Source organism: Notolepis coatsorum (assembly GCF_963971535.1).
Source record: "Notolepis coatsorum genome assembly, chromosome: 11".
Lineage (NCBI taxonomy): Eukaryota > Metazoa > Chordata > Actinopteri > Aulopiformes > Paralepididae > Notolepis > Notolepis coatsorum.
This window is the reverse complement of record NC_140175.1, coordinates 31,967,680-32,072,033: the sequence shown is the minus strand read 5'-3', so window position 1 is coordinate 32,072,033 and position 104,354 is coordinate 31,967,680. Positions and strand designations below refer to the sequence as shown.

At 43.4% G+C, this 104,354-nt stretch overlaps 2 protein-coding genes across 2 annotated transcripts; both read left to right on the top strand.

The window, feature by feature from the left end:
- The first annotated feature begins 35,098 nt into the window (after positions 1-35,098).
- On the top strand, positions 35,099-73,487 carry pstpip2 (proline-serine-threonine phosphatase interacting protein 2). Its single transcript, XM_084324503.1, has 14 exons — positions 35,099-35,239; positions 36,005-36,105; positions 48,300-48,374; positions 52,934-52,968; positions 53,097-53,203; positions 53,320-53,382; positions 64,329-64,427; positions 64,591-64,636; positions 65,573-65,652; positions 67,805-67,903; positions 68,062-68,158; positions 71,803-71,887; positions 71,996-72,033; positions 73,028-73,487. Exons 1-14 carry the CDS (start codon positions 35,207-35,209, stop codon positions 73,081-73,083), a joined length of 1,014 nt encoding a protein of 337 aa, XP_084180629.1. The 5' UTR covers positions 35,099-35,206; the 3' UTR covers positions 73,084-73,487.
- Positions 73,488-75,921: 2,434 nt separating this feature from the next.
- Positions 75,922-104,064, top strand: wdr91 (WD repeat domain 91). Its single transcript, XM_084325259.1, has 18 exons — positions 75,922-75,972; positions 77,820-77,956; positions 78,368-78,547; positions 81,594-81,801; positions 82,447-82,529; positions 83,050-83,159; positions 91,737-91,908; positions 92,885-93,091; positions 93,826-94,010; positions 94,765-94,819; positions 95,169-95,264; positions 95,795-95,889; positions 96,572-96,737; positions 97,137-97,245; positions 98,510-98,622; positions 99,019-99,126; positions 99,795-99,884; positions 100,566-104,064. The coding sequence occupies exons 2-18, from the start codon at positions 77,834-77,836 to the stop codon at positions 100,734-100,736; spliced, it is 2,271 nt and encodes a 756-aa protein (XP_084181385.1). The 5' UTR covers positions 75,922-75,972; positions 77,820-77,833; the 3' UTR covers positions 100,737-104,064.
- Positions 104,065-104,354: the final 290 nt, after the last annotated feature.

Genomic DNA, 104,354 nt, shown 5'->3' with positions numbered 1-104,354 from the left:
AAATGGACTGCATTTATGTAACGCTTTTATCCAAAGCGCTTTACAGTTTGTTATGTTTCCTGGTATGTCAGCCTTTCCAACCACACGTCTCCTTACACCTTTTCCACGCTTGGCTCTTGCTGTGCCTTTAAGGGAGTCCTCCTTGTAAGTATCCCAAATGAGATCCACACGTGACACACTGCACAGCTGAGAAGAACATATATACGGGATGAATATCTGCTGGGCCTGTTCATCAAATGCCTTCATCATCTGAATGATGGCAGCTCCATCAAGAACTACAGACGTAGCATCTGTGACTTTAGTCCGAGCTGGAGACAGATCGTCCAGGCATGTCAGAAGGTCACTCTTGGTCCTGAGTCGTAATCTTCCTCCATTGGAGAGCGCTGGTGGCCATGCTTGATTCTCATGCTGAAAGAAGTCTTCCATCTCTTGTTTGATGTGATTTCATGTTCTATGCCTTACCTTGACCTTGTCTATTTTGCTGCTATATATTTTATGCTTATTTTATGTTTATTTTTTATTTTTTTTGCTGCTGTGAAGCTATTTGAGCTGCAATTCTTGTATGAAAGGTGCTATACAAATAAAGTGTATTATTATTATTATTAATGTTCTGTACCTTTTTAACAGTCTCCACTGCAGATGGATCTGCAATCTCTTAATTTTTTTCAAGGACAAGCAGGTCTTTGAATGGGTTGTCCAGTTCTTCCATTACGAGTGAGCAGACATCTTTCTGCACACTTGCTGTCTGGTCATGGTGGAGGATCTCATATTGGCTTCCCATGCAGCACATCTTCAAAGTCCTCAATCAGCGCTGCAACCTCAGGGCCAGCTACCATCCACTGCCGGAGACCACTAGCGTTGTCCGTAAGACCTACCGCCCCTCCATCACTCCTGACGCAAGCATTATTCTGCTCATGATTGATGGGGATTGCCGAGAAGACCCGGTTGGTCTTCCAAATGTTAAATTCTCTGGCAACAACGTCTTGTTATAGTAGTTCAGTCATGTCACAGAGATCAACTGGGTATCCACCGGGCATGGTTGGTATAGTCCAGAGCAAAGAACTAGGGCACAAGTTCTGTCAGGTGAGTGAACCAGGGGGGCAGCGCAATCTCCTAATAAAACAAGTCATTAGAATAATAGAAGCCTACTGTTTCTGAAACGATTAGTTACGCACATATACAGTACACTGTGTGTGTGTGCGTGCTGTGCACAGGTAGCCAGGAGCATGCAGCTCCATATTTATCCTCACCAAGCCACCTGCATCAGGCTTATTAACATCGTAATGTTAATTAGCTATAGCTAATAAGCTATAGATATATATGGAATTCGTTAAACTTATCCTTTGTGTCTGTTGTCATTTGTGTGGGTTCAACTCGTGCACAGTGGAATGTTTACAAGACTGTATATGGAATATTAATATAGTTAATTCCACTTGGGTTTAGTTCTTATTTATTCACTGTAATTTGCAGTGTGTGTGTGTGTGTAGTGTAATGCTCACGATGCCTCGTTGACTCATGACTATAAATGTAAAATGTATTATTGATGATACAAATTCTGTCATATTTAGTGTAGTGACCCTGGTTGGGACCAACTGTTAATTTTGTGGGAATGTGGTACTGAGTGGGGGTGTTTAACTGTCAATCACTCATGGCCCACTAAGCTGGTCTGCTGTGGTCAAGTTGCCCTGGGGTTGGTGGGTCCATGGGTGAGGGGTGGGGCGGGGCTAAGGGTATAAGAGAGTGGTACACCTGAGTGCACGGTCTCTTGGTGGGAATGGCGTCTCTTGGTGTTGGACTGTGAACGGAGCAACACATCTCTTGGTGTCTGGCAGAGAACGGAGCAACATGTGTCTTAACGTAACTCATGGGTAGCTTAGCATACCTAACTCTTATTGTGTGACTGTATGGCGTGGGCTATGGCCAAACAATAGCCTGTGAAATAAAGTGACTGTTTCCCGTGGAATACCGTGTGGACAATCAACTCCCTGCTAGCGAGGTCGCAACATTTTTATTATAATTATTTAATTCTGACGATGTCTGTATAATTGAAGTGAACGCAACCACCAATGATTTCTCCCAAATTAAGCTGTTAAGAACAGGCAGGGCACATACCAAAAAATCCTACAGGAATAAGATGAGATATTCCTTTATTGATCCCCTTGGGGAAATTTGGCCACCATAACAGCATGGGGAGGGGAGGTACAGGTATGGGCAGGGTAATAGTAGAAAGATTAAAATATAGGCAATCAAATTTGATCTGAATATAAAAATCTGAGAAAAATAAACAGTGAGATATACAGACAATATATGTGTGTGTTTTTCTATTTGATTGTGTTTGATGTTTGTGTACATTATTAAATCAGCTACTGTCTTGATGTGGGATAGTTTGACTACTCTAGTATAGTGTTGTAGTAGATAGTGTTGTTTACTCTAGTGTCTTCATGGACCTCCTCTGAACCTAATCATCCCAGCTGCTTGTAACTCTCGTTAGCTAACAATCCAGTACAGGGTGTCTGTATGCTGCTCTTCATTGAGCCCTGACAAAACAATGTAGCCTCTTGACTCACATTAATATACATACAAATAAATAGAAAATGCCTGTCAATGATGTAAATGGACTGAGTTAAAAAACAATTGATATCAATCCAACACCAGAGTCAATTACCACGACATCCACCTGTTTCCAATCAACTAATTAGAAAAGGAGAAAGATGATTGGCTGTCAAACATGCAGAGCACCTGAACGTAAGAGGCCTGTGAGATAAGACAGCTCAGTGTGGGTTTGCTGAAAGTGGACAAAGGGGCCAGGATCTCTGTAGCTTTTGGAATAGAGCCAAACTATGGCTAAAGTTGTAGGACTTGTTCTAAGGTAAAGTTTTGATCCATTGTGTTGGAATGTTGTGATTCTGTAATGTTTAATCTAAATGAACTTGTTTTTGTTTAGAGTGGTGCTGTTGTCTTCGCTGACTGGAAGACATCATGCAAGCGGTGAGTTTACATTTACATTTTGTCATTTAGCTGACTCTTTTATCCAAAGCGACTTACAAGTTTTGTACAAGCCAGCAGGAAGGGTACAACTCTTCAGCTGAGTAACAATGTTCATCCTTTCAAGAACAACCTGATTGTCAGGCTTGTGAATTAACTTTATGTGATATTCAACAGCTTACCGGTCTGTGACCAAGGCTAAAAGTCTTGGAGATGCTACAGGGCCAGAATTGAGCTACCAGCCTTCCTACAGTGACCCTAATGTTCATGATGAATCACTTGTTGGTAGTTATAGTACAAGCTCGAGTTCCCTCAACAGTTATGGTCCCAGTAAATTGCTTGGTAGTTCTGGTCGTGGCTCACAAGACCACACTGACACACTAACGAGCACTGGATGGGGTTCATTTGGTTCATTTGCTAGTCAAGAAAGTAGCAACAGTTACCAGTTGCCTCGACATAGATACCAGCAGCAGCCTAGCTACAACAAGCGGCCTAGCTCCCAACAGCAGCTACCTTCACAGCCTGGCTACAACAAGCAGCCTAGCTCCCAACAGCAGCAACCTGCACAGCCTAGCTACAACAGGCAGCCTAGTTCCCAACAGCAGCAACCTGCACAGCCTAGTTCCCAACAGCAGCAACCTGCACAGCCTAGCTACAACAAGCAGCCTAGCTCCCAACAGCAGCAACCTAGCTCTCAACAGCAGCAACCTGCACAGCCTAGTTCCCAACAGCAGCAACCTGCACAGCCTAGCTACAACAAGCGGCTTAGCTCCCACAAGCAGTCTAGCTATGACACACAACCTAGCTACCAACAGCAGCAACCTGCACAGCAGCCTAGCTACCAACAGCAGCCTAGCTACCAATGGCAGCAACCTGCTCAGCCTAGCTCCCAACAGCAGCTACCTTCACAGCCTAGCTACAACAAGCAGCCTAGCTCTCAACAGCAGCAACCTGCACAGCAGCCTAGCTACAACAAGCAGCCTAGCTACCAACAGCAGAAACCTGCGCAGCCTAGTGACCAACAGCAGCTACCTGCACAGCCTAGCTACAACAGACAGCCTAGTTCCCAACAGCAGCAACCTGCACAGCCTAGTTCCCAACAGCAGCAACCTGCACAGCCTAGCTACAACAAGCAGCCTAGCTCCCAACAGCAGCAACCTAGCTCCCAACAGCAGCAACCTGCACAGCCTAGTTCCCAACAGCAGCAACCTGCACAGCCTAGCTACAACAAGCAGCCTAGCTCTCAACAGCAGCAACCTGCACAGCAGCCTAGCTACAACAAGCAGCCTAGCTACCAACAGCAGAAACCTGCGCAGCCTAGTGACCAACAGCAGCTACCTGCACAGCCTAGCTACAACAGACAGCCTAGTTCCCAACAGCAGCAACCTGCACAGCCTAGTTCCCAACAGCAGCAACCTGCACAGCCTAGTTCCCAACAGCAGCAACCTGCACAGCCTAGCTACAACAAGCAGCCTAGCTCCCAACAGCAGCAACCTAGCTCTCAACAGCAGCAACCTGCACAGCCTAGTTCCCAACAGCAGCAACCTGCACAGCCTAGCTACAACAAGCGGCTTAGCTCCCACAAGCAGTCTAGCTATGACACACAACCTAGCTACCAACAGCAGCAACCTGCACAGCAGCCTAGCTACCAACAGCAGCCTAGCTACCAATGGCAGCAACCTGCACAGCAGCCTAGCTACAACAAGCAGCCTAGCTCCCAACAGCAGCAACCTGCTCAGCCTAGCTCCCAACAGCAGCTACCTTCACAGCCTAGCTACAACAAGCAGCCTAGCTCTCAACAGCAGCAACCTGCACAGCAGCCTAGCTACAACAAGCAGCCTAGCTACCAACAGCAGAAACCTGCGCAGCCTAGTGACCAACAGCAGCTACCTGCACAGCCTAGCTACAACAGACAGCCTAGTTCCCAACAGCAGCAACCTGCACAGCCTAGTTCCCAACAGCAGCAACCTGCACAGCCTAGCTACAACAAGCAGCCTAGCTCCCAACAGCAGCAACCTAGCTCCCAACAGCAGCAACCTGCACAGCCTAGTTCCCAACAGCAGCAACCTGCACAGCCTAGCTACAACAAGCAGCCTAGCTCCCAACAGCAGCAACCTGCACAGCAGCTTAGCTCCCACAAGCAGCCTAGCGACCAATGGCAACAACCTGCACAGCAGCCTAGCTCCCAACAGCAGCAACCTGCACAGCCTAGCTCTCAACCGCAGCAACCTGCACAGCAGCTTAGCTCCCACAAGCAGCCTAGCTACCAACACCAGCAACCTGTACAGCCTAGCTACAACAAGCAGCCTAGCTCCCAACAGCAGCAACCTGCACAGCCTAGCTACAACAAGCAGCCTATATCCCAACAACAGAAACCTGCACAGCAGCTAAGCTACCAACTGCAGTCTAGCTCCCAACAGCAGCAACCTGCACAGCAGCCTAGCTACAACAAGCAGCCTAGTTATGTCAAGCAGCCTAGCTACCAACAGCAGAAACCTGCGCAGCCTAGTTCCCAACGGCAGCAACCTGCACAGCCTAGTTCCCAACAGCAGCAACCTGCACAGCCTAGCTACAACAAGCGGCTTAGCTCCCACAAGCAGCCTAGCAATGACACACAACCTAGCTACCAACAGCAGCAACCTGCACAGCAGCCTAGCAACCAACAGCAGCCTAGCTACCAATGGCAGCAACCTGCACAGCAGCCTAGCTACAACAAGCAGCCTAGCTCTCAACAGCAGCTACCTTCACAGCCTAGCTACAACAAGCAGCCTAGCTCCCAACAGCAGCAACCTGCACAGCAGCCTAGTTACGTAAAGCAGCCTAGCTACCAACAGCAGAAACCTGCGCAGCCTAGTTCCCAACAGCAGCAACCTGCACAGCCTAGTTCCCAACAGCAGCAACCTGCACAGCCTAGCTACAACAGGCAGCCTAGCTCTCAACAGCAGCAACCTGCACAGCCTAGTTCCCAACAGCAGCAACCTGCACAGCCTAGCTCCCAACAGCAGCAACCTAGCTCCCAACAGCAGCAACCTGCACAGCCTAGTTCCCAACAGCAGCAACCTGCACAGCCTAGTTCCCAACAGCAGCAACCTGCACAGCCTAGCTACAACAAGCAGCCTAGCTCCCAACAGCAGCAACCTGCACAGCAGCTTAGCTCCCACAAGCAGCCTAGCTACCAATGGCAACAACCTGCACAGCAGCCTAGCTACAACAAGCAGCCTAGCTACCAACAGCAGCAACCTGCACAGCCTAGCAACCAACAGCAGCTACCTGTACAACAGCTAAGCTACCAACTGCAACCTAGCTCTCAACCGCAGCAACCTGCACAGCAGCTTAGCCCCCACAAGCAGCCTAGCTACCAATGGCAACAACCTGCACAGCCTAGCTACAACGAGCAGCCTAGCTCTCAACAGCAGCAACCTGCACAGCCTAGCTACAACAAGCAGCCTAGCTCCCAACAGCAGCAACCTGCACAGCCTAGCTACAACAAGCAGCCTATATCCCAACAACAGCAACCTGCACAGCAGCTAAGCTACCAACTGCAGTCTAGCTCCCAACAGAAGCAACCTGGACAGCAGCCTAGCTACAACAAGCAGCCTAGTTACGTCAAGCAGCCTAGCTACCAACAGCAGAAACCTGCGCAGCCTAGTGACCAACAGCAGCTACCTGCACAGCCTAGCTACAACAGACAGCCTAGTTCCCAACAGCAGCAACCTGCACAGCCTAGTTCCCAACAGCAGCAACCTGCACAGCCTAGCTACAACAAGCAGCCTAGCTCCCAACAGCAGCAACCTGCACAGCCTAGCTACAACAAGCAGCCTAGCTCCCAACAGCAGCAACCTAGCTCCCAACAGCAGCAACCTGCACAGCCTAGTTCCCAACAGCAGCAACCTGCACAGCCTAGTTCCCAACAGCAGCAACCTGCACAGCCTAGTTCCCAACAGCAGCAACCTGCACAGCCTAGTTCCCAACAGCAGCAACCTGCACAGCCTAGTTCCCAACAGCAGCAACCTGCACAGCCTAGTTCCCAACAGCAGCAACCTGCACAGCCACAGCAGCTAAGCTACCAACAGCAGCAACCTGCACAGCAGCTAAGCTACCAACAGCAGCAACCTGCACAGCAGCCTAGCTACAACAAGCAGCCTAGCTACGTCAAGCAGCCTAGCTACGTCAAGCAGCCTAGCTACCAACAGCAGCTAAGCTACCAACGGCAGCCTAGCTCTCAACAGCAGCAACCTGCACAGCCTAGCTACAACAAACAGCCTAGCTCTCAACAGCAGCAACCTGCACAGCTGCCTAGCTACCAACGGCAGCCTAGCGACCAACGGCAACAACCTGCACAGCAGCCTAGCTACAACAAGCAGCCTAGCTCCCAACACCAGCAACCTGCTCAGCCTAGCTCTCAACAGCAGCTACCTTCACAGCCTAGCTACAACAAGCAGCCTAGCTTCCAACAGCAGCAACCTGCACAGCAGCCTAGCTACGTCAAGCAGCCTAGCTACGTCAAGCAGCCTAGATACCAACAGCAGCTAAGCTACGAACGGCAGCCTAGCTCTCAACAGCAGCAACCTGCTCAGCCTAGCTCTCAACAGCAGCAACCTGCACAGCTGCCTAGCTACAACAAGCAGACTAGCTCTCAACAGCAGCAACCTGCTCAGCCTAGCTCTCAACAGCAGCTACCTTCACAGCTTAGCTACAACAAGCAGCCTAGTTCCCAACAGCAGCAACCTGCACAGCCTAGTTCCCAACAGCAGCAACCTGCACAGCCTAGTTCCCAACAGCAGCAACCTGCACAGCCTAGTTCCCAACAGCAGCAACCTGCACAGCCTAGTTCCCAACAGCAGCAACCTGCACAGCCTAGTTCCCAACAGCAGCAACCTGCACAGCCTAGTTCCCAACAGCAGCAACCTGCACAGCCTAGTTCCCAACAGCAGCAACCTGCACAGCCTAGTTCCCAACAGCAGCAACCTGCACAGCCTAGTTCCCAACAGCAGCAACCTGCACAGCCTAGTTCCCAACAGCAGCAACCTGCACAGCCTAGTTCCCAACAGCAGCTACCTGCACAACAGCTAAGCTACCAACTGCAACCTAGCTCTCAACCGCAGCAACCTGCACAGCAGCTTAGCTCCCACAAGCAGCCTAGCTACAACGAGCAGCCTAGTTCCCAACAGCAGCAACCTGCACAGCCTAGCTACAACAAGCAGCCTAGTTCCCAACAGCAGCAACCTGCACAGCCTAGCTACAACAAGCAGCCTAGCTCCCAACAGCAGCAACCTGCACAGCCTAGCTACAACAAGCAGCCTATATCCCAACAGCAGCAACCTGCACAGCAGCTAAGCTACCAACTGCAGTCTAGCTCCCAACAGCAGCAACCTGCACAGCAGCCTAGCTACGTCAAGCAGCCTAGCTACCAACAGCAGAAAGACCAACGGCAGCTACCTGCACAACAGCTAAGCTACCAACTGCAACCTAGCTCCCAACAGCAGCAACCTGCACAGCAGCCTAGCTACGTCAAGCAGCCTAGCTACGTGAAGCAGCCTAGCTCTCAACAGCAGCAACCTGCTCAGCCTAGCTCTCAACAGCAGCAACCTGCACAGCTGCCTAGCTACAACAAACAGCCTAGCTCCCAACACCAGCAACCTTCACAGCCTAGCTACAACAAGCAGCCTAGCTCCCAACAGCAGCAAACTGCACAGCAGCCTAGCTACAACAAGCAGCCTAGCTCTCAACAGAAGCAACCTGCACAGCCTAGTTCCCAACAGCAGCAACCTGCACAGCCTAGTTCCCAACAGCAGCAACCTGCACAGCCTAGTTTCCAACAGCAGCAACCTAGCTCCCAACAGCAGCAACCTGCACAGCCTAGTTCTTTACAGCAGCAACCTGCACAGCCTAGTTCCCAACAGCAGCAACCTGCACAGCCTAGCTACAACAAGCAGCCTAGCTCCCTACAGCAGCAACCTGCACAGCAGCTTAGCTCTCACAAGCTGCCTAGCGACCAATGGCAACAACCTGCACAGCAGCCTAGCTACAACAAGCAGCCTAGCTCCCAACAGCAGCAACCTGCACAGCCTAGCTACAAACAGCAGCTACCTGCACAACAGCTAAGCTACCAACTGCAACCTAGCTCTCAACCGCAGCAACCTGCACAGCAGCTTAGCTCCCACAAGCAGCCTAGCTACCAACAGCAGCAACCTGCACAGCCTAGCTCTCAACAGCAGCAACCTGCACAGCCTAGCTACAACAAGCAGCCTAGTTCCCAACGGCAGCAACCTGCACAGCCTAGCTACAACAAGCAGCCTAGCTCCCAACAGCAGCAACCTGCACAGCCTAGCTACAACAAGGAGCCTATATCCCAACAGCAGCAACCTGCACAGCAGCTAAGCTACCAACTGCAACCTAGCTCCCAACAGCAGCAACCTGCACAGCAGCCTAGCTACGTCAAGCAGCCTAGCTACAACAAGCAGCCTAGCTACCAACAGCAGAAAGACCAACGGCAGCTACCTGCACAACAGCTAAGCTACCAACTGCAACCTAGCTCCCAACAGCAGCAACCTGCACAGCAGCCTAGCTACGTCAAGCAGCCTAGCTACCAACAGCAGAAAGACCAACGGCAGCTACCTGCACAACAGCTAAGCTACCAACTGCAACCTAGCTCTCAACCGCAGCAACCTGCACAGCAGCCTAGCTACCAACAGCAGCTTAGCTCCTACAAGCAGCCTAGCTACCACCAACAGCAGCTACCTGCACAACAGCTAAGCTACCAACGGCAGCCTAGCTCTCAACAGCAGCAACCTGAACAGCCTAGCCCCCAACAGCAGCAACCTGCACAGCCTAGCCCCCAACAGCAGCAACCTGCACAGCTGCCTAGCTACCAACGGCAGCCTAGCGACCAACGGCAACAACCTGCACAGCAGCCTAGCTCCCAACGGCAGCCTAGCGACCAACGGCAACAACCTGCACAGCAGCCTAGCTCCCAACAGCAGCAACCTGCACAGCAGCCTAGCTACAACAGGCAGCCTAGCTCTCAACAGAAGCAACCTGCACAGCCTAGTTCCCAACAGCAGCAACCCGCACAGCCTAGCTACAACAAGCAGCCTAGCTCTCAACCGCAGCAACCTGCACAGCAGCTTAGCTCCCACAAGCAGCCTAGTTCCCACCAGCAGCAACCTGCACAGCCTAGCTCCCAACAGCCGCAACCTGCACAGCCTAGCTACAACAAGCAGCCTAGCTCCCAACAGCAGCAACCTGCACAGCCTAGCTACAACAAGCAGCCTAGCTCCCAACAGCAGCAACCTGCACAGCCTAGCTACAACAAGCAGCCTATATCCCAACAGCAGCAACCTGCACAGCAGCTAAGCTACCAACTGCAGTCTAGCTCCCAACAGCAGCAACCTGCACAGCCCAGCGACCAACAGCAGCTACCTGCACAACAGCTAAGCTACCAACTGCAACCTAGCTCCCAACAGCAGCAACCTGCACAGCAGCCTAGCTATGTCAAGCAGCCTAGCTACAACAAGCAGCCTAGCTACCAACAGCAGAAAGACCAACGGCAGCTACCTGCACAACATCTAAGCTACCAACTGCAACCTAGCTCTCAACCGCAGCAACCTGCACAGCAGCCTAGCTACCAACAGCAGCTTAGCTCCTACAAGCAGCCTAGCTACCAACAGCAGCTACCTGCACAACAGCTAAGCTACCAACGGCAGCCTAGCTCTCAACAGCAGCAACCTGCACAGCCTAGTTTCCAACAGCAGCAACCTGCACAGCCTAGCTACAACAAGCAGCCTAGCTCCCAACAGCAGCATAGTGACCAACAGCAGCTACCTGCACAACAGTTAAGCTACCAACTGCAGCCTAGCTCTCAACAGCAGCAACCTGCACAGCCTAGCTACAACAAGCAGCCTAGCTACCAACAGCAGAAACCTGCGCAGCCTAGCTACCAACAGCAGCAACCTGCACAGCCTAGCTACAACAAGCAGCCTAGCTCCCAACAGCAGCAACCTGCACAGCCTAGCTACAACAAGCAGCCTAGCTCCCAACAGCAGAAACCTGCGCAGCCTAGCTCCCAACAGCAGCAACCTGCACAGCCTAGCTACAACAAGCAGCATAGCTCCCAACAGCAGCAACCTGCACAGCAGCCTACCTACGTCAAGCAGCCTAGCTACCAACAGCAGCCTAGCTACAACAAGCAGCCTAGCGACCAACAGCAGCTACCTGCACAACAGCTAAGCTACCAACTGCAACCTAGCTCTCAACCGCAGCAACCTGCACAGCAGCCTAGCTCCCAAAAGCAGCCTAGCTACCAACAGCAGCTTAGCTCCTACAAGCAGCCTAGCTACCAACAGCAGCAACCTGCACAGCCTAGCTACAACAAGCAGCCTATATCCCAACAGCAGCAACCTGCACAGCAGCTTAGCTCTCACAAGCAGCCTAGCGACCAATGGCAACAACCTGCACAGCAGCCTAGCTACATCAAGCAGCCTAGCTTCCAACAGCAGCAACCTGCACAGCCTAGCTTCCAACAGCAGCAACCTGCACAGCCTAGCTCCCAACAGCATCAGCCTAGATCCCACAAGCGGCCTAGCTCCCAACAGCAGCCTAGATCCCACAAGCAGCCTAGCTACAACAAGCAGCCTACTGACCAACAGAAGCTACCTGCACAGCAACCTCGCTACAACAAGAAACCTAGCTACAACAAGCAGCCTAGCTATCAACAGCAACAACCTGCACAGCAGCCTAGCTACCAACGGCAGCAACCTGCACAGCAGCTTAGCTACAACAAGCAGCCTAGCTATGTCAAGCAGCCTAGCTACCAACATCAGAAACCTGCGCAGCCTAGCGACCACCAACAGCAGCTACCTGCACAACAGCTAAGCTCCCAACTGCAACCTAGCTCACAACTGCAGCAACCTGCACAGCAGCCTAGCTCCCACAAGCAGCCTAGCTACAGAAACTACCAACTGCAACAACCTCCACATCCTAGCTACAACAAGCAGCCTAGCTCCCAACAGCAACAACCTGCACAGCCTAGCTACAATAGGCAGCCTAGCTCTCAACAGCAGCAACCTGCACAGCAGCTTGGCTCCTACAAGCAGCAATCTAGCTCCCACAAGCAGCCTAGCTACCAACGGCAACAACCTGCACAGCAGCTTAGCTACCAACAGCAGCCAAGCTACAAGCAGCCTAGTTACAAACGGCGGCAACCTGCACAACGGCTAAGCTACCAGAAGCGGCCTAGTTACCAGAAGCAGCCAAGCTACAAGCGGCCTTCAGCACTGCTACCAGACCAACCGGCAGCTCCAGGTGACTAGTTACAGCAGCAACCCTATGAAACATAGTTGTCTGATCCTGTAATGTTTGACTATTGGCTCTAATGTGTAGTTTTGTCAAATGTTGGGCAGACGGGATTACTGTCGGAACACTGAATCTAATCTTTACTGCTTTTATAAAAGAAACTGGGTCTGACTATTCCTTCTGACTCCACAGGTCTGAATGAGGAGCATTGGAACCCGGCTGGCTATTAATCCACGAGGGAGGAAAGACTAGAAATGTACATTTCTGTTTTCCCTTAAACATCACTTCTAATCTGTAGTTTTACCTGCATCACTTCTAATCAGTCTGGCTCTAAAATAGTATTTTAAAACCCAGTTTTACTCTTTTTCAGAAACTTTGAAGACGTCTCCACTCTTCAATCTTGTGTATATGGACTGTATTTTTAAATAAAATATTTGTGTAATGTTACTAGTCATTGGTGTTACCTCATTTATGTATCTGGATAATTTTGTAATTATGCTTGTTCCTGGGCTCTGGTGCATCAAAGGCAGGACACATAAAGCGGGACTAGACCAGTGGGGTCCTTGACGGGGAGTTCCTGATGTGTCCAACAACATACCGTTTCTTTTAATCAATTCACTAGAACTTTGCACAATGAGTCATTGGTGCAACATCCAGTGTTCTTCACCATTACAGCAGATGCTCTTTTGGATAAGTCCTTCTGTGGCAAAACTTATTTAGTCTTCTGAAAGTGCCCTGTGTAAAGAATAACTCATGACAGTCGGTTCCTTTTGTTGGCGTTGGTGTTTTTCAGTTTTGGTGCTAAATTAATATTCTCTTCAAGCCCCACACTTTGGGAACCACTCTAGGGTATAGATTATGTACATTTTGTGGGTACAATGGGATAGGAAGTTTAAGACTTAAGCCCTGGTGGCTTTTTGGAAAAATACCTGCCACGGCCACTAGGCAGTGTCTTTGTGATCGCCCAATATCCAGGGTCGTTTCCAATATCTGCCAAATTTGGTGCTTTTATCAGAAAATGATTGCACTTATATGGCGAGTACTCAACCTCTAACTATGAATGAATATTACAATCTTATAATAATGATAATAAGACAATAAATATAATTACAAACTTAAAACTTTGAGTACTAAGAACCAAATACAAAAAGAGTAAAAAAAACGCTAACCAACACTAAGGACATTAGACATTTCACACTTCCTCCCGCAAGTAAAGTCTGCCAAAATAATTATTTTCTGTTGTATGGGTGTTGGTAGTGAAGATGTAATGTTGCTGTGAGTGGAATCGATATGTTACAGATGCCAGAGTCTAGCTGCTATAGATTTCCAGAAATGGGCCACTGCTGTCTTTAAAGGGGACATACATTGCTATTCATTGCACTATTTGGGCAACTTTACACAATTCCTGTCTATTGAAGACATCTATAGTTTTTTTTCAAAAAAGTGCATTGTTTTCTAATCAAGTACTCAAAACATCATTTTTCAGCCTCAGGATTTCAGGCTGTTATGGCCTGGCTCTGCCCATAAGCACTTTGAGAGGACAGTCAGCCCACAGTCTGCGACTGGTAGACAGAGAGAGAGAGAGAGGATTCACTTCCTTGTGTGCGTCCAGCAGACATGGGGCTGTTGCAGTGGAAAAAGACAGGCCGTTATTGATAAGGCCCCCCCCCTACCCTCTCTCCCTCCCCCTCTCTTCCTTTCTTCTTTTTTTTTTTCTTTCACTCTCTCCCTCTATCATTCTGCTCTGTGTGTGGGGGACCTGCGCGTGGAGTGTTTGCACAGTGGTCTCTCTGTCTCTCCCTCTCTTTCTGTCTCTCCCTCTCTCTCTCTCTCTCTCTCTCAGAGTGCATGCAGAGGTGTCTGGTTTCACTCTGCCTCCCAGTATTAGGAAGTGGTTTCCACTCGCTGTTTAGTCTCGGTAGATTGTGGGCGGGCATTAGCTCCAACCACAGAGCCAATCGCATCACTGTCCGCTACCCAGCGCCCGGGGTCAATTGAGAGATAAAACAAACGGCATATAAAAGGAGTATGTCTATTGCCTCATATCGGAACCAAGGTTAAGAATGAAGTAGCCTGAGGAGAAAAGGATTTAGCAAATATAAAATTATAAGCTTGTGTAATTGAGTAACTTGAGTGAAGATTTACTACTTGAAAATGTGAAAGAGCAAGGCGTGAAGGGTTGTGTCTGGGCGCGGGCTCACAGAACCACACCAGGGTGTTGCAGGACAAATGGAAAAAAGAGAGAAATGTAATATTGGTGCACATCAATGCACATTATTGAGAGGTTTGTTGTACTGCATTTATGTAACGCTTTTATCCAAAGCGCTTTACAGTTTGTTATGTTTCCTGGTATGTCAGCCTTTCCAACCACACGTCTCCTTACACCTTTTCCACGCTTGGCTCTTGCTGTGCCTTTAAGGGAGTCCTCCTTGTAAGTATCCCAAATGAGGTCCACACGTGACACACTGCACAGCTGAGAAGAACATATATACGGGATGAATATCTGCTGGGCCTGTTCATCAAATGCCTTCATCATCTGAATGATGGCAGCTCCATCAAGAACTACAGACGTAGCATCTGTGACTTTAGTCCGAGCTGGAGACAGATCGTCCAGGCATGTCAGAAGGTCACTCTTGGTCCTGAGTCGTAATCTTCCTCCATTGGAGAGCGCTGGTGGCCATGCTTGATTCTCATGCTGAAAGAAGTCTTCCATCTCTTGTTTGATGTGATTTCATGTTCTATGCCTTACCTTGACCTTGTCTATTTTGCTGCTATCTATTTTATGCTTATTTTATGTTTTTTTTTTTTTTTTTTTTTACTGCTGTGAAGCTATTTGAGCTGCAATTCTTGTATGAAAGGTGCTATACAAATAAAGTGTATTATTATTATTAATGTTCTGTACCTTTTTAACAGTCTCCACTGCAGATGGTTCTGCAATCTCTTAATTTTTTTCAAAGACAAGCAGGTCTTTGAATGGGTTGTCCAGTTCTTCCATTACGAGTGAGCAGACATCTTTCTGCACACTTGCTGTCTGGTCATGGTGGAGGATCTCATATTGGCTTCCCATGCAGCACATCTTCAAAGTCCTCAATCAGCGCTGCAACCTCAGGGCCAGCTACCATCCACTGCCGGAGACCACTAGGGTTGTCCGTAAGACCTACCGCCCCTCCATCACTCCTGACGCAAGCATTATTCTGCTCATGATTGATGGGGATTGCCGAGAAGACCCGGTTGGTCTTCCAAATGTTAAATTCTCTGGCAACAACGTCTTGTTATAGTAGTTCAGTCATGTCACAGAGATCAACTGGGTATCCACCGGGCATGGTTGGTATAGTCCAGAGCAAAGAACTAGGGCACAAGTTCTGTCAGGTGAGTGAACCAGGGGGGCAGCGCAATCTCCTAATAAAACAAGTCATTAGAATAATAGAAGCCTACTGTTTCTGAAACGATTAGTTACGCACATATACAGTACAGTGTGTGTGCGCGCTGTGCACAGGTAGCCAGGAGCACGCAGCTCTGTATTTATCCTCACCAAGCCACCTGCATCAGGCTTATTAACATCGTATTGTTAATTAGCTATAGCTAATAAGCTATAGATATATATGGAATTTTCGTTAAACTTATCCTTTGTGTCTGTTGTCATTTGTGTGGGTTCAACTCGTGCACAGTGGAATGTTTACAAGACTGTATATGGAATATTAATATAGTTAATTCCACTTGGGTTTAGTTCTTATTTATTCACTGTAATTTGCAGTGTGTGTGTGTGTGTAGTGTAATGCTCACGATGCCTCGTTGACTAATGACTATAAATGTAAAATGTAATTATTAGCGCTGTCAGTTTATCGCGTTAATTAGATTAATTAATTACACAGCAAATTATCGTGTTATGAAAATTAACTCAAAATTAATTACATTTTTTTTTTTTTTATATAATTTTTTTTTGTATCTCATTCATTCCATGATAATGTAGAATACACATTTACAGACTTTTTTTTTAATATGGTCCATTTGCATGTTCTTGGTATCTGATTCTAGGGACATCTATGAATCTCAGGGAATGTATTCCCAGTGTCAGAAATGAATGAATGAAATGAATGAATGAATGAATGAATGAAAACTTTATTTAACAGATTGCAGAATGGGTACAATACAGTACGGCTCAATACATACAATTGTTAAGGGGATGCAGACCTGAGAAAGACGTTTGTCTTGTTTCCATCAGGGTCCCCCATTTTCAATTCATATAGACATATATGACATACATGACATACAGATAGTCAGTACAGATAGATAGTCAGTACTGCTACATCTATACATTTATGACATACCAGATTTGCAAATACAGTACTGTTTGTGATACAGAAGGAGTCAAGAAAAGGGAGTATATACATTTGACGTAGAAACTGTACATTGGAGGTTGGGTGGGGGGGGTTGGGTACATTGGGATATTGACAACCATACTGGGTAATTTACATTGGAGGTGGTTGGGGGGGGGGGGGGGGGCGGGGGGCACACTGTATAAACAAGTAACACTGTACATTGAGGGGGGGGGGGAGGAGACACTGTACAAACAAACACAATTGTACATTGAACTATTGACAAAACCATACTAGGTAAATGACTGTACATTGGAGGGGGTTGGAATGATTGGGTTAGGATATTTACAGGGGCCAGTGTTGAATTGCAGTCTCCCGTAGGTGTCCCTTGAGAGAGGTTTTGAAAGTGGGTAGTGATCCACATTCCTTTACAGCTTTGGGTAGGGCGTTCCACATTGATGTGGCATAATTGCGAAACGTGTTTAGTCCCTTATTTGAGCCGAATCTGGGTTTGACATGATTTGTGGAGCTCCCTCTGGTGTTGTGATCGTGGTATTCACTGACCTTTGGGAAGTATTTTGACATGTACATGGGTACCTTGGTCGTGTAGTGTATCTTGTAGACCAGGCCCATTGCAAGTTGTTGTACTCTGTCGTCTACTCTAAGCCATCCTAGGTTGTCGAAGTGGGCAGGGGTGAGGTGGGTTCTAGGAGTAAGGTCAAGCAGTAGTCTGACCAGTTTGTTTTGAGATGTTTGTAATTTTGTTTTTAGCGCCTTTGAGGTGCTTTGGTACCATGAGGTGCAAGCATAGTCGTAGTACCCCTGAATGAGTGCTCCTGCCAGAGTCTTCAGGGTGTTCTTGTTTACCAGAGAGGAGATCCGGTACAAGAATCGAGTTCGTTGGTTGACTTTTTTTATTACATTGGATGCCATTTTGTCACAGGAGAGATTAGCCTCTAGGATGGACCCCAGGTAGGTAATTTCATCTTTCCTTGTGACAATATTGTCACCCACTGTAACTGAGAAGCCGTCGGTCTTGCTGAGTTTGTTATTTGAACCGAAGAGAATGGACTCTGTTTTGCCCATGTGTAATGATAGTTTGTTATCAGCGAGCCATATGCAGATTCTGCCTAGTTCCGAGCTGAGGGTTTTTTCAACCTGTAACTTGTTCTTGTCAGAGACCAGCAGGGCTGAGTCGTCCGCAAACAGGAACAAGTTGCAGTCACAAGCTGACGACATGTCATTTGCATAAATTAGGAACAGTAGCGGTCCTAGTATGCTTCCTTGTGGAACACCACAGCTCACTGTGAGGGGGGGGGATAGGGTACCGTTTACCTCCACCATCTGTTCCCTCCCCTCAAGGTAGGATTGCATCCAGCTCACTGATAGACTATCAAAACCAATTGCTTTTAGCTTGTCAATCAGAATGGAGTGATTGACCGTGTCAAAGGCCTTTTGTAGGTCCAGCATGACCATGCCGCAGTATTTGCCTGCGTCCACCTCTTGTTTGATGTGGTCATTCAAATAGAGAAGGCATGTGTCAGTGGAGTGGGATGTTCTGAAGCCAGATTGGAATTCGTAGATTAGATTTTTTTCCGCTAGGTACTTTTCGACCTGTTCGTAGACTATTTTTTCCATACTGTGGGCTAGATCCACAAAGAATGGATTGCACGGTGCAAGTTGCACCCTTACTTACAATTCATTATGAATTGAAAATGAGGGACCCTGATGTAAACAAGACGAAAGTCTTTCTCTGGTCTGCATGCCCTTAACAATTGTGTGTATTGAGCCGTACTGTATTGTACCCATTCTGCAATCTGTTAATAACATTTTCATTCAATCAATCAATCTGCGCGGTGATTGATTGAATGAAAATCTTATTTTGAGTCAATTGTAATGAACCAAATGAGAATATCAATACATTTTTTTTTTATCTTTGACTGTGAATAACACCATGCTCAAATTGACCAGACCTGAAAAATCTAAGCAAATTAATAGATGGAAGATGATTAAACAGAAGGTTTTGTAGATACAGTACTGAATTCTGCCATCTGGACACATGCAATTTGAAATATGATTATAGAATATAGAATATCAGGCATAAAATGGTTATGCGATTAAAATGCGATTAATTAGATTGATTAATTAATTACAAATCCTGTAATTAATTAGATAAAAAAAATTTATCGCCTGACAGCACTACTAAAAAGGTGTCCCGCCCCTCTTTCTCTCCTTCTCCCTCCTTTTTTCATAACCCTCCCTCTTTCTCTCTCTGTGGCGACAATAGTGATCAGGTATCCTCAGCGCTTCGTCCCTGACTCAGCATTTCACTATCTCAGTCTGTCAGAGCCCATTCTGAAACCAGAGGCATGAAAAGCCCAGAGAAGCAGCATAGAAAAACAGCATTCCTGTCAGTGAGGAAGTGCGCCAGTCATGTTTTCACACCAGCCTCCGAAGAACATAGACTTCTTTTCCTTCACTAAATTAAATTATTACTCACAGAGAATATTTGAATTCAGGAAGTATACTAGGTATATCAGAGGGAATTCCAAATTCCATTCGGATTTCGAATTCAGCCTACCGGTATTCATAATTGTATTCTTGGGGACTTATGACAGCCCTCGTACTACGTAGACACTGCTTCAATACTCCTTGAGTACTTGAAGAAACCCAAAACTGTAATGGAGGAACTGAGGCAAGAATAGCAACAACCAACATCCTGCTCTGTGCCTAAGAGCCAGTCTGTCTTGTCACCTTTTAGAAAACAGTGACAGTATTGCCACAGGCACGTTGATGGTGCAGGGGCCTGTCACCCAGTTAAAGGGGAATGCCACCCATTTTAAGAATTCACATAATTGATTGATTGATTGAAAACTTTATTAACAGATTGCAGAATGGGTACAATATAGTACGGCTCAATACACACAATTGTTAAGGGGATGCAGACCAGAGAAAGACTTTCGTCTTGTTTACATCAGGGTCCCCCATTTTCAATTAATCGTAACATACACGACATACAGCTAAACAGTACTGTTACATCCAGACATTTATGACATACAAGATATACAAATATACAGTACTGTTTAAGAGACAGAGTTTCTAAAAGAGAGTATATACATTTGAGGGGGAAGAAACTGTACATTGGAGGGGGTTGGGATGTTTACAGGGGCCAGTTTCGAATTGCAGCCTCCCGTAGGTGCTCTTTGAGAACGGTTTTGAAGGTGGGTTAGGGATTAAATTTTTTTTACAGCTTTCGGTAGGGTGTTCCACATTGATGTGGCATAATTGCTAAATGTGTTTAGTCCCTTGTTTGAGCCGAATCTGGGTTGAACATGATTTGTGGAGCTCCCTCTGGTGTTGTGGTCGTGGTATTCACTGACCTTTGGGAAGTACCTCGACATGTACATGGGTACCTGTGTGGTGTAGTGTATCTTGTAGACCAGGCCCATTGCAAGTTGCTGTACTCTGTCGTCTACTCTAAGCCATCCTAGGTTGTCATAATGTTCATCCTGTGCCCTGGGACAGTTCCGTCAGTATTTGTGAACCGGCACCACTCTCTCCTGAAGCTCTTGAGCTCTTACACACAAACTAGGTTTTAATCCTGGTTCAAATCGTCTAGAGAGGTTCTAGAATGTCTAGCTTTAGGAGCGAGTGATGCATGTTCTCAATCACTGACTGAACTGTCCTGGGGCACAGGAAGAACATATGTGAAATGGGTGGCGCTCCCCTTTGTGCAGAGGGAAAAAAAGATAAAAACATTGATAGGTTATTTGCCCATTTAAAAAGTAGGCTACCAAAGCAACAGGAAACGATTCATTGTTTGCCATTAATAATATAAAGTGTGTGTGTGTGTGTGTGTGTGTGTGTGTGTGTGTGTGTGTGTGTGTGTGTGTGTGTGTGTGTGTGTGTGTGTGTGTGTGTGTGTGTGTGTGTGTGTGTGTGTGTGTGTGTGTGTGTGTGTGTGTGTGTGTGTGTGCGTGTGCGTGTGTCATTTGGCTTTTGGTAGAGTAAGTCTGTAAATTCTACGAGGCTCTTTGGCAGACAGCCACCATGTGTTCAATCAGTCTTTCCTGTTAAAAAAAAGAAAAGAAAACTGTTTCTGACGGTTATGAAACTGGCCAGTGAACTTGTGAAACCAACCTACTGAGGCTGGTTGATGAAAGAGCTACTTCCACGTTGTGTGCATCAAAAACCTAACACGACACAACCTGGCTCGGAATATAAACTTAAGAAGGAGGAGGGCGTTAGATATCTAAGGCTGGGAAAGGTAGGCCTACTCCTTGGCATATTTAGAGATCCTTATTATGTATTCACCTCAAGGATGGAAATACAGACATATACTCAGTTTTGAGTACAAAAGATAAGTCTGTCCTACAATAGAGCATGTAGCGCCAGCTATGGGAACCTGCAAAAAAGAATTAGAGACTGCAATTCGAAACTAGCCCCTGTAAATGTCCTAACGCAACCCCCTCCAATGTACAATAAATGTCCTATTAAACCCAAAAATACACAAGACCCTCTTCTTGGGACCAAGTAAGGTTTCGTCGATAATCCAATGTACAGTTATCCCCCACCCCCCCCCACCCGCCTACCTAACCCCCCCTTCCCCACCCCACCACCTCCAATGTACAGTTTCCCCCCCACCCCACCTACCCAACCCCCCCCCCCCCCTCCACCCCACCTACCAACCTCCTATCAACCTCCTCCAATGTACAGTTTATTCGTCAAATGTATATACTCTCTTTTTTAGACTCTTCTTATATAAAAAACAGTACTGTATTTGTAAATCTGGTATGTCATAAATGTATAGATGTAGCAGTACTGTCTATCTGTATGTCATGTATGTCATATGTTATGATGAATTGAAAATGGGGGACCCTGATGTAAACAAGACGAAAGTCTTTCTCTGATCTGCATCCCCTTAACAATTGTGTGTATTGAGCTGTACTGTATTGTACCCATTCTGCAATCTGTTAATTACATTTTCAATCAATCAATCAATCAATTAATCAATCAATCAATCAATCAATCAATCAATCAATCAATCAATCAATCAATCAACCACCTGTGTGACAATTGCACCCTCTAGAGGATCTATTAAGGCACTGCAGTATTGCCACAATAGACTGACACAATCCTTCTCCTCAAAGACTCAGACACATGAGGTCACTTAGATCCATGCATTTGTACATTTAGATTAATGGAATGTATCAATAATGAATGACTTACAGTAAAATGTCTGAAATACTTCTATACTAGTATGCCTGTATTCATTCATGTGTTGCTCCAATCCATGAAATATGGATACCATCTGTTAACCCTTTCACTGCCGCACAACCAAACGGTTAAACCTTTCACTGTGACAATACAGAAGGTTAACCCTTTCACTGCCACACGACAGCAGGTTAACCCTTACCGTCTGTAGTGTGATAGTAAAGGCTTAACCTTCTGCAGTGTGGTAGTGAAAGGGTTAATAATGCATCACTGTGCATCAGTTATGCAACAAACAGTTGTTCAGTTAGTGAAAATGCACTCTTCATTGAAAGGGAATGGTTGGGATTCTACATTTTACACTTGCACACACACACACACACACGCACGCACGAACGCACGCACACACGCACGCACGCACGCACGCACGCACGCACACACACACACACACACACACACACAGAGTACATACCATACCTGTACTGGTAAGTTATACAGTAGACAGTTTTATCTTCTAAATGGACCCAAGTTCACTTCGTGTGGCAGTGTTTGCTAATATCAATAACTGATGGGACATAAACATGGCTCCAAGCTGTTCCTTAGCAACACACGTCCAGTGAAACCATCTATAGGAGAGCATGCGTTGGTAAGACCGCAACACAGGTGACTGTAGTAAGAGGGAAACACTTGATGTAATTCAGTTCAGTTCAAATTTCAAAAGCAATCAAATAAAATATAGTTTTCACGTTGCTGCACGCGCATGAAGAGCGGTTTAGACAAGGGATCCTAAAACTCCAGCCTGAGACGCACATTGAGTAATTTAGTCTTACCCTGAGAGCCAGACCTATGGAAACCTAGTCTTACCCTGAGAGCCAGACCTATGGAAACCTAGTCTTACCCTGAGAGCCAGACCTATGAAAACCTAGTCTTACCCTGAGAGCCAGACCTGTTGAAACCTAGTCTTACCCTGAGAGCCAGACCTATGGAAACCTAGTCTTACCCTGAGAGCCAGACCTATGAAAACCTAGTCTTACCCTGAGAGCCAGACCTGTTGAAACCTAGTCTTACCCTGAGAGCCAGACCTATGGAAACCTAGTCTTACCCTGAGAGCCAGACCTATGGAAACCTAGTCTTACCATGAGAGCCAGACCTATGAAAACCTAGTCTTACCCTGAGAGCCAGACCTATGGAAACCTAGTCTTACCCTGAGAGCCAGACCTATGGAAACCTAGTCTTACCCTGAGAGCCAGACCTATGAAAATCTAGTCTTACCCTGAGAGCCAGATCTATGAAAACCTAGTCTTACCATGAGAGCCAGACCTATGGAAACCTAGTCTTACCCTGAGAGCCAGACCTGTTGAAACCTAGTCTTACCCTGAGAGCCAGACCTATGGAAACCTAGTCTTACCCTGAGAGCCAGACCTATGGAAACCTAGTCTTACCCTGAGAGCCAGACCTATAAAAACCTAGTCTTACCCTGAGAGCCAGACCTATGAAAATCTAGTCTTACCAGATGAGAGCCAGTACAGGCTACTAGAGTAGGTTAGATGTACAGGCTACTAGAGTAGGTTAGACGTACATGCTACTAGAGTAGGTTAGACGTACATGCTACTGGAGTAGGTTAGATGTACAGTACAGGCTACTAGAGTAGGTTAGATGTACAGGCTACTAGAGTAGGTTAGATGTACAGTACAGGCTACTAGAGTAGGTTAGATGTACAGTACAGGCTACTAGAGTAGGTTAGATGTACAGGCTACTAGAGTAGGTTAGATGTACAGGCTAGTAGGCTACTAGAGTAGGTTAGATGTACAGGCTACTAGAGTAGGTTAGATGTACAGGCTACTAGAGTAGGTTAGATGTACAGGCTACTAGAGTAGGTTAGATGTACAGGCTACTAGAGTAGGTTAGATGTACAGGCTACTAGAGTAGGTTAGATGTACAGGCTACTAGAGTAGGTTAGATGTACAGGCTACTAGAGTAGGTTAGATGTACAGGCTACTAGAGTAGGTTAGATGTACAGGCTACTAGAGTAGGTTAGATGTACAGGCTACTGGAGTAGGTTAAATGTACAGGCTACTAGAGTAGGTTAGATGTACAGGCTACTAGAGTAGGTTAGATGTACAGGCTACTAGAGTAGGTTAGATGTACAGGCTACTGGAGTAGGTTAAATGTACAGGCTACTGGAACTGAAATAGGCTGGATGCTCACCAGCATGATAACAAAATCAGATAAATTACACTGACCTGAGAGAAAGAGAAGCAAAGTACCAGTGATACTCATTCCGTAACTATTATTGGTAGCATGATTCTAACCAATGCTAGGGGACATACAGTAAACTCTTTTTAAAATATGTATTTCACCATAGCCATAAAATATACTTTTTAGGCTGTGGGTAGAGCTGTTGTATAGCTACTGTGGCATCTGTTCAACTTAGCTGAAAATCGGTCTGAATGGAAGGGCTAAGTGGCCTCCATGTTGATGGCAAACACGTGTAACATTCTACCAGGTATAAATGAGTTTGATCAAACATCAATTCATGTATTTAACTGCAATTTGTGTATTCCTTTAGACAGCGGGATAGCGATCGGTTCTGGGCCAGAGATGGCAGATGTGGTTGATGGAACCACACCCCCTACAACACATTTTTATTTGTTTGTTGTGTACTTTTAATTTGCTTCTTGTGTAGTTTTTATTTGCTTCTTGTGTACTTTTTATTTGCTTCTTGTGTACTTTTTATTTGCTTCTTGCGTACTTATTGTTTGCTTATTGTAACTGAGGGGTACAATTCCCTGACTGTATTGATAAGTATGGTATCATTAAACCACTACCGCTTTATGTACTTTAACTACTGGCCATACAGTACACAATATATGAATATGATGAACACTTCCCACAATGAAATCGGTTCCAGTCAAAGGTATTAATCAAGTATTTAATGGAGCAAAAGGTACATATGATACTTATATTACATTTGATTGCACTTGTAAGGCAAATGAGTATTCGTAGGCAAATCAACACTGAATGTCCATTCTCTGGTTACGCAGGAGGCAAGTATACAACCTGGCTCTTAGGGAATTATATCTATGGTACACTTAATGATATAGCGGGATATACTGGAAGGGGTCCTCCCGGTTGTAAGCCGGCAGGGGGGGTAGGAGAGCTGTCGGTAGTAGAACGTCTGGTCAACGATATCTAGGGAGACTTCGAGTACAGAAGACAGTGCGATAGACTCTTGATCCGCAGACGAATACAGCTTGGTTCTCTTGTAGGCTGTAGCTCCACAGTGAAGAAAGCTAGGCGGCCTCAGGCTCTCTGAGCGCCGACTCGACCTTGACTCCTCTCGGGGGTAAATCCAACACTCACAGGCGTCGGCGATTATCCGCTCCACAAATCACAGTACCAAAGCAAATATATATTCCAGCCGCAAAGGGCTAAGCAGTCGTCGGGTAGGTAATCCAGTGTACATGTCCATTCGGTCCTCGCCTAGATCTCCTCGGATGAAAGCGCCATGTGGTCGGCCCAGCCTGGATAAGAATCTAGCTAACACGAGGAAGCGTTGGAGATGCTGGTCACTTTAGAACTCTAACCGCACGATGCACCATACACAATAGACTATTATTAACTTAATAGAAATACGTCGCACTCGACGGTACAGTGCCAAACTCTGACAATTCAGTTATTAATTCGCACGCGGTCTATTCTGGGGCCAAACAGGCCATACTTCACCGCACGTCGTATCGTGGGTGAGGCTTCACTTAGTGGGTAACAAACTAGTTTAACTAACTTCTGTATCCACCTGCGCTATATTTATATGCACGGTGAACAAATAGTGCCACTCTCATTTCTGTCGCCGTATCCCTGCGCAGGGCCGGGGCTAGTACAGACATGTCTTGTCGGTAACTTTGAACTTGACTCCGGGGGCTGGTCCCCTGGCGCCTGGTCCTTTGTCCAATAGGAGAATGAACTATTATGGGCTATAGTAGGCTAAAGGGATATTCCGTGTATATGTACAAGGAATATACAAGGGATATCAAACGATATACAAATACTATTCAATATATATCAATAAATAAATATATATATTCGGTTTAATCTGATCCTTCGTAACACTTATTGTATACTTTTTATTTGCTTCTCGTGTACTTTTTATTTGTGTCTTGTGAACTGTTTCGAACTGTTTTGACAAACCAATATGATTTAGAAATGTGTTGATTTCCTTGAGCTATTCTAAGACTTTTGTTCCAGCAGTGGGCAGATTCTGACTTTTAGATGTGGTAAAATAAATCTTCTTGTTATTTTAGAGAAATGACAGAGTGCATAGAACACAATGTAACACATTATACATGGAGGTGAAATAGTGAACTGCTTCCTCTAACAATACAGCAATAAATCAAAACCAAGATAAATTGTTCGACATATAAACTTAAAAAAATATTTTAAATATAAACTTTTAAATATTGCTGTGATACCCTTATCTGAGATGGGGAACGACGGGTAAGTGTTGATTTCAGAAGGAAGGAGGAGGTCTTCCCAGTGATAATTAAGGGTCAGCGGATAGAAGGTGTCCAGTCTTACAAATGTTATGTACAGTATTATTCTATACAGTGATACAAGTATGAATACACTATGGTAGTAAAACATACTAGCCGGTGGTATAGCTACTAAGACTATAGGTATGGAACATATAGTGGACAGTATGGCTATATATACAGATATATTATATTATAAGACAGTTGCAGGGGAGGGGTGGGGGCCGGGGGTCTTGGGATGTCTATCCCCGGTTGTGTATTTTTTGGAGGTGGGTTTCCCTAGTGGAAGAAGTTGTACAACAGACGCGTAAGAGGCCTGTCTGTTGTATAACAATGATGTTGTTGTTGTCATTGTTGTTATTATTTATTATTGTTTATTTAAAAATACGTATGAGAAAAAATGAACAGTGTAAACAATATCATTAACTCTGAATATAAAAATATGAGAAAAGCAAACAAGACGCGGTCTCGGACTGGTGGGGGCCTCTGATTCGAGGTCTTGGTGAGTCGGAGTGTTAAAGAGGCATGATGCTCTGGCTCGCTGGGGCGCCGGATTTGGGGTCCTCACGGGGTAGGGACCTTGGTTGTCGATACTGGAGATGACTGGTGCTCAAGTAATCTCGCCTTATGGTACATACATGTGGGTATATGCATGTATATATGTATATATATGTATGTGTGTATGTATATGTATATATATATATATTCTTATTAATTTATATATTTAATTTATACATGACTATTTTATTTTTCATTATTCTGATTTAACTGATGGTCTTGTCATTGTCGTTATTATTATTATTATTATTATTATTATTATTATTATTATTATTATTATTATTATTATTATTATTATTATTATTATTATTATTATTATTATTATTATTATTATTATTATTATTATTATTATTATTATTATTATTACTGTTATTGTCCTGTGATGTCTTGTTTATTAGTATTGTTATTGTATTGTCTTGTTTCATGTTGAAAAGGGAAAATAAAGAAACTGTGAAAAAAAAAAAAAAAAAAGACAGTTGCAGGCAGTCCTCATGGCAGAAAACCTTTTCTTCAAGGTCATTTTCAATTGAGAGAGAACATGAAGAGAAACCACACAGAGCACCAAGAGAAATGGTTTAGAAGGCTGCTGTTAGAAGGCTGTTTAGAAGCCCTCCCCTCCCTGTGCTGTATCAATGTCCTCACAGAAACCATATGGCCCTCCCCCATGTTGTGGGAAATATCATAGTTCTCGCGAAGTGGGTTATAATTTATGCACACGCCACCCTCCCCATTTCACAGGAAATATCTGAGTTGTCGTGCGTAGTCTCTCCTCCCCCATGTGAACTATGAGTGGTTCTCACACTGCACACTCACACTGCAGTACTGTTAGATAGGGCCCTAAAGCAGATGGATGTTTTTTTTTGCATGTAATAGTCACCTCAATATCATCCTAAACAACCAAAACAGTCAAATTTACCCCAAGCAACACCGATGTCTACAAAGTGTGTACAGGACATTGAAAACATATCATCATGTTCATTTTATTTTATGTTCATTTTATGTTCATTTTATGTTTACCCATTTTTGTCCTCATTAAATTAGGAAAAGTCATGAAATAATAAGCAAGAAAAAATACGTCAACCATTTATTTATTTTTAGATACATTAAACATTGAACGTAAAAAAAAGGACAAGGGTCATCAGGGTGAGAAAGCAAGGCACTTTGTCAGTAATCATATAACTAAGGTTATGAAATAACTACCATTATATTTCATACTGGCTGTGTGTCTTGCTTCGCCTATTGCACTAATCGGTTGAGTAAGCGCATTGCCCACCCCCTGATGTCCCTCACTCATAACACCAGAGAGGAGAAGCCTGAAACACAGTGAAATACTTGTAAAAGCCACAGTATAACACCAAACACACCCAGCCCAGTCACAACTAACAGTGGGAAGGAGGAGCTCCAGAGCTGAGGACCGCATGAGAGGCAGAGCTGTCGGGTGGATCTGAAGTCGTTTCAAATCAATAGCAAGCGCAGGGATAGGACACAGCAGGTAAAGGCTCCGCTCCACCTCATTAGAACAAGGGGAGGATGGAAAGCCCTGACCACAATATCCCTAGAGCGATAAGAGCTCCAGACATTCGTAGGTACAAAGGCATGGTTAGGCCTCAGAGTAGCACTGCCATTATTGCCATGAATAGATGGGGGCACTCTCTGAGCTCACTTACACGCTTAGCTGAAGTGATAGCCAAGAGAAAGGCAGTCTTGAAAGACAGCTGATACAAAGACGCTTGCTCAAGTGGTTCAAAAGGGGCAGCCAGTAGTCCAGAGGGAGGCTAGGGTCCCATGGAACACAGGCTTAAGGCGCAAAAAGCCTTTCACCAGTGGACGGCTATAAAGAGGCTTGCCCTCAAACCCTCTATGACAGGAAGAAATAGCTGAAGCATAAACCTTCACTGTAGAGAGTCTATCCAGGATAGACTGAAAGAAGGATAGGACCGATTCCAGAGGACAGGAAAGCGGGTCCAGATTTCTGGCCTCAAACAGTAGCTGTGTCTCACAGCGGTGTCAATACCTATCCTCTCAAGATGTTGCCTCTCAGCACCCAGGCCATCAGACGCTGCCCTAGGACAGTGGGATGGAACACTGTGCCGTGCGCTTGAGACAGGGCTCTTGGTGACCATGGAGTGACCCATGGTCGAGCCACGAAGAGCTGCATCAGAATGGGAAACGAGCAAGCTGACCGTCCATCTGGAGCTATCATGATCATGATGACAGATCTGTGTTCCTAACATACCCTCTGAACAATCTGACTGATAAAGAAAACCCATGGATCGAATTGCCACTCAAGATCTGGAACAAAATATTAAAGATGAGAGACATGAGGGAGGCAGGGTTGAGAGATAGAAGTAGAAAGGTCTCACATTCCATTATATAGGCTGTATACCAAGGGGGTAATAGAGTGCTTTCAGGAGCTGGAATTGAGACATAGATAGGAAAATCATGATTTCTATAGATATCTGCAAGTGCGTCATTATTTAAATCTAACCATTACAAAAGAACATATAAGAATCATAGAAGAAGGCATATTGATGGTATTCATAGTAGCATACAATTCAGAACTGTGTAGAAGGATTATAGCAAAGGTATATAATGGTTTACAGAACTTGAAATTGATACAGTACATACAGCATAATGTCAAAGAGAAGTGGGAACGGGAAGCAAACTGTACTATAGACAGATGGGGAAGAACATGTAGACACAACAATGGAAAATGACCAGCTCCCAGACATGGAGGGAACTTGAGTGGAAGAACAGATTCTTCATCACACCTTCACAGAAAAAATATACAGTAGATATACAGGAAGCAGACTGTTGGAGGCAATTCGGGAATAAAAATGCCAACCACTATCATCTGTTACATGTTACATTAACACACCCTTCCTGGACAATATATTTATATATACACTCAAAACTGTTCATACTTGTTCATACTTCACTGTTCATACTTTTTGCACAATATACTGCTCAATTGCACAGCCCTGTTAAATATTATATCCCACTGTATATTTTATTTGTATTCTAAGTAGTGTATATACTTGACTACAATGTGCACACTTGTAGTTGTATGTTTATTATTATATTATATTGTACTTTTATTTTAATTTAGCTTATATATTCCATTTTATTTTATTTTACCTTTTATTTTATTCTACCTTACTTGTCTATCTGTTACTGTTGCACCAAACAACCAAAACAAATCCCTTGTATGTGCAATAAAGACCTTTCTGATTCTGATCTGTTCTGGGATTGTCCATCGATTCTCCCTCTATAGACACAAGTGCACAAGTGCCCCCTCCCATCAACTATTTTCTTTTCACATGTGATGTTTTGGTTTGTATGTTTATGTGCAAAAATAGATATATAAAGAAAAAAAATTAAATGCACATTAATGAATTGGAAGGATTCGTCTCTGTATCCTCAGGTTAACACTTTCCACCCCTACTCTAGATGCTGACTCCAGTGCAGAATATAAAATGCAGAAGTAACATGTGGTTAACACCGCTGGAACTGCTATAACGTAGCTAACACTAGTGTTAATGACAGTTTCCATTTGGTCTGGAATTTATTGTCTCTGTGACAGCAAACCATGTTGCGCAAGCGATCATAAACTCCTGTCAGTTAAAGTGCACTTTCTAAATATTTCAGGCAAACTAAAAATGCACAATGAATGGACTCAAAGAAACTTGCTAATAGCAAAAGCCAACCCATAATTCAACACTCTTTTAACTATTTTGCGAATTAGCCAGCTGGCTAAAACTTAACTGACACATTTACAGAAATGTTTATTAATGTGTACTTACTGTCCTTTTTAAAATAAACTGAAACTGAAACTGACAGGCTCACTGTTAGAGTTGGTACTTGCTCCATTCAAAGAGAAAATATGCTGCTGTCAGAACGGTATTATGTGTACATTACACTGCCCATCTTCTGCTCTTAGCTCACTTATTAAGCCTTAGCTCAGTAATTGGTCTAAATTACTGATGAATTTAATAATTACCCCTGAGTACCCCCATTAGAGCTACAACGGCAAAATATTTAAAAAAAAAAGTTTTCTATTTTCTATTTTTTAATAAATCTTTTTTGTTTTCCAATATATTTTAAGAAAGGTTTTTGAGAGAGAACTACAGAACTAGAAGAGTAGCAGAAGGCACTTCAGCACCTGCAAACAAAAGCACATTCTCAGAGGATTCATTAACCAGTTGTACCAATATTTTTGAGAAGGATACTTAATTCCCACTGTGATATGTAGTCACAAATGTAATAATTTATCACTGACCAGATTCCAAGCTCACCACAGCCACCTTTCTCAATTTAGAAGTAAACTGCAAAGTTTATAATGGTTCACTTCACCTAATCATGCATAAGGATACAATAATGATAGTGTTTGGGAAATCACATCTCAAAAGTTAAATTAGTCATGTTCAGTTCAGTTTCAGTTTATTTAAAAAGGACAGTACACATTAATCAGCATTACTGTAAATGTGCCAGTTTTAGCCAGCTGGCTAATTAGCAACATGTAGTCCTTTTGGTATAAGATGTTATAAAACCATACACCTAAAACAGAAGCATTAAAAGTAAAACACAACATTTACAACACAATCCAACATAATAGTAAAAGCAATAACAAAATACACAATTAACTGATTTGTTAATAGCCAGGTCTTGAGTTTTTTCTTTTGTAAAGGTGTGGTAGGTAGCACAGTATCTTATTTCAGTTGGTAGGATGTTCCAAAACTTAGTGGCTCTGACTGCAAAACAGGATTGACTGAAGGAGCTGGACCTAAACGGCACAGTGCAATTCACTCTCTGGGTAGATCTTGTGGACCTATTATGAGATGTTTTTTGTTTGACAAAAGTAGACTGGTGGAGGGGCCTTGCCATTTAAAATTGAACAGTAGGCAGGCATCATCAGTGTATTTTGTCAGGTTTTCCCAGCTGAGGATTCTGTACTTGCTGAGGATGTGACAGTGGTGATAAGTACAAGTTCAAGGTCCAGCACCTTGAGAGCCTGCTTATACAGAGAGAGAATGGGTTTCATGGTTGTGTTTTTTGCATGGGTCCAGCTAGTCATACAGTACATGAGATGGGAAATGATCATTGCGTTCATATAGAGAAGCGCAGCAGTAGATGTTAAACAGTTGCTCATGAATCTGAAATTTGACAAGTTATATTTGCGTTACTCTTTTTACCTGCTTTTTGAAAGATAGAGTCAAGGATAATAATATTTAAATTAAGAGACTATTTGGATTGGCTCTCCAGCTACAAACACTCCAGGATTATCAGATGTTGAATTTGATTTTGTGTACATAGTAGTACATACAAACTGTCTTCTTCACATTAAGACACAGTTGAGACTCTTGTGAACCAGTTGTTGACATTCACCATTGCAGCGTTTAGTTTAACAGCGGCCAGTTCTTTAGTTTTTGCATGAATATAGATAACGGTGTCATCGGGATACATTTGAACTTCACACTCTGTGCAAACAGACGGAAGATCATTTATAAATAAACTGAATAGGAGAGGCCTGTCACGACTGAGCGAGTGGAACCCAATATACAAACACATAGATGCAGACAGAACTTGGTATAACCCAAAAGACGGGTACTTTATTATAAGAATGTCCAGGGTCGTTCAATCAGCGGTCGGGCATAAACCATAAACCACCATGGGGATATTCGTATAGTCCAAGGGGTATGAGAAGGAGCGGGGTAGTCACACAAGTGGGGGGTCGTATACGGGATCGGATACTCAAGCGGTCCGGGGGGTGGGCAAGAGGCGGGGTTGTCAGCCAGGCGATGGGTCACACACAGGATCTGATCCTTGAACGGTCCGGGGCGTATAGGAAAGGAGCAGGGTAGTAGACAGGCGATGGGTCATACACGCAAACCGATCCTCAAACGGTCCGTGGCGTGGGCACGGAGAATGGTCAGGCAGGCGGAAGTCATGCACGGGATCCAGGAGTAGAGACAGGATGTGGAGCCAGATGATGGACTGCGGCAAAAGGAGAGACAGACAGGGTAAGGCACGAGACAAGGATATGGAATACTAATAACTATAATGAGCAAAGAACTGTGACTGACTCTGTAATACTAAGCTATGATCTGGCAGCATGATGACATCTGAGCCAGGTCTAAGTAGGTGAAGCAATCAGCACACAGATGTCAATCAGCTGCTCCCAGAGCTCACACACACACACACACACACACACACACACACACACACACACACACACACACACACACACACACACACACACACACACACACACACACCTAAGAGAGAGAGAGAGAGAGAGAGAGAGAGAGAGAGAGAGAGAGAGAGAGAGAGAGAGATCCCTGGGGCGCACCCATTGCATTGCTCAGAAAGGGTGATGTTTTTCCTCTGACCCCAACACATTGAATTCTATCAGCAAGACAAGACTTCACCCAGTTCAGCGCACCAATAGAAAAATTATAGTTAGCAAGTTTGCAAAGGAGTATCTGATGACTACTGTATGTTAAATGCCTTCTTAAAATCTAAGAATAATGGCACAGACTACACCTCCATTGTCCATCTTTTGTTTAATATTCTCTAGGAAGAAGCAGTTGGCTGTCTTGGTGGAGTGGTTGGTCCGAAAGCCAAACTGCATTGGGTGCAGAGTGTACAGGCTACTATTAATAGAGGCATTCACTATTTTTGTTACTGTAATGGTTCAGTGAATGCATGTTGTGTTTTTTCTTCTTATGGACAAAAGTGGAAAAGAGAGGAGCGGCAGCTTCTTCCTTGCCCTCCTCACTATCAGAGGAGAACAAGAAGAGCAAGAGCAGAAATCCAAGAAATAATGAGCTTAGTACATAATAAAAACAAGTAATAGATAAAGTAATATTTAATAAGAAATAAATACAAGTTTAATGTTAAGATGTATTGTGGTAATTGTTTGTATATATATAATTATATTTAATCCTGTCCTATTAAGTTGTCTTACTGTCTGTTCAAAGGTTCATATTGCATGGTGTTAGTTAGTTTGTGACGTGAAAGGTTGTTTCAATTGTGAATTGAAAATGGGGGACAGACAACTTTCTCTGGTCTGCATCCCCTTAACAATTGTGTGTATTGAGCCACATACTGTATTGTACCCATTCTGCAATCTGTTAATAAAGTGTTCAATCAATCAATAAATAAATCAATCAATCAATCAATCAATCAATCAATCAATCAATCAATCAATCAATCAGGTAACTGAACCAATCAGCGATTCTCTGGTCCCTTACTGTAACATCAGATGGGCATAGGTCCTGTAATGTTTATTGTGATCATGAAATTATAAGGTAGTCCACTATAAGATAAGACATGGAGTTGCTATTTTTCAATTTACTCTCAATAACTGTTCAACTAAATGAATGAGTGCACAACTGTTTAGAGTTGTAATGTTTTAATGCGCATGGTTGTTCAAGCTGCAAGCAGAGGTAATAATAATAGTATGCATTATTTATTTGTGTTGATTATGAAGAATATGAATTATTCCGTTTCATCAGCTTCCTCCCAGAGACGCTCCGTCAATTCTTTCCAAATCCCGCTTTTCCACTTTCCGCGCCTCTCCACAAGAGGCAGCCATTGGATCAACTAACCATAAACAGCTCAAGTACAGTAACAGCAGACTGTATTGTAGAGTAGCCTATTGGAAATAACTTGTTGTTAAACCTCATGCTCAGCAAGATATCCACACATCAGAGAGATGAGAAAATAAATAAAGCAACAGCTACATGTTTTAAGAAAATGGCAGTTTCTATAGTTTAACTTGGTGTGAGCATTACTTAATAATAACAATATTAATAATCATAATATTAATATATGAATATGATATATAACCTACAACTTACTACTAACAACAACAACAACAACAACAACAACAACAACAACAACAACAACAATAATAATAATGGCTAAAAGATGGCACATTACACTGAATTATACCAGTAGGCCTATTCTATCCTATTTTCACGCATAATATTCGTTCTGCTATCTAGCATAGAAATGACCGACACATGAGAGGTGGCTTGGTGTGAGAAGGCTGGTGAAAACAAATAAGTAGGCTACTAATATGTTTTATTTGATGTCACTCACAGTCCAAGCCAACTATAATAACCATGGCGGAAATCCCGCCTCGCGCGCGGACACGCGTCTGTACCGCTGCGCGCACAGTTTCCGCAGCCTGCCCAGCGCGCACAGCGCACTCCACTGTAGGCAACCTTTCTCACCTCTGGCGGTTTGTTTTTACAGTAGTCTGGATATTCGGAATTACCTGTAGCCTAATCTAGTCTTTCTCCAAACATGAGAGACCTTCATTTCAAGGACTTCTTTTGGGTAAGTGGTATTTTGAGTTTGTTTTATATTTAGGGCTACAATTTCTGTTGTCCTTGAAGTTAGAATCTGAAAAGTGATAAGTCTATCAATGGTTTCAATCGATATGGTTTCGATTGAAACGAGAATACATTTGAAATACACATTTTATATTTTAAATGTCTATTTTTTTCTTTTTATATATATATAAATAATATATTATTTTAAACATTTTTTACAATAATCTTTACAGAAAATCATTCACAACTTCCCACCTCCTGGTGTTTCTAGAATCCCATGTGAAAAAAATACAGATTTAGGATGGTTAGGGTGATGATTATAGAGCGTCAACCCACAGTACACACAAATTACAGGGAATTGGAGCTCAAAATACCAATTTATAGCCTCATTCATAGATGCTACCCGTGTTGAGTCACTGCTACAGTAATTGTCTGAGTTGTTCACGTCTGTCTGTAGTGCTGTCTGGGTGGGAGACATGTGTGTGTTTCACAGGTGTTGTTTAGACAGAGCCTGCCCTAGACTATGACTGCAATGCAATGACTTGTCTCTGGGTAGTATAACGTGACTGAGCCATAGTCTGTGAGATAAGTTATAACTACACAGCCCTTTAGTTTAGGATCTGTTGAGAGCCTGCAGCTTCAACCCGTAACGACTCAACTCTTTGAAAGAATGTAAGAACTTGCTTTTTGATATAGGGTGGTCTTATTGCTCCATTCACTGCATTTTAAAGCCACAATGAACAACAAATCTCCCTGCTATTATTAACAGAACGCTGAGCTAACCAGCACAGGAGGCTATGACTTCATCATCCAGCATCTCAGCGAGGGCAAGAGGACAATCAAGGAGGTGGAAGACTTCATGAAAGCCAGGTGAGATAGTACCTCCATGGTTGAGAAGCAAGGTATTCAGAAGCATGCTTATACACCAGACAGGTGTTAACACCGGCACTAGACCCCGCCTACATTTGGGGGAAACCCTATTGTATTTGGCCTGTATAAAAACAGAATGCTTACATTGTTTTGTTAGCGCATCAAGTAAAGTCAAGCAAACACTGGCCACCAAAAATGTGAATCCCTACCCACCTTCAAAACCGCTCTCAAAAAGGCGTCTGGGTGGCGCAGTGGGCAAGGCGCTCGCCTCTAACGCAGGAGACGCTGGCGTTGCTTCCGGCTTGGCCGGCCGTCATACTAACACAATTGGCAGTGTTAGAGGGTGGGAAAGCCGGTGGGTGGGGATTGGACGTTGTGGACAGCGACTCCTACAGGTCGGTTGGGTGACGCCTGTACAGCAGAAACAGGAAGTATCGGGGGCAGCGTGAGCCTCCCACGCGTTACTCCTCGCCACTGAGAGTTCGAGCTGTCTGGTGAAAAGAGGCGACAGGCTGCCTCCTCGTGTGCCGGAGGGGACACGTGATGCAAGGCTTCTATCCTCACTACAGCCAACCAGTGGGAGGCATAGTCTAGCAACGTTCAAACACAGGGGAGGGGAGAATTGGAATTACGAAATTGGGATGGGAGAAAAATAGAAAAATAAGGGGAAAAAGTGGATCAAAAAATAATAAACCGCTCTCAAAAAGCTGCTGTAGGCTGCAATTCGGAACTGGCCCCCATAGATGTCCAAACCCCCCCTCGGCTCCCACCCGCCCACCCCCTCCTAATGTACAGTTTCCTCCCCCTCGTATGTATATATTATCTGTTAGGATCTCTGTTTAACAGTACTTTATATTTGCATATCTTATATGTCACAAATGTAACAGTACTGGAATGGATACCTGTAGGTCATGTATTGTCATAAATGTCATGATATATATCTGTATATCTGTATGGCCCCCGTAAATGTACAAACCCCCCCTCCCACCCCCTCCTAATGTACAGTTTCCTCCCCCTCGTATGTATATATTTTCTGTTAGGATCTCTGTTTAACAGTACTGTATATTTGCATATCTTGTGTGTCACAAATGTAACAGTACTGTATACCTGTATGTCATGTATGTCAGAAATGTCATGATAATATCTGTATGTTGTGTATGTCATTAATGTCATTATGAATTGAAAATGGGGGACCATGATGTAAACAAGACGAAAGTCTTTCTCTGGTCTGCATCCCCTTAACAATTGTGTGTATTGAGCCGTACTGTATTGTACCCATTCTGCAATCTGTTAATAAAGTTTTCAATCAATCAATCAATCAGCGTTCTTACCATTGTGAAATGTTAGGTTTGATCCGTTTTCAAGCATGCCTATTTCCCCAGTCAGCTGCAGCATATTTCCTCATTTCCCTGTCTAAGACATTTAATATTAATTAAGCCAAGGCATATCCATGTGACCTAAAATGTAAGAGGTAATGACTATTTCTGGGCAACGAGCATGATTTATATCCGTGTGTTTTGTCCTAAAGTTGTAGTTGAACAAACAGCATCTAATCCCTGTTTAGTCTCTGAGTTGTTTTCCTCCAAAAGGAAAACATCCTGCTAGTGGGCAGAGGAGGATATCCTAGTTGTAGGCATTGCCCCATCTGCTCCCATGAGCCAAAGTTCCCATTTCTATCGTATGCTTATAATTTGTAAAGTCTACTATAGTTATTATTATCATTTCAGTCCACTTAGTGCGCAAATAAAATAGCTACAAATAAAAGAATCTCCACGGAGGCCCTTCTTTCTCTGAGAAATGTGAACTTCACATTGGACAAAACAGACTTCTATGTCAAATGAAATATCCCACTGTATATGGAGAGACATTTATGTTTAAATCAATTATAGTACTATTGGAAATATAATGTTTGTAATGTTTTTGTGTTGGAGCCACTTTATCCAGAACGGCACAACTCTGGTCAGAGAGCGGACACAGCCACAGAGAACAGTCCTTTGTATTTTAATGAGGATCAGAATGATTGAGTGAGTGAGTGGTATCTCTGAGTGGTTTCTGCAACAGAACAACAGAACAACAGAACAACAGAACAACAGAACATACAAGTAATTAGCAGAGGCAAGCACTTACTAATCATACACACACAACTGAAAGATGCTATATATGTAACGGATGGTATCGTGAAGCGCAGTCAAGAAGGGCTGGGGTGAGTAGCGGTGCTATGGGTTAAACTCACTCTCACATCCTCAAAAGACGCATAGACCCATTACTTAGAAGTGAATTCACCTCTTGGTATAGCAGTCTGTGTTGCTGCCCGCGGTGTGGGAGACCGGGGTTCAACTCCCACTCGGGGCATCGAAGTTTGAGGTGACGTTGTCACAACCGTTACATATAGCATATTAGCATTAGCCCAACTAGCAGCATGGATCAACACAACACACAAGTCAAGTCAAGTCAAGTCAAGAGTTTTAATTGTCACGGCATACAGGTATACAATGAAATGCGGGTGGTCTTGCCCGCAACGATGTGCAATACAGTGGTACATATAATAGAATCAAAAGAAGAAAACAACATTGTGCAGTAACAGGTAGCAGGTAACATGGAGTGACATCTCGGTATCTGTACATAGTTATTTACAGAGCATGTGTGACATGCTAGTTAGCTTTGGTAGTGCAATACACTGTTCCTGTTATTCTAATTTAAAGTGTCCTTTCCTTTGGCCATAAGTGTGCGTGTGTGCGACATGAGTGTGTGCCCGCTCATGTTAAAGTGTTAAGTGGCTGCTCGTGTGTGAGCGTGCACAGTGTGCGTGTCGTGTGTGTGTTCATGTGTGCTTGTGTGTGGACAGTTCAATGTTCTGAGCACTCAATGTTCATTGTTCATGGCTCTGATGGCTTGGGGGAAGAAGCTGAGCCTAAGCCGCTCTGTCCTAGTAGCTGGGGTTCGCAGGCGTCTGCCTGACCTCAGCAGCTGAAACAGGCTGTTATTGGGGTGGTGAGGGTCTTTCATTATCCTGCAGGCTCTGGATTTGCACCTCTTGTTGTATAGAACCTGCAGGGGGGGTAGTGCAATACCCGTGGTACGCTCGGCTGAGCGCACCACTTTCTGTAGGGCCTTCTTGTCCTGTGCTGTGCTGTTTCCATACCAGGCAGTGATGTTTCCGGTCAGGATGCTCTCTACAGCTCCTGAGTAGAAGGACTGGAGTATCTTCCCCGATACTCTGAACTTCCTTAACTGTCTCAGGTGGTAGAGACGCTGTTTCGCCTTCTTTACTACTGTGTCTATGTGTGTTGACCATGTCAGGTCCTCTGAGATGTGGACCCCCAGGTACTTGAAGCTGCTCACCCTGTCCACGGTAGCCCCGTTTATCATCAGTGGTGTGTGTGTCTCCTGCTGTCCTCTCCTATAATCCACGATCAGCTCCTTGGTTTTGCCAATGTTCAGGAGCAGGCTGTTGTCCTGGCACCAGCGTTCCAGTACCTCAACCTCCTCCCGGTAGGCCTTCTCGTCGTTGTCCGAGATCAGCCCCACCACCACCGTGTCATCTGCGAACTTCACTATGGAGTTGGAGCTGAACTTGGCCACACAGTCGTGTGTGTAGAGTGAGTACAGCAGGGGGCTCAGAACACAGCCCTGGGGGGACCCGATGCTCAGGGTGATGGTGTTGGAGGTCTGACCCCCCACCCTGACCGCCTGGGGTCTTTCGCTCAGAAAGTCCAGTACCCAGGCGCTCAGGGCGGAGCTCAGACCTAGCTCGATCAGCTTGTCCACCAGTCTGGTGGAGACTATGGTGTTGAACGCTGAGCTGTAGTCAATGAACAACAGTCTCACATAGCCCCCCTTCTGACGGTCAAGGTGCGAGAGGGTGCAGTAGCAGTAGCAAACCCAAGCTATAGTGATATATATAAGTCACTTAACATAATATGACCTTTACCTATAATAAAACATAGACATTACATTTGGAGGCTGTTGATAACTTACTTCTTCACGAATGCACTCTCTCACTGTGACAGCATTTGGAACATGTGCCCAATAGCATAAAACTGCAGTGCCGCAGCCCCATACATAGGAGGGGCCTGTACTGTGCGTTGGGGGCCTGTACTGTGCAGTGCACTACGAGAAACAAAGTAAAGTAATTCTAATCTAGTCTAAGGGTTAAGGTTCCATTGAATGCTTTATTTGGTTACTCCTAATCCAATTGATATTCAGTTTAAGACAAAAATATTTTGGACATTAGGTCCTATTTTCCATATGTTACTTTATGTTCCGTATGTTACTTTATGTTTCTAGTGTCCTATATTATATGTTACTTTGTTTCTCGCATGTGCAGTAGTGCACCGCACAGTACAGGCCCCCAACGCACAGTGCAGGCCCCCAACGCACAGTACAGGCCCCTCCTATGTATGGGGCTGCGGCACTGCAGTTTTACCCTACTCCATGTGCCGGCAAGGCACAACCTGCATTTAATCACCACAATAGGACTTGGGCTGTCCAAAGAAGTGCCTGACTAGAAATAATAATACACAGCATAACAAATAGTGGGGAATTTAACTAGCTAACTTTATGCTAGCAAGCCTTTCTGTCAATAACTACAGGTAAGGCATACAGGTCCTGGAGAGATGGCAAATTGACGCCAATCACCTTCTCAGCAGACTGAATGATACGCTGCAGTCTGCCCTTGTCCTTGGCAGTGGCCGCAGTGTACCGGATGGTGATGGAGGATGTGATGATGGACTCAGTGATGGTCATGTAGAATTGCCACCACCATCATTCCTCTCTGTCAGTTTGAACTAACTCAGCTATCGCAGGAAGTACATCCTCTGTTGTGCTTTTTTGGTGATGGAGCTGATGTTCAACTCCCACTTGAGGTCCTGGGAGATGATTGTGCCCATCTGATGATGAGGGTTGTGTCTCGCAGGGTGATGGAGTCTCTGGGTGATGGGGGAGAGTGGGGCCGGGTTCTTCCTGAAGTTCCCAACCATCTCCATTGTCTTTAGAGCGTTGAGCTCTAGGTTGTTCAGTCTGCACCAGGACACCAGGTGGTCAATTTCCCACCTGCACATTTACATTTAGTCATTTACTGTAGCAGATGCTTTTTTCCAAAGCGACTTACAAGTCCTGTACAACAAGTCAGCAGGAAGGGTACAACTATGGCAGCTACAGCTGCACATTAGTACTAGTAAAAGACAGTACAAACTAAAGGTTAGTAGTTAGTTTGTCTTTTTGTTTTTCTTTCCTTCTTCATTTCAAATATGTGTGTTTTTAGTCGATGGGGTAAAATTGGTCGGATCTCAGCTGTCCTGACTGTGGTGGGAAGTTCGTTCCACCATTCTGAAGCCAGGACAGAGAATAGCCTGCTTCTCTTTGATGACCCCCCCAGGAGCTCAGACTAGAGTAGGTCTGAGGCGGCCAGAAGATGCAGAGCGTAGGGGTCTTGAGGGTGTGTAGTTAGAGACCATTGACCGGAGGTAGGAGGGAGCCGTTCCCCTCGCTGCATGGTATGCCAGGTTAAGGACCTTGAAGCGGATTTGTGCGGCAATGGGAAGCCAGTGCACCTCTCTAAGAAGTGGGGTGACATGGGCTGACTTTGGTAGGTTGGAGATCAGGCAGGCTGCTGCTGTGGTCTGTATGAGTTCAAGTGGCTTGGCGGTGGCGGTAGCCAGTAAACCAGCTTGACCAGCTAAACCGGTCAAGACGGGAATTCTGTGGTCCATCTGCAGGTGGAGTTGTGGGCATTCTGCAGAAGACCAGAGATGATAGTGTTGAAATCCACAAATGGGATCCTGGCACAGTAGAGTTCAGAGGTGTTGGAGGATGAAGTTGATGGCCATGTTTATTGTTTACCACATCATACAGTTAGGGCTGACCCCTATTAGTCGATAAGTCCACTAATCGGTCGAAAGGAGCTGTAGTCGACTAGCCAACCTCTTAGTCGAATACAAAAAAAAATTATAATATTTTTTTATATATTTTTTTTTTGTATCATTCTTTCCAAAAGAAAAGGGGCCTAGAAGCGTGGCTAACGCTAATGGCACGCATACCAGAGGCTAACTGCCTACGAAAACAGGCACAGAGGCACTGAAAGAGGATTTCACCCATCTAATGAACACACTAGACTAGACAAATATCAAGATGTATCTATCAGTGGACCAATTGCATGCTTTTGCAGAGGACAAGAAGCCTTCAGTCGACTCCTTCAGACATTAAGCACCCCCCACAGCCCAAATGGAATGACAAAAAAAATATTTACATTTATTTATATTTTTTATATTATACTTTATTTATTATTATTTTTTTTAGTCAACTAATAGTCGACTAACGGCAAATTTTGGCCAATCATAGTCGACCATCCAAATCCTTAGTCGGGGACAGCCCTACATACAGTATACATACCTGTTGGCTCTGTAGGCGAACTGCTGGGGGTCCTGCAGAGATGTTTTTGAGGTGGGACAGAACAAGGCGCTCAAGTGACTTAATGACTACAGGGCGGGCGACGGGTGTTATATCAGAGCACTATAGGCTGCTGTCTTATATCACAAAACATGTCAGAAAACAAGTGATGCGGGGCGGCTGGGTGGCGCAGCGGAGATTGTGCTCGTCACCAATGCAAGAGACTCCGGTCTCGAATCCGGGTGTCAGCATTGCCTCCGGCTTGGGCCGGCCGTCATACTGGCTCAATTGGCAGAGCCAGCGGGTGGAAGTCGATGGGTGGTAATTTGGACGTTGTGGACAGCGACTCCTACAGGTCGGTTGGGGGACGCCTGCACAGCAGAGACAGGAAGTGGCGGGGGTAGTGTGAGCCTCCCATGCGTTACACCTCGCCATTGAGAGTCCACGCTGGCAGGTGAAAAGATGTGACAGGCTGCCTCCTCGTGTACCGGAGGGGACACGTGATGCAAGGCTTCTATCCTCCCTACAGCCGACCAGTGGGGGGCATAGTCGAGCAACGTTCAAGACAGGGGAGGGGAGAATTGGAAACATGAAATTGGGATGGGAGAAAAATAGAAAAATAAGGAGAAAAAGTGGATAAAAAAAAAAGAAAACAAGTGATGCATATAAATGTCAACATAGCATTTTAGCCAAATGTGGCGACATGAAAGTCATGGCAGTGGCGAATCGGCAGAAAACAATCACCAACCTTTTCACTTAGAAGATTATGAAACAAGACTAAGCGAGCCCAGTTAAGGCGGATCCCGGTCACGACACTGACGCATGCATGTTTCAATAATGGAGTCGTCGGGGAGTCAGTCAGTCAGTCAGTTAGGGACATTCACTATTGTAGGCCAGCCCTCCGAGTTCGACAAAAAGGAAGGCGCCTTGATTTTTTGTATCACGCTAATAATGACTTGGAACCCACAAGGGGTATTACCGTTCACAAACATTCTTGAAGAGTTTGATTTCCATTTGTTTACATTTGGATCACTGATTGGGCCTTTAATGACATTCCTGAAGTTTGAGATATACTATATATTTAGCATTTTCACTTCCTACTTCCTCATATAATTATTAGCCTAATTCCTCTCCCTCTCTCTGCCTCATCCACCCACCCACACACACACACACACACACACACACACACACACACACACACACACACACACACACACACACACACACACACACACACACACACACACACACACACACACACACACACACACACACACACACACACACACACACACACACACACACCTACACACACACACACACACACACACACACACACACACACACACACACACACACACACACACACACACACACACACACACACACACACATAGTAATTCCCAGTGTACAGTGAGTGAAGCAGGAATGAATATGCTTGGCTTGCAGTACAGGGCTATCAATGTCTCATCACAGTGTGTGCATGTAAATGGTTATTATCTTCATGGTAATTCTAGGCCTTGCAGTCATTACAGAAGTTCGTGTTTTTTCCTCCCCTATCCTTATTTTATTCCTGGCCTACAAATCACATTCCACAGACATCAAGAAAACATATTTGTCTGACACAGACCCTTGCAAAAATCATGTGATAACATGGGGTTAATGGGCGGCAAGGCCAGATGCACCCAATGTGTTAATGGCACCCAATGTGTTAATATCGCAATTGTAATACAGGTGCAGCTCAATAAATTAGAATATCGTGGAAAAGTCTATATATTTAGCTGTATTGATGCAGTCATTTGTGCAAAAGGAGCCCCAACCAAGTACTGAGTGAACATACATGAACATACTTTTCACAAGGCCGACATTTCTATATACAAAACGAAAAATACATATATTTTGTATTTTTCATTGGTGATACAGAATTGTGGGCTTTCATGAGCTGTAAGACATATTCATCAAAATTAAAACAAATAAAGGCTTGAAATATTTCACTTTGTGTGTAATGAATCTATAATCTACGAGTGTTTCGCTTTTTGAATTGAATTACTGAAATAAAATAACTTTTCCACAATATTCGAATTTATCGAGCTGCGCCTGTATTTGTCAAAAGAATTGCAATATGATATTTCCCATATCATTCAGTCCTAATGCAGTCTACCTTTAAAGGTCCCCTCCACTCAAAAACGAGTTTTTTCTATAGTTAACTCCTCTTAAAGGCATGACTTTGACAGAAGTGGAGAACCTGTCTGGTCGCCCTTTTCACATTCTTCCACAAAAGAAAGGGGGGGGGGGGGGCTCCTTTATACTTCCTCACATTCAACTAATCCTGTGAACCTATCATGGTTGCCGTTGCCCAGCTGGCCACACTGTCGGCCATGCGGGTAGAGCGGTTGTCTGGTAATTGGTTCGATTCCCACTCCTCCTGGGCAGCGTGTCGATGTGTCATTGAGCAAGCCACATAACCCCTAATTGGTCCCGATAAGCAGGTTGGCCTCTGCAGTCAGTGTGTGAATGTGTGAGTGAATGGGTGAATGTGAGGAACAAATGCACCATTTACCATGTACTGTCTTCCAGGAAATGCTAACTGCTAACGTGAAACAAATTCTTGGTGAACCGTTTAAGTGGAAAAAGAGAGAGTTAACCAGCTCGGGGGAAGATCTCCCGCCTCGACTTCTGCAACGCACTGCTCGCTGGCCTCCCGGCCACCGCCACCAAGCCTCTTGAACTCATTCCTCATTTCTCAGTCCTTGCCCCACAATGGTGGAATGAACTACCCACCCCTTGCGGTCGACTAAAGACGCACTTCTTCAACCATTATCTGAAATAATAATAATAATAATTTTTTTTAAATAAATCTAACCCTAACTAACCTTACTGTCATGCACTTGTCCTAATAAACTAACCTACACTGTAGCACTCAACACCTTGATGAACATTGTTACTCAGCTGATAGAGTTGTGCCCTTCCTGATGACTTGTCGTACAGAACTTGTAAGTCGCTTTGGATAAAAGCGCCAGCTAAATTACTAAATGTAAATGTAAATGTGAGGGAGGAAGGGGGGCGGGGCTTCAGAGATCCTTACATTCTCAATGAGGTCAAAGGTGGAGAGATGCTAATCAGCCATTTCCAGTAGTTTATTGAACATCTTTGGTAGAAAAACCATACCAAACACATTTAATTCAATATAAATTTTTAAAGCATTAAAAAGAGGGAATCTTTAAATCTAGCCAGCCCATCTGTCTCCTCAGATTATGGTGAACTTCTACCATTGCGCCATAGAAAGCATAGTCATCACTGCATCATTGTCTGGTATGGCAACTGAAAACACTGCAGAGGGTGCTGACAAATCATCGGTACATCACTCCCTGCAGTTGAGACTCTCCAGCACAAACGGTCCCTGAGGAAACCATGCAGTATCCTCAAGGACACCTCTCACCCCAATCACAGACTGTTTGCCCCCCCCCTCTCTCTCTCTCTCTCTCTCTCTCTCTCTCTCTTTCTCTCTCTCTCTCTCTCTCTCTCTCTCTCTCTCTCTCTCTCTCTCTCTCTCTCTCTCTCTTTCACACACGCACGCACGCACACACACACACACACACACACACACACACACACACACACACATACACACACACACACACACACACACACACACACACACACACACACACACCCTCTATCTCTCTCTCTCTCCAAACTCTGAACGCTGTTGCCTATACTCAATCCCTATACTGCCTACACTGCCTACAACTGTCTTACACTGTACTCATACCTACCCTCATTATACCACTATATCCAACCTATAGTCTATCCATATAACACTGTATGATAGCAATGTACAATAACACTGTACACACTGTATATGTACATGTATCTATATCTGTATATATATATATCCATACCTACCCATATTAGTTAAAGAACTAGCTAGACTTTAGTGTATTGTGTATAGTGTATTTATACTCGTACCACTGTATATAATATTACTGTACATACATTAGTTTAGCATATTTACTCAGTAGCCTTGTCATATATAGATTCGATTAGATTCAAATGTATTGTCATTATACAGCACAAGTACAGTACAACGAAAAGAAGTTTGGCATCCAACCAGAGTGCAAATGTAGCAGTAAAGTGCAACAGCAATATACAATGTGCAGGTGGTTAAACTGGATGCAAAATATACAAATTAGTACTACTGAGTGTAGTGCTAATCAGATGTATGTACAGAGTTGTATTATATAAATAGAGACAGTATGACTACTACTGGCCAGCAGCATAACTAGTAAGAGTAGGATATGTATAGATATAGTAAGGGACTATGTGCAGGTAAGTACAGGCAGGCGAGGATTAGGTATATATGCGGTGGGAATAAATATATATATATGTACGTACATACAGCATTATAGTACATGCTAGCATACAGAGCTGAGTGTTATGTGCAGGTGTATTCAGATAAATATGGTTATATATATATATATATATATATATATATATATATATATATATATATATATATATATATATATATATATATATATATATATATATATATATATATATATATATATATATATATATATATATATATATATATGGTAATCTAAATATATAAATGTAAATATGCAGTATATTCAGCACTGTTGTATATATGCTATCATATATCATATACAGAGTATATGGGTAGACAGTGAAGCAGTAGGTAGGTATAAGTTGAGTATAGGCAACAGAGTGCAGAGTCGTACAGTATGGGTAACAGAGCCTAGAGGGTGTAGGCAATGGAGTCAGAGTTCAGTGCATATGGTGCAGTGCCCCTTCAGTGCCCCTTCAAAACGCGCCCATCAGGAGCATGTGGCCGTTTGGCACTGGCAGATTTCTGCACGCACTTTACGGAAGTGCTGCTTGCAGTGCCACGTTCGGTACGTGTGCCTGTGCAGAACGTGGGTGTGAACCATAACGTTTGTTGTCATAGCTACCATCTGGCCAAATGGGACCACATTCAACACTGCACTCCCTTAGGTCATCAGTAAAACACCCGCCGAGTGTGACGTCGATCGGATGAAGGGTTCTTGAGATATGCGTAAAGTTTGTTGGCACACAAATGGGCGTGGATTACGTGAATAGATTTGTCTGGACCCACAGAATTCAGGAAAAAAGAGCATTGTTTCGGAGAGATACGGTTCAAAAGTTACAGCCCAAAATTTAAAGGTTGTTGTTATAGCAGCGCCACCATCTGGCCAAATGTCGCCAAATTGGATCCTCAGCAATACACACCCACTGAGTAAGCGCATGATTTAGAATAAGCCCATCACTGGTAAGCACATGATTTAAGATGATAAACTCATCACTGGTAAGCGCATGATTTAGAATAAGCCCATCACTGGTAAGCGCATGATTTAGAATAAGCCCATCACTGGTAAGCGCATGATTTAGAATGATAAGCCCATCACTGGTAAGCACATGATTTAAGATGATAAACTCATCACTGGTAAGCGCATGATTTAGAATAAGCCCATCACTGGTAAGCACATGATTTAAGATGATAACTCATCACTGGTAAGCACATGATTTAAGATGATAACTCATCACTGGTAAGCACATGATTTAAGATGATAACTCATCACTGGTAAGCACATGATTTAAACTGGTCCCTCTGCATGATTGCACGTGGGAAACACAATGTTCACAAATCAACTCATTGATAAGTCGACTAAATTCTATGACAATTATTAGTGGTTTAAGATTTTCTTCAGCAGTGGACAGCCAGCTATAGCTTTTGGTCACATGTGCCTGGTTATGTCTTTCAGGGCCTCGGTTGAGGAGAAGTATGCCAAAGATCTACTCAGTCTCTCCAAAAAGGTGTGTGGACACAACGAGATGAAGTAAGTACAGTGGTGGAAGAAGTACACAATTTGTTTTACTTTTCGTAAAAGTAGAAATACCCAGATCAAATAGGGCTCTGGTAAAAGTGAAAGTCCTCCAATTCAAAATTCTTCTTAAGTAAAAGTAAATCAAGTCCTCCAAGTCAAAATACAGTACATTATCTTCGCCACGTTTTCTATGCAAAATCATTTTCTTAACTAGTAACCGATGGGTTCGGATAAATGCAGTGTTCTACATTTCCTTTTAAATATAGTGGAGTAAAAGTACAAAGTTCCCTAAAATAAAAAAGAATACTCAAATTAATTACTCAGTACCTCAAATAGTAGTTGAGAACAGTGCTTGAATAAAAATACTACTTTCCCAACACTGCACCTGGGGCTTAATAAATCAACCATAGCCCACCTACAACTACCCCAAAACGTTGCTGTTAGACTGCTCACAGGTACCCAGAAGAGAGCTCACATCACCCCTGTTCTTGCCTCCCTTCACTGGCTCCCGGTGCGCTATAGAATAGAATTCAAGGTTCTCCTATTACTTTACAAAGCCCTTAATGGTAAGGCCCCTGTTTACCTAGCAGACCTCCTCACCCCCTATAGTATACCAACGTCAGGGCCCTCAGATCGGCTGACAAGGGTCTCCTAACTACCCGTAGATCCAATTTCAAGTCTGGGGGGGGGGGGGGGGGGGCGTGCTTTTGCTGTCGCAGCCCCTGACCTCTGGAACAGCATCCCCATGTCCATCAAATCTGCCCCCTCCATCGAATCTTTTAACTCTTCTGCCCCCTTAGCGACTATTTTGTGTTTTTTGCCTATATTTTTTTGTGTTTCTGTGTACAACGATGGCTGTGTTGATTATTATGTCATGAAATTGTGTCCGTTTGCTTATTTTCCATATATTCACAGAATTTGAAAAGATTCGATTTTGAAACCCTCTAACACAAAAGTTAACAATATTAGCTTTCAAACCGTCCATAGTGGTTTATTTCTTGCCATTAGGGGGTTAGGGTTAGGGTTAGAGTTAGGGTTAGGGTTAGGGTTAGGGTTAGGGTTAGGGTTAGGGTTAGGGTTAGGGTTACCCAGACAGAAAGATTAGGAGAAGGTAAAATCTCATCCCTGTTCCCGTGCCCACCCCAACACTTGCTCAACAGTCCCCTAAACTAACCCTAACCCCAACCCCAACCCTAACCCTAACCCTAACCCTAACCCTAACCCTAACCCTAACCCTAACCCTAACCCCAACCCTAACCCTAACCCTAACCCTAACCCTAACCCTAACCCTAACCCTAACCCTAACCCTAACCCTAACCCCAACCCCAACCCTAACCCTAACCCTAACCCTAACCCTAACCCTACAAACGGAAATATTTGGAATCTTTTATAGATATGTTGAGTTAGGTTCATAGTGGTATTCATAAAAAAAGAATTGGAATGAAATATTACAAATTAAGTTTCTTATGACCTTGAACGTGATGCAATCTTTTCATGCACTAATGTGACAACTCTGTCAGTTACTTAACAAGGCACAAGGGTTAAATCTAAACTTTGTCTTTGTTTTTAGCTATGCGACTTACCGTGAAGCACCTTGGTTGACAAGTGTCATGTCTAAATGTGCTATACAAATACATTTCATTGATTGATTGATTGATTGATTGCATAATGTGTTGCCACTAAAACAACCACTGTGTCGACCAACTGCTGTTTGCAAACATTTGCTGTGAGCAGCAAATGTGATATGGAAACAATGCTCAGCAAAAACCAAAAGCTGTATGGTTCCTGTTAGTCAGAGGGAGCCAGAGCCACAGCGGTCTCACCTCCACACAGTGAGGATTACGGCCACGTGGAGTTGGTACCATATTGGCTGAATGGTTGCTATGTCTTACCTGAACTGGAGACAATCGACCAGTGGTTTTCTATGCTCTCTTTCATGCTGAATGAATTGATTTGAAAATGATGATTACCCCATGGTAAGCACAGGATTTGAGTTGAGTTGAGTTGAGTTTATTTTATCTCGAACAATCAACCATATAAAAAGACCATAAAAATTATAAACTAAAGAAACAAATTTTAAATGAAATCTTACATTCTTCATTAAATGATAAACAAATTAGTTTGAGAAGGAGCCAAAGGAAGCAAATGCTTATCTAGTCCTGCCCCTTTCTCACAATATCATACATAAACAAAATCTCTTACAAACCTAAAATAACAAACAAAATTTGTTTTAATAAAAATATATAAAATACAATTTTAGAGCTCCTAATTTTTGTACTCATCAATGAGAGTTTTCCTATATCTATTTTTGAACTGTACAATGTTCTTGCTCATTTTAGTTTCTTCATCTCTAAGCCATTCCACAGGATTACACCACAAACTGAAATACACAAACCAGTATTTAGTAGAGTAGTGCGGACATAGGGTTGTTTTAAATTATAATTCCTTCTTAAATCATATTTTCCCTCTCGATCCCTAAATATTTTTTTAATATTACCTGGCAGTACATTATTTCTTGCTTTGAACATAATTTGTGCAGTTCTGAATTTTAAAGGATAAGCCCATCCCTGGTAAATACAGGATTTAAAAGGATAAGCCCACCCCTGGTAAGCACAGGAATTTAAATGATAAGCCCACCCCTGGTAAGCACAGGATTTTAAATTATAAGCCCACCCCTGGTAAGCACAGGAATTTAAATGATAAGCCCACCCCTGGTAAGCACAGGAATTTAAATGATAAGCCCACCCCTGGTAAGCACGGTGCAGGGAGCAACAAATGTGATATGGAAACAATTATCAGCAAAAACCAAAAGCTGTCTGGTTCCTGTTAGTCAAAGTGAGCCAGAGCCACAGTGGTCTGGCCACCAGGCAGTGAGAATTACTGCCACTTGCAGTTGACACTGCTGACGAGGCAGACAGCCACAGCTGATTGGCATGCAAGGATGTGCTGTCCTTGTGGTGTGGAATCACAAATACCAGGGTTCCCTTTATTTTCCAATACTTTCTTTTTATTGTGTGAATCACGTTAGTTATTGCATACGTGAAAATATAAACATATTATGCAATTAATAGCAGGAGTTCTGCAAACACAAAAGCTCCATTTGTGGAACTGTATGATAAACACATCTGGGTCTACGAACAAAGCATCAAAGCAGCTATTATGCAACTGTGGTTTATTACTGTATACTCTGCACTGGCCTCCTAGTGTGAACTTCCTCAGTCAGTCAGTCAGTCAGTCAGTCAGTCAGTCAGTCAGTCAGTCAGTCAGTCAGACGGACAGAAAATTATGTCCATTTGAATTTTAAGGGACCACTCAAGACCCAACTAGATTGTATCAGCGTGTCTCTTTTCCCATTCTCAGTCAGCTGTCGCATGTTCAACATGGCTCTGTGGTTGAAAGCAAGTGGTTTCTGGTGAGGGTGGAGGTGTCGTGAGGCAGGAAGATGGGGGCGTAGAGATGGCTGAGAGAGGGAGCATTATTATTATTATTATTATTATTATTATTATTATTATTATTATTATTATTATTATTATTATTATTATTATTATTATTATTATTATTATTATTATTATTATTATTATATAATTAGTATAGTACATACAATATTTGCCTTTCAAAAATTTGCGCCCGATTTTGAGGGGTGTTACTGATGCGTATTTGACCATTTGATAGTATTTGTCAACTGAGCAAGAGAGAGAGGAACATATTATTATACTCAGCAGGATATATTAACAGCTAGTGGTGGAAATGTCCCTGACAAGTTCAGAAAAAGGCAGCTGATCACTGTAGGAACAAAAAGTCAAAAAAATGTATTCCAACGGTGTCATAATAAACATGATATAATAATAATAATAATAATAATAATAATAATAATAATAATAATAATAATAATAATAATAATAATAATAATAATAATAATAATAATAATAATAATAATAATAATAATAATAATAATAATAATAATAATAATAATAATAATAATAATAATAATAATAATAATAATAATAATAATAATAATAATAATAATAATAATAATAATAATAATAATAATATTTATAAAGCGCTTCTCAGGAACCCGAAGATATGTTTAGAATCCCCCTTTTTCCCATCACGTTGGAAGAAACAACAGTTGCTATTTGTTGATATATGATAAATATATCAACAAGAATGTAATCATTTGGTACTGGATCTTGTAAACAAGTCACAGTGGAACAGTAATATCATGCTTTTCTAATGTTTTACCTCCTCTACAACGGCACAGAAATTAGGCATTTTCTTTCGAAAGTGGTCACCAATGGTTACAGGCAGCCACATTGGAAGAAAGAGAACTACACAAACATTTTGTGCGAGGCCTTTACTCTCCAATATCTTTCGACTAGGGTTTTGATTGAATTCAATTATTCCATAAGGACAAATTCCCCCCAAGATATAACCACTGAGCAGAAAAAAGCCTTCAATAATAGAAGACAGTGAATGTCCTATATGCTACTGCTCATTAAACAATGTTGTACCATGTTGTACCCTGTTGGTATGCATAACTCTGTCTTTCTGTTTCATCTTGTTTTGTCTAGCACACTAAAGAGATCCCTGGATGTCTTCAAACTACGTAAGTGTCAGACGGTCTTGAGTCTGAATAAGGCCACCATTCAGGAGTTTGAACAAAATGTCCTTAGTGTCTTTTTAGTTCATGTTTCCCTGTAGGTCACAAGCTTACGCTATGTTTTTACACTGCAGAGACGGAACACGTGAGTCTAGCACACTTACAATTGGCACAGGCGATGAGGGAGGAGGCCAAGAAATTAGAAGACTTTAGAGAGAGACAGAAAGATGCAAGGAAAAAGGTGAGCAATTGTGTTGTGCTCTTACCGAGGCAATGTGTCACAATGTTGGCCCCATCGTGTACAGTAGCATCTTCTGATGCAACGGCACTAAGACCTGTACCAACATGTCTTTGCAGATAGAGCTACAGATGGATGCTTTCCACAAACAGAGGGCCACGCAGTTCAAGAAAACCATGGAGGTATGTTGGGGACATTTTATATTCAACTACCGCCTACGGCCAAACTACATCTCTGGCTTCCCGCCCTATGGACCTTCTAGACTGCTTAGGCCATCAGGTAGCGGTCTGCTAACTGGTCCTACAGGATTAAAGACAAAACGCGGTGAAGCAACATCATGCTAGGAATAAACCTCCGGAAGAGCTTAGATCTGCCCCAACTCTGGCTACTTTTAAAAAGAGTTGAAAAACGTCTATGTTCACCTTTGCCTTTAATTGAAATTGTATCGCTGCTAATTAGTGACTTTAAAAGGCACTCTGACTTTTATTCTTTTTTATGACTTTTATGCTTTATTAATGCTTTTTGATGCCCTATTTATCTATTGTATGTAAAGCACTTTGAATCACCTCTATGTCTATGTATGAAATGTGCAAAATAAATAATACAGCAAATTGCCATACAGGTGGAAGAAATACACAGTTCCTTTACTTAAAGGGGAACTATCTTATAAATGGCCTTTTTGAGTGTTTAGCATTGTTTCCTAGCTATGTGAACTTATATTAATATGATCTATGTCTCAAAATTCTCATATTGGCGCATTCTTCCAATTCTCCTCTCACAATATTCACCCTCACTGAACTGAGTCATTTGAAAATGTGCGCGATATGTGATGTCAGAAAGACACCGCTGCATGTTAATGTTGAGATACAAGAACAGCTGCACACAGGCCCCTGCACCCCAGTCCACATTAGCTCAAAACGGCTCGAGATCTTGAGGTAGAAAAATGCTGTTTTTGAGGACTTGATTAGAAATACAAAACAATGTATAAAAAAAATATATATATTACAGAGGTGTTCCATAGACTCACAGGAATTGTGTAAAAGTGCCCAAATAGTGAAAGAAATAGTAAAATAGTTCCCCTTTAAGTAAAAGTAGAAAATACCCAGATAAATGAGTACTCTGGTCAAATAAAAAGTCCTCCATTCAAATTCTACTTAAGTAAAAGTAGAGAAGTTATTTGCTATTGAAGGTACTTAAGTATCTAAAGTAAAAGTACACATTCTAGATGACGTTTGTGTATTGCAGTGCTTGGGAGCATTTAAGCCTCTAACCATTGACCTTTAAAGGTTTATGTTAAATTGTTATGTGGTCCAGTTATGCTGCTCTGATTAAAGGTTATGTTAAAGTGGTATGTGGTCCAATTATGCTGCTCGGATTAAAGGTTATGTTAAAGTGGTATGTGGTCCAGTTATGCTGCTCGGATTAAAGGTTATGTTAAAGTGGTATGTGGTCCAGTTATGCTGCTCGGATTAAAAGTTATGTTAAAGTGGTATGTGGTCCAGTTCTGTATCGTTAGTGGCTTAGCTTGGCTTCGCCTTCTGCACTATCTCGCGTACGTGCACGCGTACTGAATAAACCACAAATGTACCTCTAATACCAGTATTAGTCTGACCACACCCCTCATCAGCTTACCTTCATAAGCAGGTGTGTGGTCACCTGCTCTCCTCCTTCTCGCTTTCACCACAAGGAAGAGGTGCCTCGGTAGATCCCCACACTTGACACCATGATGGAAGAAATTGGATTAGGAACAGCTTGGGAAACGAGGATACGTTGACATCATATCTTTATTTTCTCTCTCACTATTTTCGAGAAAATACGGCGATATTGTCTTCGTACTGGAGTGTCTAGAAGATGATGATCATTCTACAAACCCTCCACCGGTTTTCGTATTGGGAGCACGCCGCTGCATGCTTCTCAACTGCAGTTCCTTGCTGTGTTTGTTGGGGTGAAACCTGTCAAGCCACAGCTGAACTGTCGGACATGCCGCTGTTGTGAGGAGCGGTGCGTTCCAGGTTGGGTGAGTAGTGTTTGCTGGCGGGCTCCACTTGTCTGTTAGTGCTATGGGGGCTACTAGACGAAGTTTATGGAAACCGGCCCCAGGCTAGGGTCCTTTGTTTAGCCGTCTAGGCGACAGAAGGCCTTGGTCTGGCGACCATTATAGTTTTAACTAGTGGGCCGCGACCATTGACACTGGTGATCCCTGTGTGTTCTGGACGAGTGGATTCTCTCTGTCACCGTGTTAAGACCCCATCTTTCATATCCAAATGAGAGTATTCCTTCACGAGGGGATATGTGCATGTAATGTGCGATAGCGGCAGATTCATGTTCAAAGTCAGCTATACAGGCCAGTTGGTACTGTGCTGATTCCGCCGGACGTGTTATTATCACCGTTGTGAAGCGGTGTTGACGTCTTGTTTTTCCTTTTCTCTTAAAAAGTGAGGAGGGTTCAGAACGGCGGCCTGTCTGGGTGAGTGTTATGTCATTGTTTACATGTTCATAGCTTACGGTTAGCCGGTCGGTGGCCTGGCGCGGGGTGGCTTGGCTTCTCGCGCGCCGCCGGGAGCTCGCTCCTGATCGCGTGCGTCGTAGATCGGCGTCTCGCGAGCGGAAGCGATAGCACCCGAACGGCTGGAGCAGCCGTTAGCTTGATGCTATTCTGTTGAACGTGCTTTGATTTTTAACATGTTTTACACTTTTGACCACGACGTCATCCTTGACAGGGGATGTTCGTCAACCCTGCCCGAGCCTAGACGGGGATTGCGTCAACAAAGAGGACTGTAGCGACTGGTGGAGCGGCGACGCTGCCCGGATCGAACAACACGGGACGCTTGTGACTGCACTTCGCTGATCTGCGTTCCGGGCAGGTACGGGGTTGGCCAGACCCTCATAACACGTCTTCTGGTTTTACCTTGCTAAATGTATTGTGAATGACGGTGTTTTTTCCCAAAACGTGTGTTGTTGCAATGCATTTGAGATACGTTGCGGGTTGTGTGTGAGCTGTTTTTGTCACTGGCAGTAGCTTCTCCGTGCAGGTCGTGATGTATTGATCTGGTTGTTGTGTGAGAAACATCATGGTGTTTATGTGTACCGTGTACTCACTACTAAGGCAACTAACCTATGAAGCTATGCTTGGTGACGAGTGAGTAAAAGAATGTTCTTTCTCAGACTGTAATGACAATGAACAGTGAGTTCACACATTAACAGGTTTTCCTGTTTTAACTGGCCGTATTGAGGGTGAAATAGGAGGATTGTGTTTCCCCCCCCGGTTCCCTGGGGACTTTATCACCTCCTATCAGACATGTTGTGCATTAATTGTGTCTTTTGTGTGGTAGGGATACGATGTAACTCTCAGCTTGATTGCTGAGGTTGTGCTAAATCTGCTGGAGAAACTTATTTCCTAAAGGGAAATTGGTTTGGTTGCTGTCGTGTGCTTAGCAAGGCCTGTGGTCGATACTAATCAAGAATGATGTATTCTCTCATTGTGATGATGATGGGTTGTGTGTGTCATGTGACCTACAACTGGGTTGTACTGGCCACAGAAGCACATGTGTATGTTGGACCGGGGTTCTTAGAGCCCTCTCTATTCTGTGTTTTTCCTTAGTAAAAATCAGATAGCAGGTTAGCTCGTGCGCTGTGTGGAGCTGTGAAACGCTTCATAGAGCTGACTATGACTGTGTCATATTCTCTTTTTGTCGTTACGTCGTATCATGGGTGTGGGGTCGTAAAGGGGTGAACTGGTAACCTTTCCTCTCCCCATTGTTCTGTCGGTCAGGGGTACACCCCCTGTCCTTCAAGGTTCCCGTCACGTGGCGGTTCGGCACGTTACGGGGGGGGGGGGGGGGGGGGGGAGGGAGTTCCTGGTCCCACGGCCTGGTATATTGGGCGTGTGCACCGCAGGAATTCCCCCGCCATAGAGTACGTCACCGTGCGCGTCTCTGTTGGTAGGACTTCCGTGTGCTGTTCAGGTCCATGTGATGGATCTGTTTTCAGGGGGGGTGGTCAGGGCTCCTCCTCACCAAGCGCCTACTCAGGCCTTCTGTGAGTTCGGACTCCTTCTTCCATGTGATCCATGTGAGGAAGCCTCCATCAGAGTACAGAGCCTTCCTCCTCAGATTGTCAAAGTGAGTGGACCCTCTAGAAGGGTCCTTTTCTATTGTATGTATATTCGATTCAATTCGTTTATTGAGTGTGTATGGGTTCGGTGCCTCTTCCCCGGAGGCCCTAAAACCAGTTTTTTACATGGCTCAAGGTGCAATATATTCTTTTCAATCTGTACAGCTCGCGTGGGAAGTCTCTCTGGGGATCCCCGTCTCTTTCCTATGGGAGGGTGGTGGGATGTAAAAATGTGTACATTTTTTACCCCGGCTGTGTAGACTGGGATACATACTGTTGATGCTTCCTTCTTTCTATTCCAGAAGTGTTGGAGTTAGGGAGTGTCACACCCCTCTTGTCGTTCCCCTGGGCGCCTTGGGGATTCAATGGCAGGTCTAAATAGCCTGTTCATTGATGGGGGTGTGTCCCGACGCACGTATAGTGCTAGCTCGCTGTAAACAGGCGATTGACTGGCACGCCTTAGTTGCTTGTGGTTGAAACAGCGTTTTTATAAAGCAACTGAGATGGGGGTTTTTCCTCTTCCGGCGACCACATCCCATGACCTGGGTGGGTTGTCGACGGATCCTCGTTCATGTCTGGGGGATGATGACGGGATGGATCTGAACATATGTAGTGGGGTCTCACGCCCTTGGGGTGGGCCACCAGGCGCGGTTCGTCCCGACGTCTGGGTGGCGCCTTCTTTTCATGTTAAGATCAACACGCATATCTGCCCTTTTCCTGGGGCATGTCGGCGTGGTTAGGGCACGGGACTGGTTCTGGTCACGCTGGTCCAGATCAGTTGAACCCGTTGTCCGCCGGGGATGCAGATCTGCTGTTCTGGTACCCTGAGGGACTTGGGCTTTTTTCAGGGGGAAAAATGCCAGGTCGGTCTGGGTGTCACAGGGTTAAGCGCTATGGAGACCCTGGTTGGGTATGTTTTTACTCAGCACTGTCGTCATGGCTTACAGCCATGCCATTCTGTACGCGCTCGATCTCGTCGGATCTCGGCCGCTACACAGGTTGGTCCTGGTTAGTACTTGGTTGGGAGACCGCCGGGGAATACCAGGTACGGTGTGCTTAGGGGCTGGTTCTCCATTGTTTTTCGCTCCTCTCTCACGCATGGCGAAGAGGGGCCTGTGGGGGTGGTTTTTTGACCTCCTCTGGTGACCCTGTGCTTCCCGTACCGCCAGGCCCGGTCCGAAGTGATGTTTGCGACCCGTAGGCCTGGGTTAACCCTTTTTGGAAACTGAAACACTTGTACTGCGGTATAGCCGGTGTATACCCGCAGGTGTGTTTTGGAGTTTTTTCTTGAGGGGTTATAGGAACAACCACCGCATTGGGTAACACCGAGGTGGTTGATTCCCTGGTGTGTTGGAGCAGTGTCAACTCCCGGGTTCACCGGTTGAGGGTGCCCCTGCACGTTCATGACGTCTGCCAATCGTGTCAGCCTTCTCTGCCTCGACCCCTCTGGGTGGGGGTTGTTAAATGGAGGCTTGGTCATGCAACACCGCCAGCTTACGCTCCTTCCGCCGGGGCGGCTGTGTTCAGCTGTCCCCTCTGGCGCCTGTCTCGTCCGCAGTCTCCAGGCTAGGGTTAACAGCCTGTTGCCTGGTTTTTCCCCGGTGCGCTGCCTGCTTCCGTTGGTTAACCTTTTTTGTGTGCTTACGGCCATGCTGACTGCCTATTCTGCAGGGTCAGTGTGCCAGGCGGTGTACTATTGGGGGGACGGGGCCCGCTCGGCTTACTGGCCTGGTTGGTTCCGCCTGGGAATACCAGGTGCAGTAACTGAGGGGCCTTTGTCCGAATACGCTGGCGATGTGGGGGGCGGGGCACTACGTGCCCACCTGGTGGGGTCTTGATGCTGGCATCATGGACTTCTCCGGGCCCCCATTCCAGGGAGTCCAGTCCTTTTGGTGGGTCTGGGTCTTCCTTCGTGCTCCGCTGCTACGGCCTTGCCACGGGGTTGGGTTTGCCCTTGACCCCGTGATTCTGGGGGCAGTAACGAGGTTGTTCCTCCGTTCGTTCCCGGGTGGCATGCGGGTTGTGCGTGTGTGTAGTCGTGGGTCAAGCCACGGTCTGCTCACCCTGTGCGTTAAGTTGCTTGAGAGCTCTTCGCACGGTCGGGTCCGTCGCCTTCCCGTGAAGCCTCTAATAGGGGGGATACCCTCCATTAGGGGGGGTCGGGGGGGCTCGGCCCTCCCTGTTCTGATGGTTTTGGGGGGCTGTCAGCGGGGTGTATTTGTCAGCCAAGTGGCTCCGCTTGGCCTCCCTTGTGCAGAAGGCGAAGCCAAGCTAAGCCACTAACGATACAGAACGTTAGGTTATGACTATAACCAAGTTCTGTTAGTTAGGGGCGATGCTTGGCTTCGGACGGCCGCTGCAGCCCTTGACCTCACCTTGTGGTGAAAGCTTGGGAAGGAGGAGAGCAGGTGACCACACACCTGCTTATGAAGGTAAGCTGATGAGGGGTGTGGTCAGACTAATACTGGTATTAGAGGTACATTTGTGGTTTATTCAGTACGCGTGCACGTACGCGAGATAGTGCAGAAGGCGAAGCCAAGCATCGCCCCTAACTAACAGAACTTGGTTATAGTCATAACCTAACGTTATGCTGCTCGGATTAAAGGTTATGTTAAAGTGGTATGTGGTCCAATTATGCTGCTCTTATTATGTCCTCTGTAAATTGACAGGCTTCAAATGTGAAAGTATATAATCTTCATAAATCTTTGCCATGTTTTCTATGCAAAAATAACTAGTAACTGGTGGGTTCAATATGGTTAAAAAAGTACAAAATTTCCTTTGAAATGTAGTGGAGTAGAAGTATAAAGTTCCCTAAAATAAAAATACTCACACAAAGTACAAGTAGCTCCAAATTGAGTACAAATACTTAAGTACAAATACTACTTGAGTACAAATACTTAGTTACTTTCCACCACTGAATACCGTTGTGCTATGAGGCTGGTTGAATGCCCACTTGCGCTCAAGGGGCCCCAGTCTGGGTTTTGGCATCTGTATCAGAGCTAAAAACCTCATACCTGTCTGTCCCCATTCTGACGGTTATGATCGGCAGGGAAACCTTTTTAGCAACACTGTACCGAGTAAAGTAGGCCATCATGACCTTCTGACAAAACCTGTGTAGCCTAATGAATCAGGTGTCTGTCTCCCTGTTAACGACACTGGAAACCAGAAATGTTTCAGGCTTTTGGAACCGATTAACCTCCATTGGATTAACTCAGTCAGTTGACATGTTGTGAAAACAATGAAAATACCATTGTTAGCTCTGGCCTGTCCTTCCTCTGAGCACAGGGAAGTTCACAGCTTTGAGAAGTGAAGAAAATAGGCATCTCCAATTACCACTGAAATCACCACCAAGAGCAGAACTAGTTTTTGGTTCATTATCTAAATACATAAAAGTACAGTATATATAGTATATATACTTAATGTATATATTAAGGCTGTCAATCTATTAAAATATTTAATCCGATTAACCGCATGATTGTCGTGATTAATCGCAAATTAATTGCATATTTTTTTATCTGTTCTAAATCTACGCGATATTTTTCAAGTTTTAATACTCTTATCAACATGAGAGTAGACAAATGCTTGCTTTATGCAAAATAATTCATGTCTATTAATTGCCACAATGAGAAATACTGTCCAGAATCTTCAAGTAACTAAGATGTGCAAACTGCATTGTAAAACAAAATGCTGAAATCATGAAACGAATTTATTAAAAGCCCAACAAAAAAAGAACAGATAGGCATACCAATTTACTAACTGTAACATTACATAGTAATGATTACTAACACAGTAGTGTGTTGAACTTTACACTTGAACTATTCATCCCCATTTTTTTGTTTAAGCAGCCATTTAACACAAAAGGATGCCCCTCATGCATTGCAAATTTGCATAAAATTCAAAGCAAACTGAGTGATGCCCAAAATAACTTAAAAGAAAACAATAATTTAAAACAATGAATAAAGTGTGCATGAAATAATAGGGGAAAGAAAAAGTTAGGAACTTGTTACATTCACCCACACAAGGGCTGAGGACTCACCCCCCCCCCCCCCCCCTCTCTCTCACACACTCCCAGCTCTCTTTCTCCCTTGCCCCTTCCCCATCTCTCTCACCCCTCTCTTCTCTCTCTCTCTCTCTCTCTCTCTCTCTCTCTCTCTCTCTCTCTCTCTCTCTCTCTCTCTCTCTCTCTCTCTCTCTCTCTCTCTCTCTCTCTCTCTCACACACACACACTTTGAGTCAGAAACAAACATAGTATCAATGAGCAATGAGAGTATCAAATCTACCCTGGGTAAATAAAGGTAAATTATTATATATATTTTTTAAACAGCCTGTTAATCTCGCGTCCAATAAAATTGTGAAATGTACATTTCATCAGAGTGGTCAGAGTGCAGGGTCGCCCCTGGAACACTTGGGCAGGATGGTTGGCAGTGGCACCATAGATGTAATACCAGCCACCCTTCGGTCACCAACTCACAGCTGGAATACACCCTCCTGTTGGGAGACAGGGATCGAACAAGCAACCTTTTGGTTACCGGCCGGCCTCGTGATCTCTAGGCCATCCTGCCTCCCAGACAGTAAAATGCTGCATTTACCTTAGTTTTTATCTAGACGAAGAAAAGACAAGTAAGAGATAGAAACAGTTACAGTTTCTGTGTGTTAGTCAATCTCTAGAACAAGAGGATGTTCCAGACTAATATGAATGTCACTGTTTTAGGACATCTGCTAATGGTGCTCTGCAGCTCCAAGCACACTTTAAAGGAACACACCAACATTAGCTTACCGTCTTATCCAGAGAGAGACAAGAAGATAGATACTAGTTTCCTCTCTATGCGTTCAGTAGAAAGCCATCTGGCTGCATGTTAGCCTAGCTTAGCACAATGAATGGAAGCGGACATGGCCGGTTAGCCTTCGGGAGAGGTGTTAGTACAGTTAGTTGGACAATGCCTAGGCTAACCGGCCATGTCCGCTTCCATTCATTGTGCTAAGCTAGGCTAACATACAGCCAGATAGCTTTCTACTGAACGCACAGAGAGAAAACTGGTATCCATCTTCTTGTCTCTCTCTGGAAAAGATGATAAGCAAATTTCCCAAAATGTCGGCATATTCTTTTAACATTCCCAGATTCAATTTGTATCCCGAAATGCAGAACCACAATGTATTGCGCGTCGATAAGGATGAAAAAAGTTCAAAACAAGAGATAAAGGCGGCTGGGTGGCGCAGCGGACATTGCGCTCGTCACCAACGCATGAGACACCGGGTTCGACTCCGGCTGTCGGCGTTGCCTCCGGCTTGGGCCTGCCGTCATACTAACTCAATTGGCAGAGTTAGCGGGTGGAAGTCGATGGGTGGTAATCTGGACGTTGTGGACAGCGACTCCTACAGGTCGGTTGGGGGACGCCTGCACAGCAGAGACAGGAAAATGGCAGGGGTAGTGTGAGCCTCCCATATGTTACACCTCGCCAAATGAGAGTCCACGCTGGCAGGTGAAAAGATGTGACAGGCTGCCTCCACATGTATCGGAGGAGACATGTGATGCAAGGCTTCTATCCTCCCTACAACCGGCCAGTGGGGGGCATATGCGAGCAACGTTCAATACAGGGGAGGGAAGAATTGGCACGGATAAATTGGGATGGGAGAAAAAAAAGTGAAAAAAGAAAAGAGGAGAAAAAGTGGATCTGATTTGTTCATTTTCACATTTTCTTTCTTTTGTCAGCGTTTTCATGGATACGTCATAGTCCTGAGTCAATCGCCATATGCCAGGCAGGTCTTCACAAGGCAGACAAGAGTGGATACTGTTTGGGGCTGTGTGTGTTGTTGTGTTGCTATGCCAACTGGGAGAGAAACATTGCTGCTTTTTCACTGCTGGACCGAAAAGCAGCAACACAGACTCAGGCATTTAATCAGTTGATCAAACAAATATGACCGTTTTGCCTTTTGCCCTACATCTTGCTACCGTTGTCTCAATCCAAGAATGTTTTTTTTTATCCACTTTTTCTCCCATTTTCTATTTTTCTCCCATCCCAATTTTTTCATATTTTTTCCAATTCAACCCTCCCCTGTCTTTGAACGTTGTTTCTTGCCTCCCACAAGCCGGCTGTAATGTGGACTAAGTCATACATAGCACGAGTCCCCTCCGATACTCGAGGTAACAGCCGTCGCATCCTTTTCACCTCTCGGCATTGCTACCAGCTTGGCTGGTCGTTCATACTAACGCAATTGGCAGTTTTAGGGGTGGGAAGCTGGTGGGTGGGGATCGGACGTTGTGGACAGCGACTCCTACAGGTCGGTTGGTGCGCCTGCACAGCAGAATCAGGAAGCAACGGGGGCGGCGTGACCCTCCCATGCAGACCCTCGCCGCTGAGAGATCGCGCTGTACAGGTGAAAAGATGGAAACGGCTGCCTCCTCGTGTACCGGAGGGGACACGTGATGTAAGGCTTCGTCCACATTGCAGCCGGCTTGTGGGAGGCATGGCCTAACAGCGTTCGAGACAGGGGAGGGTAGAATTGGACAATACGAAATTGGGATGGGAGAAAAATAGAAAATGGGAGAAAAAGTAGATACAAAAAAAAGAGGAGAACAGCAATTTGCCTGCATATTGAAAAAGAGTGGTTACATTCACACACAATCAATAAAGCTTAGGAATTTCATTCTAAAACCTGCACCAGGGAAAGAAACGGCACGTGTCCTGAAACATTGCTGTCATTCAAATCCTCAGCTGCTGCTTTTTAAGACATAGAAATTCCTCAACTTGCTGGATTTAGTCTGTAATCCTCCATTCCTTGTTTGAGTCACTTGTGGGTGGGTTCAGCACCGGGTCACCCAGGCTGGGCCAAAGAGAATCTTCTAGAAATGCTCTCCCTCTGTAATACATCTCTGGATGGACATACATGTAAATTAGATGGCAGCCCTGGTTCTTATGTTTGTGCTGAGGGCCTCTTTTTCAAAAAATGTATTACCCATAAACATGTTTGCGATGATGCGTGCACTAATTACTGACAACCGCACCGACGTCCACAGTGTAAGAAGACGTACGAGCAGAAGTGTCGCGACAAAGAGGAAGCGGAGCAGAACATGAACCGAAACGCTGGCTCCACCAACGCCAAGCAGATAGAGAAGGTACAGTAGAGCGGCAGTAGGCCACATTACTCCCATACGTGGAGAAAGAAGAGGGATAGAGATTGTGGTGTGTTCGGCCTCATAGCGTTCAGCCATTGTAATAGCTAGCAGTCATTAGTAAGAGGGGAAGGATCTCATGTGTCTCTTCCTCAATATCTTTCAGCTCTACTCTAAGTCACAGCAAGCCATGCAGAATGCAGAAGAAGCTGGTAAGATGACTACGACCTCAGTAATGCATGTGCTCAACAGACATTCACAAAATCAGCACCAGATCACGTGTTGACTCTGCACATCCATGGGCTGTGAGACATGTGCAACGAGTCCTGGCAAATGCTCAGAGCTTAAACTGCCCAAGCAAAAATTAAAATATATATATATACGTATTTTCTGAAATTGCACTTTTTGTGTATTCAGAAAGTATACTAAAGTTGTCTTAAATTGAAACCACTTAGGTTGTACTTACATATTATATATACTTATACTTATTATATACTTATACATTGAAATTATAGTTTTGGTTACGTTTGCTTACCAAAATAGTACACTTTTAATACGTTTACTAAAGTACAACTTAAGTTTGGTAAACATCCCAGTTAGATTTTTTTATTTTAGATTACACTTACAGCCAGGGCCCATAGACCTAGGCACAGGCATTACACACAGCGGTCCAGCCCAGCATATTAATAACTATCATACTAAACATTTCATTAGTACATGAAAGCGCATAAGAAGTACCAAAATACATTGCAAGTATACTCTCAGAGAAGTACATATGGGAAATATAGAAATATGCTTTTGGAGTCCGATAGCATGGCTTCCATACGTTGATAATGTTGTTAACTTGGCTAACATGCCTTATTAACATTCATAATATTGTTGCTAACGTTGCGTAACATTAGCTTGGCTAACATACTTTGTGGTTCGTTGTATGCATGTAGCAGAATTAACTGTGATTGGTCTACTTTTGTTTTTGTGTGTGTGTGTGCGTGTGTGCGTGTGTGTGTGTGTGTGTGTGTGTGTGTGTGCGTGTGTGTGTGTGTGTGTGTGTGTGTGTGTGTGTGTGTGTGTGTGTGTGTGTGTGTGTGTGGGTGTGTGCGCGTGGGTGCATGTGTTTGTCCGTGTGGGTGTGTCTGTTTGATTGGCAGACAGGATGTACCTGCAGAATGTGAACACACTGGAAAAGATCAGGGATGAGTGGCAGAACGAGTATGAGAACGCATGTGAGGTAAGTGTCCGAGGTCAAAGGTCATTATTTACCTCTGTCTGTGCGTGGTTGGTTGACTTATACCACGGCCTGTATGCATAAAGAGTCTTAGAGTAGGAGGACTGATGTGGGATCAGCTGTCAGGTCACATGACCATATAACTTCCCTAGTAAAACTGGTCTCCAATCAGCACAGGGCAAGTGAAGCAGAGCCAGGAAGCAGAACAAGTGAAGCAGAGCTAGTGGAACAGAGCCAGGAAGCCAAGCAAGAGAGAAGAGTGAAGTGAGAGCGAAGAGAAAGACGAAAACGCGAGTTTAAAAAACAAAGAGCAAGTCGATTTGTAGGAAACGGTGATGGACTCATGTATCCTGTGGCACAACATGGCCGATCAGAGATCCCTGTATCACCTGTAAAGAGAGGACACCAGTGCTGGCAAGTTAACTTCTTCGCTGAACTGTCTCTTCAAACCCCCAACTATCCCGGACATGACCACCTTGTTTTAAATTACTCAAGATTTCCATTGTCCCTGTTCTCCAGCTTCCCCTACAAATCTCCAAGCTCTCCTCAGCCTCCACTTCAGCCTACCTCAGCCTGCTACCACACACACACACACACACACACACACACACACACACACACACACACACACACACACACACACACACACACACACACACACACACACACACACACACACACACACACACACACACACACACACACACACACACACACACACACACACACACACACACACACACACACACACACACTGAGCTTATTGCCGTTTGGCACTTGTGTTTTATTTATCTGGTGTGCACTTGTTTCTGTGTGTTATTGAATATAGTATATATCATTTCACTAACTACTGTTTGCCCGCCTCTTATTCAAACCCTTATCACAAGCAATTTTTTTGTAGTGGAGGTTACTAGAGTTAACCGGTATTGGACAGTAAGATTTATTTTGCTTGACAGGTTTAGTGTGTCTGGCGACCCAAAGCACAACTATAATTTTTTTGTATTTGATTATATTGGGCTGACCACCGCTACAATAGACCCAGGCTAACCCAATAAACAGGTGCATGGGGTCTTACCAATCACCACAAACAACCACAAAGTACCACACAAACAGCTTCTTTTTTTTTTGCGACTTATTGCTGTTGCATTTTTGCACTGTATTGATTTGCTTTCCATTTTGGAAATTCATGCTAACTACTGATCTATTCTTCTATTCTTTCCAAACAAACTGCCGTTGCTGATGTTGACATAAAACTATCACTTCCTGTGTGCCGGATGATTCTCCCAGGAATGTTCTACCAGACACCAGTGTTTTAGAACAGCCAAGAACAGCAAATGTAAAAAATTTAAATAAAATAAAAACATCCATGAACTGGGTATAAGTAGAATCACTTTGGTGTTATATCCCTTGTCAATAAATAGTGGCATGTTATGAGAATAGACCTGTATTTATATGAAAAGGTTTGAGATCATTATTTTAAACAATACCATGGTGTAATCTAATTTAATCCATCATACTGATGGTGTTGGCATTGTTGTGGGTCACTATCGGAAGTATACAGATGTTGTTTCTGTAAGGGTTGTTTTTGATTTATAATATGACATGATCTGCTCAACAACTCAGTAATGAGACATCTTTACATGTATATCTCTGAAAGTCCTTTTTGTTTTCCTCTTTTCACTGAACAGAGCGAGGTGTTGTGTCTTGTGTCATTGTTGTGGTGGTGATTATGTACAGTGCCACCGTGTAGAATAGCTGCTGCTTCTGCTGGAGGCTGATGGGGATCCTAATAAATAAAATGTTTTAAATTAAATTAAATTAAAAGAACACATTGGTGTAAACAGGGGTGTAGCTCCAGATTCTGCATAATATGGTTTTTACCTACAGTATACATTCGGATCAGCAGTTCAGCACCTGCACTGTTGGTGGGTGAGCCTAGTAAAGGATGTCGCATTGCGTTCATCTTCAATGAATGGACCAATGCAATAGTCTACCAAAGCCCCCCCTCTCTCTCTATATATCTCACACACACACACATACACACACACACACACACTTCAGAAACAAACATAGTATCAATGAGAGCATCAATAATACACCTGAGTGATGTCTAGTAAAAAATGAATGAATGTTTTCCCTCCACGTTCCACCACAGATGTTCGAGAAGCAGGAGGTGGAACGCATCGATGCCCTGAGGAACACAATTTGGACGCACCTCAACCAGCTGTCCCAGCAGTGTGTTACGAGCGATGAGGTAGCTTCATTTACCTATCACATCACTTTGCATGACTTTCGCTTTCTGTTTTGTGCTTGGATGAACCTGCATATGCAAACGGTATACGTAATATACATAGTCGTATTTTTCTTTGATCTTATCTAACTGTGTGTGTGTGTGTCTTTTGTGTGTTTTAGCTGTATGAGGAAGTGAGGAAGTCGTTGGAGCAATGTGACATCCAGGAAGACATTGAATACTTTATCAACCTCAGACAGACCGGCAGCAAACCGCCAGGTAGAATAACACTGAGTCATAGAATAATACAATGAGCCATTGGATAGCTTATCCAAAGCTGATAATAACACAATGTGCATATGTACAGCCCTCCCTGGTATAATATACAGATCCTATCAAGTCAACCCCATGTACACAATATTATAGCTAACTCTGTACAACACTTTGATGAACATTGTTACTCAGCTGATAGAGTTGTACCCTTCCTGCTGACTTGTCGTACAGAACTTGTAAGTCGCTTTGGATAAAAGCATCAGCTAAATGACAACATTTAAATGTAAATGTACAATGTGCAATACTCCATACTGAGTCTTGGTCTACCCTGGTATAAATAAACTGATTAAGTGGATTATTAATATATATAAATGTGCGTATAGAAATAAGATCTGAGTTGCTAATAAATTAATGAGTGATGTGTGTGTCCTTGTGCAACGTGCACCAGAGTCTGTGTCAAACAGTTGAGAGTCAAACAGTTCTCAAGTCCTTCAGCCGTTAGTTATCCAGCCATTAGCCAAGTCGGTCCTTGCCCACAGCATACCACAGCGAAAAAGTGTACTCCCAGGAACTTGTAGGTGTACACCACCACCTCCACCCCTTCCCCACTGCTAGGGGGACACTTTAATTATGTTCCACCGGTAGTCCACCACCAACTCCTTGGTCTTGCTGATGTTGAGTTGGAGGTGGTTGTTGTCGCACCACCAGGGCTCTGTACTACTTACTCCTTGTTGTCGTCCTTGATATAACTGACAATGGAGGAGCCATCGGAGCACTTCTGTAGGTGGCATGTACCTGGGTTGAAGCAGAGGTCGGAGGTCTAGAGGGTGAACAGGAAGGGTGACGGCACAGGTCCTTGGGGGGCGCCAGTGTTGCTCACCAGCACATTTGACTGGCTGCCCTGCAGTCTGACGTACTGTGGTCTGTTGGTGAGGTAGTCAGTGATCCAGGCCACCAGGCCATGGTCCGACTGCATCACTGTGACCTTCTTTGCTAACCACAATGGCTGGATGACAATCTGTCAAGCTTGAATGTGGTTAATGAACTGTCCGTATACGTACCCTGTGATTGGTTATATACAGTATGTTGTACCCTGTGGTTTGTTATATATTATATATATTGTACCCTGTGGTTTGTTATATATTATATATGTTGTACCCTGTGTTTGGTTATATATTATATATATTGTACCCTGTGGTTGGTTATATATTATATATATATTGTGCCCTGTGATGGTTATTATATTGTACCCTGTGGTTGGTTATATATTATGTATATTGTACCCTGTGGTTGGTTATATATATATATTATATATATATTGTGCTCTGTGACTGGTTATTATATTGTACCCTGTGGTTGGTTATATACCGGTATTATATATATTGTACCCTGTGGTTGGTTATATATATACTGTACCCTGTGGTTGGTTATTATATATATTTATTACATGGCGTTTTAACATTCGCCGAAATGCTTGATTGTGATTGGTCAATAGCCCCTGACAGCGGTGAATTATTTTTCGATAACCACCGGTGATTATTGTTTTTCGCAGCTGGAGCAATCAAGCCCCACTGACACACACTGTTTCAGTGCAATCAGACACACCTGCCGGCTGCCGGCGATAATAATAATCACTTTATTTGGGCTGACAGAGCCACAGAACAACTGCTTCTGCATTTGATCTCGTCTTGTCGATTTTGTAAAATGAATTAGGTATATTGTTAGTAATTTAGCCATGTAATAAGCGGGATAATGTATACTGTAGCTATACTCGGTCATTGTCGCAAAATAATTGACCTTCACTACGTTTAAAGAACACCTCTGCGAGGCGCCTCTGTGTTCTAAACTCTGTGTCGGTCAATTATTTTGCGACAATGACCTCGTAGCTATACATTATCCCTTACATATTGTGCCCTGTGACTGGTTATTATATATATTGTACCCTGTGACTGGTTATTATATATATTGTACCCTGTGGTTGGTTATATATTATATATATTGTACCCTGTGGTTGGTTATATATTATATATATTGTGCTCTGTGACTGGTTATTATATATATTGTACCCTGTGGTTGGTTATATATTATATATATTGTACCCTGTGGTTGGTTATATATTATATATATTGTGCTCTGTGACTGGTTATTATATATATTGTACCCTGTGGTTGGTTACATATTATATATATTGTGCTCTGTGACTGGTTATTATATATATTGTACCCTGTGGTTGGTTACATATTATATATATTGTGCTCTGTGACTGGTTATTATATATATTGTACCCTGTGGTTGGTTACATATTATATATATTGTGCTCTGTGACTGGTTATTATATATATTGTACCCTGTGGTTGGTTACATATTATATATATTGTGCTCTGTGACTGGTTATTATATATATTGTACCCTGTGGTTGGTTACATATTATATATATTGTGCTCTGTGACTGGTTATTATATATATTGTACCCTGTGGTTGGTTACATATTATATATATTGTGCTCTGTGACTGGTTATTATATATATTGTACCCTGTGACTGGTTATTATATATATTGTACCCTGTGACTGGTTATTATATATATTGTACCCTGTGGTTGGTTATATATTATATATATTGTACCCTGTGGTTGGTTATATATTATATATATTGTGCTCTGTGACTGGTTATTATATATATTGTACCCTGTGGTTGGTTATATATTATATATATTGTACCCTGTGGTTGGTTATATATTATATATATTGTGCTCTGTGACTGGTTATTATATATATTGTACCCTGTGGTTGGTTACATATTATATATATTGTGCCCTGTGACTGGTTATTATATATATTGTACCCTGTGGTTGGTTATATATTATATATATTGTGCTCTGTGACTGGTTATTATATATATTGTACCCTGTGGTTGGTTACATATTATATATATTGTGCCCTGTGACTGGTTATTATATATATTGTACCCTGTGGTTGGTTACATATTATATATATTGTGCTCTGTGACTGGTTATTATATATATTGTACCCTGTGGTTGGTTACATATTATATATATTGTGCTCTGTGACTGGTTATTATATATATTGTACCCTGTGGTTGGTTACATATTATATATATTGTGCTCTGTGACTGGTTATTATATATATTGTACCCTGTGGTTGGTTATATATTATATATATTGTGCTCTGTGACTGGTTATTATATATATTGTACCCTGTGGTTGGTTATATATTATATATATTGTGCCCTGTGACTGGTTATTATATATATTGTACCCTGTGGTTGGTTACATATTATATATATTGTGCTCTGTGACTGGTTATTATATATATTGTACCCTGATGTTTGTTATGATATATATATTGTACCCTGTGGTTGGTTAATGGTTACATATTATATATAATATGTGGTTGGTTATATATTATATATATTGTGCCCTGTGGTTGGTTATATTATATTATATTGTACCCTGTGGTTGGTTATATATTATATATATTGTGCCCTGTGGTTAGTTACATATTATATATATTATTGTACCCTGTGGTTGGTTATATATTATATATACTGTGCCCTGTGGTTGGTTATATTATATATACGTATATTGTGCCCTGTGGTTGGTTATATATAGTATTGTTTTTCTTCCACAAGCTCCAGTCAACTATGATAACTTCTATACCGGACAGAAAGCTCCAGCTGTAGTCCTGCCCACTAGACAGCCTCCTCCAATCATCAGGTTAGGAACACATCCATCCATCCATCCACCATCTCACCTTATATAACAATTCTTATATGAATTATCATAACTTACCAGGCTTTCATTATTCCTTTTGTGAAATTGCAGAAGGGGACGGTTACCTGATCCAGCACCCAACAACAGAGGTACGTTTTATTGTCTTACATCTAACAATAATACAATATTACAGTATTTAAAAGAATGCCACTGTGCATGATTTGAAGACCTGTACTAGTTTTCCACTGTGTGTTAGAAAGAGAGCGTGAAGTAGCTGATAGAGTTGTACCCTTCCTGCTGTCTTGTTGTACAAAACTTGTAAATCGCGCTTTGGATAAAAGCGTCAGCAAATGACAAAATGTAAAATGTAAATGTAAATGAAGTGTGTAGGTACATTTCCCCGTCAACGATTCCCAATATGTATCGCAATCTTTTTCACTTTGCTTTTTTTCTATGGCAAACCAACCAACCAACTGGTAACAATGTAGCACTCCATCTTTAAATTACAAGCCTGAAAGAACAAAAGGAAATGGTTATTAAACATTTGATCTTATTAAACCTAAGGTATCGGCATCAGGAGTCAGAGCGGCTGTGGCGAAGGTTATGAATATGAACTAAGCGTGGATTGCGCAAGAATATATCACAATCTTCGCAATGCCCCCCTGAATGCATTATTGTGATGAGAGATCACCCTCCCCTAAAAGCAGAGTTAGTGAAACCATGGTGTGGTTACCAACTAGCCATGGCCAGGTTATGCCACTAGTGGGCCTACGGGAGAAGAAAGTGTTACGGGCCCCCCTATGCTTCAGGGGACAGACATAACTAAGGGGGTCTGGGGGCATGGTCCCACTGGTAAGACATTTACCCCCAAATTTGGTGACCTTGTACTTTAAACAGTATACTGGGGCCCCTTTCAAATCAAACCATGGGCACATATTCCAACTGAAATTGGTGAGATGATGCAAATAATCTACACACAAACCTGGGGCTCTCAGGGACTTTGTTGGCCCCTGATGGTCTGGTATGCCCGGACGGTAATCCAGGCATGCAACTAATTACTGGGACAGTTTTGCATCCATATTGTTTTTGAATTTATTCCTTGTCTCACCTTGCCCCACTGTGTGTTTTGCTCCTCTCTTGCAGAAGATACAATCTACTCAACAGTGCAGGACCCAGCGTACAGCATGATCCAATACTAACACACTGGAGCTATTAGCTGCTACAGCTATTATACTGTAGTAGTCGTGCATGTAGGTTATATGAAAGCCTTGGATGGTTTCCTGCTTGGTAGTATACTTGTCAGATTGCTTTCCAGATGGCCGATTACTTACCATGCCTGTACACCAGTACAACCAGGTGTTTGATTGTGTGGTATGGAGGATATACCAGTATAGCTGTAGCTTTGTTCTCTAAACAGTTTAGTGAGTGTCACTGTTGATTCGTCATCATTTTATTTTGTGTACAGCCAAAATCAGATGGCCTACAACGAAGAATTTTGCTCAATACACTGGAGGAAAGGGACATTCCTGAACATGGCCATCACAAATTCATAAAGGTTATATGGCCAATGTCACCAGATAGAGACTATTTATTGTACTGGAGAGGTTATATTTGACTTAAATATGTTAATATTTGTACAAAAGAATTTGTTGCATATGTGTGTATCTTCCTTTATACACAATAAAATATCTATTTTCTTTATTGTACCTTTATTGTCGCCGAGGGGACATTGTGTTGCAGACAGCACCGCGTGGTGAGGAATACGGTGAAAGATAATTGCCAAGGATAAATAAGATCACCATAAAAGGATTTTCTATGCATCACCATGTTAAACCTAACATATTTAAAAAAAGAAGAAACTGTTTTCTGGGTTTCCGTTCCTCTATGGGTATGTGAGAATGACTGACAGTCATCACTTGACTCACAACTAGGAACTACTGCCTAGGAACTAGGAACTACAGTACGCTCCCACACACACACACACACACACACACACAGTGTGTGAGTCTTGTGTAAGTCGCGTCTTAATCACCATGGTGTGTAAAAGGTGACAGAGCACATTACAGTTGTATTGCATCAAACGAAAACCGACGACTCCACCCTTAATAATAGAGCCTTGGTAGTGTGAACACAGAAGTAGATGAGACACACACACACACACACACACACACACACACACACACACACACACACACACACACACACACACACACACACACACACACACACACACACACACACACAATATGAAAGCAGTTTAACCACATGGAAAAGTCTTCAGACTGACTTCTCTAAAGGATAAGGCCGGTGTTATTTCTATTTCCCTTATTGTCAACATAGCCTATGAAAAGACCAAAACCAACAATGCATTTCTCCTAGTTACAAGTATGGTTCATCCAACCAACACCAGAGTATAGCTATACAGAAGTCTAGAACTGTATATATATAGAAAAAAGGGTTAAAACAAGTCACAGAGCTGTAGCGTTGCTTTGGTCAGCATAGTCCATTGTTGTGATGAACATGGGCATTGTACTTATATAATATATAAATTGGACTTTTGAAGAAGTCTTTATTCATCATGCAGTGACACACGTGCGATGGGCGGCACACACACATGCACACACCGCGCCCGGGGACCAATCCAAGTGCTCCTGTCCGTCTTCGCTAGGGAACGCGACAGCGTTAGCGATCTGTTGTGCATGTTTTTCCATTGGGTTTATCTTATTGGGAGGGGACTTATTATGTTCTTGACTTATTGTGATGTTTCTTCTTGACTTGTTTAAAGAAGACGTTTCCGGCCCATGGGGACATTAACGTGTGCTGTCGTGTGTTTGATTTGATTTAGTCAATAAGTACCTATTACCTTTCATCAGGGGTAGTCAATAAGAAGCTATTAATATATGTACCTACTATGTACCTTTCATCACGGGTGGTCAATAAGTACCTATTAATATGTACCTATAATGTACCTAGAGTCACATTCTCTCCAGTTTTTAGATACTTTTTTGTATTACATTTTTGTATTGAACTGTAGTACACGTTTTCTCCACTACATTTCAATTTAAATAAAACAGTGATGTACCAGTGATTTTTCACCACCCTCTGCAGTGCTTTCCAGTCCAAGGCAGAGCATACCAGACAGTGATGCAGTGATGACTATGCTTTCTATGGCACATCGGTAGAAGTTCACCAGCATCTGAGGAAACAGATGGGCTTTCCTCAGTCTCCTGAGGAAGAAGAGATGCTGGTGAGCTTTCTTGACCAGGGTCAAGGTGTTGAGGGTCCAAAAGACGTCCTCTGAGATGTGGACACCCTGGAATTTGAAGCTGGAGACACGCTCAACCTCCGTCCCGTTGATACGGATGTGGGGGGGAGGGGGGGGGGCTGCTTTGGTCTTTCTGAAGTTCCTTGGTTTTCTTGGTGTTGAGGGCCAGGTTGTTGTCGGCCCTCCAATCAGGAGAGAGAACCCTAGATATATATATTTTTTTAAACTTATTTTAAGAAGTAAGTATTATTTCCAAGGCAAATTTCTGCTTGGATAAAGTGGGAACAGAATACCAGAACATTTATTTTATGTTTACTGCAGGGCGGAGAGACTGGGAGACCCATGTTACTGACTAGACACTCTATATCAGTGATGGCTGTCGGAATATAGAGCTATTATCTTAAGATGTAGACCACTTATTTTTAACAAAAGAATACCACCTTTAAAGTACCACCTGCACAGACTGGTATAAATCTTGCCATTTAATTAGCATATTTATGATGAATTGAAAATGGGGGACCCTGATGTAAACAAGACGAAAGTCTTTCTCTGGTCTGCATCCCCTTAACAATTGTATGTATTGAGCTGTACTGTACTGTACCCATTCTGCAATCTGTTAATAAAGTTTTCAATCAATCAATCAAAGCCCTCCAAAAAAATCCATTATTCTTTCTATATTACTCCCATAATTGCCTACCAAGGCCTCTAGGGGGCTCTCCTTCACAACAACAAGACTCTACTTTACGTCACCTGGCTCATATCACATGACAGACTCGAGGAAAAGAAAACAGGGAAGTGTGTGTGTTCTGTTAATTGTCGACTGGTAAGTTGATTATTTGAATAGCACTAGTATAATTATTTACGCACAAACGATTAGATGCATGCTATGAAAAATATGATAATTTTGAGGTCACAGGAAGAAGAATTCTCATCCCAGCAGCAGAGCCCGTTAGTCCAGGACAGTGTAACGTTAACCTAGCTTAATGGCTCGTTAGTTTAAGCAGTTTACCAGTTGCTCTCTCAGCAAGTTTGTGTTAAGAAGAGACTTTTAGGAATAGGATGTTGTCCATTGTAAACGTACTTGACTCAATGAGCAATCGTTGGTAACGTTGTAGCTCAAATAACGGTAACGTTACGTTACGTTAGATCACTATGAATTGAAAATGGGGGACCCTGATGTAAACAAGACAAACGTCTTTCTCTGGTCTGCATCCTCTTAGCAGTTGTGTGTGTATTGAGCCGTACTGTACTGTACCCATTCTGCAATCTGTTCATCTGTCATTCATTCATTCATTCATTCGCGTTGATTGATTGAAAACTGTATTAACAGATTGCAGAATGTGTACAAATTACAATACAGTACAGCTCAATACATACAACTGCTAAGAGGATGAAGACCAGAAAAATACTTTCGTCTTGTTTACATCAGGGTCCTCCATTTTCAATTCATCAATTCGTTAGCTAACGTTTTGATTGAAATTGATTGAAAACTTTAATTAACAGATTGCAGAATGGGTACAATACAGTACGGCTCAATACATACAATTGTTTTTTTTTTTTATCCACTTTTTCTCCCATTTTCTATATTTTCTCCCATCCCAATTTCGTATCATCCAATTCAACCCTCCCCTGTCACGAACGCTGTTTCTTGCCTACCACAAGCCGGCTGCAATGTGGACTAAGTCATACATAGCACAAGTCCCCTCCGGTACTTGAGTTAACAGCAGTCGCATCTTTTCACCTGTGCAGCTCGATCTCTCAGTGGCGAGGAGTAACGTGTGGGAGGCTCACGCTGCCCCCGACACTTCCTGATTCCACTGCGCAGGCGCACCAACCGACCTGTAGGAGTCGCTGACCACAACGCCCGATCCCCACCCATCAGTTTCCCACCCCCTAATACGGCCAATGTGTATTAGTATGAACGACCAGCTAAACTGAAAGCAATGTGGAGCGCTGGGCTCGAACAGGCGAGCCCAGCATCTCCGCATTCGTGGCGAGCGCCTTGCCCACTACGCCACGTAGCCGCCCCTAATACACACAATTGTTAAGGGGATGCAATGCAGACCAGATAAAGACTTCCGTCTTGCTTACATCAGGGTCCCCTTTTCAATTCATAATGTGTTAGTTAGTGGGTTACGTTAGAGATCATGCACCACCAGCCTGTGTCTAGACTCTAGTCCACACAATTGCACAAGAAAAGCATTGTATATTTTGGTAGGTTTGGTATCAAAACGAATAAGCTACTTGATTTGGTCCAGTTTGGGCCTAATAATGTCCTGTTTAGTTCAAGGTTTAAGGGGATTGATTGATTGATTCCCACAGGAGCTGGGTTACCCCCATAGCCCCTGGATGCACCGTTCACTTGTCCAACCCTGTTGGCGTGCATCACGGTCACGAAAGGGGCTAGGTTACCCATGGTCAATTAAACAGTATGACCTAATGTAACGTAAGTATTCACTTTGCTATGAGACGAGCGATCTCAGATCTAACACCTGATGAACACAATCTTCTACTGAGGTTTGGGATACTGGATTACTGGCCATTAAGGCTCATTTTACAAAACCTTTTTTAATATTTTTATTCTGGACCTTGACCCAGTCTCTGAAAAGCACTCTTTTACAGCTAGATTTCTTATGCCTCTCTTATGCCCCCCCCTTGTTTTCCCAAAAGGGGAAGAGGGCACCATGGGGTCTGCTGTGGAGCGGACAGACGAACATGTCAGAGAATATCTGACCTATCGTGGCTTCACCAGCACCCTCAAACATCTGGACAACGAGATCAAGGCCGACAAGGAGAAAGGATTTAGGGTATATAAGACTTTTAAGGGCTTTTAAAGGGGGGGTTAGTTGGTAACACTACCAGTGAAATTGGTCTAAGGTGGGGGATGGGTGAGTTGGTGTTGGAGGGGGGGGTGGTGATGATGATGAGGATGATGATGATAATAATGATAATTCTGTATCTCACAACACACAACCACATTTAGGAGGAAACAAATGCCATTGACCATATTCACAGGGTGGAAAGGAATCCCATCCCGAGTGTGACATAAGAGCAAAATGGCTGCTGTGTGAATATGGTCAATTGGAACCCTCTCTGAGAAGGAACTATTGAGGAGGAAAAAACTGCATCTCAGTCAGGAAGTTTGAAGAAAGTTTCCATGTGTAAATGTAGGATATTTACATCCCTCCCTCCCTCCCTCCCTCCCTCTATTTCTCCAGGTGGACAAGATCATCGATCAGTTACTTCAGTTCATCCAGAGTTTTGACCTGCTTGGGTTGAAAGACTATTGGAGCTATTTGGACCGAAGGCTCTTCTGCAGACTGGAGGACGTGTACAGGTCCACCGTCAACAAGCTGAGGACCAGCCTCTACCGTTACTACGTGGTCAACACCGTTCAGGTGGAGAGAGTTCACACAATAAATCATATAGACACACGTAGAATAGAAGAAGAAGAAGAAGAAGTCTTTAATTGTCATGCAGATTAACATGCGAGATGGGTGACACTAGGGCTGACCCCTATTAGTCGATTAGTGGTTCCCAAAGTCGGGGTCGCGACCCAAAGGTGGGCCGCGAGCAGCCACGGATGGGCCGCGAGATGATTAAAAAAAAAAAAAAAAAAAAAACATTTTTTTAATTTTTTTTATTTTTTATTTTTTATTTTTTTATTTAATTTTTTTTGTCAGGCCACTGAACTTAGAAGCAGGCCAGGACAGTGTTTCTAGTTGTATTCTAAAATTCTATTCTATTGTATTCTAAAATGTGACTATATGGTTTTATATTAACACTTTGACTGCCAGGGGGCGTCTTTAGACGTCTTTGCTGGCCATGCTAAAGTTGCCGGGGGACGCTGTAAGTCGTCTTTATATCAATATTTCAAAAATCTGCGATCGGATTCATAATGTCCCTCCGCTGGCCTGAGATTCACCAGCAGTACCCACTGAGCTCTCTGGCGGTTCAGGAGCGCCATCTGGTGGCCGATCGGCGCAAGCGCTTAACAGGAAGCGCAGTAGAGGTTGTGCTAGATGTCCGTATTGCTTCCGGCCACTCGGGATAGGTTCCGGCACTCTAGCTCGTCACTCTACATAGCGATCGATTGCCAATAACTCGATAAACAACATGATTTGGACGTATATACCATTATACAAGCTGGAGATGGACCGGGTAATAATATATCCCATAATGATAAAATTTCTACTCGACGATGATCGCCCAACGGCGCGCGGAGACTGGGGTGAGTTTCAGCGTGTAACGTTACCGTCTTCGATAATAACTGATATTATCAACATTTGACCCACATTAGATGATTGGTATAATAATTTAGGACCTGCTCCGAGGTCACCATTTGGCACACATGCGAACCATGCATACAATGCGTATCTGCGATTAACCCATCCCGTCGTCCTTCCCCCCCAAGGGCAGCCGGGAGCAGACAGGCGCCACGTGAGCCGCGCCAGGGGACCAATCCAAGTGCTCCTGTCCGTCTTCGTCAAGGACGCCACAGCGTTAGCGATCTTGTTGTTGTGCATGTTTTTCCATTGGGTTTATCTTATCGGGGGGGGAAACCCTTGCGAGCACGGGGAGAACATGCAAACTCCACACAGAAAGGCCTGGGAGATACCCCACCTGGGTAACTGGCATCATGGAAACCTGGTCCCCAAGCGGGATTCGAACCCTGGACCTTCTTGCTGTGAGGCGACAGTGTTAACCACTACACCACCGTGCCGCATAACGCTGCCCACGGAATTATAAACGCCCCCTCGCCCATCCGGTCAACATCAGATGACGTGTAGTAACTTCTAGAAGTACGTCTAGTTGGAATTTTTTATATCGCGCTGATTGCCATCAAACTGTATTTCATCATCAATATAATGCATTTGGGGCTATATATCACGTTCTGGAGAAAGCTGCAGAAAGAGATGAAAACATACTTATACATTAGACCATACTTTACTATGAATATGTGAATGAAAAAGTTTAACGTTGCTACACAATGAACAATACATATAGGACTTTGAATGGGCCCTAATAATGGCAATGTAGCAATAGAATTTAAAAAGTTATAGCCCTGCAAAGAAGGGGACTTTCTCCATAGACAAATAGCGCTGGCAATCTATGGTATATCATTAATTTAACCTTAGGCAACCAAAGTGTTAACTTAATAAATAAACAAAAACGAAAAATCTACTTATTTCAACGAACATTTCAAACTAAATAACAGATTATGCACATAAAACGCTGAAAACAACCGAAGCAACAATAGTATTTGAATGAGGCTATTATTATTATCATTATTATTTTGCAACAAGTTAGCCCTCTCATAAATAGCACATATAAATGAATAACTAACTTGAACTAACTTAATAGGATTGAAGTGATATTTGGCTTAAAAAATCGGTCACATGAAAAAAAAAAAAAAGCAGCCAGACGATGTGCATTGGGCCGCGGCTCTCTGACGCCTTATTTTCTGGGCCCCGGCCTGAAAAGTTTGGGAACCCCCATTAGTCTTCTAATCGGTCCAAAGGAGCCGTAGTCGACTGCCAACCTCTTAGTCGAATCCAAACAAATATATATAATTTTCTTAAATTTTTTTATCATTCTTTCCAAAAGAAAAGAGGCCTAGAAGCGTGGCTAACGCTAATGGCACGCATACCAGAGGCTAACTGCCTACAAAAACAGGCACAGAGGCACTGAAAGAGGATTTTACCCATCTAATGAACACACTAGACTAAACAAATATCAAGATGTATCCATCAGTGGACCAATTGCATGCTTTTGCAGAGGACAAGAAGCCTTCAGTCGACTCCTTCAGACATTAAGCACCCCCACAGCCCAAATGGAATGATAAAAAAATAATTATAATAATTATTATTATTTTTTTAAGTTGACTATTGTTGCACGGGGGCGATATGGAGAAAGACAAAATAATAATATCACCATATTCAGAAGCCCTTTTTTCAATATTGATATATACTGTATCATGATATCTAGTACTTAGGTATGGAAAGTCACATGTCAGATAATCCAATTGATGTTTGTCATATTGATCCTGCATGGTAATGGGAGGTGTGATACGGTACTCTAATGAATGTACCTGATGTTCTCAAACATTGTGAGAAATCCGACATACTATTTGCTTTTTAGCATTGATTTAGACAGCAAAACAATTCTCAATATAAAGAAAATCCACGATACAATATCACAGTTGGTATTCAATATATTGCCCACCCCTAATAGTATGTGTTCAACAACATTCAGGTGAAAATACTTTACGAAATATATAGTAGGTAGTCGACACCATTCATGTCAATATATTATGGTGGATAGTTTGTGGCCAAACGCTACGGTTAAGGTTTAGGTTAAAGAGAGAAAATAAATACTGGTATAGCATGTTAAATACTATATAATTTGACTTATCTATACTGTTATGGTCTCCCTTGTTTCCAGAGAGCAAACCTGGAGAAGACCCAGGAGTTCTTCCAGAGGCAGGCATTGGAGCTGCAGGGCATGGCTGAGTGGCGGGATTGGTTCATCCTGCCCTTCATCCCCTCCCCCGAGCAGAACCCCGCCTTCTCGCAGTATTTCTCCCGCCAGTGGTCCGACACCTTCCTGGTCTCCCTCCACAACTTCCTCAGCGTGCTCTTCCAATGTATGCATATCCTTTTAATGTTAAACATAATCACGTTGAGCCTGTCGTAGACATGGGTTAAGCTTATACCATAGTTGTAGACTTTTCCCTCAATTAGGCTAATCCATGTCTTCGAAACTGGCTGTGTTCATAATTCCCGAATTTCCCCCAAGGGGATCAATAAAGGAATATCTTGTTTAAATTCTCACTTGTACTACAAATACAGGTAATGAAGGTGACCGTCATTTGCTGAAAAATAACATTTTTGGAGACTCATCATCCAACCAGAGATGCCCGTCATCGTTCAGTTTGTTGGTGTTTGTGTTGTTGATTGTTGTGGGGGGTGGCAGTGGCTCAGGAGGTAGAGCGGTCATCTGTGTAACCTGAAGGTTCCCAGTTCCATCCTGGCTGCTCCCAGCAGCATGTTGCTGTAGTGTCCTTGAGCAAGACACTGAGCCCCCAACCGGTCCTGGCGATGTGTTGTTGTTGTTGTGCATGTGAATATGAGGCGTAAGTTGTAAATCACTTAGTGGTTGGAATACTAGAAGAGCAGTCCATTTTTAGCATTTATGACCAGTTACTACTTATTTTAGTACTTGGGAGAGTTGTTGACTCGTAGTTGACGTGTTGCCGTCTAGTGTCTTCTTGTGTTGCTCCTTAATGGCCCGTCACCCCAGCCCGTCCTGATGAGCTTCGACACTGAGGTTCAGAACACCACCAGCCTGACTGAAGAAAACGAACAACTACGACATCTGGTAAGTCTGGTATAATAAGACGATGTATAGACATTTCTTTCCAATACATATTTACGTAGCTTACCGTACTTTTCGCACTATAAGCCGCACCTGACTATAAGCCGCAGCAGCTAAATTGAATGATGTGTACATATATAAGCCGCACTGGACTATAAGCCGCAGGTGTTTTAATGTTTAATTACCATATGTAATTAGCATTGGGACACAATACTGTCGGACAAATAACAAGAATTAACTCATTTACAAGTTGTATTAAGTTTAGAAAATAAGGTAACAGATAAATAACATTTCAATGCAGTCAAAAAAGCTATATTTAGATTTTTACATTTTCGGGTTTGGTCACGTCGAGTCACATATAAGCCGCACCGTTATATAAGCCGCAGGGTCGAAAAATGGGGGAAAAAGCCGCGGCTTATAGTCCGAAAAGTACGGTAATTTATTAAATGTTCCGTTTGATCATATCGGTTTTTTATCGATTAACCTTATTCACATTTCCTCTCTCCTCTCCCTTCCGACGCAGCTCTTTGCTCTGCAGAGTGAGGCGCGAGGCCAGAAGGAAGGAGTGGAGTTAGTTCATCACAAGCTTCCCGCCTACGTGCAGAACATGGACCGCCTGGGAGACACTGAGCTGTGAGGAACCTCTAGCAAAACTGCCAAATCCTTGTACCGTGACGGACCACTCAATCCTCTTTACATTGAGTGGTCCGGGACTATTTTTAACCTCCCATTAATTCAGTTCTCACCTCCTGGACCTAAATCGTGTTGCTAAGAAATTTTAACCCAAACTCTGTTTACGCCGGTAGTATTTATAGACGACGCCATTTGGTCATTGCAGTCGTCCATTTTCAGCCATGTTAGCTCGACAATCCTGCCCCGTGGCTGTTGTTAAAGTAGCATTGTGATTTTTTTAAACGGATAATAGGAATGTTATGGGGGATATTGTTAATTAATTGCAGTCGAGATTTGTTGGCCCTAAAGAATTGTCCTATTTCACGATTGGGTTATGTAAACGGAATGCATATTACTGTGCTGTCGCAGTGAAGGGGGTACATTCTACTTGCCCTTAATTGAAAACAAGAATGTATTGAATGTCGGTTAGCAAGTACATTTCTAAATTATAAAAAGAAAAACTTTAAAGTGACCACACATTTGCTAAAAGTAGCAAAGTGTCAATTAATTTAGACTAGTTAACCTCCTTCCACGAGATGTTCTGTTTACATAGCAACACAGTCGCTGAATGTGGTCCTAAAACCACAACCTGTCTGAACTCTATCTGTGCTTCTGGCCACTGCTAGTCGCTGTTAAAGAAGATTCCTTCTCTCTCTATCTCTCTCTCTCTCCCCCTGTATGTCTAAATCTGTGTGTTTGTGTTTCTCTCTCTCTCTTATCCTTATCTTTCTCTCTCATTGTTGTACTGTCCTACTGACTAGCCCCTGGCACCACAAGTCTATAAAAAACACATACTAGTAATATGACTAACTGATGGGCTGTTTGGCTAACTGATTGCCTGTTTGATGAGCTAGCTGTCTGGCTGACTGATTGACTGCCTGGCTGGCTGGCTGAGTCACTGACTGACTGGTGGACCTACTTACTGACTGACTGACTGGCTGGTTGGCTTGGCTGGCTTATCGATCAACTACATTATAGCAGTTTCCAATAGATTAATGAATAGGCATTAATTATGAGATTATTATGAAGTCGTTCTTAAGTTAAGGGGGAATACCACCCACATAAAAAAATAAATAATAATAATAATTCGAAGGAAAGTTCAGTCGACATTAAGAACATGAGCTACTCTCTACAAAAGCCCAAACCTGTGAAGTCATCGGGGATAACGTCGGGAGCTGCTCCGTAGGAGAGACTTGATTTTGTGGATCCACGGTTCTGTTCGAGTGCTCTCGGTTCTGAAACAGAAAATGTGCCCATAGACACGGAACATTCCTCTCGGTGCGTTCCGTGTCACTTTTGCCATCGTCGCCAATTCACCTTACACCTGATGACGTCACAAATTTGGGTCTTTTTTGGATTTTATGAGATTTGTTTATGTTCGCTAATGTTTTTGTATTATGAATAATATAACATGTATGAATTCTTAAATTGGGTAGTGTTCCCCTTTTAAGATATTAAGTTATTCAGGTCGAGACAGCAATTGGCCAGAGCAAAATCGTGTTGCTAATCAGTATACTATTAACCATAAAATTTTATTCCTGGCTAGAATATTTTTATATTTTTTAGTTTTAGTATTATATTTTTAGTTCATTGTATATTTGATCAGAAAGCCTTGGGGGCTATTGGAGCCTTGCTGCGTCCAATGGCATCATCTTCCCTATAGATGAATGGCTGCGCTTGCTGTTTTTATACTGAATACTGTCATACTTCAGAGCGCATCATCCGTAGGATTAGTGTAAACAGAAAGGCCTCCTCTTTGTGTACAATGAGCATCTCCATTGATGCACCTAAAATCGGAAGAGAAAAAAAAAGGCAATTCCAACACACGCACACAATATCACCTCTGTATTGATTTATTGAAAAGTCTGCGTTTCAGTCACAAGGACTGAAGGACGGGATGTCTTGAGCAACGTGGGTGTGATGACCGAACTTGACTTTAGGATAAATCAACGCAGAGGTGATATTGTGTGGGAATTGACTTTTCTTTCTTTGGTTTGGGATCTGCAGGGAGGATTGATTCCCTGCACTACAGGAGAGACCAAGCAAGTGGCGTGCGGGTGCATGTTGCCTTCTATTCACCTAAATTGGCTGCCATAGAACTTTGACAATGTTGTCTGGGAAACGAGCACAGTGTTGTGTGGAAGGTGTAGGAGATTCAGAACCTGGCTTGCAGTACAGCTGGAACTGTAAACGTTGAGCCACATGTTGCTGGTTCCCGGGCTGTACTGTATATGTACCTCTGCGCTTTGCTCGCTTCATATCACAGCCGGGCAAGTTAACATAGACTGCAATGAACTTTAGATCTCCCATGGGATTTTATTTTACTCTCTCTGAAGCATTTTATATTACCTAAACACTAAACCCAGGCCACTTTATTTGTCAAACACTAGAATGGAATTGTTGAAATCCAACTTCTCAAAATTTCAATAGAGTGTCTGTTTACAAGGGGTTGACATCTTGATTAGAATGTGAAATTAGTTATTTTCACTCCCAAGTCGCATTCGATACATCACGGCAACACCCAGTGAAAAGGTTGACTCTCTATTGACCTTTTGGACCAAGTGTTTGACAATTAAGTGGCCCAGATTTTATGTTTAGGTATTATAAAATGCTTCTGACTAAGTAAAATAAAATGACATGACATAACGTCGCCCCGGGAGAAAAGTAAATTTCAGTCTTATGTTCATTTGCCCAACTGTGTTTATGAAGCAAGCAAAGCGTAGCATATATATATATACAGCGGGGAACCGGCAAAGCCAAATGATGCCTTTGCTGTGATAAGCCAGCATCCTCCTGGGTCGTGTGCACTGTACCGATGCTTATTTGTAGAACAACATTATTCCACGAAAACGGGCCATTGAATAACAATGATCTCAATTGACCTACCGCAAGCCCTGCCCTCTTTTCTTGACCCCCCCCCCCCCCCCCCCCAGGGAAGCAACAGTCGCGATTGGAGGATCAAGAAAAGAGGGCAGGGCTTGCAATAGGTCCATTGAAATCATTGTTATTCAATCAATGGCCCGTTTTCGTGGAATAATGTTCTACAAATAAGCATCGGTACAGTGCCCATTCTGTTCTGTGGTGTTAGCCATATATGGGATAGATAATAATGTTTATAGAAGATCTTTGCTGTAACCTCTTTGGTTGACGTAGATCTGTATTTCTTTGTCATTTTGCTGTTCGATGATGGTTTTCAATTAATTTGCTGTTGGTGGTTTTTGGTTTTAAGATGATTTTATTCTGGTTTTAAATGTTTTGAGTGTGCAGCAGGTAAATAGCACTAGAAAAATCAAGGTAGCCTACAGGAATTCTGAGGACATGACTTCCTGCTGAATAGAAGTACGGAGCAGAATAGTTTGAATGGAACATGAAGGGATAGAGGGAGGGAGGGGGAGAGGAGGATGGATGGGAAGTAGTGAGTAGTAAAGTAGTGAAGAGGATGGGAATATAAAGGAGAAGAGGAAATGGAGAGAAGAGGGAAAGAGGAGATTGATCTGAAACAAAAGTGTTAAAACCGATGACTGGGTTTATCGTTGGAGAGCAACGCCACTTTCAGATGATCGTATATTGAATTTTAAACAGAATTTAGCCAAAGATCAAGTATTTAGTCTACGTCCTCCATTACGGCAAACGCACTTTGAAAAGCAACTAATGTTAATGATAAATTATTTATACTGTTTTAACCCATGTTTGATGTTGTTATTCTATGAGATTTGGAAGTTGATTAATAAACAATTCACCTGATGAATTGTCATCTTTACCCTTTTTTTCAGTCAGATGTCCAGGGTTTGCTCGGCTTTTAGAAAGGCCTACAGTAGGCCTACCTTGCTGGTAGATACCTCCATGGTGCCTGTCCCCCTCTGGAAGAATCTTCTCTATGGCTGCAGCCTCTGGTGAAAGTCTAAGATTTTCCATAGAACCTATGGTTCTCCGAGATAGTACACACAGTTGCGGTACATAGATTTAATATAGAATAGACATGGTCACCATTGGTTGTTCAACCTGGTTTTACATCGCTGTTTTTAACTGATGTTTCAAGGAGAGATTACATCTGTGCAACTGCGTTACGATCTTGCATAATTGTGAGTTTCAGTGTTTTGCATAGTAAAAAATATTGCAGGTAATCTTAATTTTTGCCAGGGGCTACAGCTATAGAGAAAATACTTGTGGACTTTTTTCTTGGTGGGGAGAGAAGACCTATTTACTGTCAAACCAATACGTTGAGTTAGCCCAGGGGTTCCCAAACTTTTCAGGCCACGACCCCCAAATAACGGTGTCAGAGAGCCGCGACCCCCACTATTATAGGAGGTAAAAATAAAATAAAATTATTTTACTTTTTTATAAATGGAACTGTATGGTTGAAACATGCAAACGTTCAAACGCACACACACTAATAAGCATTGGAGGCTTTTAACCAGGACCGGACTGGGGAAATCATTCAGGCCAGGAAATATAGTGCAAAATATAGCCCCAGTCAGGCTTTTTAAGCGGGGGGTCCCCCACCAGGAATTTTTTTGTTACAAAGACTTCATTTCCTGCATTCTGGTGCAGGCATTTTTTAATTTGTACCCTGCCAGTGTTTGTGATGGCATCACAAATTATTGTTAAAAAACAGGCTAGCATAAATGTATGATTAGCAACAACACTGATTTTGATGGATTTTCAGTTTTTTTGTAATGTCTGATTGAAAAAAATATAATCTTTTATTCAACTTCAGCCCTGATCATAACACCACATATTCATTTTATAATTCTAACCCTTTAAATACCAGTGTGTGTGTGGTGGCATATATTTGCAATATATCAAATGCAAAGTAGATTTTTCTGGGGGGATTATTACAGGCATCAATGTGTCAATGATTAGCAACAACAGTTTTTTGTAAGGGTCCCGCCTCCACCAATCACATGCGGCTCCCTTTGTGTTTGTGTGAGAGCAAGAGAGAGAGAGAGATAGTTCTCCAACTTGTGTGAGTTGCAGTGATCTCCTGGTTGTTCCCCACCTAGGTTATCTAACTATTGCGCTGCTGCAACTAGAAACACTGGCCTGGTCTGCTTCAGTTCAGTTGCCTGACTGCATAAAAAAATATTTTTTTTTTCTCTTTTATTTACTTTTTTAAATCTGGCTTTTTAGGTCCCAGTCCCATCATTTGAAGAACATTGCACATAATGACGATACCTGTGTTTATTGAGGACCTTTGTCAGTTGTGATTCTATCTATCTATTCTGCAGTGTTAATTTGAAGACGTATCCAAGCAAGGGTTGATTGATCGCAGGTTTGGATAGTCCTGTCTACCATACAGATTTGGGGTAGATCAGATCTACTCTATGGGGTAGAATAGATGATAGCTATGGGGTAGATTGGTGGGGAGGTTTTTTGAAAGTTCTCTTAACTAAATGATTTTCTCTTCTTCTTGATATTATTTTATTCAATGTTTTAACAGATACAAACAAAGCAGACAGGACAGACAAAAAATATTTTAACAAACATTTTTTAAGTCCCTTGACACTCTTATTATGCCTTTCATTTGGGGATATAAAACACTGTATTTCCAAAAATCACCTGTGCAAGCCTACAAATATGGGAGGCCTTGCCTTACCCATGTTTCAACACTACTACTGGGCAGCCAATGCAAGAGCTCTGCTCTACTGGCAGGACTCATACCCTGGTGAGACCACCACTACCACCCCTGCATGGCTGGCCATAGAACAGAATGCTAGTAGTATCTCTCTCCCAGCACTTCTCTTTGCAACAAAAAGATCCCTTGGGGCCGCTATAAGAGACAACTTTATGATAAAGAACTCGTTGAAAATATGCTACCAGATCAGAAAGGTCTTTAAATGACCAGAGACGTCGGTCTGTACGCCCATCTGTCATAACCATGCTTTCCCCCCTTCACAATCAGACCACATTTCTTTCAAATGGAAGGAAAAAGGAATAGTCTCTATAGAAAACCTTTACATAGATGGTCATTTTGCCTCATTTTCCCAACTCCAACATAAATATGAGCTCCCCCCCACTAATTTCTTTCGGTATTTACAAATTAGGAACTATGTTCATTTAAATATTCCAAATTTTGAAACGTATACACCAATTGCTGTGATATATTCCCTCATGACTACAGAGCCCAATACCAAAGGCCTGATATCCAAGTTTGTAGACTCATTTACAGAACACTATATTCCATCCACACAATGCTTGAGGAGGACCTGGGAGAGAGATATCCAGGTGGACATTCCAATAGACACCTGGGATGAGGGCCTCCGCAGTATCCACTCTTGTTCTATTAATCAGTTAATTCAATTTAAGGTGATGCATAGACTTCATTATTCTTGTACAAGATTGCACTCAATATACCCCTCAGTCTCACCACTCTGTACCAGATGTAAATCTGCTGAGGGCTCACTGGGTCACCTCTTCTGGTTTTGCCCGAAGCTTCATAGGTTCTGGAGTGAGGTGTTCCAATGCTACTCAAACATCTACACCCATGACTTTCCCCCAGACCCAATAGTGGCTATCTTTGGCTGGTCACATAATATGACAACACTCAATTACTCTGAGATACAGACTATACAGTATGGCATGGTAATTGCAAAGAAATGCATTTTAATGCTGTGTAACAAAGAAACAGTACCACTTTTCCAAACCTGGTTGACAGAACTCATTAACACTTTCCGTGCCGGCCGTATTTTCCTTTTTACCCCCTTGAATGCCGCCACCCACTTCAATGATGGCGCTCTCATATTTGTGAACGCATAATATATGTCTTAAATTATGGCTATGTGTCTAATCTGGCCGTCGCTTATCAATGACTTGTTTGCAGTCAACATTGTCGAAACGGATTGTTTTTTTAATCAGGTAATTTCCGTTTTATAGCATTTTGAAAATCGCTAGTTTTTTGAAAGTTTCAGGAAAATATAAAGATTCCGTGATAAACAGCCTTTACTTATGCACGCTAGAGAAGCTAGCTGAAAAATCGGGGGCAAACGCTGATATCTCTGTGAAAACAGCTCTGATTATCCCAAGACTGGTAAAATAGATTCCTTACCTCAGATCAGATCAGATGTTCCCCAAAAAGATTATTCCAATTCCTGATCGCCATTCCAAATATCGATCGCGTTTATTGATCCAACGCTGCATACTGGAAATATGTATTCCACACTGTTCTGATGGGCCACAATGAGTCCGATGGGCTCGGATTACTTGCCTGAGAAGTAAAATGTGGATTCCGGATTTTTCTTTTCTCATCAATTTTCATTGAGTCCATTCTAAAAGGGTGCATTACCATCCGGGAGACGATAGGGGGCGGTATTTTCCCAATGGAGCTCAGAGAGTTTGCAGCACTGACGTGATACTAGATTGATGAAATATGAATTCAAATCGTTAATAAAGAAAAACCCGCTATATGGCGTTGTTGGCAATAAACGGTCGACATGAACAAACGACATATAGCGTCGTTGGCAATGAAAGTGTTAATATGCTACACATGGAGAGAATACGCTATGAGAACGCAGGGCAACCCAGCAAATTTAAAGACATTTGGCAACCTTTTCTTGACTATCTTATCTTAAAACTAACAAACGACTAGATACAATATATACTGTAGATATCTAAAACAATGTGAACTTATAGAGCACTGTTTTTATTTTAATTTTATTTTTTGCTATGAGTTTGTTGTGTGATGTTTCTTCCCTCGGCTCATTGCTCTATAGGCATCAACTAAAGGGACTCTTGATGACCTGATGGTATTTTGTACAAAGACTATAACTGGACTATGTGGACTGAATGTCTATTATAGATATATATTCTCAATATCTGATTTGATGTGTCTATGTCTAACACTGGTAAGAGACACGAAGGAGTGACTGGTTGTCTTGTTTTTTCTTTTCTTTTTTTGGGAGGGTATATATATTTTAATGATTTTCAACACTAATGTTGGATTATTATTTCTATAAGCTATTTCTTATGTTGATGTAGGCACATTTTTGGAGTTCGGAAAGAAAGGGCATTTTGCCATTGATTCCCATGTCAGACAGTGACGCTTCAAAGCATTCAGGTCAGCCCTACAGGACTCATTGTACTTTAGATGGAAATAAAGAATAAAAGCCTGAATTTGCACTGTGAACAAACTACAGTATATTTATAAACTATGTGTGAGTGTGTTACAGTTGTTCTAACAAGTCAAATGTATTTATATAGCCCTTAATCACAGTTACATGTCTCAGCTGTCTATTAAAGTCTATTCAATGGAACTATGAACTGTTAATAAAGGACTTTGTTGATGCACAAAACTCTTGTTCTATGCACAGCAATGTCTGTCTTATCAGTTGATAAAGGATCAAGCTCCATAATACACATTATTAATTATGTATTTGATTATTTATTTATTTATTAAATGGTTATAGTTAGCTAGTGCTACTGGATTCATTTGTTTTAGTTGATTGTAGTTATGTCATTATTTGTTTTATTTATTTATTTTATTGTTAATTTCATTAGTTATGTCAGTCATTAATTTCTTTTTGTCTTTCTCTCCCCTCCCAGAGACTTGGTATCAAGCCAGCGGACAAACAGCACTAACAACACACCCTCCAGAAACTTCTTCTCCACATTCCTGCCCCAGGGCAAACGGGCAACCGTCAGGACATCCCAAAGCGCGCTGGGGTCCTCGCCGAGCCAAGTCTCGCTGGGCAGGAAGGATCCACTGGCCAGTCAGGTGAGAGCAGGGGACGGACCTGCAGTTTCAAGAGGACGTTTTTATATCTATTTTAGGTGTATTTCACAAAGACTGTGTATTTGGAGCATGGCACTAAGATTGCCAGGGTTTGGGGTTTCATTCCCTGTGTAGATAGACGGGTAGTTGGAGCACGGCACTAACACTGCCAGGGTTTGAGGTTCCATTCCCTGTGTAGATAGATGGGTAGTTGAAGCAGGGCACTAACACGGCCAGGGGTAGGGCTTGGATTTCAGCTAGGGCCATCCATCAAATATGCACTTCTAGTACGGCAAGGTCACAGTGCTTTGGATAAAGGTGGTCACTAAATGGCATGTCATGCTACTCTTAGTAAACCTTCACCATCATCCCCTTTTTCAAAACTGAAAACAATTACTACAATTCTTTCAATTTAAACAGTTTAAATGAACAACAAAACGATAGCAACAGCTTACACATATGTGCATGCACACACACATGTATTTATCTATACTTGTTGTGGGGACCGTCCATTGTCTTTTTTGGCAGGGAAAGAAAATTATATTTCTGGGGCCCCAAACGGGGAAACACAGCTTGGGTAACTTTCGACAGCAGACACGATGGTGGTGTCCCGTTTTCCGCTCTGACACTGGGAACCCGCTCAAACAGCCAAACCGGGCGGTACCACGCCTGCAATTTGACATTATTACATTTCTGAGGAACCTTGTTGAAATTTGCACAGCTCAATCTCGGGTAACAGCAAAGTGTTTTTTTTGTTGCGAGGACGAGCCAAAAGGTCCTCACAACCCTAAATGCCCTCACAATAACATTGGGCTGTTGGGGGTTAGTTCTCACAAGTGTAGCCAATGCACGCGTACACACACACACACACACACACACACACACACACACACACACACACACACACACACACACACACACACACACACACACACACACACACATGTACAAACGCATAACCTTTGGTCTCTTCTCCCAGTCTGCGAAGCCAAAAGAAGCAGTCCCAGTTAAGGAGGTAAAGCCTGCATCCAGCCTGGTTGCAGCCAGTGAACCTCTGGTCTCCCAGCCCTACCCTTCCCAGCCCCAGCCTCAGCCTTCCCAGCCCCAGCCAGGCCACACCAGACACAGGAGGATCCAGGACCACGAGAAGGAGAGGAAAGAGCTCTTCTCCAAACCTCCATCTCAGGTCTGTTCTGTTCTGTTCTATTGTAACATTCAAGGGAGGGAGGAGCTCTTCTCCAAACCTCCATCTCAGGTTATGGAGTAGTTCTATCAGAGACTTCTAGATCTAGAGTGAGACGTAAAATTGTTTATACCAATAAAAGTAGAAGATGCTTATTTGATTGAGCAACAGATTTAGGCCACGTTTAGGGTCTTAGAAACATATTGACATTTCAAACTCTGAATGTAATTCGGTGGAACCTTTCTAAAAAGGGATTTGTAATATTTTGGGTGCATACTGACTTATTTCACCATTTCTGATTATTTACAAAAAACAAGGGTAAACTAGGTAAAACGATTTGGCTAGTTTTGACATCAAATTGAGAAGATATTTTATTTACAATATTGAAATTGACATTCCTGATATTTAAGCAGTTGATTGCTATTCAGCACAACTCAGTTTCACTAATGATGTGAATGACGTTCAGCGATGACATCGCCTCCCATTCCTTTTCCCACCGGTCTTCCCTCTTCCTATATCCAGCCTCTTTGGTTATATTCTATTCGATTTATATTCCAACATTCAAATAAGCCACCACCTCAGGTTACTGAGTAGTTACATCTAGCGCACATCTCCGTCACAACGTTTGCAGCTGTGAAACCCATCTGTGCGCTGCTCCCACTGCCAGTCCGCCACAGTTTCCCACTCTCATTGTGTCATCTCGTTTGTCTTCTGTCTGTGCGATGTGTCCTCTGCAGACCACAGGAAAAGCGGACGGCTCTGAGTCTGAGGCGCCTGCCGAGGCCCCCGGCGAGCCTGCGGACCCTCCCCCCGCACGCACCAGGACCGGAGGAGAGGGAGGAGGGCTGTCGGTGGAGCAGCCTTTCATCAAGCTGAGCCAGGAGGAGTACGGAGAACACCACTCCTCCATAATGCACTGCAGGTGAGGTCAGACTGCATGCTGTACTGTAGTGTTCAGTAAAGTAGAAAATACCCATGAAAGTAGCTATTTTATACAAAGAATCAAGAATCTGTACTAAAATCAGAAATCAAACCTCAGCCAATGTAACATAGAATGGCAGGGGAGAGCATTGTTACACCACACTATATCAACAACTTATTTTCAAACGATGTCCTCTCTCTCCATCTCCTCCCTTCATCCTCCCACCCTTCCAACTCATGCCCCTCCATATCTCCTCCCCCCTCTACTCCTCCACCCTCGCCCTCTCTCTCTTTCTCTCTCTCTCTCACTGCCCTCCATCTCCTCCTCTCTACTCCTCCACCCTCGCCCTCTCTCTCTTTCTCTCTCTCTCACTGCCCCTCCATCTCCTCCCCTCTATTCCTCCACCCTCACTGTCTCTCTCTCTCTCTCACTGCGCCTCCATCTCCTCCCCTCTCTACTCCTCCACCCTCTCTCTTTCTCTCTCTCTCTCTCACTGCGCCTCCATCTCCTCCCCTCTACTCCTCCACCCTCTCTCTTTCTCTCTCTCTCTCTCTCTCTCTCTCTCTCTCTCTCTCTCTCTCTCTCTCTCTCTCTCTCTCTCTCTCTCTCTCTCTCTCTCTCTCTCTCTCTCTCTCTCTCTCTCTCTCTCTCTCTCTCTCTCTCTCTCTCTCTCTCTCTCTCTCTCTCTCTCTCTCTCTCTCTCTCTCTCTCTCTCTCTCTCTCTCTCTCGCTCTGCCCCTCCACCCGTCCTCAGGGTGGACTGTTCCGGTCGCAGAGTTGCTAGTCTGGATGTGGACGGTGTCATTAAGGTATAGTTCATATTTTGTCTTTCTTGCCCCATTTTCACATTTGGAGTTGTGTGTTGTTTTGGTCCAGTGCATCTATATACTGTATATGCAGGCCTATGCTTGTGTAACATCACACGTCACCGGAGTCTCACAGGTTGGTTTTTCTAATCGCAGATCCATCCATGGTCAGTTTTCAATACCTGAAAAGAAGTCTCACTGTTCTTCTTCTGCTTCTCCTTCTTCTCTTGCTTCTTCTTCTTCTTTGTCTCCACCTTCTTCTCCGCCACCCTTTCCTCTTCTTCTCCACCCATCTCTTCTTCTTCTTCTTCTTCCTCTGCCTTCTCCCTCTTCTCCTCCTCCTCCTCATTAGGTGTGGTCGTTCAACCCCATCATGCAGACCAAGGCCACCATCATGTCCAAGTCCCCGTTACTCTCACTGGAGTGGGCCACCAAGCCTGACAGACTGGTAGGACTGGAGGGAGGGAGAGATGGAGAGAGAGAGTGATGGGGGGGGGGGGGGTAAGGGAAGAGTAAGCGAGATGGAGGCAGACTGTGGGCTCTGAGTGAGTGAGTGAGTGAGTGAGTGAGTGAGTGAGTGAGTGAGTGAGTGAGTGAGTGAGTGAGTGAGTGAGTGAGTGAGTGAGTGAGTGAGTGAGTGAGTGAGTGAGTGAGTGTTTGTACTTCATGTAATAAAAAAACAAGAAATTTAAATCCAAAGTCATTGATAGGTGTGTCTATCTGTACTAGTGTGCATGTGTGTGTATTGTAGGTTTCTGTACCATTGTGTGCTCTAATGACTCCATTGTGTGTGTGTGTGTGTGTGTGTGTGTGTGTGTGTGTGTGTGTGTGTGTGTGTGTGTGTGTGTGTGTGTGTGTGTGTGTGTGTGTGTGTGTGTGTGTGTGTGTGTGTGTGTGTGTGTGTGTGTGTGTGTGTGTGTGTGTGTGTGTGTGTGTGTGTGTGTGTGTGTGTGTGTGTGTGTGTGTGTGTGCTCTCAGCTGTTACTAGGCAGTGGTGTGGGCACAGTGCGCTTGTACGACACGGACGCCAAGAAGAATTTGTATGAAATGTCCATAGATGAGACCCACCCACGGTAAACTATTATATCCTCTCTGTGTGTCTGTCTTACTAGGGATGCTGGATTATGGCAATCGTTGTTTAATAATGTTCTTATTTTAATGTGTGTTCATTTCCACATGCAGATTTATTTTGTGTAACAATTGCAAACGTGTCTCTTCCATCACAGCAGTATTCACAAAACACTCGGTGTGAAGAACTGTTCATTTGACATGATTGTATGAGGGCGGAAATGTGCGGGAAAACCGACAGAGTAAAACGACGACTTGATTTGTATTTTCTTTATTTTTTAACACAGTTAAACAAAAGTTAAAACAATACATAAGTTATAGCATTGTGAAGGAGAAGTTAGAAGCCTAGAGGCTTATCGAGAACTTCCCCTGTTTTATCAAATCAAACATACAAAAATATACATATTATAAAATACCAGAATACATTCAAAAGATACGTGTTAATACAAACATACATACACACAGTACATACATGCATATACTGTATACTGCGTACATAATAATATATAACAACCCATCCACCTGCCTACAAACCTACCCACCCACATAACCAATTGCATACCTACATGTATGACCCATTTATCTATCTACTACTTGATGACCTAGTCAACAGGACTTGTAACTATTGGTCTACTATGACTTTCTTTAGCTGTGGACAATCTACCGTCTCTGTCTCCCTCTCTCTAGTATCCTGTCTCTGGCCTGCAGTCCCAGCGGCTCGTCCTTTGTCTGTTCGGCTGCCGCTCCCAGCGCGCGCTCGGGCAGTGTGACGACGACAGACGCTGCACCTCGCCTCCCCGCCCCTGTGTCCGGACAGCTCCTCCTGTGGGACACCAAGACGGTCAAGCAACAGGTCTGTCTGACAAACTGAAATCAACTATCTGTATAGAGACAACAGGTAACCACACCTGTCTGACAAACTGAAATTAACTATCTGTATAAACAACAGGGTAACCACACCTGTCTGACAAACTGAAATCAACTATCTGTATAACACCGTTATGGAGGTCATTAAAGAGTTTGATTGCTCACTGTACAAAACATTAGTAACAACTGACTAATGCAACCTGCAACCACCTTCTGTACAATCCATGTCTCATTTTCTAACCCTCCTCCCTTAGTGACTGAAATGGATTTGATAATAAATTGATTTAATAAACCAATAGAGGGACCATTGCTCTTACTTGGATTTACTTGGCCCGTATATTGAATGATTTATGAACCCCAGTTGTAATGTAACACCTCTCCACAGCTCCAGTTCTCCTTGGAGCCCGGCCCTGTGGCTGTCAACTGCACCGCCTTCAACCACAATGGCAACCTGTTGGTCACAGGAGCAGCCGACGGGGTCATCAGGCTGTTCGGTGAGTTACTCTGAACTGGGAAGTATAGATGACCACGTCACAGTATTGGGCTACGTCCACAGATATTTCGAATCTATATTTTCACCCCTCAAAATAATTCCTGTCTACACCAACGGTGTTTTTGAAAATCTCTCCGTTCACACAACAACGCAGAAACGCTCACATGAACTGACCTGATGGTAGGCTGCGGGGAGCTCTCCATGGTCCTGATTGACCTGATGGTAGGCTGCGGGGAGCTCTCCATGGTCCTGATTGACCTGATGGTAGGCTGCGGGGAGGGTAGGCTGCGGGGAGCTCTCCATGGTCCTGATTGACCTGATGGTAGGCTGCGGGGAGGGTAGGCTGCGGGGAGCTCTCCATGGTCCTGATTGACCTGATGGTAGGCTGCGGGGAGGGTAGGCTACGGGGAGCTCTCCATGGTCCTGATTGACCTGATGGTAGGCTGTGGGGATGGTAGGCTGCGGGAAGCTCTCCATGGTCCTGATTGACCTGATGGTAGGCTGTGGGGATGGTAGGCTGCGGGAAGCTCTCCATGGTCCTGATTGACCTGATGGTAGGCTGTGGGGATGGTAGGCTGCGAGGACGGTAGGCTGCGGGGATGGTAGGCTGTGGGGAGCTCTCCATGGTCCTGATTGACCTGATGGTAGGCTGCAGGGATGGTAGGCTGCGAGGACGGTAGGCTGCGGGGATGGTAGGCTGTGGGGAGCTCTCCATGGTCCTGATTGACCTGATGGTAGGCTGTGGGGATGGTAGGCTGCGGGAAGCTCTCCATGGTCCTGATTGACCTGATGGTAGGCTGTGGGGATGGTAGGCTGCGAGGACGGTAGGCTGCGGGGATGGTAGGCTGTGGGGAGCTCTCCATGGTCCTGATTGACCTGATGGTAGGCTGCAGGGATGGTAGGCTGCGGGGAGCTCTCCATGGTCCTGATTGACCTGATGGTAGGCTGCAGGGATGGTAGGCTGCAGGGATGGTAGGCTGTGGGGATGGTAGGCTGCGGGGAGCTCTCCATGGTGTATGTGTGGACTGTGACCTTAATCTTTGGTAAATGTTTACAGAAGAATGGCAGTGAATAGCTGGCCATGTATACAGTTGTGATGGCTGAGGGGGCGAGGCACACTGTGTCACAATGTCACATGTTCAAATCTGACTCGTCCTCCATCTCGCCTCTCTTTCCTGTCTCTGCAATAGTATACCATCGAATAAAAGCAGAAACGCTATGAGAACCAAGGTATTTTCCTCCCAGCTGACCTGTCTTTCCTCTAGACATGCAGCGCTATGAGAGTGCTATGAGCTGGCAGGCTCATGACGGAGAGGTTTACAGCGTGGAGTTCAGCTATGATGAGAACACCGTCTTCAGCATAGGGGAGGACGGCAAGGTATGGTCACTGTGTGTGTGTGTGCATGTGTGTAAATGTATATCTCTGTTTATCCAGAAGAGCTTCCATTGGTGTGGAGTTGGAACAGAGCAGTCTCTAGTTCTTATAGAAAAACATGAATTATTTGGTTTGGTTTAGTTTATTTGACAAAAAACTACTTTCATTCAGTGTCAAGGATAACATGATAAAGTCCAGGGCTTATTTCCATCATGGTCCTCGCCGTTACTGGGGCAATACAATACACAAACGGATACAGATATTTACATGAAAACATTGGACATAGTCACCTAAGGCAATACTGCCTGCATTTCAGATACATAAAAATACTACTAAAATGTTTTGCTACTACTGCTACTGTTTTTCTTTCATATGTGTGTGCGTCCGTGTGTGTCCCAGTTCATTCAGTGGAACATCCATCGCTGTGGGGTTAAACAGTCAGAACAGCCTTTACCCCAGGATGCAACGGGGCCATTCGTTCTCTCTGGATACAGTGGATACAAACAGGTGCCACTTTCACTTTTACTTTTATAAACATGCTGCCTTCCTCCTGCCATATGGATGGCAGCCTGTCACAGACAGACTTCAGTGGTGGGGCCGACGGGACTAACAATCATTCTCAATTATTATTATTTTTTTTTATAAACTTCTATTTTCAATTGTCAAATTTTACATTTAAGATCCACTTGCTGAATTGACTGAATTGAAAGTAAATTGACCCAAAAGCTGCTTGTTAATAGACATTAGGGCTTTTCGTTCATAATCCTAAGGATTAGGGATGTCCGATATTGGCATTAAAATGTGATATCGGAAAATATCGGTATCGGTTTTCAAAAAAAAAGATATATATATTTTTTTTTTTTACATTTCTATAACCTTTATTTACCCAGGCAAGCAAGTAAGAACAAATTCTAATTTTATTTATTGTCAAAAGTATGCATAATGTTGTGTTAATTCCACAACAAGAGATATGTAATGTTAATTACCTGAAATTATTCCGTTTTTGGGGGGGGAAACCCTGCATATATCGGTATCGGTTGATATCGGTATCGGAAATTAAGAGTTGGACAATATCGGTATCGGTAAAAAAGCCAATATCGAGCATCCCTACTAAGGATGTATAGTGTGAAAAGGGAGTATTAAACACTGACCTTTGAACCTCTTCCGTCCGACAGGTCCAGGTACCCAGAGGGCGTCTGTTTGCGTTCGACTCGGAGGGCCACCACGTCCTCACCTGTTCTAGTAGCGGAGGCCTTATACACAGGGTAAGCACAATAGAACACGAACACACATGCAGTACGCACATCCTGAATTATTCAAATAACAACTACTGCCATCATCATCATCACCATAGTTACAATTGCGTTTTATATGCCATATATGAAGACAAATGATTAGTGCTGAAAGGATAAGTATTTGAAAGGTGTAATACTTCTAATTGTCAACACAGTCTATGGAAAGCCCAAAACCTACAATTATTTTCTTCCACTTATAAGTCTGGTCCATCCAGCCAACAGCAGATTATAGCTCATCCAGTAGTCCTCTGTTGTTTTCCAAAAACTGTGTTAATACAAGTCACAGAGCCGCACTGCTCTGTATAATTCATCATTCTTTTGGATTATGAGCTATAATCTGGTGTTTGCTGGATGGGTCATACTTGTACTTGTAGAAGAAATGCGTTGTAGGTTTTGGTCTTTTCATAGGCTATGTTGACAATAAGAAAAATAGATTATACTTATCATTGAATGGGGGAAAAAGCCAGCTCAATTCCATGTGAAGAGAAGGACATTGTGACTTTTGTGATTGATTCCAAATAGATGCCACCGCCGAAGTGCCCTGACTTGCGTTTGGTGTGTATTTATTAATGGTCTGTCTGTCTTTCTGCCTGTGTGTGTGTGTCCACATCTGCACATCTTCATGTGTCCATCAAATCCTCTCTGTCCCAGCTGACCAATGGAGAGAGTGCTCTGGAGAGTGTGCTCTCGCTGGGCGGACACAAGGCGCCAGTGGTGACGGTCGATTGGTGCTCCGCCTTGGACTGCGGCACCTGCCTCACAGCCTCCATGGACGGCAAGATCAAACTGAGCACGCTCCTGGCGCAGAAGTCCACCTGTTAGCTCAATCTTAGTGATACAAGGTTTTGAGTCAGAATACGCCCTGGTTTCCAGTTGAAGGGGAATACACGGGGCAAGATGATGTCAGCGTGGTCGGTCGGCATTAGGGCTGCACCCTCTTAGTCAATTAATTGGTTGGTTTGGTCATAGTCGACCAAGGCTTTGTTAGCCAATAGAGGCCTCACACAGAATGTTTGTGTAGTTTCTTTTCTTCCAGCATGGCCGCCTGTAACATAGCAACCATTATTTTGTGCATGGCAAGGGAAGAGATAACTGTTGCCATGTGTTGATATATGACAAATATATCAACAAAAACATCATCATTTGGTGTCTTGTTATTGGATCTTGTAAACACGTCACAGTAATATTGTGACCAAATGAGATGAAGAGACGAGCCTAGTAATACTACGCCTATATGATATTAAAATGAACTTCAACAGCACATAATGTACATACTCTTCTACATACAGGCCTGAAAGACTAAGACCACATGATAAGGTGAATGGAGATCCTAAACCTGAGACATGGGTCTTAAAAAAGGATATATCACAGTCTGTTCAAATAATCACAATTTATTTTGTCAACCCTATGCGATGTGACCAGTTACAAGTTATGACTGGACCTTCTCACCCACAATATGTGTTACGGAAAGATGTATACCTGTGAAACCGATGGACGATGATATGTCTTATATGTTAATATCTCAGCAAAGAGCCTTTGAACAGAGATGTTGGCCAGATTGTGCTACAGTATGTACAGTATGTGTTGCTGCCACTTCAGAAGTGCCAACTGTGAATATGTAACATTGGCCAACATTCTGAAGATCAAGCTACCATGAAATCATGTGTTAGTTATGCAGCCATGAAGCAGGATTGCGGAGATTAACACGGATGCCACTGAGATCATGGGCCCCAATAGTGCCAGTAACTTAATAATTGAACCCTTGCATTGGAGAACCATATAAGTTAAGTCCGTTTTGAAATTTTTTGGACAACCCATGTATTTGCAGTTGTGAATTAATGAATGGATCTAAATCACTTGGAGTGTGAATGTGATACATCACAAGAAACTACTCAACCTTGACTGTCTTTAACTACGAGTGAACACAACACTCTAACTTACCATCTTTAGATAATAAAGTACTCAACCCCGACTGTCTTTAACTTAGGGTTGCACGATTTTGGGAAATAATCGAATTGCGATTTTTCTGACAGATATTGCGATTGCGATTAAATTTGCGATTATAATATTTTTTTTTTAAGCAGCCCCACAGAGGTTTATTGTAAAATGCGGCTTGCATCTGGCCTACGCGGTGGGTCTGTTCGGGACACCGAGCCTGAAAATGTTTATTTTTACCTGGGAATCGATACCGGTACCCAACGGTACCTTTTTTTTCTGTACTTTACTCTCCCTCTCTGAAGTCTAAACTTCACAACACACAATCTAAAACCCCTTACCTCCCTCTCCCAAACCGATCTTGTATCTCAATGGGACTTCCTGGTTAAATACTTTTTTTTTTTTTGCGATTTGCTAATTGCATCATTCCAAATCGCGATCTCGATTTAAAATCGATTAATCGTTCAGCCCTAGTGAACACAACACTAACTTACCATCTTTAGATAATAAAGTTTGAAAACCTTGTTCCTCTGAAGACTTAAAACAGACTTGTATGGTTCTTTGGCTGAGGTACTCGATTGTTAAATAATAGTTGTCTTCCTCTTGGATGCCATTTAAGGCTGGAAATGTTATGGAGGGCTGACTAGATGACAGCAGCCAACCTTTGATAACGTGGACATGTGAGCTTGATGAACAAGACATATAGCGTTTTAACAGCTCAATCCTCTACTAGTTTTGTCTATGTTTCTTCAAATTAAGAACTCACAAGTGATGTGGAACTGTGTATGTGTGCTACAAGCAATCCTCAGTTGTGAGTAGTGACTGCATGTAGGGTTGTAATGACCATAAACCATTAAAATGTCTCGTGTCTGTCTCACGACTGTCAGGCTTGTAGGTGCCCCAGATGCGGTTGATGCTAATGGTTCTAGGCCTTCACAGACGTGACAAAATTCAACATCTCGCAAATAATGTTTAATTACAAAACAAGACGTCCACCATCTTGAAAATATGGCGCCTACTCTAGGAAAAATTATTATTGCTTTGGGGGATATAAGACAAAAAGCCGTTTAAAGGCGGCTAAGTGGCGCAGTGGGCAAGGCACTCGCCACTAACGCAGGAGATGCTGGGTTCGAGCCCAGCTCTCGGCGTTTGCTACCGGCTTGGCTGGTCGTTCATAGTAACACAATTGGCAGTGTTAGGGGTGGGAAATCCGGTGGGTGGGGATTGGACGTTGTGGACAGCGACTCCTACAGGTCGGTTGGTGCGCCTGTACAGCAGAATCAGGAAGTATCGGGGGCAGTGTGAGCCTCCCACGCGTTACTCCTCGCCGCTGAGAGATCGTGCTGTTCAGGTGAAAAGATGCGACAGCTGCCTCCTCGTGTACCGGAGGGGACACGTGATGCAAGGCTTGGTCCTCACTGCAGCCGACTAGTGGGAGGCATAGTCTAGCAACGTTCGAGACAGGGGAGGTGGAGAATTGGCAAGGCGAAATTGGGATGGGAGAAAAATAGAAAAATAAGGAGAAAAAGTGGATAAAAAAAAATAAAAGCTGTTTAAAATCTCACAGCTATATTGTAGAATCCTACTACAGTTAATTCCCAGATACTGTAACCAAAGGTCAAATGTGAAAAATATGTTGGCTTTGCTGTTGGTGTAGGGAATAGGCTACATATCACCTATCTACATGGAACATTTAGTGACATAATTAAATCTACATGGAACATTTAGTGACATAATTAATGTGTCATGTTACCTGCACAACTGTGATAGTCAAAATGATCTCCATTGGAGTGAAATGTTCTTGCGTATAGGACCAATATTCTAGGCCAGTGGCTCAAGCTAGTGTTCAAACGCAAGAGCCCAAACTACTAGCCTTTCTTGTAAAGGTTCCTAAATGTCATGGCTGTTTTCCTTAAACTACCTCTCTAGGGTGACACTTAACTTACTTTGTTTGTCTCCAGGCAGGGCTGAAAAAGTTTAAGAACCCCTGTTCGACTTGGTGCATTTTAAAACTGCCTACATGTCTGTGGATAATTGAAATCCCCTAAATGCACCTGACTATAAGTGTGATGTCTGTCTTTTGCTTCTAGCTCTTGTGTTTGATAGCTTAGTCTTGAACTGTTTTTGCTTAGACAACTACAACAAAACAGGTTGAACAGAACTTGGCCAAACAATCTTTGTCATATTATGTCTTTGGAATTCAGCCACCAGTGATATTGACAATAAAGATTTTTAAAATGACCATTACTGAGATAGTTGTGTTTGTATTTTGGGGCATTTAATAAGTAGGCCTACATTGACTGAATTTTTTTTCACAATTTATGCCACATTCACACAGACGGTGAAGGCAAAACAAATAATCTAACCCTAACTAACCTTACTGTCATCATGCACTTGTCCTAATAAACTAACGTACACTGTAGCACTCAACACTTTGATGAACAATTGTTACTCAACTGATGAGTTGTGCCCTTCCTGATGACTTGTCGTACAGAACTTGTAAGT

Coding starts and splice junctions, on each gene's coding strand:
- pstpip2 (XM_084324503.1), top strand. CDS start 35,207: ATGAGAGACCTTCATTTCAAGGACTTCTTTTGG. Junction 64,428..64,590: donor ACGCCAAGCAGATAGAGAAG/GTACAGTAGAGC, acceptor AATATCTTTCAG/CTCTACTCTAAGTCACAGCA. Junction 68,159..71,802: donor GACCGGCAGCAAACCGCCAG/GTAGAATAACAC, acceptor TTCTTCCACAAG/CTCCAGTCAACTATGATAAC.
- wdr91 (XM_084325259.1), top strand. CDS start 77,834: ATGGGGTCTGCTGTGGAGCGGACAGACGAACATGTCAGAGAATATCTG. Junction 91,909..92,884: donor AGGATCCACTGGCCAGTCAG/GTGAGAGCAGGG, acceptor CTCTTCTCCCAG/TCTGCGAAGCCAAAAGAAGC. Junction 94,011..94,764: donor TCCTCCATAATGCACTGCAG/GTGAGGTCAGAC, acceptor ACCCGTCCTCAG/GGTGGACTGTTCCGGTCGCA.